At 33.7% G+C, this 144,179-nt stretch overlaps 11 protein-coding genes and 4 long non-coding RNA genes across 17 annotated transcripts; 5 read left to right on the top strand and 10 right to left on the bottom strand.

Annotated features, from left to right (window-relative positions):
• Window positions 1-27,375: 27,375 nt before the first annotated feature.
• Window positions 27,376-38,846, top strand: LOC125061588 (serine/threonine-protein kinase ULK3-like). 2 transcript variants are annotated; one of them, XM_047667066.1, is made up of 13 exons: window positions 27,377-27,568; window positions 27,954-28,111; window positions 28,462-28,546; window positions 28,939-28,993; window positions 29,058-29,145; window positions 30,760-30,875; window positions 31,788-31,885; window positions 32,365-32,517; window positions 35,230-35,387; window positions 36,464-36,609; window positions 37,739-37,809; window positions 38,185-38,277; window positions 38,542-38,846. In XM_047667066.1, the coding sequence occupies exons 1-13, from the start codon at window positions 27,482-27,484 to the stop codon at window positions 38,602-38,604; spliced, it is 1,371 nt and encodes a 456-aa protein (XP_047523022.1). In that variant the 5' UTR covers window positions 27,377-27,481; the 3' UTR covers window positions 38,605-38,846. The 2 variants fall into 2 exon arrangements, with proteins under 2 accessions (XP_047523023.1, XP_047523022.1); XM_047667067.1 differs by lacking the exon at window positions 38,542-38,846 and having other exon boundaries at window positions 27,376-27,568; window positions 37,986-38,207.
• Window positions 38,847-40,627: 1,781 nt separating this feature from the next.
• On the bottom strand, window positions 40,628-41,322 carry LOC125061491 (RNA exonuclease 4-like). The gene is made up of 2 exons (XM_047666963.1): window positions 40,918-41,322; window positions 40,628-40,839 (listed from the first exon to the last, which is right to left on the bottom strand). Exons 1-2 carry the CDS (start codon window positions 41,248-41,250, stop codon window positions 40,708-40,710), a joined length of 465 nt encoding a protein of 154 aa, XP_047522919.1. The 5' UTR covers window positions 41,251-41,322; the 3' UTR covers window positions 40,628-40,707.
• Window positions 41,323-50,016: 8,694 nt separating this feature from the next.
• On the bottom strand, window positions 50,017-50,961 carry LOC125061521. The gene is made up of 2 exons (XR_007119053.1): window positions 50,320-50,961; window positions 50,017-50,235 (listed from the first exon to the last, which is right to left on the bottom strand). It is a non-coding gene; the product is annotated as an uncharacterized LOC125061521 (long non-coding RNA).
• A 1,672-nt stretch (window positions 50,962-52,633) lies between these two features.
• LOC125061522 lies at window positions 52,634-53,729 on the bottom strand. The gene is made up of 2 exons (XR_007119054.1): window positions 52,945-53,729; window positions 52,634-52,860 (listed from the first exon to the last, which is right to left on the bottom strand). It is a non-coding gene; the product is annotated as an uncharacterized LOC125061522 (long non-coding RNA).
• A 5,565-nt stretch (window positions 53,730-59,294) lies between these two features.
• LOC125061538 (RNA exonuclease 4-like) lies at window positions 59,295-59,995 on the bottom strand. Its single transcript, XM_047667014.1, has 2 exons — window positions 59,598-59,995; window positions 59,295-59,513 (listed from the first exon to the last, which is right to left on the bottom strand). The coding sequence occupies exons 1-2, from the start codon at window positions 59,928-59,930 to the stop codon at window positions 59,382-59,384; spliced, it is 465 nt and encodes a 154-aa protein (XP_047522970.1). The 5' UTR covers window positions 59,931-59,995; the 3' UTR covers window positions 59,295-59,381.
• A 1,916-nt stretch (window positions 59,996-61,911) lies between these two features.
• Window positions 61,912-62,340, bottom strand: LOC125061540. Its single transcript, XR_007119055.1, has 2 exons — window positions 62,223-62,340; window positions 61,912-62,138 (listed from the first exon to the last, which is right to left on the bottom strand). It is a non-coding gene; the product is annotated as an uncharacterized LOC125061540 (long non-coding RNA).
• Window positions 62,341-67,956: 5,616 nt separating this feature from the next.
• Window positions 67,957-69,472, top strand: LOC125061188. Its single transcript, XR_007119002.1, has 3 exons — window positions 67,957-68,245; window positions 68,600-68,637; window positions 69,242-69,472. It is a non-coding gene; the product is annotated as an uncharacterized LOC125061188 (long non-coding RNA).
• Window positions 69,473-70,088: 616 nt separating this feature from the next.
• On the top strand, window positions 70,089-81,516 carry LOC125061187 (U1 small nuclear ribonucleoprotein 70 kDa). Its single transcript, XM_047666427.1, has 9 exons — window positions 70,089-70,462; window positions 70,966-71,148; window positions 71,341-71,403; window positions 71,957-72,038; window positions 75,012-75,113; window positions 76,279-76,431; window positions 76,598-76,700; window positions 79,800-79,975; window positions 80,794-81,516. Exons 1-9 carry the CDS (start codon window positions 70,319-70,321, stop codon window positions 80,898-80,900), a joined length of 1,113 nt encoding a protein of 370 aa, XP_047522383.1. The 5' UTR covers window positions 70,089-70,318; the 3' UTR covers window positions 80,901-81,516.
• Window positions 81,517-83,596: 2,080 nt separating this feature from the next.
• On the bottom strand, window positions 83,597-87,592 carry LOC125061411 (eukaryotic translation initiation factor 5B). The gene is made up of 5 exons (XM_047666861.1): window positions 87,259-87,592; window positions 86,639-86,809; window positions 86,312-86,477; window positions 85,942-86,073; window positions 83,597-85,582 (listed from the first exon to the last, which is right to left on the bottom strand). Exons 1-5 carry the CDS (start codon window positions 87,472-87,474, stop codon window positions 83,658-83,660), a joined length of 2,610 nt encoding a protein of 869 aa, XP_047522817.1. The 5' UTR covers window positions 87,475-87,592; the 3' UTR covers window positions 83,597-83,657.
• A 333-nt stretch (window positions 87,593-87,925) lies between these two features.
• On the top strand, window positions 87,926-89,929 carry LOC125061292 (RNA pseudouridylate synthase domain-containing protein 1-like). Its single transcript, XM_047666649.1, has 6 exons — window positions 87,926-88,325; window positions 88,662-88,807; window positions 88,886-88,977; window positions 89,090-89,248; window positions 89,442-89,559; window positions 89,644-89,929. Exons 1-6 carry the CDS (start codon window positions 88,233-88,235, stop codon window positions 89,840-89,842), a joined length of 807 nt encoding a protein of 268 aa, XP_047522605.1. The 5' UTR covers window positions 87,926-88,232; the 3' UTR covers window positions 89,843-89,929.
• A 568-nt stretch (window positions 89,930-90,497) lies between these two features.
• Window positions 90,498-92,014, bottom strand: LOC125061519. The gene is made up of 2 exons (XM_047666997.1): window positions 91,117-92,014; window positions 90,498-90,946 (listed from the first exon to the last, which is right to left on the bottom strand). Exons 1-2 carry the CDS (start codon window positions 91,700-91,702, stop codon window positions 90,498-90,500), a joined length of 1,035 nt encoding a protein of 344 aa, XP_047522953.1. The 5' UTR covers window positions 91,703-92,014.
• Window positions 92,015-93,910: 1,896 nt separating this feature from the next.
• On the top strand, window positions 93,911-102,604 carry LOC125061290 (zinc finger and SCAN domain-containing protein 12-like). Of its 2 annotated transcripts, XR_007119022.1 has the most exons (13): window positions 93,911-94,036; window positions 94,144-94,269; window positions 94,499-94,669; window positions 94,970-95,047; window positions 95,304-95,603; window positions 96,410-96,510; window positions 97,150-97,246; window positions 98,060-98,175; window positions 98,774-98,885; window positions 99,183-99,284; window positions 100,561-100,692; window positions 101,987-102,178; window positions 102,327-102,604. XR_007119022.1 is itself a non-coding variant. In XM_047666647.1 (12 exons), exons 1-12 carry the CDS (start codon window positions 93,932-93,934, stop codon window positions 102,074-102,076), a joined length of 1,530 nt encoding a protein of 509 aa, XP_047522603.1. In that variant the 5' UTR covers window positions 93,911-93,931; the 3' UTR covers window positions 102,077-102,265. The 2 variants fall into 2 exon arrangements, 1 of the variants encoding a protein (XP_047522603.1); XM_047666647.1 differs by lacking the exon at window positions 102,327-102,604 and having other exon boundaries at window positions 101,987-102,265.
• Window positions 102,605-102,903: 299 nt separating this feature from the next.
• On the bottom strand, window positions 102,904-105,606 carry LOC125061291 (mitochondrial ribosome-associated GTPase 2). The gene is made up of 6 exons (XM_047666648.1): window positions 105,284-105,606; window positions 105,046-105,172; window positions 104,665-104,792; window positions 104,324-104,510; window positions 103,898-103,984; window positions 102,904-103,218 (listed from the first exon to the last, which is right to left on the bottom strand). Exons 1-6 carry the CDS (start codon window positions 105,545-105,547, stop codon window positions 102,926-102,928), a joined length of 1,086 nt encoding a protein of 361 aa, XP_047522604.1. The 5' UTR covers window positions 105,548-105,606; the 3' UTR covers window positions 102,904-102,925.
• A 133-nt stretch (window positions 105,607-105,739) lies between these two features.
• On the bottom strand, window positions 105,740-114,976 carry LOC125061289 (zinc finger protein 675-like). The gene is made up of 15 exons (XM_047666646.1): window positions 114,763-114,976; window positions 114,376-114,483; window positions 113,728-114,018; window positions 112,331-112,427; window positions 111,897-112,012; window positions 111,255-111,383; window positions 110,598-110,686; window positions 109,171-109,293; window positions 108,294-108,404; window positions 107,778-107,898; window positions 107,551-107,633; window positions 107,048-107,165; window positions 106,538-106,642; window positions 105,978-106,112; window positions 105,740-105,807 (listed from the first exon to the last, which is right to left on the bottom strand). Exons 1-15 carry the CDS (start codon window positions 114,877-114,879, stop codon window positions 105,751-105,753), a joined length of 1,800 nt encoding a protein of 599 aa, XP_047522602.1. The 5' UTR covers window positions 114,880-114,976; the 3' UTR covers window positions 105,740-105,750.
• A 494-nt stretch (window positions 114,977-115,470) lies between these two features.
• LOC125061600 lies at window positions 115,471-136,884 on the bottom strand. The gene is made up of 5 exons (XM_047667107.1): window positions 136,755-136,884; window positions 123,062-123,079; window positions 119,597-119,690; window positions 119,258-119,350; window positions 115,471-118,616 (listed from the first exon to the last, which is right to left on the bottom strand). Exons 1-5 carry the CDS (start codon window positions 136,755-136,757, stop codon window positions 115,891-115,893), a joined length of 2,934 nt encoding a protein of 977 aa, XP_047523063.1. The 5' UTR covers window positions 136,758-136,884; the 3' UTR covers window positions 115,471-115,890.
• Window positions 136,885-144,179: the final 7,295 nt, after the last annotated feature.

The following is a 144,179-nucleotide window of genomic DNA, read 5'->3' as shown; positions in this document are numbered from 1 at the left end:
GAGTGTCCATGGGCGGCGGTATCACTTAATGTCAGGTGAAATACCTACTGTGTTTCTTACTCATTATAAGTGCGTATCTTTTTTTCTGATACTAATCGTTGGTTACCTTATTATTATGACATTTTGTTTCAATATGTATACTTTACATGGTCCAGGCTCCAGTTCCCTACAATTTCCTTGTAAAGCAATAGTTTAGCGTTAAAAAAGAATGACGATCAGCTTGTGATTTCTTTTCGCTCGCTCTACACCCTTGATTTTTTTTTTTAAATTGACATGTATACCTACACAGTATGAATAAATGAGTTTTGATTTAATTTACACGAGAATTTTACGTGGTTCAAATTTGGCATAATCCTCAGTTTATCCAAAGAGCTATTCCAGATAACATAATGAAAATAACACAGAAGTACGTCTGCCTTGTGACCGATAAAAATAGCACGATCTAAACAAAATTGTGATAGAAATATTTCTTTGTCTGACGTATTGTGACAAGAATAAAAAACATGCTATATTTCGCAGCGATATACTAAAGTTAATATTAAAAAATAGACACCTTAAAAGATCAGTAATAAGGAACCCAGGGCAAAAAAACAAAAAAAAACAGCGATATAATTATTATAAATATAGTTTAAAAAAACTAAAAAACACACTTTTAAAGCACATCAAGCTAAAAAGTGAAAAATAATTCCTAATTTAGGCTGAAAATGGTAATGAACAAAAAATACTGGTATTATTGTGAAAAAGCGTGGGTTGCTCGATAGACGAAAAATATGGCACAGAGTACATACATACATACAGATGAAACTAATATAAACCGTGTAAAAAGAAAACACAAAATAAGTTATGGCAGCAAATCAACACAACACGATTACTAGTTACTAACTAGATAGTCTTCCTATTCCTAATTCATTTCAACATTGATGCATCTTCAAACCACAATGAAGGTGTAAATAAACATAAAAGCAATGAATTTGTTAAAGGATTCTTGCAATCACAAAATGGAAATGAATTGGAAAGGTTCAAAGGTTCAATCATGAATTATGTATTCGCTTTTTGTAAATTATAATAAGCTTTTAAGCTTATAAAAAGCTCTTTATGTCAGTATAGAATTTTCATAGCTATCGTATGCAGAGCAGTATTATTGGCTTTAGCTTGCGAATTATATAGTCAGTTGGAAGGAGGCTTTTACCGGTGAAGGGGTTCCGACCTACTGAAGGTAGCTACGATATAATATATATATTTAGGATAAGAAGATAGAACTAAAGTATAGAATGTAAAAAATCTAAGCTGTAAGTACTTATATTATAATTTCTCTAACACATTTAGAAATCTGACGGTAAGAGTTAAGAATTTCAAAGGAGTATTAATTAACGGCTTGATGATGTATATTATCGTGCATTGATTTGAGAAGAAACAGTGGTGTAACAATAGGGTGGCAGGGCTGGCAAAATGCCACGGACCCCGACCCAAGAGATATTATCTTCTATGGATGAATGTTAAGTCAATACGCATTGGGCTAGCGTGGGGACTACAGACCATTCCTTTCGCCTAAGAGAGGAGGCCTATGGCCATTAGTGGGACATATACAACGTGTAATTGAGTACGCTGAAAATCTCGAAGTTTAATAAAATTAAACTGAGTTCAACGTGACGATTTTTACTGATAGGGCCCCATCAAAAGAATTTGCCACGGGCCCCAGAGGGTATAGTTACGCCACTGAGAAGAACGCTCCTAACTAGATAACTATTCTGAAAAGCTCGACATTTAAAACAGAGTAGAATATTTGTGTAAAATTAATTATAAAAACGCTTTTCCTGAAGGAAAGTTTATGCGAAGTGACTCCGGACAACAGAACGCGTAACATTTATGTAGAACTTTTAACGAGATGAAAATAGTTTTTAACAAAGGAATTTAAAACTTTTTTATTATTTATCTCATTAATTATATCATTGTATATAATTGGATTGTAGAATTTTAGTAAAACTTTTACCTAAATTATATAATAAACGATAAAGATGAATCAATTTAGAATACTTGTGTACCATAGCTACTTTCACAGTCTACGGTATTTTACTGTGGGGTGCTACTGCAGAGGTTCAATCCATATTTGTGCTGCAGAAGCGGGCTGATCGGGGTATTTGTTGTGTTTCCCCAAGGGAGTCGGTACGGAATAAGTTTAAGGAATTAAATATTATGACCCTATCTGGTCAATATATTCTTGAAGCCTTGATTTTTAAACTAGTACCAATACTCGAAACAGAACTAGTTTAAGCGTACGACCAACCAGGCTCCAGAAGATATACCACTCCTTATATGGAAATTGTATTCGTTTTTATAACAAACTCCCAAGCGAAGCTCAAATCTCTCGTTAAACGTAAATTGATCAATAAAGCTTTTTATGAATTTGACGAATATTTAAATGATGCTAATCCTTGGAATTGATTTGCTCCAGTTCAAATATTTATGGCGCTCTGCTTAACAAGCAATTTGTATGACTCAAAACTTGGCGATTAAAAAGAGTGACAAAGTCTTGCCAGTTCTTCTTGCCCGCTCTACGCCCTTAACTTGCGAACTGGTAGTAAATGTAAATTTAGAATCAATTAAACATTTTTCCTGTTGATGTTCATAAGAGTACTTGTGTGAGTTTCAGTTGTGTTTGAGAAGATGGATAGACTAAGGAAACAGTAGGTGGTTCATGGCAGAGAGTGGCACATTGCAGAAAGGAATAGCGGGATTTTCTGGCTTTAGCCAAGTAAGGGCACACAGATACCTAAACGAAGGAGATATAATTATAAATGTTTTGAAGTGTAAAGTATCTGAAACAAAATGCTATTATTATTATTATTATGTTAAGAATACATTTTTGTTTCATGTCAATTCAAATACATTTCTATTTACAATCTAGATATTTTAAAGTATAATTTCCGCATTTTGCGTTTTCTAAGCATTTTTGCTTTTTCTAAATAATCCGTAAATAAAAAATACGAAAAAATTAAGGAATTTTGCCCGCACCGCCACCCTCACTCCATCACTCAACTGTCTCAACACCAGAGCTGTAGTTGGGGCCTCTGTTATTCTATTAAGGCCCCAATATTGTAATATACATAAATGCAATATAAGTTTACTTATAACGTAAAAGTTTAATGCGAAAACCCTCTAGATACCCCAGGCATCCCATCGTTCCATTTGACCCTCCTGATGTCCAGATTGAGCATTCTAATAAACGAGCTAGGTCTGAATATCCATACTTGGTCCCACTTTAAAATCGATGTACATACATTTTATATTGCTTTATGTGTTAAATTATCATTTTAATTATGTATTTTAGGGTTATTAGGACAAAATGAATTCTACATAATTAGTGAATTATATATCTGTAATTTATGTGACGTTTTAAGCAAAGTGTTCTTTATTATATTATAAAAAAGCTCTCTCCCTTTTCTTCGTTAAAAACGGTGCACACCTTCGTGACGTTGCGTAAAAATTTTATGCCTAAAGAAGTTTCATTTCAATAAAAAATAAATAGAAAAGAAAAGAAAATGTTCCTGCTCAAATCCTACATTTTAGTCATCACAAACCTAGTACATCCCTGGCTCGCTCCAGAAAATAAAGCTATTTTACTTGTTTTCAATATTTAAACGTTTTCTTTGTTTCAGTGAAACAACATAACATTTCTTTTTAAACGAAAATATATCGCTGAGTGAAAACACTTCAACGTTTGTTTGAGAAGACTTGAAAAGTGCATGAAGACATTTTAGTTTCTGATGATACGGCTGATAATGTGCCTTTGTCCGCGCAAAGTTTTTTGGAGTATATTGCGGCCTATTAGTGATGTTTTGCTGATGAATGGAAATAAATGCTGACTGCCGCCCATGGACATCTGCAACACCAGGATGCTTGCAAATAAGAGCGTCAAACCGGCCTTTTAAGCCGGCAACGCACTTGCGAGCCTTCTGGCAATGTCCATGGGCACTATCACTCAACATCAGGTCAGCCACCTGCCCGTTTGCCTGTTACATAAAAGTATGGTGCCAGTGTTTGATGTAGTGTTACGCTCATCTCTTGAAAGTTCCTAAGTCGTTCGGAAATACCTAGCAAGAAATGTCTTAAAAATCGCTCTGATGCCTGACGTCAAGGTAGAATTTCGTATTTTGCCATGATTTATACTCTCTTAGTATATAAATAATAATCATTTTAAGCTCAATTATAACAGTATAGATGAATCAAAATTGTTTCAGTTCCAGTTCACAAATGAAGGCAGAAGAAATGGCAAGAAACCCTCCGCCACGCTTTTAGAGCCTATTTAGTTTCTTGCCATTGCTTTTATAATGCTTAAAAAATACTTGGCGGATTTTTAAACTTGGAATGAAACATAATGAAAGTAAAACTGTCGTTTAGCATTTACATTATATTATTTTAGAGAAGGTAAATTTTACATTATACTTATTTGTACTCCGAGCCAAAAACGGATCTATGGAGATGTTAATTAATGATATCATCCTTCAAGTGCCAAATGATGCGGCAGCCATTATTTGTGAAGGTTTTTTATAAATTGTCTTTCTTTTTTGAACCACCAGTGTTGGCCTAGTGGTTTCAGCGTGCGGCTCCCATCCCTGAGGTCCATCACCAGATGTGCACCGATAGACTTTATATGTTGTGTTATGGTGAAGGAAAAAATCGTGAGGAAACCGGCTTGCCTTAGACCCAAAAAGTCAACAGCGTGTGTCAGGCACAGGAGGCCGATCATCTGCCTATTAGATTGACCAGAAATCTGAGGCCATACCTAAAAAGATTTTAGCGCCACTGATTTTATTTTATTTGTTGAATCATTTAATTTCTTTAGAAATGTTTATCATAATTTACTAATTATATACACGCGCGTGTGTATAGACTACTAACTATGTACACTTTTGAACCTTGTACATGTACATTGTATATGTACACTTTTGAATTTTTTTTTAAATATGTTTTGTTGTGACAATAAAACAATATAAAACGTATTCATTGTTGATAAAATAATGAAATAAAATTTATAAAATATCTTGTTTAAAAAAGCGCCATCTTTTTATAGGAATCAATAGTTTTATCATTAATGAAAGTATTTTTAAACATGACGATTCAATAAAATTCACTCATTTAAAATGTATAAACCAAAAACAAGCCATAAGTGAGGCAAGTCGAGTGATCCCTGCGGACCGCTTATCGGCCGGTCAGTTACCGCGATACAATATTCAGTGCCTAGTTCCCAATATTATTCCTGGTGGAAAATGCTTTTCAATTTCTGCGATAAAACTGGCTTTTGAGAAAAGAGGCTTCGGTGTTTTAAGTTACAAATAGGTCACAATAATCGTAAATTGTATGAAATTTATTAAGGAATTAATAGAAAGAAAAAACTATTACTATTATTAATAAAAAAACATACTATTGAAGTGTTAACTTGTTAGTAACACAAATTTACCTTAAAATGCCCTGTACTATGTGAGACTGAGAAATAGGAACCTGATGTCTACAAAGAACAATTAAGTGATACATACGGAATGACAATATATTTTAGGATAAAATTTCAGGAGATGAGACTGTATGCTAGCATAGCAGTAGACGGAACTTCGGCCCGTTAAATAAAGACAAAAATATCAAAATTAGATCGTTCTAGAATTAAAAGTAGACCCATACACTCAACATATTTAGTTTTTTGGTTAATTGTAATATGTATAATCCCTTTTGTGGTCGTAATTGCATACCAAATGAGCTAGAAATAAGATTATCCTAGTCTGAGTACCCAGCTTATAATTCCCGGTTTGAATAAATTGTAAGTTACACGTCAACTGTGTTTGTTTCACTCTAAATTCAGCTTGGGTTTCATTCAAATTTCAATGATACTTACAAAACGGATAGTGGAAACTATGATAAGTGAAATTGAAATGTGCTTTTCCCTAGCCAATTGAAGTTCTAAGTTCGATTCGATATACTTCGATATACCAGTGACATACTATACAATATAACATTTTTACCATTAAACCATCAAAATTACACGAACAACGTATTAAACCAATTGAAACATTGACGCTCCTCAGTTAGCCGATGCAAGAAACCTGTTCTTGACGAGAATTCTCATTCGAATACAGGATGTGTTCCAATATTCAAATATGAATTAAATGACGATGTCTTATTTTTGCTATGCATAGTTTGTAATTTATTGATTTGAAGTATTTTTTTAATTTAAATTTAATATTGTTTCTTGTTATATTAGTAAATAGTGTAGCCCCAACAAGACATAACTTAGAACCAAACTCCGTATCCTACTGTCGCAGAAAATTACTTTTTTCATATTATTAAAGGACAATTTCGTATAGTATTGCGTTTATTCTGTTCGAGCATAGTACCAAGACTAAAGTTTGTAGCGCCACTGGTAAGGCACCTACAATAAAAGCTTCTAAAAATTGTATGTTAAGAGTTAAGTTCGGATGCGATTGTTGTAGATCATATATTAAATGAAACACTTTGATTCAAGCTGGGTAACAACTTCATTCGTTTAAAATATGAGCTTACAATTAACATAAAATTAAGGGAGTGAGGTTGCAAAGCTAACAAAAACTAACTTGGCTTATCTAATTTATTTATTTTATTGCATTTAGGAAGATTTACAGTATTTTAACAGAAGGTAAATTATGATTACAATATAATAAAATCAGTACTAATTACAAATCTCCACCTATAGATAATCCAAATAATCTTTGATCGTGAATTGAATAGTGTCACTTCGATTTATGAATCCTTAGGATTCAATACAAGTATAGTCGACCTTTTTGGACATTCTCGGAATGGAGAATGTACAATTCATTAGAGTGGAAAAAACTACACAACTACAAACTGCACATTTTGGCTTCAAGTGTGCGATGTTTGCTAACAATTGGTTTACGCTTCAAATTATTAACTAAAATATCAAACTAGGTACAATAAATGCTCAATTTAGAAGGTGGATAGACCAGATTAAGGAAACAGCAGATGGTACATGGCTCAGAGTGGCACAGTGTAGACAGGAATGGCGGGATTTGGAGGAGGGCTTTGCCCAAATAGGGATACCACCACAGGATATCTAGGAAGGAATGAGATGATAGAAATATATATAGAATAATAATAATCTTTATTTATTTTTCTGCTGCATACACAATTATTAATATAATAGGTTGCAACATTAACAAAGAAATTATATATAAGGATATATTATAAGGAAACCACATGGGGTATGTGTATGTGTGTGTGTATGCTGTTTATTTATTATTACTCAATTGTTAATCTAACGAACATTACACTATTATATTAACATAAAATTTAGAGTCAACTTTACACTATACCATTTTATTATGATTATATTTTTTTCTGTATCCTCATAGTTGAGATCGTGTAGCCACAGCGCAATCATCTTCTTGCACTCATATTTTGTTAGGGTGTATATGGAGAGGGATATATATAAGTAATAAATGTATTTACTGTATAGTATATTAAATAATAAACTTTTATTAAAGTTTCACATAATTGTATGCACAACTTCGCACAACCAGTGGGAAGTGAGAGCGGTGAACTACTATTATAATTCACCCAAACTTGACCTCAAACGGTAGACCACAAGGAGTTGTGACATTAACGAGCCAACTTCATTATTTCACTACAAACCTTCATTAATACAAGAAGGACACAAATAGAATTGGATTTTAAAACATAATGTTATCTATAAACAAAATGTTAGAGCAGTGTTGGCCTAGTGGCTTCAGTGAGCAATTCTCATTTCTGAGGTCGTAGGTTCGATCGCCGGCTGTGCACCAATGGACTTTTTCATTACGAGAAAACTGGCTTGACATAGACCCAAAAAAGTCGATAGCGTACGTCAGGTACAGGAGGCTGATCGCCTATTTATTAGATTGACAATTGATCATAAAACAGATAGAGAAATCTGAGGCCCAGACCTAAAAACGTTGAAACGTTACTGATTTATTTTATTTCTAAACAAAATGTTAGTACGTAAGTTAGTTTAGTAACGTAACCTAACGCTTACGTTACTAACTTAACTAATTAAGTTAACGTACAAACCTAAAACGCTGGCAACACACTTGAGAGCCTTCACGTGAGTGTCCATGGGCGGCGGTATCACTTAACATAAGCTGAGCCTTCTGCCCGTTTACCTACATACAAAAAAAGTTACATAAATATATTATATTAGTTAATAATTAATAGCTCAAACCAAACCTTACATTTTGTACAAATTAATAATATGTAATTAATAAAACTTCAGTTTTGGTAGTAATAAATGAGCCCTTTAGTTTTTCAGACATTCTTTTTTGTAGTATGTCATTCTTGTTTCTTAGAATGTCCTAGTCCAAGTGTCACTTAACTCAAACTCAAATTAACTTTTGGAACGAAGTTCCTTATCGCGCGTTGTGAAAGGGGGCTAGACGGAAAAAAATCTTACGAAAAGTTGTCACGACACTTTTTTGCTATTTGCTATTGTAATACACTGGTTCTCGTCCGATCACCGAAGTTAAGCAACGTCGGGCGAGGTCAGTACTTGGATGGGTGACCGCCTGAGAACACCTCGTGATGTTGGCTTTTTTTTTTCTCTAATCTATCATACTGTTACGATACCAATTAACATATAAATTAATCGAAAGGAATTTCGTTCCATCCGGGTGTCCCTTGACACCTCTAAAGTTTTTTTTTTATAGAACGGGGGGCAAACGGGCAGGAGGCTCACCTGATGTTAAGTGATACCGCCGCCCATGGACACTCTCAATGCCAGAGGGCACGCGAGTGCGTTGCCGGCCTTTTAAGAATTGGTACGCTCTTTTCTTGAAGGACCCTAAGTCGAATTGGTGCGGAAATACTTCAGATATAGAAGTATTTCCTATAGGTAAACAAGTACACTTATAAACGTAAAAAATATTTTAATTATTGCAGTAACTCAAGTTACTGTTTGGGGATTACTTTGATGATCAACAAAATTACCGTATTATTGATACTTTGTGGAAGGTCTACTTTGAATTTTATTAGGGTTACATTAGCCGATAATATTACCGAATATTTACAGGCGACTGTTTACTTTTTTTTTATGCGGACAAATGTCTGCCCCCATACCCCACGAGACTAAACTTTTACAGTGGTTGGGTCGTTAATTAATCTAGGCACAGGTATACTCTCATTAGCGAGCTCCTTGCTCACTGCGCACTTGTTTAAAATTAAAATTCAACACTTGACCTCCTCGAAATACTAGTGATGTGATCGTGTCGAAACTCTTTATGATGAATATGAGTAAGTTTGTTTAACCTTCAATGCTTTGGTTTCTAATAGAACAACACCGGTTTCAGGTAAATGTATCTCTCTTCAGGCGGTAGCTCTGATTGTGAAGAGCAAGGAAACATATGGAGCGTACAATCTGTTTCTATCCAGCGCCTCTCTTATAACAGTGTACAGTTTTGAGTACGATGAGTCTTTCACTTGATCCGTCTATCTGGTAGGTGATCGGCCACGTGATCTATTGCCTTCTGTCTTCAACCACGATCACTTTCTCCAACTTCTCATCGCCTCTGCGCATTGTATTACTTATTAAAAAATATGATTCGAAAAAAATTCCCCATGAGACTTTACAGGTTTTTTTTATAATAACTGGGAAACTGTAATTTTTGAATATACAAAAAATCTATTATAATATTTTGTATAATCTAATAATTCTAAATTATTAGAGCAATTTATAACAATGAAAATAGGTCAATTATGAGCGTTGCTTTTAGACATTATTAATAATAGTGTATTATTATTAATAATGACTGCTAAATGTCATTTCAAACTTATGCATACCATTTAGAATGTAACAGTACATAGGACTTGGACACTTCTCGGCTTTTCATGTATGTTATTAAGTTTAACTTATTTGTCAAAAAAATATCGATAATTATATCCCTACCTAAACGAGGTCGCGAACGAGTGGTGTTACGGAAACTGGATTTATTGCTTTCAAATTCTACTTCGAGAGTCCTCCTGCCTACTGAATCGATAGTCTGAACTAAGCTTTAAAAAATATTAAAGAAAAATAATACAAAGGTACTATTTCAAAACTATTTTGCACGATAATTCAACAATATTTTTTACACGAATCAGGGGGAGAATCAGCTCCTTCCGCTTGACCGTATTCAACGAAGAGCGAATCGAATTGTCAACGACCAGCCACTTTCTGTGCGGCTTAATCCCTTGACGTTGCGTAGAGATGTGGGGTCTCTCTGCATCTTCTACCGCATTTACCATGCACAATGTTCAGAGGAATTGTTCGGACTAATACCTGCAGCTGACTTTCACTATCGGACGTCGAGGTGATACGGATGGTATTTTGTATTCTGCCTTGGTGTTCCACAACTGAGCGTTTCTTAAAGCTGTTTTTGCCACGCACTACCAGTGGAACCAGCCGCCCTCAGAAGTATTTTAAAAGCAATTCTACTTAGGGTCCTTCAAGAAAAGAGCGTACCAATTTAAAAGGCTGGCTACGCACTTGCGAGCCTTCTGGCAATGTGAGTGTCCATGGGCAGCGGTATTACTTTGCATCAGGTGAGCCTCCTGCCCATTTGCCTTCTATTATATTAAAAAAGAACAAAAGAATATCTAAACTTTATGACGGCTTCATGTATACAATGTTTGAATATTCATAACGAAATCGGTCAAAATCGCAATTTCCATAGCCTATGGCACGTTCCAATTCAGCCATACGTGATTTGTCATATTGATAACTTTAGTCCCACAATGCGTAGGGGCGACGAGAACGCAGATAAGCTTATCGTGACTGGTAACACTGAAGACAAAGCTTGCGTGCCAACGAGATGGATGATCAAGTCAAAGATTCGACGTCCTCCTATACACAGTAAAAGAAGCGCAGGATCGAAATTGGTGAGGGAAAATCCGCACCAGATCTCATTATACAGCTGACGACTATACTTGAGTTATGATACATGTGTTACTAACCCAGAGAGAGTAAAGTATAAAAATTCTTATTTAATACTAAAAAGGGGCCGTCCTAGTATTACGTAAGGAGATTTACTACAATTTATCCCCCCTCCCTCCCCCGCCCCTTCTTCTTGTCAGCAAAAGTAAGCAAAGCATAGACAATGTGTGGGTAATGTGTAAAAAAGTAAATAATTACAGTTCACGTAATCACCAAATAAGAAAATCAAAGACCCCAACCAATAGTGCTTACGTAATACTTGGACGGCCCCAAAAACCTTCAGGCTGACTTAAAAATCAACAAGAGCTATGTATGTTATAAATTTTTTTGTATGTATATATCTGTCTAATATAAATTATAAAAGTATATCAATATTTGATTAATATACATTTTCATTGTAAGAAACATTTTAATCGCGGCAGGTGAAAGCTTAAGGCAATTTACGATAAATTGAGCTCAGCTCGGCTTTAAGATGTTAATTGCGTTATTAAACTTAATACAGGCTTAGATATTGTGAAAAGGCCCTTTGTACAAGAACGCTTAAGGCCCTTAGCTTTTATACCACGCAAAGGACTTTGGTCTAACGAAAAAAAAATATATATAATAGAAACGTAAGAAGTATTAGTGCAAACGAGTTTTTGGTATACCAAAAATCAGGGGGCATACTAGCAGATATGTTAAGTAATAGCGACGCCCATAGATACTTGCGAGTGCATTGCCGGGCTTTTAAGAATCAAAACTATCTTTAAAGGACCCTAAGTCGAATTGGTTCGGAAATACTTCAGTGTACAGCTGGTTCCACATAGTGGTATTGTGAAGCAAAAACTTCCTTAAAAATGCTCAGTTGTGGAACGACGGACGAGGTGGTACGGATGGAATTTAGTGTTATACCTTGACGTCCGATGATCCATCTTCAAAATTGAAAATGATTTTGAAATATTCATATTATATTTATTTTCAAATTAGAAATTGTCAATATATTCTCAAATATACTTTACTTCAATGATTATATCACCTCTGTGATTAATTAATTGTTGACCAACTTAATCGCTACCCACTGAGATCATCAACAGCGTCATACAGGCTCTTATAATCTGCCAATAAGTAGCCTTTTGGTATAAGTTTACGAAACATCCAGGCTAAGTTAGAAACTGTAAGGTATATATCCGGCTCGAAGGGCCAAATGTACGGTTCCTGGGTCATCGTAGTTTAATAGAGAATTTTGTTTTTACTTTTTATTTTACATTAACCACTCGCGTACAACAATAGAATATATGCGAAATCATTAAATGTTAACTGCTATGAAATGAATGCTAAATAAATGTTGAAGAGCGATTTCGGAAATCGCCACGCTTATAAAACTAAGAAAGCCGGAGTGAGCAAAATGTAGAGCCTTGGCTCGTCTTCGATCTTCTATACATCGTACAGTGTCTACCCCGCCCATTGTAATATCGTGTAAATGTCTAAGTGTTTAAACAGCCTTACACGCGTGTTAACCTATGATGTCGTGAGCTAGAGGGAAAATATTTATTAAGTCTGCAGTGAAATTTCTACGAAGCAAGAAAATTATGTAAACGCTCTACGATTTGACACCTCGTTCAATTAATGGTTTTTTTAATATAATAGGGGGACAAACGAACTTGCGGGATGACCAAAAAGGGCAGTCTTCGCAGCCCATAGACACCCATTTTTAGTGGGTGCGTTGCCGGCCTTTGAGGGAGGAGTACACTCGATTTTTAAACATTTGGAGGTCGTATTTCTGAGGGAAGACGGGAGTCGAATCCACAGTTCGCTAGTTCGCAAAAGAAAATGACTTGTGAAACGGACCGTGGAAGACCTCCAACCATCAAGATGATGTTGGTGAAATTTAGAGCTCGTACGGCTCGTACGGTGTTGAAAAGAGGCAGGAGGATCTACCCAAACAATTCTTCCGAACACTCTCCGTAGTATACTAATTATATGTAATATCATAGAAACTGTGTTGTTATCTCGAAACAAATTCTTGATTGTATTAGGACACTGCTATTTCTAACAAATAATACAATTTTAGTTATATTCTAAGAATGAAATTTGCCGCGCAACACCACTATGTGAAACCAGATGCTCACTTAAGTATTTCCGAACCAATTCAACGTAGGGCTCTTCAAGAAATGAGCGTACCGTTTCTTAAAATGCCGGCAACGCACTCGCGAGCTCTCTGTATCTGAGTGTCCATGGGTGGCACCAGGTGCCACCTGCCCGTTTGCCTCCCACTTTATAAAAAATATTTAAAAGACAATCGCTGTATATTAAATAATTACAATTTTTTTTATTAAAATACAATGCACGCATAACTAAAATATTTATCTCATTTATTTTTATAACATAGCATATATTATACACATAGTTTATCTGTAACAATATAACCGATTAAAATTAAAATGTACAACGCAGTAGCAAGAAAATGGGTAAATGTTAATTATACTGTACTAAATTGAAATAAATGAAAAAATGTATATCAATACATTTTTCAATTAGAAGCAATGTTTATCAATTAAAACCTCAAAGGGGCTTTCTTTCTGAACCAATCTCTGATATTGCGGTGCACGGCTGCCAAAGGTTTTTTCATTTCTTTTCGATTCACTATTTCGTGGAATTCTTTGCTCTATTGAAAATTGGAATTTTCTTTAAAAGTACTCAAATTCAAACAATGTTTTTCATGATTTGATTTATCTTGTATTAATTACTTTCTGGTTTGATTACGGCAAATGCATGTCTATAACAAAACAAATTAATTAATTAAGCAAAAAATCATTACTTTAATTAAATTTAGTATGATTTTATTTTTAAAAAGGCACGCTAATGACACAAACAAATACTTACAGAGAACACATGACATGCAAAAACACAATACTTGCGTCAATCACAAGTGTGCAGAACATTTAAAGAAACATTACAATTATAAAAGAGAAAATAAATTATACAATAAAAATAAGGTTAAGTATTCGTTTAAAGTTTTTCACAGCTCAAATAAAATAAAAAAATAAAAAATATATTTATTATGGAACATAAGATACATGTATCACTTATTCCACGTCATTAATTTGAATTTGTAGGCATCCCTACTCATCGGCAAAGAAGACAGAGGGTGTAGGCCGAGAGAAAAAGCCGGCGTAAAAAACTCTCGGTACTCTTTTAAAACAGTAAATCATCAAACAACACTTATTTTAAAACAAATATCGCAAATTAATTAGAAGTAGCCTGTCTAGCACTAGTCCCAGGCCCTTTTATCAACTAGATAATCGTTGACTTTATAGTAAGCCTTTTTACACAGCTTATCTTTAATACATTTCTTTAATTTATTGAAAGGCAGAGATAAAAGAGCCTCTGGGATTTTATTAAAGAAGAGTATCCCTTTCCCCAAAAAAGAATTACTAACTTTAGATAGTCTAGTACGGGGAAATTGCAGCCTGCGTTTGTTCCGTGTATTAACATTGTGCGTATGTTCTATTCTAGTAAACTTATCACTATTTTTGTATACATACATAATATTTTCATAAATATATTGCGAGGGAAAGGTAAGTATATTAATTTCCTTGAATTTATCTCTAAGAGATTCCCTACATTTTAAATTATAGATTGCACGAAATGCCTTAAATTTACCATGATTTTTCATATAACTTGTTTGATAAACGAATCGTTTTTTAACGATGATTCCATGCTTTCATAGTTCCAATCAAGAATTTATATATCAATCATGATCTGTATAATTAATTAAAGCACTAAAAAGTAATAAATAAAAACGTATTTAATAAGCTACTACGCAATTAATATGTACGATTATCGTAGCACTACAGGCGTAGCACGTCGCTACGAACTCATTTAATTGAGGATTGCGTCAGACAGTGAAAAGAAATTTAAATTTTATTTTACACATTTTTTTTTAAGTATTTATTTTGCAATCAGTCAGTTAGACTATGAGCAGATGTGTTGAAAGCTGTTAGTTATTTTATACGTAAATATTTTTTACGAAAATAAAAAGTAAATCAGTGGCGCTTCAAACTTTTTAGGTCTGGGCCTCAAATTTCTGTATCTCTTTCATGATCATCTGTCAATCTAATAGGCAAGTTGGTGATCAACTTCTTGTTCCTGACACACACCGTCGACTTTTTTGGGTCTTAGGCAAGCTGGTTTCCTCACGATGTTTTCGTCACCGCACTAGCGAGTGTGAAATGCGCACATAAAAAGAAAGTCCATTGACATAGTCGGGGATCGAACCTACGATCTCAAGGATTAAAATAGCTCGCTGAAGCCACTAATACAAAATACATGATTAATTTAAAAACAAGTCCAGGTGCCTGTGGTTGTAACAGTAAGAGCGGAGTGGAGTATCTTTCCCTTAAAAGAGACTGTAAGAAGTTTTATTGTATACTTCCTTACGTTAAATTTCCTTATCAGTAAATTATGTTAGACTTAAATTACTTATTAATTATAAGTTAGACTAACTCGTAATCTTCTGTAAAATAACCTGACCCCTCCGAGCTATATATGTTAGAAAATATGCGGAAGTGATTATAGCATTTTCTTTGACCCAAGCTTTATTATTACGAATAGGTATATTTCAAAGCGAACTTCCGTAGCAAGTTCATATTTCTTGTAAATGATCCGAGATGAAGTGAAAAGCTTATTTGTACGCTCAACTTTCTTGCGATATTAAAAACCTTTAAACCAAAGCTTTTCATAAATAGAAGCTTTATTTGAGAAATTCACATAAGAGATTAATATTTTATTACACAAGTTATGTAACCTAACATTAGTTAAGTTACAAATATATATTTTAGTTAATAATTAGAAGCGTAAACCAAATGTTAGTAATCATCGCATACTTGAAGCCAAAATGTGCCCTTTAGTTTTTTCCACACTCATAAATTGTAATATAACATTATCCTTTCCGATAATGTCCAAAAAGGTAGACTGTACTTGTAATGATTGATATGATATATATATATATATATATAATATATATATATATATAGATATATATATATAATATATATATATATATATATATATATATATTGAGTAATGAATGACTTGATTTGAGAACTGGCAGTAAATGTAAAATTAGAAGCATTAATATTTATTTCTTTAATGACGAATCACAAGTGTACATTGTGTTACCTACGTGAATAAATGATTTTTGAATGAATGAATGAAGTGTCATACATTTATGAACCCTTAGATAAGTCTAGTTAGTTTTTGTTAGCGTCGCAACTCCACTACCCCTAATTTTATGTTAGTCATATTAAGATTAAAGTTAGTTAACACCCAGCTTCAAACAAAGTGTTTCATTTAACATATATTATATTTGAACATACAACAACCGCCACCGAACTTATATCACGGATCGGCCTTTTTTATTTATTTAATTAACCTATTGTAAGATTCCTGGGGTAATGGGATGCTTTAAATAATAGAAGATATTATTTATATATAATCACCCACGTAAAACAAAATAATAAATAAATACTATGTTATGCTTATAAAATCCCGGAAAGAGTATATCTGCGTCTGGCTATACTCAGTAACTTCATGGGACACAACTCCAACGATTTAGATACCACACTTATACGCTGGCCATGCATCATACTCGTGAACGGGTGCTACTTGTGGTGACTGGTCGGACTTGAATTCGTGTATGCGGTGACGTTATTTATTTTGACTAGGTATTTGCGTGTAAGGGAATGTAAGTGTGTGCTCCTATTTCACCATGCCTACTGCTGCTAGAGAACAAATCTTTGTTTTATTTTTTCATTATTAATGAACTATTATTTACCTAAGATGTCATGTGGAACATGGTTTAATAGTTGCAGCTCCTTACAGACATTGTGCAAAACAAAAATCTTGGCGATATAAGTGTAGAGTCTAGAGTGGCGGAGAGTTTATTGCCAGTTCTTCTCTTCCGTTCTACGTCCTTGATTTGAGAACTGGCAGTTATAAGCATGTAGCATTTAATATCTATTTCCTTATTGACGTTCATAAGTGTACATTGTGTTACTTAAATGAATAAATGATTTTGACTTTGACTATAAAACTATGAAAGCCAGAGTGAGAAAATGTTTAGCCTTGACTCGTACACCTATAAAGTTGACAACTGTGCCCCATGTCGGCCTGGCTCTGTAATTTAACAAAAAATTTATCAACATGTTAAAAATTCGAAATCTTACGTGCAGTTAACAATTTCATATAAAAAACTCGCGTAAAATGTATAATATGATAGACATAAAATGGGCAGCGCCATCTATTTCGTTACTGAAGAGGCACTTGACAGCTTGTGTTACTTACCCCATACATATCCCAACGTTTCGCTAGAGGGCATTACTAACTAAAAGCTAACCTACACTTTTAAAGTAAAGAAAATAAAAAATATTTTTCATTTGAATTAGATATTGAAAAATAACATAATTATAACTAAACTCACCTTTATCAGATGAAGGTTTCTTTTGAAAGTATCTCGTGAAATAACTTGTGAAGGTTTTCTTCTCTCCTTCTTGATTCTGAAATACAAAAGATTAAAGCATTAAATCACTCTATTTAAAGAGGACAATCTAACTGTTTAGAAAATTAAGCACACTTTTGTCTCTTACAATCAAATTGTGTTTCCGCTGTGAGGAAAAGAGACATATTAGGTGTGATTAAAAGTTCGTAGGCTAACGTAGAAAAATCTTTTTTTATGGAATTTGATTTGGTTATTTAATTTGCCTTCGAAAGCGATACATCGTAGACCAATTCATGAAATTTTGCCATCGTACTAGATAAAACGGTGCGATCACTGATGTATTTTTTATCACTCAGAGTGTTAAATACTCAGATTAGGAGTTATTATTTTCTAATTGACTTAAGAATTACTTTAAGTTTATTTTTGCTTTACCGGTATTATTGGAATCTTACTTTTTTTTAAAGAACAGGCAATAAGCCCTGCTCTATAAAAAATTTAACAAAAACTTCATGTTAGAGTTTATTCAATAAAATATTCGTAGCGATTAATATTAGATAGTTTTCACTATATTCTGACATTATAAAGTAAAAAAAATAAATAAATAAAGATTTTTATTTTCAAAATAAGTCAGTGTGCACGATCAACGATCAATTCAACACACTACCAAAGAATTCAGACGTAGGATAGCCGCAGACTATAAGGATTATTGTTCAGATATTATATAGCTTATTGTTCAGTTAGGCCTATCTACGTCTGAATTCGTTGGTGCGACTGCCACGCCGCCAAGCGGCAATTTGGGTCTTTACATTTTGTCTCCAGGGGGTCTAGCCAAGATGGCTTAACAGTAGTGTATGTAGAAAGTCGAAAACTAAATTTGTATGAAAATGACAGCTCGTGTCGACAGTCGGTAGCCTAGGGCCTAAAGGCGTGAGTCGGGATACTAAGTCAATATACTAGAGACTTTATTATAATATTGTTAAAGAATGAGAAGTTTGAATTCAAGTCCCTTGGGAGTCACTGACATTGAGCAATTTATTAAAGCTTTTTTTGTACAGTACAGGAGGCAAACCGCCGCCCATTGGTACCTGCAAATCCACCAATATTGTAATTAAAAGTCGACAACACACCAACTAAAAACCTGTTCTAAAGATTAATTCACCCTAAAATATAATTAAACCGCTACTGTTGTGTTTAACTCCACAGTAAATAATAAATATTATCATATTCACTGAACTTAGAAGTTTTAGACAAATTTAAAACATTTTCTAATCGGTAGAATGCAAAGATTTATTGTCAGTAGGCGCCCATAATTATAGCCATTATCACAAAACGAATCGTATATTTATTTAGTAACAAAAAACACACTATAGGTGACCCTAAATCGACATGAATAACCAGTTAAAAAATTACACACGAAACAAAAAACAAACATCAGAAATAAATAAAGCTACACAAAATTATATATAATAAAAAAGTGCATGCGTACAAAGTACACATGTCACATTTAAGAATTGGTACTCTCTTTTCTAGAAAGATAGGTAATTTATGGTTGGTTTTGTTAATGCATAGAGTTATTTAATTTTTGAAGTGAAACTGATGAGGGTAAAATTTTTACGCGTTTTTGTCGAAGAAAAGGGAGAGAGCGATTGAGACTTGAACATCGATGGTTGTTTTTAATACATATCAATATCATTATTATTTTATTATGTAAATAATTTACAATTTTTTTGTTGGTTTTGTACTTTTGCCAGTTGCCTATTTTAGAAAATCTGGACATAAGTTATCAATTATGATAATAATGAATTTGTTACATTATTTAGTAATTGTTACCATATTTATGGTGGTATTTCTATATATGTATATAACAACAACAAATTTTAGTTCTGGTTTCTAATTAGCCTTAGTATCATTCATTAATATAGAAAGACTAGCAAAATTCAATTATAGGATTTGGGCAGCGTAATTACTCAATAATTAATTTACAAAGAAGTTTCACTTCTGACATGTGTACTTTGTACGCACGCACTTTTTTATGTTTTATTTTTGTTTTGTCGTCCTTATAACAATCACACGTTACGAACCCGACAAATATATACTTATAAATTAAAGAAAGGAACACGTCTATTAGGTCCGCTAACAGTATATAATTATAAAAGAGAAAATGGGGTCACTCTGCATCTTCTACCGCATTTACCATGGAGAGTGTTCAGAGGAGTTGTTCGGATTAATACCTGCAGCTGAATTTCATCATTGGACGTCGAGACAGAATACGAAATTCCACCCGTATCACCTTGACGTCCGCCGTTCCACAACTGAGCGTTTTTCAAGGCAGTTTTTGTCGCGCACCACCACTATATGTGGAACCAGCTGCCCACTGAAGTATTTCCGAACCAATTCGACTTAGGGTCCTTCAAGAAAAGAGCGTACCAATTCTTAAAACGCCGGCAACGCACTCGCGAGCCCTCTGGCATTGAGAGTGTCCATGGGCGGCGGTATCACTTAACATCAGATGAGCCTCCTGCCCGTTTGCCCCCCGTTCTATAAAAAAAATTAATAATAATAATAATTCTAATTATACTGAAATAATTTGATTTCTTATAATAATTATAAGATCCTATACACGTGGGAAAAAGGCGAGAGAACTTAAAAAGATTCAGCACTTACCAGGTACATGCAATATCGCACAAATCTCCCGAGTACACCATTGTATCGAAGAAGACGAATTTAGTAATAGAATTTGTTCTTCTTTTTTTATGCTTTAAAAGATCCAAAGGATGCTGGGTCCTGTGGCAAGTGGAATGCTTAGACCCCACTTAGTATTATTATAAATTCCAAGCCACAAGTTTTAATCTGTGTAACTAAACAAATGTTAAACTTTCGTACGAACGCGTCTCTTGAGTAATACCTACTTTAAGTTGCAGTGTCTTTGCCAAGTAAGTGTTTAAATATTAAACTTTAATCTCATAAGTTCTGAATTTAGTTAGACTTTAGTTCTATTTTAGGGGACAAGATTTAAACACGATATTTTCCCGCTGCGAGTTTAAAATATACTACAACTAGCTGGTGCCCGCCACTTCGTCTGCGAAGAATTAGTACTTCGAGTAGCTTATATTAGCGTGGCGTAGAAAAAAACTACTAAAGATATTTAGTATTTAAGATAAACATTTCCATCATTACAAATGTGTAACTCTAGCGGTTTTGGCAGCGCACGCCAGAATAGCTCGCAGATGGTAGATTTGTCTTACTTGATATTTTGGATCCAAAATTATCTTGAAGTTACTTTTTTTTAATTTACGTGCGAAATTGGAGCTTGAAACGTTTTAACATATAAACTAATTTATTTACCATACCATTGTTTAAGTTTTATTTGTGTAATGTTTTAAATATTCAACGTATTTAACCGTGGAGTAACTATACCATCTGGGGCCCGTGGCAAATTCTTTTGATTGGGCCCTATCAGTAAAAATCGTCCCTACTCAGTTTAATTTAAATAAACTTTGAGATTTTCAGAGTACTCAATTACACGTTGTACATATGTTCCACTAATGGCCATAGGCCTCCTCTCTTAGGCGAGAGGGAATGGTCTGTAGTCCCCACGCTAGCCCAATGCGTATTGGAGACTTCACATTCATCCATAGAACATAATATCTATTGGGCAAGGGCCCTCTTGGGTCGGGGGCCCGTGGCATTTTGTCAGCTCTGCCCTATTGATTGTATACTCGCCACGCCACTTGTATTTTATCCAACTTAAAATAACAGAAGGTGAAAAATGTGATTTTTTATGTATTTCATTTAATGCGTTATAATAAAACTTTCAATGTATTAAATACCTTTTTTCTATTATTAGTGTCGTTTTTTCTACAAACGTAGAATAAGGCTAAAGATATTTTTTTTTAAAGATTTGTATCTTGTTACGCCAAAGAAGTATAATTTCTAACGCTTGTACATAAGTACACATACGTTTTTTGTAATGAGAAATAAAGTTCTTCAAACATTAAACATTATCTTTATCCTTTGACTGGGTTTGTCGTCACCGCAGTGATTGTAGCCATAGATTATAGGTGTCGCTTTCCACTAGGCTGTTACCATGCAGTAACGCGGGTAAAAACTGCACATAATAAAATTCCATAGAGCAATATAATACCGTTAACACTATGTTTGCATTCGCTAATTATATTTCGTCGATTGAATTCGATTTCAGCGATCATTTGTGGAATCGAATCTTACCTGTTTCTGTCCTCTCCCTTGGTTTTGTCCAGCAACCACGCCGTACATTTTGGACTACTTGATTTGAAATATTAAAGATTGTTTTCACTTTAATAATACATAGCAAGCCACTAACGTTTCACATGGCAAAACAACAGCCTAAAATTAAGACAATCAAAATTTAAACGCAAAACATTAATTAACTGCAATAGTTTAACATAGATCTTTGTCAATCATTCTGATTACTATAGTAGATTTAAAAGGCCGGCAACGCACCCACTAAAAATGGGTGTCTATGGGCTGCGTAGACTGCCCTTTTTGGTCGTCCCGCAAGCTCGTTTGCCCCCCTATTTAATAAAAATAAGGGTGCGTGTACTTATGTACGCGCGTAAGAAGTTATACTTCTTTGGCTTTCTTTATTTTTTTTAAATATAATTAATTAATAATTAACGTAAACAATTTAATAATATTTAATATTTAGTATATTATTCAATTATTAATTACATAATATTAATAACAATTATTATTATTATTTATTTTATTATTAATTTAATTTAATAACTTCGTATGTTTCATAACCTTTTAACTAAGTAACAATAGGTCTTTGTGAAAAAACATTGCTAAATTTCTTTGAAAAAATAATGAAAACTCCTTTATTTGTTTAAAAGGTAAATGTCATTATGGTCATTCAAAATTCTTTGCTAACTTCACGCATATTCTGTTTCTTTTTACTTGTTGATTGTCTTATTCTCATCTCGCTCGCGCACGCTATAATCACACTGACAACTCTGTGTCACGGTGCGCGCGCAATTGTAAAATTACACTCTCATCAATTTTTCATAACGCGCCTAAAGAAGTATAACTTCAAAAAAAAGATTTTTCAACGTTTCTGTAACAATATTTAAATTAAAGTTTCTAAAAACCAGTACGGTTTGGGAACCGAAAATAATCTAGATAGAATTCGTATAAAAGGCGCCAAAGTGGACGGCAAAAATATCATTGACTAAAGAAATATCGGAATATATTTATTAATTCGTAATCCTACAGATAACATAAATTTTATATAACAAAAAAATACTAAAGTTATAACAAATATGGAATACATAATATATACAAAAAGGTAAAATTAAAGGTAAATTAGATAATTTATGAAAGGATAAAATAAATAAAAAATATTAAATCAATAAAATTATGATTTAGACCTCACCGGCTCACCGCCTTGTCTTATGTATATATTTAAGACGAAAATAAAGACATATTTCAGTGCTATGGACAAGCGAGATATACCGCTATTTTTTTTCATAACCATTGGATTAGAACTACGCAAAGAATAAAAAAAGGAAGCTGTCACTTGCTTAGGTAGCTTGTTTTTTGATGATTATTAGTTTCGTTTAGCATTTTTTTTAACCCGAATCCCGTTGGACATAAGTACCTATAATTTTTGCCCCACGTTTGCCAATATATATTTTTTTATTCTTAATCATATTTGTATTGATTCTAAAAGTCATGAGATATATATACTACTAGTAGACCGGCCAAGCGTTGCTGTAGCTAAGGTTTTTCTTATACTACATAGTAGTAAACTATTCAAGGGACACGGTAGGAGAACACCAGTCATGGGGACCACCATGCTTTATTGGTGGTTATGCCATTAAATTGTAGCTTATGTGAAACGTTGGTACTTTCAACACAGCGCGCTGTAAGAATTATGACTATCAAATAATAAACAAATATTTTGCAACAAAATAATATTGCGGCTATAAATTGAGATGTAAGCTATCCTATATTTGAAGTTAGATCAAACTGCACACGGTGTGTAAATTTGATTGATATCGGTTCGGTAGTTTAGCAGTCCATAGCGGACAAACAACGTGACACGTAATTTATATATATTAAGATTTATATAAACGACTATATCAGTTATAAAAGTAAGTATACTTTCCCAAGCACTTTATCGACATATTTCCCCCATTCGAACATTATAAATGGGACGAAAAATCGAGGAAAAGCAATTTTTCCAATTAATTTACGGTTATGTCGCGGACACACACGAATTATGTCCACGCTTGGGTTACAGCCAAAACGATTAACAGTTATTAATGACCGAGGAATTGTATAGATTTAGGATTTTTAGCCTTACGATTTGTTTAATAACTAAAAAGCGCAGAATAAATTAAGAACCTACTTAATCGATTTCAAAATTATGACACTACTACCGGTGCCCGCGACTTCGTCGGCGCAGAATTAGAATTTCGAGTAGCTTCTATTGGCTTGGCGTAGAAAAACAGTACTTAAGATATTGGCTATGAAAGAGAAACTTTTCCATCATACATTACAAATGTGTAACTGCGGTGTTGGCAGCGCACGCCAGAAAAGCTCGCAGATGGTAGATTTTCTCCTACTTACTTGATATTTTGGACAATTCACACAATATCTTCATAAATTGTAGCCTATGTGGTATTATGTTGGATGAGCTATATTATTGAAGTTATACTTCTTTTGGCGCGTTGGGGAAAATAATGAGAGTAAATTTCTTCTATTGTTAGTGTCGTTATTTCTACAAACGTAGAATAAGGCGAAAGATAACATTTTTGAAAATATTATTATCTTGTTACGCCAAAGATGTTGTTGATTGTACATGTTTTTTTGTAAGGTCTTTACAATTTTTAACACAAAAAAATTGATACGAGTACATTACAAACAAACACAAAGAAATAAAATAACAGCCTGTGTGTGTGATTCTGTAACTCACTTTTCGAACTCTCACAGCGATTTTCGCAGCGGCGGTCGCGCTCAAATCAGTCGTGAAGCAGTAATTTTATGATTGATGATCATGACACATGACATCTTAAGTAATTAATAGTTAATTAATAATAATAAAATAAATTAAAAACAAAGATATACACTCTATCACCAGGAGGCATGGTGAAATAGGAGCACGCACTTACATTCTCGTGGGAACAAAGTAGAACTTACTTATTTTGCGTGGTGTTCCCACGAAAATACCTGAAACTTCAACTTCGTGGCTACAAATTTCACACATACGAAGCTTTGTTCAAGATTTTCATAGATTCATTATAACGTATTGTTCGCTTTATGATTGATCTTTGTATGAAACAATAATATTCAGTTATACTACAATGTAAGCGAGAGTAATTCAAAATAATTGGATAAATAATTAGAGCTGCAGCTGAGTTTCATCAGACGTCGAGGCAGAATACAAAATTACATGCGTATTACTTCGACATCCGTCGTTTTACAACTGAGCGTTTTTAAGGCAGTTCAGCCCCGAACCTCCACTATGTGGAACCAGCTGCACACTAAAGCATTTCGGAACCAATTCGACTCAAAGTTTGCTTCGATCCTTCAAGAAAAGAGCGTACCAATACTTAAGAGATGTTTTTTTTATCATACACAGTCATTCATTAAAATTCACCTAAAACTTCAAAATACTCAAATGTTATATGAAAAATACACAGATGTAGCTACAAAGTTCACTCCCACTCACTAAGGGTCTTTCAAGAAAATACCGTGCCAATTCTTAAAAGGCAACACTTGCTAGGTATCTGGCGTTCAGTGTGTCAATGGGCGGCAGTATCATTTAACGACGTAGACGCCCACCGGGAGTCGATTCCACAGTTCGCTAGTTCGCAACAGAAAGTGTCTTGTGACGGACCCTGGAAAACTTCCAACGATCAAGGTGATGCTGATAAAAATTTCAATTGTATCGTATCGTATCAATTGATACGGCTCGTACGGCGTTGATACGAGGAAGGAAGGATCAACCCAAACAACTCTTCAGAACACCCACCACAATACACTTTGTAGAAAGAGAGACGTCTCTACGTGGAGAAAGTGAATCAATCCGATTAGTAATATGTTGGAGATTGAGAATTCGACAAGCCCTTCGATGAATGTGTTCAAAATAAAGAAGATGGTATTAGGATAATTTCAGATCAGTTAGTTACGAAAGTTGCAATCTTTGTAATAACGATGAATTTTTTGGCGTTATAGATTTGATTTACCTTTACAAGATTAGAACGGTGTTTAGTACTTAGCTATGAGGGCAAATTTTAAAAGGAGACATTTGTTGGCGCGGCTATTGATAAATAAATAAATAATATTATTATAGAATAGAATCCTATTGTAAGTTACGAAGTACTGTTTACCTATAGTTTCATTATAAATAAAAACACCATTTATATTTTAATTATTATGTACAGCAAACTTAAGACTATATTTATAAATTACTAAACGATATCATTGTCTTTACCAAAGGTAAGATTGGATTATTAATTTGTTTCGATAAAAGCTCCAAAACTGTTCCGGTTTGAAAAATTCTTGCAAGCCTACATTATCCCTAATGAACATAGGCTATTTATTTATTTATTAACACTTCGTTGCAGAAACATAATGCAATTAGCATAATTAAATGAAAAGGAGGGCAATGGCGGCCTTATCGCTTTTGAACGATCTCTTCCAGGCAACCAGTGTGAAAAAAAAGAATTAAGTGAGATAAGGTAAGCAAGAAGTTCAAAAATACATAGTATATAGTTATTTAGACAAAACTAAACTAACAAAGGACACATGAAAAAGAAAATAGCTACAGTATAACATAAATTATGAGACAAATGGCCAGCCGTGCGAAGGAAAGACTATTTAAATATAGTGTACGTAAAAAACTAATAAATGGCAAGTTAATATTTTAATCAAAAGAAAATAAAAATATTATCTGTACTTACAATTACTTTGAGTCAAATCACATAAGACACTAGACGAATATTTCAACTCGTCATAAAAGGTGGTATAATAACTTATTCAACAATATTAAGTCCACGCACGTAAATCAAAGACAATTTTCATATAGATTTTAAAAGTTTTCGTTTTCGCGCGTAAAAGGTGCGTCCACCATTGTTCAATGTACGATCCGAATTGAGGATGTGATCGTGAGTTGTGTGAATCTTCGAAGATCTTAAAGTTAATTAAACAGCCGGCTATGTTATTTCAGTGAACATTATAGAGGATAAAAGTGTAAACTGTATAATAACTAAGAATAGTTTATAAATAGAAATTAAAACAAACTTAAAAAGTTTGGTCCTGATGGCAGTGTACCTTTTCCCGCTGTACAGCGATACTTATTCGTTGAGCGAGGCAAGCTCTGGGGTCACCGGTACTATCTACCAGGCGCCAACTTAAATGTTTAATTAGCGCCTGTGCACTTGAACCCCAGGAGTCTCCACTCCAAAGGGAACAAAATCAAAATTGGAGGAAAGACTTTATGTATGTATGTATTTGTATTGAAAATAAATATAAATAAGAGTTTTAAATTGTATTTAAATATAACTATATATCCAATAGACGTGAAGGGTTTAATGAAATCTTAAACTTCATAAGAATAATAAAAATTAGATTTTAATAGATTTAAAAAGTTTGGTCCTTGTGGAAATTATTTCTCCGCTGCATAGTGATACTTATTCCTTGAGCGAGGAAGGAACCATGTGGGTCACCGGAGGGTACAGAAAACATATTTTATGGGCAATTGATTTATTAATACAACTTGATTTAATTAATTTATTAGACAACAACTTATTGTGACAAATTTTATACAATTTGGAATTACAAAAACCCGCCACAGTACGCTGTACAAGTCAATCGTCAAATCAGCAAATGACATTGGGTACATTGACATTTGAAAATTGACAAACAAGCAGTAAGAAAGAAAAAGGTTCAGACTTCAGTAGACAATATTTACAAATGTTGGAATAGTTTTACCAAAAAACATGATTTTTGAAGATCCGAGATTATTTTCTTGAAAAATGTCTTTCCCGAAAGTAGAAGGATATGTTTTTACCGAGAAGCTGGGTTCAGGCAGCTATTCAACTGTATACAAAGCTTACACAAAGGTAATCATTTTGTAAATAAACCATATTATCTACAATAAAAAAGTAATGTAATCTTATCTCACATACTTTCTGTAATGAAAAATGTACCTTCCCTATTTACGTAAAGTAATAAATTTAAATAAATTGATTCAGGTTGATACCAGAGCTCTAAAAGCCACCTAACACTATTTTCCATTGTATGACTAGCACAGGAGAATTTCAATATACCTACCGTGCTACCAATCCCATGTAAACTTTCTGGAAACTTTATATGATTAGCCAAATAAATAGTCCATATCTAATATATGTGTAGGTATTAAAATCTTCAACATAACCATAGTAAGGTAGAAAATTAATTGTTAGAGAGCAATCCTTAGATTTACAGATCCCAAATAATTGTTTTCAGATAGGTGCCCGTACAATTGTAGCTATAAAATGTATAGACAAGTCAAGTGTGAAGCATTCTGGAGTAGCGGTGGATAATCTTATCACAGAAATAAGATTAATGAAGTCCTTATCCCACCCTCACATTGTTCATATGAAAGAGTTCACTTGGGATACTAAGTAAGAATTAGAAAAATATTGTGAAAGTGGTCAATTCTGTCTTAAAATAATGTGCCAATCATTTGTAAAGGAGTATCGGGAAGTCACATATTGTTTTCAACATAGAATCGGTGCAGAGTGCTAAACTAGTTTAATACTTTAAACAACACAGAGGTTGTCCATTGAGGCTACATAATTCATGAAGAACATGTGCTTTAAATAAAACTGTTTATATAGCAATGGTAACCATTGTCACTGGCCTTCACGAAATAAAAAAAATTGATATTTCAATTAAAGCTACTTGAATATAAACAAACCTTCAATTAAATGATTGTTTTCTTATAAACTTAAACTTATATCTTTAATTACAGAAACATTTATATAATAATGGAATACTGCTGTGGTGGAGATCTATCTAAATATATTCAAAGATATGGCAGAGTTCCTGAAAAACAGGTATTTAAACAAGAACTGTATTTTTCTGTACTTTATCTTCACTATGAGAAACTCGCTGCCTATCAAAGTATTAGGATGTAGTTCAAAATCAAGTCTTAGCACTAAGTGTAAATTTGATTTAAACATACTGGAGTTATAGTTTGTGTTAAGTTTTGTTTCTTACCCATAGAATCTATCAAGAAAAAACCATTCTTATCATATCAAAAGGTCTTATGCATATTATTATGTATAGCGATATCACTTAACAATATGCAAAATTGTAAAGATATAGCAATCTAAAAGAAACATTAGAAAACTATGTAAAAAACATAGGAAGCAAGTCAAGTTACCTTAATGCTATGCTTTATTGTATAAAAATTATATATATATATATATGTATATGCGGCTTTCAGGTTTTATATTTCCTTCAACAACTAGCATCAGCGTTGAAGTTCCTTAGAGAAAAAGGTACCATATCAATAATTGAGTTAATTTTTGATTATTATTTTTGAAATACCCGATGTGCTTTCAGGTGTGGCTCACATGGATCTGAAACCACATAACTTGCTGTTACATAAGCGTTCTGATGGGAAATATTTGTTGAAAGTTGGTGATTTTGGGTAAGGTGATGTTGATATATTTATTAATCAATAATGCGATATTGGGATTTTTTATATGTATTCCGTGAAATGAATTAAAAAAATTGCAAATAATTTTCAGTATTCAAACGCACAACCGTTTAGTTAGAGCAGTGTTTCCCAACGAAATGGGCCTGCCCCACAGGGGTCTATTCAAAATTATTTTTGAATTTTTGAAGTTATACTTCTTTAGGCGCGTTATGAAAAATTGATGAGAGTGAAATTTTACTATTGCGCGCGCACCGTGACGCAAAGTTGTCAGTGTGATTATAGCGTTCGCGAGCGAGATGGGAATAAGACAATCTACAAGTAAAAAGAAATAGAATATGCGTGAAGTTAGCAAAGAATTTTGAATGACCATAATGACATTTACCTTTTAAACAAATTAAGGAGTTTTAATTATTTTTTCAAAGAAATTTAGCAATGTTTTTTCACAAAGACCTATTGTTACTTAGTTAAAAGGTTATGAAACATACCAAGTTATTAAATTGAATTAATAATATAATAAAATAATAAATAATAATTGTTATTAATATAAATTAATAATTGAATAATATACTAAATATTAAATATTATTAAATTGTTTACGTTAAATATTATTAAGTAATTATATTTAAAAAAAATAAAGAAGGCCAAAGAAGTATAACTTCTTACGCGCGTACATAAGTACACGCACCCTTTTTTTTTTTTGTAACGTGAATTTCAGTTTGTCATTATTTTTGAAAATTTACAATGTTTTGTTAACAATTTCCTAGTGATTTCTAAAACCTATCATTTAAGTCTCTTAAGTGAACAATTCAATTTTTTTATATTGTATAATAAAACGGACACTCGGAAACTCACCTGATGTTAAATACCGCCGCCCATGGACACTCAATGCCAGAGAGCTCACGAGTGCGTTGCCGGCCTTTTAAGTCTTGTTATGCTCTTTTCTAAGTCGAATTGGTTCGGAAATACTTCAGCGGGCAGCTGGTTCCACATAGTGGTGGTGCTCGGCAAAATTTTCCTTAACGCTCCGTTGTGGAAGAACTTGGTTAGATACTCCCACTCCCACGCTATTAGGCCAATATTGTTCTATTATAATATATATAAGAATAATGGTGGATGGATGGCGCCTTTATATAATATATTATATTACACTACCATTAAATGTCCCTAATCCTTGGGTTTGATTTGCTCCAGTTCAAACAATTTATGACTCAAAACTTGTTGATTAAAAAGAGTGGCGGAGAGTTTTTTGCCAGTTCTTCTCGCCCGCTCTACGCCTCTACGAACTGGTAGTAAATGTAAATTTAGAATCAATTTAACATCTGTTGACGTTCATAAGTGTGTTTTTTATATAAATAAAGTTATCTTTATATATATAATTCTTCTGTGAGTGTGTATGTCACTGAACTTCTCTCAAACGAAGAGACCGATTTTGATGAAATTTTTTGTGTGTGTTCAAGGGGATCTGGGAATGGTTTAGATTCACAAATCAGCCCGCCAGATGGCGCTGCAGTCGGTACTTTCATACTTTGCTTTACTAATCGCTTGAAATATCATGCAGGACAACGTCTGTCGGGTCCACTAGTATATTTATAATAATCTTTACAGTTTTGCCCAACACCTTACTTCAGAGCGCATGCGCTGTATTCGCGGCTCGCCCTTATACATGGCCCCTGAGATGATAGCGGGAGAATATGACGCAAGAGTCGATTTATGGAGTACTGGTAAGTAAGAATAAAAAGTACATTTAAATTTCCTATTATAAGAATAGTGTTTAATATTATATTGAAGTTATTTTAACTATACACGACGTGAGACTGATCGTAAATTAAATTAAAATGATTCATGCGCACTTTTTATTATTATTAGTATAATTTGTTTTTTTTTAATGTATCCTTTATTAGTTTAGTTTGTTTTTTTTTTGTTCCTGTTTAGTTTCTTTTTCTTTACAAGTATAGGTAATACATGTATTTTTGCACTTGCACTTTTTGCCTACCTCATGTAATTTAATACATTTTCTTTTTTTCTTTTCTCACAGTGGTTGCCTGGAAGAGATCGCTTGAAAGCGATAAGGCCGCCAGTTGCCTTTCCTTTACTTGTAATTTTGTTAAATTTTTATATCATTAAACAATAAAGTGTAAATAAATTAATTAATAAATAAATATACAGTGTAAACTATGTATAACGTCACAAAAGAGTTAATTTGTTTGGTTTAACACAAAACCCATACATTAATTCATTCTTTATAACGCCACAGCCATTCTCTATTACGAAGGAATAGTTTCATATTTAGACATAAACAACACTTAAGTGTAATTGTTTTTATAATCAGCTTACAAAACTAACCTTTTGAGGTACCGAAATTTCGAAGAAGTGTTTTTCTTTTTCTTTGTCTGTGGTCATAAACAGCTATCTCGCCTTTGTTATTTTTAATTTCATTAACACGTGTGCCATTATTCTTAGATTACATTGCGTGGAGGAAATTTTGGTCTCAGTTACTAAACGCACCATTGTCACCTATATATATATAAATTATTGTAATTGGTTAATTTTGGTTCTTTTCTCTTCGCTCTGCAAATACTTCTTGAAATTCGTTATAAAGAATTTTTTTAGTTATTACTGTATTTGTATTTAAGGTGTGATCATGTATGAATGTTTGTTTGGTCGCGCGCCCTACGCGTCAAATACTCTACAGGAGCTTATGAAAAAAATACAAAGAAAGGATCCCATACAGGTAATACCACTATATTATACTTTTACACAAGATTTTATTATTCAAACTGCTAACTTTTTGCTAACTGCTAACTGTTAGGGAAAAATGACGATGCGCGCGCACACCGTCACAAAAAATCGACACCCTGAAGTTAAGTCAACATTTTAGCTTTTTGTGATATATGTATATTACTTTTCCGAAATAAAGAACCTAAGTACAAAATAAAACTTATTTTTTTTTATTTTTTCAATATATATCCTCAGAGTTCAAGGAATAAATAATAAAAAATATTCTCATAGATTCTCAGACTTACTGAATATGCATAAAAAATTTCGTAACAATCGGTCGAGCCGTTTCGGAGGAGTATGGGAACGAACTGGTATAATAGGGGGCAAACGGGCAGGACCTCACCTGCTCTGTTTATGCTGTGATGAAAAGAGAGTTCATCATCATCATATTTTTGTATACAATTTAGTTATTGAATCGTTGTGATATTTCAGATTCCACCGAATTCCTCAATATCTCCCGGTTGTTGTGATCTCTTAATTCGTTTGTTACAACACGACCCGAACAGACGTATTTCGTATGAAGAGTTCTTTAATCATGAGTACTTGGACCTGGAGCACATGCCCAGCAAAGAGAATTATGATAAGGTGGGTGGTGAACTAAACTAACCTAACGTACGGACACACCACACTATTTAAACTATTTAATTATTATTATTACACTGGGACATTGGGACACTGAACAACACTGAACATCACTGAACAACACTGAACAACACTGAACAACACTGGACATCACTGAACATCACTGAACAACACTGAACAACACTGAACATCACTGAACAACACTGGACATCACTGAACATCACTGGACAACACTGGACATCACTGAACATCACTGAACAACACTGAACATCACTGAACAACACTGAACATCACTGGACAACACTGGACAACACTGGACAACACTGAACATCACTGAACATCACTGAACATCACTGAACAACACTGAACATCACTGAACAACACTGGACATCACTGAACATCACTGGACAACACTGGACATCACTGAACATCACTGAACAACACTGAACATCACTGAACAACACTGGACATCACTGAACATCACTGGACAACACTGGACAACACTGAACATCACTGGACAACACTGAACATCACTGGACAACACTGGACAACACTGAACATCACTGGACAACACTGAACATCACTGGACAACACTGAACATCACTGGACAACACTGAACCAAGTACACTCTTGAACATCAACAGAAAAGATGTTAAATTGATTCTAAATTTACATTTACTACCAGTTCGTAGAGACGTAGAGCGGGCAAGAATAACTGGCAAGAAACTCTCCGCAACTCTTTTTAATTGCTAAGTTTTGAGTCATACAAATTGTTTGAACTGGAGCAAATCAATCCCAAGGATTAGGATCATTTAAGTATTCCTCAAATTTATAAAAAGCTTTGTTGATTAATTTTCGTTTAACGAGGGCTTTGAATTTATTTAGTGATAATTCTCTAATTTCGCTTGGGAGTTTGTTGTAAAAATGAATACAATTTCCATATAAGGAGTGGTTTATCTTTTGGAGCCTGGTTGGTCGTACACTCAAATTAGATCTATTTCGCGTATTATACTTGTGAAAGTCACCATTTGTTTTAAAATCGTTAGGGTATTTCAACAAGAAGTTTGTTTTTCAATTGTGGCAACACCGAGAACGTGATAGTTTTGACATTTAGTTTTTGGCGGTATTCGTAGCAGGTGCTTTGGCAATTATTACAATGAATTCAATTTCGCTCGAAAATCGCATTAAAATAATTCAAATCCACTATAAAAATGGTGGTTCTGTTAAAGTTACATTTCGTAAAATTCGTGATATTTTCGGCCAGCATAATCGTCCTTCTGAGACCGCTGTTAAGAATTTGGTCGCGAAATTTGAGTCGACAGGCTCGGTACAAAATGTGCCAACACCAACACGTGTTCGACCGGGTCGTTCAACAGAAAACATCGCCGCCGTGAGCCACAGTGTTGAAGAAGATCAAAATTTGTCAATTTCACGACGTTCTCAACAATTGGGGTTATCCAAAAGCACAACATGGCGAATTTTGCGAAAGGATTTGGCTTTGAAGCCTTACAAGATTCAACTGGTGCAGGAATTAAAGCTGATCGACCATTCAAATCGCCGCAGATTCGCTCAGTTCATTCAGGAACAACCTGCTGGTTTTTCTGAAAAAATCATTTTTTCAGACGAAGCCCATTTTCATTTGTCAGGGTACGTCAACAAGCAAAATTGTCGCATTTGGGCTTCTGAAAATCCTAAAGCAATTATTGAGAAGGCTTTGCATACTCAACGTGTTACTGTGTGGTGCACTATGTGGTCTGGAGGCGTGATTGGGCCGTTTTTTTCGAAGATGAGGCTGGAAATGCGGTAACAGTCAATGGATCACGGTATCGCGAGATGTTAACCACTAAATTTTGGCCTATTATTGATGACATGGATATCACTGAAATGTGGTTTCAACAGGACGGTGCCACATGTCACACAGCCAAACGATCAATTTATTGCAAACCAAATTTCCCGAGCGCATAATTTCGCGAAATTCAGCTGTTAAGTGGCCAGCCAGATCGTGTGATTTAACACCACTGGATTATTTTTTGTGGGGCTATGTTAAAGACAGAGTCTATACGGAGCCAATCGAATCGATTGCAGCCTTAAAACTCAAAATCCGTGATGTCATTAACGAAATAGACCCTCCATTTTGCCAAAAAGTGATTAAAAATTTTGATGAAAGAATCAACATCTGTCAGCGTGGTCGTGGTGGACATTTGCCAGATATCATTTTTCATTCATAATTGCCAAACTTTTCTCTTTGTAATACAATAAAAATTTTATTCATTTTCCTCTAAATTCTTTGTTTTATTTTGTTTTAGAAAACAAAGTTCTTGTTGAAAAACCCTTTATATAGCAAATAGATATATTTAATCTAACTAATTTTTTTATTTTTATTAATTAACGGATGATAACTCTGGTATTTTTTTACTAATAATGGCTTTGTTATTCTTCCTTTATATTAAATATATATTAAAATGAACAATGAATCTTAGAACTTAGAATTTATTATAAATACATAATCTTTGTATATTTTTTGTATTTGTATTGGTGAAACTGTGCTTTGTGTATGTTTAAATGTGTATTCCATTTTTGGCTTTTGTGTACAGTGTAATTGTTTGAATATTGTTTAGTAAGTAGCTGTAGGAATACCGTTGAGCGAATAAATAAATATTTTGTACATACAAAATAAAAATACATCGTTGGGAAGTAATACCGGAATTTCTTCAGGCAGTGTGCCTGATAAAGCAAGCCATTGAGTTGGACTGCGCTGGATCGCTGGAGCCAGCGCTGCGCTGCTACAGCGAGGGGCTCCAGTACTTGGTTCCTGTCGTGCACGTGGAGACGGACACTATGAGACGCACTGCCCTCACTGCTAAACTCACCAGGTAATAAATTAAATAGCAGATAGTATAAAAGCGCTTTATTTTGACGTGATAACGTCTTTAAAATCGTTTTAGTCGGGTGACATGTTCAGAAACTTGTGTCACACCAAAACCTCACGAGCGCGATCGCAGGTATAACGAGAGAGAGACGGACCGATCTCCCGTCTCATCTCGAGCGCTGCCAGTCATTCCGTGAATGTATGAAGAAAAATGTATATCATAGTCGAATAAGTAAACTTGTCATTTTACACCCGAAATTTATCATCAAAAGTGTGAATAAAACGATAGATGTAATTTAAAATTTGAAAAAATTGTTATCTTCATTAATTCCTTACTTCCCAAAAACTTATATCACCAATAAGACGTTATCACGTAAACATCTCGATCGTAAACCTACTTTACAACAACCAATATTTTTTTTCATTAGAATCGGTCTTTAAGATTTGTTAGCGCCTGAATACTGCTGGAGGAAATTAACTAGATCTGTCGAAAAGCGCTAGATTTTGGAAGTGAAACTTGTTTAGACGTATGAGGGTAAAAATTTTAAAAAATGTCACGAAGATGTGCAGCGTTTTTGTCGAAGAAAAGGGAGAGAGCGATCGAAACCGATTGAAAGAGAGTGAGAAGGGGGTGAATTACCTTATAGAAATTCTATTTAAAATTAAAATTTCGTGAAGAGAATTTATGAAATACATATTAGTATTTTATATTTTATACAAAATAATTTATTGAAATCTCAAATGACGAATTTTAAATTAAAATGCCACGTGTTTTTATTATCGATGAAATAAATTAAAAAAATATATTTATAATTTGTATTAATTTTCGACACATGTGAACTTTGTACGCACGCACTTTATTTTTTTCATTAGAGTTGGTCTTTAAATTTTGTTAGCGTTTTAATACTGCAATAACTAAATATGTCAAAATAGTTTTACAATTTTACATAGATTTAGTTATTTTAAAGTTCACTCTCAGAGTCGGGGCTTAGTCCTAATTATGATTCCTACAAAAACCAATACTTATTGATATACTTAAGTCATTCTTAGCGCTGAAATTTCTTATAAATTAAATTTTAGATATATGGAACGCGCGGAAGAAATAATGCGATATGTCAAATCACAACAGCAAATGCCGATAGTGTCAAGGGGCGAAGCCCTGCCTCCTGTGATAGGGGGAAGCTCCTGTTGCGTAGGTGCTGCGTCGGGGAATACATATGACTTTAGTAAGTGCATTTCATTGTTACAATTTTTGAAAGGCCGGCAACGCACTCGCGACCACTCTCGCATTGTGTATATGGGTATCACTAAACATCAGATGAGTCTCTCGCATGTTGGCCCCCCTTTTCTATAAAAAAGGGTGCGTGTACTTATGTACGCGCGTAAAAAGTTATACTTCTTTGGCATTATTAAAAATAGTTTTTGATTGCATGCAAATAATTAATTACAATTAAATAATCAAAGACTGGAAAAGGAGTCATTATAGTCAATAAAGTTCAGTTTACATTTGAAAAATTAAATAAATAAATATTTATTATTATTCTCTTACATCAAGTGTAGCGTACCGTAGCATCTTCCGTGGGCAACTTCATTCTGTTAATTTTGTGTCACGGTGCGCGCGCATCGTTAAATTTCACTCTCATCAATTTTTCATAACGCGCCTAAAGAAGTATAACTTCAAAAAAACTTTAGAGGTGTCAAGGGACACCCGGATGGAAAAAAATTCCTTTCGATTAATTTATATGTTAATTGGTATCATAACAGTATGAGATTTTCTCGACACCAATCTTACGACGAAAAAAAAAAGCCAACATCACGAGGTGTTCCCAGGCGGTCACCCATCCAAGTACTGACCTCGCCCGACGTTGCTTAACTTAGGTGATCGGACGAGAACCGGTGTAATACAATAGCAAATAGCAAAAAAGTGTCGTGACAACTTTTCGTAAGAATTTTTTCCGTCTAGCCCCCTTTCACAACGCGCGATAAGGAACTTCGTTCCAAAAAGACAAATTGGTCAGGATTGGTCGAAACAATAATGACGTAGCATGCTTGTAAACAATATGTCTGAATGATAATAATAATAATACCAATGGCGCTACCTTTAAGATCTGGGCCATAGATGTCTGTATCTGTAATCATTTCTAATTGGCAAGTTGGTGATCAGCCTTCCCCTTCCTCATGATGGTTTCCATCAGACCAGCGAGTATTAAATGAAAGTCCATTGGTGCACAGTCAGGAATCCGCCCCCAGGGATGAGAGTGGCACCCTAATGCTACTAGGCCAACTTGACGTTTGTTACTTGTTTACAAGCATGCTACGTCATAGGGTCTGGTACCATAATTTCTACCATTTCAGATAGTGTTGATGGCGCAACAAGTTCTAACCTGGAAAATGGAGTGCAGGAGAGTGATAAATGTCAAAATGAGGTAATTTTAAGCGATTGCATAGATTTTATCCCGGGCTTTGAGCGCGGCGACCGAATCAAGAAATTCCGTAACGAAAATAAAACTTTTGTAGCAAAAATGTCAAGCAACACTGACGATACCTATGAAAATTTTACTCCACATGTCATTCTAGAAACTGACGAATAGTTTTTTGCCAGAAAATATCAAGAAAACCGGACGACAAATGTTACCAAGACTTGGAAACCTATAGCCATGAGATTAAATAAAGTACTGTATGCAACTGCATATAATTAGGTATTAAAACACTCGTGTTTTAATACCCTCTATTATATGACAGTTGTATAAACTACTATTATATTATATTAAATGCAATTATACATTCGAAGTTTGTTTCAGCCGATTTCGCAAGATAAGAAAATAAAAACGGAAAAGTCTCGCTTTGCGCGATTTTTCGGTAGACCAGTGCCTTACTTAGATAGAGAGAATAGTGTAAGTTATAGACTCTTGTTATTCACATGTACATCACAAACAAAACAGTAATAAATTGAAATATTTAGAAAAACCTATTTCTTCGAGTATAGGAACTAAAATATAGTAGATCCTTTGTCAGTTCACTCGACGGACAATAAAAAAGAAAAATAAATCATTACGAAGAATAATTAAGTTACAATTAAAATGAATAAACTTTAGTGGAAGGGCGGGGCACATGGCACCTACTTGTATTGTTTAAAGTATATTTGCTTTCTCTTACAGACCGACGATACTAAAAAGACAGACAAGATTGAAGACAATGCAGATATGTGCAAGATAACATAGATAACATTCGTAATTGCTACGGATCGTAATCCACAGTATCTATAAATACGGCCAATTTAATCTGCAGTATAAAAAACCGAATATGTGATTGCCCTGAGTAGCGCAATATTTATAGATAATTATTTGAATTTGGAATATAAATATTACAATGTTGAACGAGCCAAAGAGTTTGATATGAAAATGTTGCTGGCCGTCAATCGACAAAAAAAAAAGTTTATGTAAAAATAAAAACGCGCGAAACATTTGTTTGTTTTTATTCAAATTCCTATTAATCGGTTTCGGTTTAAGAATAACTTTATTTGTCATAAGAATTGCATACAAAATTCACTTACTGAGAAACACATATTTAAAACTAAGATTAAAAATTAGAAATTAGAGCGCACAGATGTAGGTACATATATAAAATAACAAAACAGAACAGCACCAAAAATGTGGGTAGACATAATAAACTTGAGCAGTCAACCAAGCAAAACACGGATGTTCGAATTTGATTTTTTACTAGATGTGGCATTGAGGGCATAGTCTGATATAACAAGTTTATATTGATTATTTTATTATTTTTCATAACACTGTTTTAATTTTAGTTTATTCCTATGTTTATATATTTAGGGTATGTACAAGGTTTATAAAACATTTTTACAAACTAAAATTACTTATAGGCAGATTTTGGTCAATATCAAAAAGCATTCCGTAATCTGTACGTCATCTGATCCACAATTGTTCAGTCAAGCCACACTTCCCATACCCAACCGAAATATAATTAATACTTAATAAAATCAAAATGCTTCTTTTTTATTTATGTTACATATGAACTGGTAGATAAGAAGATAATGGTAAATGTATTTTTAACGTTATCCCATCTATGTCTGTCAATGTCGTTCAGAAATCAATATTTTTGCCGGTGAAGGACACGACATACAAAATTAAATAGTTTACAATTAATTTTCAAGAGGCCATTTCAATCACGTCTGAATCAACAACTTAATCCTAAAAAATAACTGATATGTAATCTACAGATTATTACTATCGTGCACGGCGCCAAATGCAATTCATTAAATAAGATAGACTCAAAAAATTAATAAACAAATTTAGATTTACTGCCAGTTCTGAAATCAAGGACGGAAAGAGCTGGTAATAAAGTTTCAGCTTGTATTTTACAGGTTTATAGTGACATCACGATAAAATAGAAAGCGCCTCTCGCTTTTCACAGAGCACCAACTATTATAAGTGAATAGTAGTTGAATAATTTATCTGTGGATGAAAGTAGTCTGTGGCACAGAAAAAGTTCACTCTCTTCCGTTTCCTTGCCAAAAAAAGTTAGTAAATTATGTGTTTAATACTAGCTTATAATAACAATAGGCCGTTTTTGAAAGTTATGCACGTCAAGGTGGTATCACTTCTAAGGCATTAGGCATGTATTCAAATTATCAAGGTACATTTACCGCTTTAGCATTGTCAAAATATATGATTAGAATTTTTTGACATGTGGACGTCGACTGTTTTAATTCGTGTCCAATATAAATGTTAAAAAAATATACCTATATTTTTTTAAATTCTTATAAGAGAACTAAATAATTTTTAAATAAATAATAAAACATTAGGTATTGTTTTATTTCCTTCACCATTATCTCGAGGCTCCAGTCATCCCTATGACTTATCGTTAGAAAATTGTAAATGATTTTACCACATATTACCTATATTATATCAACGCGGCGCCATGGTACCTAGTAGTTAAATATCACTGCCTTGTAATGAGTAAAGGTGATTAAATTTTTAAAGGCAGGGTGTTTTTTTTTTGCCCGGGAAAGTTTTTAGACCGTAAGTTTTGACAGCAATTATAAATAACTGTTCTAATGATTATGACATCATGATAATAATTAATATGATATTTACATGGCCATTTTTATATGGCTAACTGTGGAAATTATACTTAAAAATGTGGATGCTTACTTTGCAAATAAACGATTTATTATTATTACCCTATCACTCATCACTGTCCGAAAGGATTGAAATAAAAACCTAATTTAAAAAAATGCATTTATTTTCTGAATATTTTACCAAATATTACTTAAAATGAAGTTAGATTTGGATTTAGTAAGACACTTAAAAGCGATGTTTCTTGTAGATCCTCATAACAGCTCGCGCATCTTCAACGGAGTCGTGAGATCCGTTTTGTATGTTTATACCAAGCTCTTGATAGGCTAAAGTCTTAAGCGACTGTTTTTGGCCAAATTTCTGAAAAAAAAAATTTGACGTTAAAGTTAAAATAATATTTATAAGTCGTAATTTAATTGTTAAATAAATAGTACTTACTAGGAAAGGACCGTATGTCGCTACGTCCTTTACATTCGGGTAAGTTATTCCCAAAGCATCCATGTCTTTCTGAATGTCAAACCCCACAAGCACGTGCCCGTTGACATTATTCCCCAAACGATTTATAACATCACTCTTCGGTTTAGCGTCCCGTTCATAACCAGGCTGTATTCCAGATATCCAGGTCCGGTAGTCTGATACAGGATGAGTAGGTTTCACATATTCGTCCATAACTATATTTAAATCTTCGTCGACAAGGGATACTCTGGCGACCATGCTCTGGTTCATGTTATTCTGAACCATCTCGCAGTCGATAGCGTAGTATCTGGGCATTTTGAATTAAAAATTATAGCAACTAAGAACAACTGTTATCTACAAAATTTATGAAATTGTGACGCGTTTATGTATCGTGTCAATGCATTTATATATAACTTATTGATCATTCAGCGAACAAGCGCTGCAATAAATAGCTTCATTAATTTGTTTACGCGAAGATAGGTCAAGTAAGTTATGAATATTTAATAATCCATCAATAAATACTGTTAAAAAGTAAAAATAAGTACTGTTGAAAATTATACTATTTAGTGGTCCTTTCTAAAAAATACAATTCACAGACGCTAAAGCGCTTGAACTAGCGGTTATTAACGAGTTGAATTGAAAGGTGTTACCAGTGAATAAAGATTGCAACATTTCCGCGAATATTTTTATTCCCAGAAACGTACAAAAATGTTAATTTACAATCTTCCTACTTACCGTTATTTTGTGTATCATGCTCTTAATGAAATTTAAGTTTCTATTAAATTATTTTGTTCTAACATAATTGATGTGTATGTATGTAACATTTGTAGTCACATTTACTTGTATATTTTAAGCATACTTGTTGTTTTAGGACACCGTACGCAAAATATTTATGGACACTAATTTTTATTAAGCTATTGCATAGATTTTATCGCGGCCTTTGAGTTTGGCGACCGAATCAAGAAATTCCGTAACGAAAATAAACGTAACACACAATGACGTAATATAGGTGCGGCCAATACGCGTTAGAGCGGGACAGAATGCATACTGCGTCTCACATCGGTCTGACGAGATCGGTGACGTAGCGTAAGCGCGGCCGGTGCGGTACGCGTTAGAGTGAGACAGACTATATAGGCGTGTTAGTCTGAGTCTGGTAGAGTGGTAGATTGAAATAATATCAAAGGAAAAACTTGAATTAATATCAAAGAAAAACAAATACTGCATAAATAAAAAATAAATAAATAATTATTACCGCATAAGTTGATAAAAAATGCTATGCAATAGCTTTACCGCGGCAGTCCCCGTGCGCCACACGTTTTTTTTTTTTTGACTAAAGCAATGCAATGCTTGCTATCTATTATCTATTATTACCTACCTAAGTTAAAACAGTTGTAAATAAATTTTATATATCAGCCGAATGTATTATGAATCTCAGGTTTAAGAATAAAGATCAGGGTATCACTTGTAGTTTTATAATATTTTTAGAAGGCCACAGTGTATTATTACACGATTTCATTGTTTTCTCTTGAAAATTTGTTAAATATTTATTAATTTGGTCGAAAGTACGATACAATAAAAAAACTCAATATAAAAACTAAAATATTGTATATCTTTTCTTTCTATACTGGCAACACTTGTTTTGATAGTTGTTTCACATTATGATTTCGGGGAATCCCCATACATAAACTTATCACTTACTAGATATCTTTGATGCTCAAATAATTTAGTTACATATCTCTTAAGTATATTATTAATACTTACGGATACGGATCTTTGTACGCGTGGGAGGTATAATATGTATTACTTCTTTTTTTTAGTACATGAACGAAGAGACCTGGCTGGCACATGAAATATTAGACAGTGGAGAGCGGAGGATGTCAGCTCACCACTCACCAGTGCAAATTTTCCTCAGGGTGGTGCAATTAATTAAAGTTTGGCGCTGACTTAGCCTTAGAAATTTGTGTTTTTACCACAGATTATCAACACGGCTGTTTTTGTAACGCCATGGCTACAAAACTATTTAACTCACGTCTCGCCAGCGTCACGTTGCCTTCCCGCCTCGTCCGCTGTTTGACCAAACCTTTAATCACCTTCCTAGACGTTTATAGATCACTGCCGTGTAATGCTTTCAAGAGGAAGGCAATGTGCATTTATAGCCTGGGAGGGTATTAAGACCATCAATTTGATAATAACTGTTCTTATTATGACATCATTATAAATTATATGATATTTGCATGCCTATGTTTATATGGCTAATTGTGCGGTTATTTTGTAATTAACCAATCTGAATACTTACTGTGCAAATAAAAGATTTATTATTGTTACCCTTTCACTGTCAGAAAGATTTGAAGAAATGAACACGTAAATTTAAAAAATACATTTATTTTCTGAATATTTTACCAAATAGAATATAAATTGTACTTAAAAATAAAAAGTTAGATTCGGATTTTGTAAGACATTTAAAATCGATGCTTCTTGTAGATCTTCATAACGGCTCGCGCATCTTCAATGGAGTCATGAGATCCGTTTTGTATGTTTACACCAAGCTCTTGATAGGCTAAAGTCTTAAGCGACTGTTTTTGGCCATTTTTCTGGAAAAAAAAACATATATGTGACGTTAAAGTTAAAATAATATTTATAAGTCGTAATTTAATTGTTAAATAAATAGTACTTACTAGAAAAGGACCGTATGTCGCTATGTCCCTTACATTCGGGTGACTTATTCCCAAAACATCCAGGTCTTTCTGAATGTCAAACCCAACAAGCACGTGCCCATGGATAATATTCCGCAAACGATTTATGACTTCACTTTTCGGTTTAGCGTCCCGTTCATATCCAGGCTGTATTCCAGATACCCAGGTCCGGTAGTCTGATATAGGGTGAGTAGGTTTCACATATTCGTCCATAACTATTCTTAAATCTTCGTCCACAAGGGATACTCTGGCGACCATGCTCTGGTTTAGGTTATTCTGAACCATCTCGCAGTCGATAGCGTAGTATCTGGGCATTTTTAATTAAAAATTATAGCAAATAAGAACAACTGTTATCTGCAAAATTTATGAAATTGTGACGCGTTTATGTATCGTGTCAATGCATTTATACTAAAGTCATTGATCATTTAGCAAACAAGCGCTGCAATAAATAGCTTCATTAATTTGTTTATATGAAGATAGGTCAAGTAAGTTATGAATATTTAATAATCCATCAATAAATACTGTTATTGCTCGGTGACGATTTTATTGAAAATTATACTATTTAGTGGTTCTTTCTAAAAAACAAAATCACAGACGCTGAAGCGCTTTAACTAACGGTTATTAACGAGTTGAATTGAAAGGTGTTACCAGTGAATAAAGTTTGCAACATTTCCGCGAATATTTTTATTCCCAGAAACGTACAAAAATGTTAATTTACAATCTTCCTACTTACCGTTATTTTGTGTATCATGCTCTTAATGAGGTGTAAGTTTGTATTAAATTATTTTGTTCTAACATAATTGATGTGTATGTATGTAACATTTGTAGTCACATTTACTTGTATATTTTAAGCATACTTTTTGTATTAGGACACCGTATGCAAAATATTTATGGACACTAATTTTTATTTATTTATTGTTTGACTAAAGCAATGCAATGCTTGCTATCTATTATTTGAAGGCTATTTAAGCAATTACTTAAGTTAAAACAGGTATAAAAAAATAGTATACCTATAATAGCCGAAAGTATTATGAATCAGAATGTTTAGTTATAGAATAAATATCAGGGTATCTTATACCTTAATAAAAAATTTAAATGTGTTTATTCATTTGACAATGAACAATCTTGTAATTTTATAATATTTTTAGAAGGCTAAATTGTTTTTCCTAGAAATTTGTGAAATATTTATTAATTTGATCGAAAGTACAATAAAAAACTCAATATAAAAAGCTAAAATAGTGTAGTTCTTTTCTTTCTATACTGGCAACACTTGTTTCCGATAGTTGTTGCTCGTTATGGTTTCGGGGAATCCCCATTCATAAGCTTATCACTCACTAGTCACTACTTAGTTACTAGCTATTTTTGATGTTTAATCAAATTTGTTACATAACTATGCATATTTTTAATACTTAATTAACGATTTTAAAAAGCGAATTTATTTATTATATTTTATAAAATCTATATTATTTGTCTTAGGGATGCTGAGGTACAACAAAGTCTTAAAACCAAGCAATATGACACTAATACTAATAATAGTCACAATTCTAACAGCTGATGGCGCTGTGTTGAAAGTACCAACGTTTTAGATAAGCTACAATTTAATGGCATAACCACCAATAAAGCATGGTGGTCCCCATGACTGGTGTTCTACCGTTTCCCGTGAATAGTTTACTACTATATTTGTAATATAACAAAAACCTTAGCCACAGCAACGCTTGGCCGGTCTGCTAGTAATATATAGAATATCACAACTTATAAAGATCGAGACATATTGTTTTATCGGAGATTAATATTTTGTGCCTACTTCATTGGCGCCTGATTATAACGTTATCATGTTATTGCAATTACAGTATTTAATAAAAAATATTGACATGAATTAAGTTCAGTGGCGTTTGTTGGAGAGACTTTCAAATGTATTTTAAATGACGTTTAAAACATGAGCTAACTAACATAACTAACAAAAATTAGTGGTAGCGGGATTGCGACGATTACTTAAGACTAACATGGCTTTTTTAAGGGTTCTTAAATCTAAATGACCTTTATGGGAGACGAGAATGTTATATTTATTATTATTATACTATATATTATCGGTAGAGCAGTCTGGCTTAGTGGCTTCAGCGTGCGACTGTCATCCCTGAGGTCGTAGGTTTGATCCCCGGCTGTGCACCAATGGACTTTCTTTCTATGAGCGCATTTAACATTCGCTCGAACGGTGAAGGAAAACATCGTGAGGAAACCTGCTTGCTTTAGACCCAAAAATTCGACGGCGTGTGGCAAACACAAAATCACCTACTTGCCTATTAAATTGACAAATGATCATGATACAGAAATCTGAGGCCCAGACCTAAAAAGGTTGAAGCGCTACTAATTTTGTGCACATTTATTACTTAAATGACGTTTTAAAATTTATTGGTATGCGCTTCTAAATATTAACTAAAATATATATATGTTAACGTAAAATTGTAAAAACCGTTAGGGTCCCCGCACATGGGCCACCGGCCACAGCCACAAAACGCCGCCACTGGCATATTTCCTGTTATTTTCATTCATTTTATGGACTCGCCGCACACGGTTGGCGTCGGTGGCGGCCACACGCTTCAAATCGTCGCAGCTTGCTTCTTGTTGCTCGCACCGGCCACTAAACGCCGACACAAAAAGCCGCCACACGCCACTCGCGCGATTCCGCGCCCCTCTCTCCCTAACCTCAGTTAACCTGAAGACGACGGTAACGCACGCACGTAGACAGTCTACGTGCGTGCGTTACCGTCGACATATAGGTAGATAAATATGGATATAGAATTATTTATATCAGGGATACAATCCCGTCCTGCGATTTGGGATTCAAAAAGTGATAGTTTTAGTAATAGAGGAGAAAAAGTGAAGGGCTGGGAAGAAATCTCGTGTTACTGGCCAGCCTGTATTTTGTATATTTTTGAGTCCCACTATTTTCAAAGTGTGACGAAAATTGAAACCATTCCTTTTGCGAATAAAGTTGTGCAAAATGCAACAAGATTTCACAATGTCTTCTGAGAAATGAACAGAAGTGTTTAATGGGCGATGTAATATTCTCCATTTGTTTGCTAGTACGCCGAAGGTACACTCAATGCAACGTCTGGCACGGCTTAACCTATAATTGAAAACGATTTTGTCTAAGTCCAAATATTTTCCAGAATATGGCCTCATCATATTTTCACTGAGGCCAAATGCTTCATCATGTATAGTTTAATGGTTGTCGATTACCGACCTGTCGTGGTGAGGGGATATTTAATGTCTTTCTGTGTATCCAATAACTACGGTTTCGACTTCTACGACGACGTCTTTATATCAAAAGTAGCGCAATTAAACCTTCTTCGTCAGAGTCCATTATGATACTGCAGGCAAGGGTTAAAAAAAGTAGCAGCCACCGGCCACAAGTGGCTGTCGCGCGCTTCAGCTACCTTTGTAGCCGCTTCTAGCTTCTCGTGGCGGCGTTTGTGGCTGTGGCGTGTGGCCCGTGTGCGGCGACAGTTAGATTGTAATCTATCGGTTATCGGTATTCGGTAGATTATACTACACTAACTTAGTTATCATTCAAACTTCTTTGGTCAATTACAGATTAATTTTACTTCCCAACAATTTCATATAACTACCGAATAATAATACGTTAATTTGTAAGCAGTTCGTTGAGGTTCACAATCTTTCGACACTTTACAATCTCGCGAGATAGATTACAATCTAACGGTTTTTATAATTTTACGGTGACATATACGTAACTAACTAATCTAAGGTCACGTAATTCATGTTTTAATGTTTAAACATGTGTTTCCCAGACTAGGTCGTAGTTGTCGCCTTGATGACTGGAAGTCTTCCAGAGTCCGCTTCACAAGCGAACTGTGGAATCGACTCCCGGCGGAATCTTCCTTGAGAGATACGACCTCCAACTATTGAAAGAGTGTACTCCTCCCTCAAAATCCGGCTCCCCGAAAAATAGAGGTTGATCGTAGAGGGGTGTCAATTAAGGGTTGTGTGTATTTTTGTATGCTGTATCATAAAAAAATAAAAAACGTTTGGAGTGGACACCCCGTATCACTTAGGGGTTAGATAGAAGCCGATTCTCAGACTTACTGAATATGAATATAAAATTTCATAAGAATCGGTCGAGCCGTTTCGGAGAAGTATGGGAACGAACATTGTGACACGAGAATTATGTAAGTATATCAGATTACACTGCGCTTTGGCTTCTGGGTATCTATTTGCCCGACACCTCTCCAACGAGCAACTATGTGGACCCGGTGGGGGTCTTCCCTGAGAGATACGACCTCCAACTATTCATAGAGTGTACTCCTCCCTCAAAAGCCGGCAACGCACCCACTAAAAATGGGATTTCATGTGCTGCGATGACTGCCCATTTTGGGCGTTACGTAGGGTCGTTTGCCCACCTATAATATAAAAAAACTATTTTTTGCCCTCTTAAAAGGGTTTCATAATTCAAATTTGATAAATTGAAATATTTAGAAAAACCTATTTCTTCGAGTATAGGAACTAAAATATAGTAGATCCTTTGTCAGTTCACTCGACGGACAATAAAAAAGAAAAATAAATCATTACGAAGAATAATTAAGTTACAATTAAAATGAATAAACTTTAGTAGAAGGGCGGGGCACATGGCACCTAGTTGTATTGTTTAAAGTATATTTGCTTTCTCTTACAGACCGACGATACTAAAAAGACAGACAAGATTGAAGACAATGCAGATATGTGCAAGATAACATAGATAACATTCGTAATTGCTACGGATCGTAATCCACAGTATCTATAAATACGGCCAATTTAATCTGCAGTATAAAAACCGAATATGTGATTTTTTTTTTTTTTTTTATATATTATGGCAACAGCTTCAACTTTATGAATATGTGATTGCCCCGAGTCGTAGCGCGATATTTATAGTCTCTGGATAATTATTTGAATTTGGAATATAAATATTACAATGTTGAACGAACCAAAGAGTTTGATATGAAAATGTTGCTGGCCGTCAATCGACCATAAATTTTTTTTTATGTAAAAATAAAACGCGCGGAACATTTGTTTGTTTTTGTTCAAATTCCTAATACTTAATAAAATCAAAATTACTTTTATTTTATTTATGTTACATATGCACTGGTAGATAAGAAGATAATGGTAAAAGTATTTTTAACGTTATCCTATCTATGTCTGTCAATGTCGTTCAGAAATCAATATTTTTGCCGTGACGGACACGAGATACAAAATTAAATAGTTTACAATTACTTTTCAAGACGCCATTTCCATCACGTCTGAATCAACAACTTAAACCTTAAATAACTGATATGTAATCTACAGATTATTACTATCGTGCACGGCGCCAAATGCAATTTATTAAATAAGATAGACTCAAAAAATTCATAAACAAATTTAGATTTACTGCCAGTTGTGAAATCAAGGACGGAAAGAGCTGGTAATAAAGTTTCAGCTTGTATTTTACAGGTTTATAGTGACATCAAAATAAAAAGCGCCTCTCGCTTTTCACAGAGCACCAACTATTAGAAGTGAATAGTAGTTGAATAATTTATCTGTGGATGAAAGTAGTCTGTGGCACAGAAAAAGTTCACTCTCTTCCGTTTCCTTGCCAAAAAAAGTTAGTAAATTATGTGTTTTATACTAGCTTATAATAACAATAGGCCGTTTTTGAAAGTTATGCATGTCAAGGTGGTATCACTTCTAAGGCATTAGGCATGTATTCAAATTATCAAGGTACATTTACAGCTTGAGCATTTTTTTTCCCTTTCTTGGCCTGCACGGTTTGTGCGTCAGCCATCACTTGAGCATTGTCAAATATGCTTAGAATTTTTTGACAGGTGGATTAGTTTTTTGTTTTAATTCGTGACACCAATATAAATGTTAAAAAAATATACCTATATTTTTTTAAATTTTTATAAGAGAACTAAATAATTTTTAAATAAATAATAAAACATTAGGTATTGTTTTATTTCCTTCACCATTATCTCGAGGCTCCAGTCATCCCTATGACTTATCGTTAGAAAATTGTAAATGATTTTACCACATATTATTATATTATCAACGCGGCGCCATGGTACCTAGTAGTTAAAAATCACTGCCTTGTAATGAGTAAAGGTGATTAAATTTTTAAAGGCAGGGTGTTTTTTTTTCTGCCTGGGACAATTTAGACCATAAGTTTTGACAACAATTATAAATAACTGTTCTAACGATTATGACAAGATAATAAATATGATATTTACATGCCCATTTTTATATGGCTAACTGTGGCAATTATACTTAAAATGCGAATGCTTACTTTGCAAATAAACGATTTATTATTATTACCCTATCCCTCATCACTGTCAGAAAGGATTGAAATAAAAACATTTTTAAAAAATGCATTTATTTTCTGAATATTTTACCAAATATTACTTAAATTGTACTTAAAAATGAAAAGTTAGATTTGCATTTAGTAAGACACTTAAAAGCGATGTTTCTTGTAGATCCTCATGACAGCTCGCGCATCTTCAACGGAGTCGTGAGATCCGTTTTGTATGTTTATACCAAGCTCTTGATAGGCTAAAGTCTTAAGCGACTGTTTTTGGCCATATTTCTGAAAAAAAAAACATATATGTGACGTTAAAGTTAAAATAATATTTATAAGTCGTCATTTAATTGTTAAATAAATAGTACTTACTAGGAAAGGACCGTATGTCGCTACGTCCTTTACATTCGGGTAAGTTATTCCCAAAGCATCCATGTCTTTCTGAATGTCAAACCCCACAAGCACGTGCCCATTGACATTATTCCCCAAACGATTTATAACATCACTCTTCGGTTTAGCGTCCCGTTCATAACCAGGCTGTATTCCAGATATCCAGGTCCGGTAGTCTGATACAGGATGAGTAGGTTTCACATATTCGTCCATAACTATATTTAAATCTTCGTCGACAAGGGATACTCTGGCGACCATGCTCTGGTTTAGGTTATTCTGAACCATCTCGCAGTCGATAGCGTAGTATCTGGGCATTTTTAATTAAAAATTATAGCAACTAAGAACAACTGTTATCTGCAAAATGTATGAAATTGTGACGCGTTTATGTATCGTGTCAATGCATTTATATATAACTTATTGATCATTCAGCGGATAAGCGCTGCAATAAATAGCTTCATTAATTTGTTTATACGAAGATGGGTCAAGTAAGTTATGAATATTTAATAATCCATCAATAAATACTGTTAAAAAGTAAAAATAAATACTGCTGAAAATTATACTATTTAGTGGTCCTTTCTAAAAAACAAAATCACAGATGATGAAGCGCTTGAACTAGCGGTTATTAACGAGTTGAATTGAAAGGTGCTACCAGTGAATAAAGTTTGCAACATATCCGCGAATATTTTTATTCCCAGTAACGTACAAAAATGTTAATTTACAATCTTCCTACTTACCGTTATTTTGTGTATCATGCTCTTAATGAGGTTTAAGTTTCTATTAAATTATTTTGTTCTAACATATTTGATGTGTATGGTTGTAACATTTGTAGTTACATTTACTTGTATATTTTAAGCATACTTTTTGTTTTAGGACACCGTATGCAAAATATTTATGAGCACTACTTTTTATTAAGCTATTGCATAGATTTTATCGCGGTCACACACGATGACGTATTATACGTGCGGCCAATACGCGTTAGAGCGGGACAGAACGCATACTGCGTCTCACATCGGTCTGACGAGATCGGTGACGTAGCGTAAGCGCGGCCGGTGTGGTACGCGTTAGAGTGAGACAGACTATATAGGCGGGTTAGTCTGAGTCTGGTAGAGTGGTAGATTGAAATAATATTAAAGAAAAACAAATACTGCGTAAATAAAAAATAAATAAATAATGATTACTGCATAAGTTGATAAAAAATGCTATGCAATAGCTTTACCGCGGCAGTCCCCGAGTGCCACAGGTTTTTTTTTTTTGACTAAAGCATTGTAATGCTTGCTTTCTATTATTTATTATTACTTAAGTTAAAACAGTTGTAAATAAATTGTATATATCAGCCGAATGTATTATGAATCATGATCTCAAGTTTAAGAATAAAGATCAGGGTATCACTTGTTATTTTATAATATTTTTAGAAGGCCACAGAGTTTTATTACAGGATTTCATTGTTTTCTCTTGAAAATTGGTTAAATATTTATTAATTTGATCGAAAGTACGATACAATAAAAAAAAACTCAATATAAAAACTAAAATATTGTAATTCTTTTCTTTCTATACTGGCAACACTTGTTTTGATAGTTGTTTCACATTATGATTTCGGGGAATCCCCATACATAAACTTATCACTTACTAGATATCTTTGATGCTTAAATAATTTTGTTACATATCTCTTAAGTATATTATTGATACTTACGGATACGGATCTTAGTAAGCGTAATAGGTATAATATGTATTACTTCTTTTTTTTTAGTACATGAACGAAGAGACCTGGCTGGCACATGAAATATTAGACAGTGGAGAGCGGAGAATGTCAGCTCACCACTCACCAGTGCAAATTAACCTCAGGGTGGTGCAATTAATTAAAGTTTGGCGCTGACTTAGCGTTAGAAATTTGTCTTTTCACCACAGATTATATTATATCAACACGGCTGTTTTCGTAACGCCATGGCTACAAAACTATTTAACTCACGTCTCGCCAGCGTCACATTGCCTTCCCGCCTCGTCCGCTGTTTGACCAAACCTTTTATCACCTTCCTAGAAGTCTATAGATCACTGCTGTGTAATGCTTTCAAGAGGAAGGCAATGTGCATTTATAGCCTGGGAGGGTATTAAGACCATCAATTTGATAATAACTGTTCTTATTATGACATCATTATAAATTATATGATATTTGCATGCCTATGTTTATATGCCTAATTGTGCGGTTATTTTGTAATTAACCAATCTGAATGCTTATTGTGCAAATAAAAGATTTATTATTATTACCCTTTCACTGTCAGAAAGATTAAAAAAGAACACGTAATTTAAAAATACATTTATTTTCTGAGTATTTTACCAAATAGAATATAAATTGTACTTAAAAATGAAAAGTTAGATTCGGGTTTTGTAAGACATTTAAAATCGATGTTTCTTATAGATCTTCATAACGGCTCGCGCATCTTCAATTGAGTCATGAGATCCGTTTTGTATGTTTATACGAAGCTCTTGATAGGCTAAAGTCTTAAGCGACTGTTTTTGGCAATTTTTCTGAAAAAAAAAAAACATATGTGACGTTAAAGTTAAAATAATATTTATAAGTCGTAATTTAATTGTTAAATAAATAGTACTTACTAGGAAAGGACCGTATGTCGCTACGTCCTTTACATTCGGGTAAGTTATTCCCAAAACATCCAGGTCTTTCTGAATGTCAAACCCAACAAGCACGTGCCCATGGATAATATTCCGCAAACGATTTATGACTTCACTTTTCGGTTTAGCGTCCCGTTCATATCCAGGCTGTATTCCAGATACCCAGGTCCGGTAGTCTGATATAGGGTGAGTAGGTTTCACATATTCGTCCATAACTATTCTTAAATCTTCGTCCACAAGGGATACTCTGGCGAGCATGCCCTGGTTCATGTTATTCTGAACCATCTCGCAGTCGATAGCGTAGTATCTGGGCATTTTTAATTAAAAATTATAGCAAATAAGAACAACTGTTATCTGCAAAATTTATGAAATTGTGACGCGTTTATGTATCGTGTCAATGCATTTATACTAAAGTCATTGATCATTTAGCAAACAAGCGCTGCAATAAATAGCTTCATTAATTTGTTTATATGAAGATAGGTCAAGTAAGTTATGAATATTTAATAATCCATCAATAAATACTGTTATTGCTCGGTGACGATTTTATTGAAAATTATACTATTTAGTGGTTCTTTCTAAAAAACAAAATCACAGACGCTGAAGCGCTTTAACTAACGGTTATTAACGAGTTGAATTGAAAGGTGTTACCAGTGAATAAAGTTTGCAACATTTCCGCGAATATTTTTATTCCCAGAAACGTACAAAAATGTTAATTTACAATCTTCCTACTTACCGTTATTTTGTGTATCATGCTCTTAATGAGGTGTAAGTTTGTATTAAATTATTTTGTTCTAACATAATTGATGTGTATGTATGTAACATTTGTAGTCACATTTACTTGTATATTTTAAGCATACTTTTTGTATTAGGACACCGTATGCAAAATATTTATGGACACTAATTTTTATTTATTTATTGTTTGACTAAAGCAATGCAATGCTTGCTATCTATTATTTGAAGGCTATTTAAGCAATTACTTAAGTTAAAACAGGTATAAAAAAATAGTATACCTATAATAGCCGAAAGTATTATGAATCAGAATGTTTAGTTATAGAATAAATATCAGGGTATCTTATACCTTAATAAAAAATTTAAATGTGTTTATTCATTTGACAATGAACAATCTTGTAATTTTATAATATTTTTAGAAGGCTAAATTGTTTTTCCTAGAAATTTGTGAAATATTTATTAATTTGATCGAAAGTACAATAAAAAACTCAATATAAAAAGCTAAAATAGTGTAGTTCTTTTCTTTCTATACTGGCAACACTTGTTTCCGATAGTTGTTGCTCGTTATGGTTTCGGGGAATCCCCATTCATAAGCTTATCACTCACTAGTCACTACTTAGTTACTAGCTATTTTTGATGTTTAATCAAATTTGTTACATAACTATGCATATTTTTAATACTTAATTAACGATTTTAAAAAGCGAATTTATTTATTATATTTTATAAAATCTATATTATTTGTCTTAGGGATGCTGAGGTACAACAAAGTCTTAAAACCAAGCAATATGACACTAATACTAATAATAGTCACAATTCTAACAGCTGATGGCGCTGTGTTGAAAGTACCAACGTTTTAGATAAGCTACAATTTAATGGCATAACCACCAATAAAGCATGGTGGTCCCCATGACTGGTGTTCTACCGTTTCCCGTGAATAGTTTACTACTATATTTGTAATATAACAAAAACCTTAGCCACAGCAACGCTTGGCCGGTCTGCTAGTAATATATAGAATATCACAACTTATAAAGATCGAGACATATTGTTTTATCGGAGATTAATATTTTGTGCCTACTTCATTGGCGCCTGATTATAACGTTATCATGTTATTGCAATTACAGTATTTAATAAAAAATATTGACATGAATTAAGTTCAGTGGCGTTTGTTGGAGAGACTTTCAAATGTATTTTAAATGACGTTTAAAACATGAGCTAACTAACATAACTAACAAAAATTAGTGGTAGCGGGATTGCGACGATTACTTAAGACTAACATGGCTTTTTTAAGGGTTCTTAAATCTAAATGACCTTTATGGGAGACGAGAATGTTATATTTATTATTATTATACTATATATTATCGGTAGAGCAGTCTGGCTTAGTGGCTTCAGCGTGCGACTGTCATCCCTGAGGTCGTAGGTTTGATCCCCGGCTGTGCACCAATGGACTTTCTTTCTATGAGCGCATTTAACATTCGCTCGAACGGTGAAGGAAAACATCGTGAGGAAACCTGCTTGCTTTAGACCCAAAAATTCGACGGCGTGTGGCAAACACAAAATCACCTACTTGCCTATTAAATTGACAAATGATCATGATACAGAAATCTGAGGCCCAGACCTAAAAAGGTTGAAGCGCTACTAATTTTGTGCACATTTATTACTTAAATGACGTTTTAAAATTTATTGGTATGCGCTTCTAAATATTAACTAAAATATATATATGTTAACGTAAAATTGTAAAAACCGTTAGGGTCCCCGCACATGGGCCACCGGCCACAGCCACAAAACGCCGCCACTGGCATATTTCCTGTTATTTTCATTCATTTTATGGACTCGCCGCACACGGTTGGCGTCGGTGGCGGCCACACGCTTCAAATCGTCGCAGCTTGCTTCTTGTTGCTCGCACCGGCCACTAAACGCCGACACAAAAAGCCGCCACACGCCACTCGCGCGATTCCGCGCCCCTCTCTCCCTAACCTCAGTTAACCTGAAGACGACGGTAACGCACGCACGTAGACAGTCTACGTGCGTGCGTTACCGTCGACATATAGGTAGATAAATATGGATATAGAATTATTTATATCAGGGATACAATCCCGTCCTGCGATTTGGGATTCAAAAAGTGATAGTTTTAGTAATAGAGGAGAAAAAGTGAAGGGCTGGGAAGAAATCTCGTGTTACTGGCCAGCCTGTATTTTGTATATTTTTGAGTCCCACTATTTTCAAAGTGTGACGAAAATTGAAACCATTCCTTTTGCGAATAAAGTTGTGCAAAATGCAACAAGATTTCACAATGTCTTCTGAGAAATGAACAGAAGTGTTTAATGGGCGATGTAATATTCTCCATTTGTTTGCTAGTACGCCGAAGGTACACTCAATGCAACGTCTGGCACGGCTTAACCTATAATTGAAAACGATTTTGTCTAAGTCCAAATATTTTCCAGAATATGGCCTCATCATATTTTCACTGAGGCCAAATGCTTCATCATGTATAGTTTAATGGTTGTCGATTACCGACCTGTCGTGGTGAGGGGATATTTAATGTCTTTCTGTGTATCCAATAACTACGGTTTCGACTTCTACGACGACGTCTTTATATCAAAAGTAGCGCAATTAAACCTTCTTCGTCAGAGTCCATTATGATACTGCAGGCAAGGGTTAAAAAAAGTAGCAGCCACCGGCCACAAGTGGCTGTCGCGCGCTTCAGCTACCTTTGTAGCCGCTTCTAGCTTCTCGTGGCGGCGTTTGTGGCTGTGGCGTGTGGCCCGTGTGCGGCGACAGTTAGATTGTAATCTATCGGTTATCGGTATTCGGTAGATTATACTACACTAACTTAGTTATCATTCAAACTTCTTTGGTCAATTACAGATTAATTTTACTTCCCAACAATTTCATATAACTACCGAATAATAATACGTTAATTTGTAAGCAGTTCGTTGAGGTTCACAATCTTTCGACACTTTACAATCTCGCGAGATAGATTACAATCTAACGGTTTTTATAATTTTACGGTGACATATACGTAACTAACTAATCTAAGGTCACGTAATTCATGTTTTAATGTTTAAACATGTGTTTCCCAGACTAGGTCGTAGTTGTCGCCTTGATGACTGGAAGTCTTCCAGAGTCCGCTTCACAAGCGAACTGTGGAATCGACTCCCGGCGGAATCTTCCTTGAGAGATACGACCTCCAACTATTGAAAGAGTGTACTCCTCCCTCAAAATCCGGCTCCCCGAAAAATAGAGGTTGATCGTAGAGGGGTGTCAATTAAGGGTTGTGTGTATTTTTGTATGCTGTATCATAAAAAAATAAAAAACGTTTGGAGTGGACACCCCGTATCACTTAGGGGTTAGATAGAAGCCGATTCTCAGACTTACTGAATATGAATATAAAATTTCATAAGAATCGGTCGAGCCGTTTCGGAGAAGTATGGGAACGAACATTGTGACACGAGAATTATGTAAGTATATCAGATTACACTGCGCTTTGGCTTCTGGGTATCTATTTGCCCGACACCTCTCCAACGAGCAACTATGTGGACCCGGTGGGGGTCTTCCCTGAGAGATACGACCTCCAACTATTCATAGAGTGTACTCCTCCCTCAAAAGCCGGCAACGCACCCACTAAAAATGGGATTTCATGTGCTGCGATGACTGCCCATTTTGGGCGTTACGTAGGGTCGTTTGCCCACCTATAATATAAAAAAACTATTTTTTGCCCTCTTAAAAGGGTTTCATAATTCAAATTTGATAAATTGAAATATTTAGAAAAACCTATTTCTTCGAGTATAGGAACTAAAATATAGTAGATCCTTTGTCAGTTCACTCGACGGACAATAAAAAAGAAAAATAAATCATTACGAAGAATAATTAAGTTACAATTAAAATGAATAAACTTTAGTAGAAGGGCGGGGCACATGGCACCTAGTTGTATTGTTTAAAGTATATTTGCTTTCTCTTACAGACCGACGATACTAAAAAGACAGACAAGATTGAAGACAATGCAGATATGTGCAAGATAACATAGATAACATTCGTAATTGCTACGGATCGTAATCCACAGTATCTATAAATACGGCCAATTTAATCTGCAGTATAAAAACCGAATATGTGATTGCCCCGAGTCGTAGCGCGATATTTATAGTCTCTGGATAATTATTTGAATTTGGAATATAAATATTACAATGTTGAACGAACCAAAGAGTTTGATATGAAAATGTTGCTGGCCGTCAATCGACCATAAATTTTTTTTTATGTAAAAATAAAACGCGCGGAACATTTGTTTGTTTTTGTTCAAATTCCTAATACTTAATAAAATCAAAATTACTTTTATTTTATTTATGTTACATATGCACTGGTAGATAAGAAGATAATGGTAAAAGTATTTTTAACGTTATCCTATCTATGTCTGTCAATGTCGTTCAGAAATCAATATTTTTGCCGTGACGGACACGAGATACAAAATTAAATAGTTTACAATTACTTTTCAAGACGCCATTTCCATCACGTCTGAATCAACAACTTAAACCTTAAATAACTGATATGTAATCTACAGATTATTACTATCGTGCACGGCGCCAAATGCAATTTATTAAATAAGATAGACTCAAAAAATTCATAAACAAATTTAGATTTACTGCCAGTTGTGAAATCAAGGACGGAAAGAGCTGGTAATAAAGTTTCAGCTTGTATTTTACAGGTTTATAGTGACATCAAAATAAAAAGCGCCTCTCGCTTTTCACAGAGCACCAACTATTAGAAGTGAATAGTAGTTGAATAATTTATCTGTGGATGAAAGTAGTCTGTGGCACAGAAAAAGTTCACTCTCTTCCGTTTCCTTGCCAAAAAAAGTTAGTAAATTATGTGTTTTATACTAGCTTATAATAACAATAGGCCGTTTTTGAAAGTTATGCATGTCAAGGTGGTATCACTTCTAAGGCATTAGGCATGTATTCAAATTATCAAGGTACATTTACAGCTTGAGCATTTTTTTTCCCTTTCTTGGCCTGCACGGTTTGTGCGTCAGCCATCACTTGAGCATTGTCAAATATGCTTAGAATTTTTTGACAGGTGGATTAGTTTTTTGTTTTAATTCGTGACACCAATATAAATGTTAAAAAAATATACCTATATTTTTTTAAATTTTTATAAGAGAACTAAATAATTTTTAAATAAATAATAAAACATTAGGTATTGTTTTATTTCCTTCACCATTATCTCGAGGCTCCAGTCATCCCTATGACTTATCGTTAGAAAATTGTAAATGATTTTACCACATATTATTATATTATCAACGCGGCGCCATGGTACCTAGTAGTTAAAAATCACTGCCTTGTAATGAGTAAAGGTGATTAAATTTTTAAAGGCAGGGTGTTTTTTTTTCTGCCTGGGACAATTTAGACCATAAGTTTTGACAACAATTATAAATAACTGTTCTAACGATTATGACAAGATAATAAATATGATATTTACATGCCCATTTTTATATGGCTAACTGTGGCAATTATACTTAAAATGCGAATGCTTACTTTGCAAATAAACGATTTATTATTATTACCCTATCCCTCATCACTGTCAGAAAGGATTGAAATAAAAACATTTTTAAAAAATGCATTTATTTTCTGAATATTTTACCAAATATTACTTAAATTGTACTTAAAAATGAAAAGTTAGATTTGCATTTAGTAAGACACTTAAAAGCGATGTTTCTTGTAGATCCTCATGACAGCTCGCGCATCTTCAACGGAGTCGTGAGATCCGTTTTGTATGTTTATACCAAGCTCTTGATAGGCTAAAGTCTTAAGCGACTGTTTTTGGCCATATTTCTGAAAAAAAAAACATATATGTGACGTTAAAGTTAAAATAATATTTATAAGTCGTCATTTAATTGTTAAATAAATAGTACTTACTAGGAAAGGACCGTATGTCGCTACGTCCTTTACATTCGGGTAAGTTATTCCCAAAGCATCCATGTCTTTCTGAATGTCAAACCCCACAAGCACGTGCCCATTGACATTATTCCCCAAACGATTTATAACATCACTCTTCGGTTTAGCGTCCCGTTCATAACCAGGCTGTATTCCAGATATCCAGGTCCGGTAGTCTGATACAGGATGAGTAGGTTTCACATATTCGTCCATAACTATATTTAAATCTTCGTCGACAAGGGATACTCTGGCGACCATGCTCTGGTTTAGGTTATTCTGAACCATCTCGCAGTCGATAGCGTAGTATCTGGGCATTTTTAATTAAAAATTATAGCAACTAAGAACAACTGTTATCTGCAAAATGTATGAAATTGTGACGCGTTTATGTATCGTGTCAATGCATTTATATATAACTTATTGATCATTCAGCGGATAAGCGCTGCAATAAATAGCTTCATTAATTTGTTTATACGAAGATGGGTCAAGTAAGTTATGAATATTTAATAATCCATCAATAAATACTGTTAAAAAGTAAAAATAAATACTGCTGAAAATTATACTATTTAGTGGTCCTTTCTAAAAAACAAAATCACAGATGATGAAGCGCTTGAACTAGCGGTTATTAACGAGTTGAATTGAAAGGTGCTACCAGTGAATAAAGTTTGCAACATATCCGCGAATATTTTTATTCCCAGTAACGTACAAAAATGTTAATTTACAATCTTCCTACTTACCGTTATTTTGTGTATCATGCTCTTAATGAGGTTTAAGTTTCTATTAAATTATTTTGTTCTAACATATTTGATGTGTATGGTTGTAACATTTGTAGTTACATTTACTTGTATATTTTAAGCATACTTTTTGTTTTAGGACACCGTATGCAAAATATTTATGAGCACTACTTTTTATTAAGCTATTGCATAGATTTTATCGCGGTCACACACGATGACGTATTATACGTGCGGCCAATACGCGTTAGAGCGGGACAGAACGCATACTGCGTCTCACATCGGTCTGACGAGATCGGTGACGTAGCGTAAGCGCGGCCGGTGTGGTACGCGTTAGAGTGAGACAGACTATATAGGCGGGTTAGTCTGAGTCTGGTAGAGTGGTAGATTGAAATAATATTAAAGAAAAACAAATACTGCGTAAATAAAAAATAAATAAATAATGATTACTGCATAAGTTGATAAAAAATGCTATGCAATAGCTTTACCGCGGCAGTCCCCGAGTGCCACAGGTTTTTTTTTTTTGACTAAAGCATTGTAATGCTTGCTTTCTATTATTTATTATTACTTAAGTTAAAACAGTTGTAAATAAATTGTATATATCAGCCGAATGTATTATGAATCATGATCTCAAGTTTAAGAATAAAGATCAGGGTATCACTTGTTATTTTATAATATTTTTAGAAGGCCACAGAGTTTTATTACAGGATTTCATTGTTTTCTCTTGAAAATTGGTTAAATATTTATTAATTTGATCGAAAGTACGATACAATAAAAAAAAACTCAATATAAAAACTAAAATATTGTAATTCTTTTCTTTCTATACTGGCAACACTTGTTTTGATAGTTGTTTCACATTATGATTTCGGGGAATCCCCATACATAAACTTATCACTTACTAGATATCTTTGATGCTTAAATAATTTTGTTACATATCTCTTAAGTATATTATTGATACTTACGGATACGGATCTTAGTAAGCGTAATAGGTATAATATGTATTACTTCTTTTTTTTTAGTACATGAACGAAGAGACCTGGCTGGCACATGAAATATTAGACAGTGGAGAGCGGAGAATGTCAGCTCACCACTCACCAGTGCAAATTAACCTCAGGGTGGTGCAATTAATTAAAGTTTGGCGCTGACTTAGCGTTAGAAATTTGTCTTTTCACCACAGATTATATTATATCAACACGGCTGTTTTCGTAACGCCATGGCTACAAAACTATTTAACTCACGTCTCGCCAGCGTCACATTGCCTTCCCGCCTCGTCCGCTGTTTGACCAAACCTTTTATCACCTTCCTAGAAGTCTATAGATCACTGCTGTGTAATGCTTTCAAGAGGAAGGCAATGTGCATTTATAGCCTGGGAGGGTATTAAGACCATCAATTTGATAATAACTGTTCTTATTATGACATCATTATAAATTATATGATATTTGCATGCCTATGTTTATATGCCTAATTGTGCGGTTATTTTGTAATTAACCAATCTGAATGCTTATTGTGCAAATAAAAGATTTATTATTATTACCCTTTCACTGTCAGAAAGATTAAAAAAGAACACGTAATTTAAAAATACATTTATTTTCTGAGTATTTTACCAAATAGAATATAAATTGTACTTAAAAATGAAAAGTTAGATTCGGGTTTTGTAAGACATTTAAAATCGATGTTTCTTATAGATCTTCATAACGGCTCGCGCATCTTCAATTGAGTCATGAGATCCGTTTTGTATGTTTATACGAAGCTCTTGATAGGCTAAAGTCTTAAGCGACTGTTTTTGGCAATTTTTCTGAAAAAAAAAAAACATATGTGACGTTAAAGTTAAAATAATATTTATAAGTCGTAATTTAATTGTTAAATAAATAGTACTTACTAGGAAAGGACCGTATGTCGCTACGTCCTTTACATTCGGGTAAGTTATTCCCAAAACATCCAGGTCTTTCTGAATGTCAAACCCAACAAGCACGTGCCCATGGATAATATTCCGCAAACGATTTATGACTTCACTTTTCGGTTTAGCGTCCCGTTCATATCCAGGCTGTATTCCAGATACCCAGGTCCGGTAGTCTGATATAGGGTGAGTAGGTTTCACATATTCGTCCATAACTATTCTTAAATCTTCGTCCACAAGGGATACTCTGGCGAGCATGCCCTGGTTCATGTTATTCTGAACCATCTCGCAGTCGATAGCGTAGTATCTGGGCATTTTTAATTAAAAATTATAGCAAATAAGAACAACTGTTATCTGCAAAATTTATGAAATTGTGACGCGTTTATGTATCGTGTCAATGCATTTATACTAAAGTCATTGATCATTTAGCAAACAAGCGCTGCAATAAATAGCTTCATTAATTTGTTTATATGAAGATAGGTCAAGTAAGTTATGAATATTTAATAATCCATCAATAAATACTGTTATTGCTCGGTGACGATTTTATTGAAAATTATACTATTTAGTGGTTCTTTCTAAAAAACAAAATCACAGACGCTGAAGCGCTTTAACTAACGGTTATTAACGAGTTGAATTGAAAGGTGTTACCAGTGAATAAAGTTTGCAACATTTCCGCGAATATTTTTATTCCCAGAAACGTACAAAAATGTTAATTTACAATCTTCCTACTTACCGTTATTTTGTGTATCATGCTCTTAATGAGGTGTAAGTTTGTATTAAATTATTTTGTTCTAACATAATTGATGTGTATGTATGTAACATTTGTAGTCACATTTACTTGTATATTTTAAGCATACTTTTTGTATTAGGACACCGTATGCAAAATATTTATGGACACTAATTTTTATTTATTTATTGTTTGACTAAAGCAATGCAATGCTTGCTATCTATTATTTGAAGGCTATTTAAGCAATTACTTAAGTTAAAACAGGTATAAAAAAATAGTATACCTATAATAGCCGAAAGTATTATGAATCAGAATGTTTAGTTATAGAATAAATATCAGGGTATCTTATACCTTAATAAAAAATTTAAATGTGTTTATTCATTTGACAATGAACAATCTTGTAATTTTATAATATTTTTAGAAGGCTAAATTGTTTTTCCTAGAAATTTGTGAAATATTTATTAATTTGATCGAAAGTACAATAAAAAACTCAATATAAAAAGCTAAAATAGTGTAGTTCTTTTCTTTCTATACTGGCAACACTTGTTTCCGATAGTTGTTGCTCGTTATGGTTTCGGGGAATCCCCATTCATAAGCTTATCACTCACTACTTAGTTACTATAGTACGGACGCGGAGCACGAAGAATTTCGTACATAGACCCCTCATCTTATGTCTTTGTCGCTCGCGCATAAACATATTGCCATTGCGCTCACACAGATGCAGTGACCGCCGTATTCAGAGATTGTAAACCTTGTAGTCATAAACATAAAGACTTGTGGTGGTGCACATGTACTTTGGTTTGTTTTGTTATAAGTAGTAATTATTTTTTTAACCCTGAAATAAAAGAACATTCCGTGCTGGGATACGCTCGTGTGTAGTTTCGTTTTTGAGGTTAAGTTTGTGTGTTTGGTCGTTGAATTTATTTGCTGTTATGATATACCCAGTGTCACTATCACAGTATATACGAATCTAACGACACCTCTCAAACGAAAATTTATCAAGCCGTTCAGGCTGCAGAGCGTGTCAAAGAATTATACATACATACACTCGAAAAACATAACCCTCCTTCTGGCGCAGTCGGGTAAAAAGCTATCCTTGGGTACTTACCTATATTAAGTCGATGATCTTATTTACAAAGCTAACTCAAATTCTAAACTAACGTTTTTAATATTCATACTTATAAAAAAAATGTTTTTAACCACTGGCAGTAGGCCCAAAGGTCATTGTACGAAATTCTTCGTGCTCCGCGTCCGTACTATAGCTATTTTTGATGTTTAATCAAATTTGTTACATAACTATGCATATTTTTAATACTTAATTAACGATATAAAAAAGCGAATTTATTTATTATATTTTATAAAATCTATATTATTTGTCTTAGGGATGCTGAGGTACAACAAAGTCTTAAAACCAAGCAATATGACACTAATACTAATAATAGTCACAATTCTAACAGCTGATGGCGCTGTGTTGAAAGTACCAACGTTTTAGATAAGCTACAATTTAATGGCATAACCACCAATAAAGCATGGTGGTCCCCATGACTGGTGTTCTACCGTTTCCCTTGAATAGTTTACTACTATATATGCAATATAACAAAACCTTAGCCACAGCAACGCTTGGCCGGTCTGCTAGTAATATATAAAATATGACAACTTATAAAGATTGAGTCATATTGTTTTATCGGAGATAAAATTAATATTTTGTGCCTACTTCATTGGCGCCTGATTATAACGTTATCATGTTATTGCAATTACAGTATTTAATAAAAAATATTGACATGAATTAAGTTCAGTGGCGTTTGTTGGAGAGACTTTCAAATGTATTTTAAATGACGTTTAAAACATGAGCTAACTAACATAACTAACAAAGATTAGGGGTAGCGGGATTGCGACGATTACTAAAGACTAACATGGCTTTTTTAAGGGTTCTTAAATCTAAATGACCTTTATGGGAGACGAGAATGTTATATTTATTATTGTTATACTATATATTATCGGTAGAGCAGTGTTGGCCTAGTGGCTTCAGCGTGCGACTGTCATCCCTGAGGTCGTAGGTTCGATCCCCGGCTGTGCACCAATGGACTTTCTTTCTATTAGCGCATTAAACATTCGCACGAACGGTGAAGGAAAACATCGTGAGGAAACCGGCTTGCTTTAGACCCAAAAAGTAGACGGCGTGTGGCAGATACAAAATCACCTACTTGCCTATTAAATTGACAAATGATCATGAAACTGATACAGAAATCTGAGGCCCAGACCTAAAAAGGTCGTAGCGCTACTAATTTTGTGCACATTTATTACTTAAATGACGTTTTAAAATGTATTGGTATGCGCTTCTAAATATTAACTAAAATATATATACGTAACTTAACTAATCTAAGGTCACGTAACTCATGTTTGTTTAAACATAACATGTGTTTCCCAGACTAGGTCGTAGTTGTCGCCTTGATGACTGGAAGTCTTCCACAGTCCGCTTCACAAGCCAACTGTGGAATCGACTCCCGGCGGAATCTTCCTTCAGAGATACGACCTCCAACTATTGAAAGAGTGTACTCCTCCCTCAAAATCCGGCTCCCCGAAAAATAGAGGTTGATCGTAGAGGGGTGTCAATTAAGGGTTGTATGTATTTTTGTATGCTGTATCAGAAAAAAATTAAAAAATGTTTGGGGTGGACACCCCGTATCACTTAGGGGTTAGATAGAAGCCGATTCTCAGACTTACTGAATATGAATATAAAATTTCATAAGAATCGGTCGAGCCGTTTCGGAGAAGTATGGGAACGAACATTGTGACACGAGAATTATATATATCAGATTACACTGCGCTTTGGCTTCTGGGTATCTATTTGCCCGACACCTCTCCAACGAGCAACTATGTGGACCTGGTGGGGGTCTTCCCTGAGAGATACGACCTCCAACTATTTAAAGAGTGTACTCCTCCCTCAAAGGCCGGCAACACACCCACTAAAAATGGGTGTCCGTGTGCTGCGATGACTGCCTATTTTGGGCGTCACGTAGGGTCGTTTGCCCACCTATAATATAAAAAAACTATTTTTTACCCTCTTGAAAGGGTTTCATAATTCAAATTTGTATGTCTATATTTCATATACAATACAACCAACGTTTGTTTTATTTACTTATAACCACACCATATAATATATAATGCAGTATATGTTAGAAGTTATCTATTGTATACGTGACATTAACATAAATTTTACAAACTATAATATATAGTAAAAATATTACACTTCCAATTTTAGTTTCTACTAGCAATTATTTATTTAAAAATATATATTCGCTTAAATATAAATATAATACTTATATTAAATAAAATAAATTTACTTATTTTATTCGCTTAATAATGCAGACTAGGTATCATATAGGCATAGACATAACATTTATGACTTACGAAACACACACATAGAACACACAAAATAATAATAATAAAAAAAAAACAAAATATAGGAATAAGGTACATTTTAAGTATGTAATGTGTGTGCGTTGTGGTTGTAACCGGCTCAGGATTATGCTGATGAGCAGACTGTTCCACAGCGCTGGTCATTCTACCAGAGACCACGGCAGCTAGATTGCGCAAAGACGCAAAAAAGAAAAATAATGTTATTATAATAATAGTAAAAATTAAGAGTGTATGTAAAGAAGTCTTGCAAGATATGCGTGTAAATGTTTTAAGGTTAATAAAAAATAATAATAATAGCTCTTAACAATGCTTTTTGATCAGCCCACTACCAAATATGCCAAGCTCTGTATAAGTAGTGTTTATTCTGTTATATTCGCGAAGAATTCGATGAGAGGTGCCTGAATTCCTAGGTTGGTTTTTGCAGACGGAATTTTGAAAATCCTGCTGATTTTGAACCATGGTAACGACAACCTTTACGTCCAGTAAAAGTTTCTGTTCTGTATTTAACCGTTTAATAATTTGTATACGAAACAACGGCTAGAGATCTCCGATCGTAGTGACAACATAATAAATTTCTAAGTCGCTGATGGTACGGTTGCCTATGAGAAAATCCTCTACTAGCAAGGTGTCGAGTGGTGTTTTGCAAATGGATTGGTGTACTGTAATTATATGCTCATAATTTAAGATCAGTGTTGGCCTAGTGGCGACTCTCATCCCTGAGGTCGTAAGTTCAATCCCCGGCTGTACACTTATTTATTGTGTATTTATTAAATAAAACTCTCAATGGTCGATTACTAAAATTAATTTATAAGACAAATTTCTTCTTTCTTTCTTCAGTTGATAATGTATCACGCTGTATTATTCCTCGAAAGCAAGTACCACCTAAGACATTCTTTGTAAACTTGAAACCACTTATCAGCTTCTAAAGTACCTACATACATAGATAAGATATACAATACGCTGCTTGACCGATACAAAGAGGTAACTGTGAAGTCATCGTTTTATGCATTGTTATTCTAGTCTTTTCTCCCAGTGGGACGAATATGCTACAAGCGTGGAAAAATGATAGACGAGTCTAGAGAGTGTTCCTCTCAAGCGGCTTTCTGGAAACTAACCGAGGAGGTTTTAATGTGTATTAGAAAACACAGTCAAAGTAATACACTAGTAATGTTCATAAAAAAATCTACCGAAAGTTCTAGCTATAATGGCGCCACAAATAAGCAGAAATCCTTAGTATAAATCAAGAGTCAATCATTAAAACTTCTGTCACATCTTTACAAAATAAATCGTCATCATCAGCCTCTTCATTTGGTTCATTTCTGAACGTAGACCATTTCCCTCATTGTTGGGTTTATTTTTGGGGTCCCTCTTTTACTTTTAAATATTTCAGTCTTTTCTTATTTTTATAGTGTCGCGTCTTGTACATTTGCGGCGTTGCCGCACTTGCATGTTGTAGTCGTTATTCAAAGATTGGCAACCTCGCCTACGCACTTGGCCGTAGGAAAGATTTTTTAAGCGACATCTCACGGCGGTTATTCACACATTTTAAATTATTAAGTAAAAATTTGCTATTTTGATACAGCTTCTGACATCCATCGTCAAAATTTGTAATTACCACGAGAGTTACGGCTTTTCCTTAGTAATGTTTATCTATTTACTTTAATTGTCTTTTGTAACAGCCAATCAGTTGGCAAGTGTCTACGGCAAGAGTTTACCTCTTTGGCACTTCATAGAAGAATAAAAATTGACATCGTACCTACCAAAATATCGCTGTCACGTGTCAAAGGGTATTTTAATATTATGGGTCGACGATTGTTAATCTAATGAAAGAATGCGAAATAAAATTGAGTCCTGTCCAGTAAGTATGTGTGTATAAAGATAGATTATATATTGGCAGTGGCATATACGGTATATGTAAGTCGTTAAATATTACGGGACTTAAAACCTATTAAGAAATCCTCATGACTGAAAACATTCATTAAACGCAGGAGACAAAATGTATCAACAACGTTGCTGAAAATTAATAATTAACCATGATAATCTGTAATCAAAACTTCCCGCTGATAAAAGAAATATATATATAACAGTTATTTTTTGACCATAGACAAGCCTTGCAGGGATATTTTTAGAAAAAAATCTAACTTTGGTCATGAACCGAAGGAGTAAAAGTTCTAGGTCATATGTTTTTAATAATAAAAAAAATATTTTTTAGTGTTCCTGAAGAAAATACAACAAATATGATTAATTTCTGTAAGTAAAATTTCTGATTCTTATGCCGGCTGCAGACTAGGCTGCATGAGTGGTAAAATAAACCGAGGCTTAACCGAGAGTGTGAAGCCTGCTTTACAGTTCAGTAGTTAAGAACAAAGTGATCAAGCGCTAGAGTGTGGTTTATGATCTCGCCTCGCCCTCTTGTGTCCCTTCACGTCTTTGACTCACACCCCAAAAACCAACAAAAAGCGGAGAGACGGCGAAGCGACACGAGCACACCGTCCACACTCTCGTGCTTTCGTCTCCTCGTGAATAGTGAGAGGAAATACCTCCATTTCCTCTCATGGTGGATGGTCATGATAAAGAACTTTCTTACAAAAAGTTACAGACAGATAGTTAGTTTTTGGTTTTAGTTTTTTTTTCTACTGTGCGAACTTAACACGCATAATCTGTCCTAGTTTTGAACTATACATTATGATAAGTAATGATGCCGAAACTACTTGAGAACTTTAACTTGCCGTCATATAATAATGTAACTCCAACGAAAAAAATAAAAAGACAGGATATACTAAAATCGTGCCGTTGTGTAGGTAATTCGCTACTTACATTCCTATTTAAATTAACTATGTTTTAAACTTTATAGCCCCAAAAGAAAGTCAACAAGCTACAACTTCCTATAAATATCGAGTCAGAAGAAAATCAAATTTTTTTCTTAAAAACGGTGTTTGGTGGCTCGTCTTTCTTGGCCTGAGTGGTTCCATATTAGCATTTGTAATTCTTTTAGCGAAATTTTTGAGTCAATTGCATTAAATATAAAATAAAAGGTTTTTGTTTTCTTCTATCATTTCAATTCCTATTTTATTCATATTCTTACTTGAAAGTACTTTACACAATAGGTATTCTTTTTGAAGTTAAAAGAAAAGGTTATAGTCTTATTTTTTAAATAATGTCTATCAATTATAATAAACATTCTTAATAATTTTTAAATTCCAGACATAACATACATTGTGAAAGTCGGTGGTCGAAAGTAATATGGACAAAAGTTTTTCAAAGCCCCAAGGACCAGCATTCATGAATGCGTTTAGAGTGCGAGGCCCGATTCACGGGGAAAATAGCTGTTTAGCAAGACATTTTTGTGCAATTATTGTGACTCTTACCATTATTGTTGTTATTGTTACGATTGTAGGAATTGTTGTATCTATTTTACGATGACTGAGATTAATTAAAAATGACAATATTTTGTATTCCTTACTAACCTTTTTGTTAATTCGTATGCCGGTTTAGAATTATGATGATTTTGATATACGATTTTTAAGTGATATAGAAATATTGCAAAAAATATTGGAGCCAGAATATTCAAACATTAACAGCTTACCTAATAATATAAATTTTAGATTTTTAGTCTTGTTTTGGAAAAAGTCAAGAACTACGATCTATGATTGGAATTTGGCAATTGACATTACATTTTAATTTTCGTGCTGCGACGGGCGACGCTATAATCTAAAACAAAATGGCTGAGGAAGAACCTCCAAGCTTCCTGTGATTGCTCTTGTTTTTATTTGGTCTTAGTCGTGCTACGCGTTAATTCATTAGTGTAATAAAGTGTAGACAGATAAACAATTTATAATTAAAAATTTCAATGATTTTGCTACTAAGTTCTGCTGATTAATAAGTAATACGTGACCGTGTTAATGTATTCAATTCATCGCATGGAGGCAGAATGACGCAGTTTTTACCACCAAATTTACTCGCGCTATTTGCGGCAAGGGATCCCATCCCATACTTGCCGCCAGCCGCAAAATTACCACACGAAAAAAAACAGAAAGGTTACGATGGAGTCGGCGCTTTTCTTAATGTATTTGAGGTTAGTTTCCAAACTTTCTGTTAATATACAAGAATAATAAGTCATCAAATCTTTGTTATTAACACACAGTGTGTTATAAACTTTTATGGGCTCATTTTAGACTAACAAATACTGTAATGTTTGTATGAACATGGTATTTCATACAACAAACAGCTTTTCATCATGAACTGTTCATGACTTAACAACTCCATGGGTAAGAACTAAAATTCAAATTTCAAAGGTGCGATTTGGCGCTATGTCATAGTCAAGTAAATAGTTTAGTTTCGTTTTTTATTTATCAATTTTTAAATAATGTTATCACTATGTTCGTTAAGAATATTATGAACAATAATAAATTATGTTCTATATGTTAAAAATGTGTGACTGTTTGACTGAAATTCTTTCCCTGATTTTTGTCAACTCATAAAAAAGAAATAGTTAAAATAGATGTGCACCAGACTTAGGTTAGGTACATCTTTTATCAAGTTCATTTAAAAAAAAATACCTTTAATGTTACCTTTTAGAACCCATCGGAAACCCCTCCACCAACTCGTGTTGAGACACGTGAGGAGCGCATCGAAAGACGTCGTCGTGAAAGAGCAGAGCAGACAGCTTATAAATTGGAGCAGGAGATAGCATTGTGGGACCCCAGTATCAATACTAAGGCCACTGGTGATCCTTTCAAGACCCTGTTTGTGGCTAGAGTTGTAAGATTACATACATTTATTTTGGCTTCTAAGAAATGCAATAACAAAAACTACTTCTGAGAAGATTCTGTGTTGAAAGGCTAACTTGTACAAAAGATAATTTTAACTTAAATATGGTGAAGCTGTTTATTTGTTCTGTATTTTTTAAATAAAAATGTATTTAATTTTGTAATCATCAACTTTCTTTTTCAGAACTATGACACATCAGAATCAAAACTTAGGAGAGAGTTTGAAGGTTATGGGCCAATTAAAAAGGTATATAACTAGTTTTAATTGTTAAGTAAGCAACACAATCAAATAACATACAGGGTTAATACATAGCAAAGTGTGTCATTCAACACCTGTTTTTAACCAGCTAGTGTTTATCTAATGCATCTAATAATAAGTTTTCTTTGGATATTTTATAGTTATAGGGATTAAGCGGCTCAGCCAGAAACTTGTCTAAAGCTTGAGATGGTATGGTTACCACTCACCTAAAACCCAGTCCACAATCAAAAGCTGAGTTGACATACATTATCCTTACAGACTATGCCAATATGATAATGTCGAGAAACATTAAATAATAAAGTACATGTATAATATTAAACACATAAAATACACATTATTGGTACTGTGAACATATAAATATGTCGATAGTGTCGGAGACAGCATTCAGTAGGCGCAACGCAACGTCTTTGATAACAGGGATCTGTGCTACAGACTGGTTCTTGCCCTTGGTATCTCAATTATATCTATTTTAACTATATTAAGGGTTTTTTTCTATCAGTGGCTTAGATAAATAAGTACAAATTTATTTTTAAATTTTCAGATCAGCCTTGTATTCAATAAAGAAGATGGTAAGCCACGTGGTTATGCCTTCATCGAGTATGAACATGAACGTGACATGCACTGTGAGTTTTTTAATTTATATTTCTTATACAGTTGATGCTTTTTAACTGTGCCGTTAAGCAAAAAAAAGATATCTTAAGAAAATACTCGGAAAATTTGTCCAGCTGAATTTATACTCTTTTGAACCATGTATTTTTTAAATTGATATGACAATAGACTTTATGTATTCTTAATATTCAGTGTTTGTTACATAATATTTTTACTAATTCAAAACTTAATAGTGGGATGATTTCAAAGAAAATAAATGGTGGGAAGATGTATTAAGAGTTATGAAATATTGTTTGTATAGCACCTTTTGCTACCTTTTAAAGAATATAACACAGTCAAAAAGTATCTACATCTTTAAACAATATTTAACTTATTTCGCAAAATCTGCTGGAATCCTTCTTGGAATTGTTATTGTGAGAGATTATCTTAAGAATATTAAACCCACACTTGTGCAACATTATTTACCATTGATATAAAATATTCTAGTTTTGGCCTTACCAATTATACCACCACCATATTGCTTCCAATTTACATATCATAAAATGCCTATACTATGTGCTGTAGTGTGGTGCAGGTGACAGTTGCTTAATTTTTCTTTCAATTTATTTTATTTGTAGACTAGAACATTTTGGCTGGGTTAAGTTAATGCAGTTATTAATGATTTAATATACTACGAATGTGGTACAGCCGAAAGCGCACCATGCTACATCGCACATAGTATAACTGAATTTAAACATCCATACAAAACTATACCAAACAATCCATAATCATTTTAATCAACATTCTAACAATTAATTAATTAAATGTATTTAAATTTCTTTAATTCTTAAACTTATCTTTGGTTATTTGGAAGTTTTTGTATCTAAGTCATTCATAAATATGTTTGTACTTAAAAACGTAAAATGTGATATTGAAATAAATATTTTAAATAACTATTAGGCCAATATACAATCTTCTTTGGTTTCAAAATAGGACACTTTTTGCCCGAGTGCTATATACAACAACAAGTAATTGCATGTTGGTAGATTTCTTTATAAATACTAGAGTTAATATTCACATAGAAAAGCGAGTAGAGATCAATTCCAAGATGGTACTACAGCTTTGGGCTGTATGATGACATGATTAATGAGTCGTTTTCTCTATTCGCACCACAGACCCAGCCGTTTTGACCAATGCTACTCGATTCCGGCCCAGTTATTAGGTTTGTATGTGGTAAGACGCCAACATACAACGTATATTAACTAAGAAATTAATAATTTATCCTTATAATGTCAACCATCAATTAAGTAGGAATTATATATTAGCAACATAGGTGGCAATTACCTGACATATCTTGATACAATATTCTATGAAGGTGTGTGAGGGTAGTTTTTAACAAGTGTTAAGGCAATTTGATTTCAATAGGCACGGTAAGATTAAAACACGATTCGTCTATCGTTATTCTACAAGATATAATTCACAAATAATGTTTTTCAAAATGAGGGTAGTTCAATATCGGACCCCGTAGGTACGGTAAGATTAATGATTCCAAATTTAAAAATGTAGGGGTATTTAAATGTTTTCTGTAGTAAGTTCAAAGTCGTCGTGAAACCTTGCCTTATTTTATCAAACTTTAAAAGTTGGTATGTCAACATTGGTTAATTTTCCGAACATAACTTACGCCAATCAGCAAATTGGGAATAATGAACACTGAAAGGCTAAGTATGGGTTTTTATTAAATATTATTAAATTCATTTAATTAAAAGCGCAATGGAAACGTAAGTAGTATGCGCACCAGGTAATGGTTCACACGCCGCGAACGGAATTTTTAATATTAAAGTAAGTAAAATGTAAATGTGGGTATTCGTAAAAAAAATTAAGGTAGGTATTTTCGATACGGCTTGGTCGGTAGGTATGTCTGTTGCGATTTTATTGTATTTTTTTTCTTTTTCAGCTGACCACCAAACTAGGATGGCCGATTTGATAGTTTCTAAAAAAAACTTGTAATTATCTACTTCATATAAATCTTTTGTCAAATCGGCCAATCTAGGTTCGGTTTTGTTGTGTATAGCAGTTTCATACGCACAATCTCTTTTGTGTGCCTCTTTTGTTAACACATATTACAGCGATATAGATAATATACACAGAAAATTGCAAAAAATATTCCTTTGTGCCTTTAGACCCTTAGACCCTGATCCTCTCAGTATTTAGTTAAATCCATTATTAAGAGGCACGCAAGAGAGACGTAGGAATATTACGAAATATAGCAGTAGCTAATCACACAATCCGATACGAATCACAATTGTGTTAAAACATCACACTGCATTGTGATTGATCGAATACGTAATCGAACAATCCTTCTGCAGTGTGAGAATACAAGTCTTACAAGTTGGAACACGTTACCAAATTATATAATATCAGTGAGGTCACTTATAAATATCGAATTTTAAAATCATAATAAACTATTTCTTCTAAAGGGGGCGTCCATATATTACGTGAGGTGTTTAAGGGGGGGAGGGGGTCGAGTCAAATCTCATTTAATATCACGCATTTTTTTCTGTTTGAAAAAAAAATTAGGAAAACGGTTGACCCTAAAGGCCATCTCTGCAACTTCCCGCTAACTCCATACCTAAACGTTCAACATTTCACTTATTTTGTTTTAGTCGAAAATAAAAGCACGATGCATTTTTTTTTTCTTTTTACAATAACAATCCAACAGTTTACTTTAGAAACCCACATTTTGAAAAATCTCACGTGAGATTGGGGTATGGGGGAGGGGGTTGAATAAAATCTCACGACATCTCACCAGGGGGGGGGAGCTACAGAAAATTAAAAAAAAACACCTCACGTAATTTATGGACGCCCCCAAACATATACAATTATCAAAAACTTAAAAATGATTTAAATACCAACAATTACTGTGATTAATAGCGAATTGTCCGAATAGCTTGCTACATTTCGTAATAAAACCAGCTTTTTTTCATTCACTAACAGTTATTACCTTACAGCGGCCTACAAACACGCGGACGGAAAGAAGATAGATGGAAAACGGGTTCTTGTGGATGTGGAGAGAGCTCGTACCGTTAAAGGATGGCTTCCGAGAAGACTTGGTAAGTTGGATAAGAGAATCAACTGTACTAAACCTACAAGTATATATTAACCTTTTGTCAAAGTCAAATCATTTATTTCAATTAGACCACCTAAATTGGCACTTTTGAACGTCAAAAAAAATACTAGTGGCCCCTTCCAAAAGGTAGGTTTCGTGTGGAGAAAAATGGACAAGAAACTCCACACTTACTCTTTTAAAATAGGTTTACAATATTTTGTTACATTTGTTAAATAATTATATGTGAAGACAATCTCTTAGAATAAACTACTATACTAAAAAAGTTAGTATACATGTTCCTCACATATTTACAAATATCGAAACCGTAGAATATTAACTTAAAAGAGTTATAAAAAAAAACACAACAAAACAGTGTGTGAGATAAAATGAAATAATTACATTTGTAGCGTTATAAATTTAAAAAAAATAACAAAATATGTTAAGCAAAAAATTAGCTACCAATTTGATTTTGTCCAGGCTCTATGATTGTCCTATGGAGCAGGACCAGCATGTTTGTTGTCAAATATATATTAGTACGATATGTTTTTGGTAGTTTAATCGAACTAAATCTTTAATTTAGTTCCTGAATCCATGTTTAATGAATCGCACATCAGCTGTAACCTTTATACATTGTTCTAAGACTTTTTTCCTGCAGTTGTATGCCAAATAACATTATTTTAATTAAGAAGATAAATATGGTAAATTAATTATGTAATTACTAGCTGCCCCCGCAAACTTCGTTTCTCCTTAATGTGATTATTTAGCCTACCTTTTTAGTACATACCAACATGGAACATTTTGCTATCTACCCCCAGAGACTGTTCAGTTTTCTGGAATGAAAACTTGTTAGGTTTTTCTGTGAATTTTTCTCTATATTGACCTCAGAGTTCAAGTCATAAGATTTTAATTAACAAATAAAAAATAGGGGTTGATTGTAGAGGAGTAAAAATTAAGGGTTGTATGTATTTTTGTATGCTGTATCAAAAAAAATATTTTTGCGTGGACGCCCCTTATCACTTAGGGGTCTTAATTTAGATAGTAGCCGATTCTCAGACTTACTAAATATGCATAAAAAAATCATATGAATAGAGCCGTTTCGAAGGCGTATGGGAACGAACATTGTGACACGAGAATTTTATATATATAGAGATTGTGAATAATGTTTTTAGGTGGGGGACTTGGCGGAACAAGACGCGGTGGCAATGACGTGAATATAAAGCACTCGGGAAGGGAGGACAACGAGAGAGAGAGGGAGAGATACCGACTGGAACAGCGCGACAGAGACAGGGAGAGAGACGAGCGGGTCAATAGAGAGCGGGAACGTGAGTAATTGTCTCGTATTTCATTAGGAAAAAATATATGTTGTATTAAATTACTAAATGTCAGATATACTCCACAAACTTACTCTACCACTCCATAAATAAGAGAGAGAGTTTTAGCCAAAAAACCTAATAATACAATAATTTAATAAAAAATATACAATTTCAGGTCCTGTCCGTCGTAGAACAAGATCTCGTTCTCGTCGAAGATCTACGTCTCGTACTCGACGACGGGAAAGAGAAAAGAGAGAGGAAGAACCACCGGCTGAGAGGTTAGTACGCTAATACTGCTTTAACTTAATTTGAGTCCACTATGTGGAACCAGCTGCCCACTGAAGTATTTCCGATGTCAAGAATAGAGTTTTATATATATAAACTAGATAATATAGTATTGTCTTTGATTAACATAACTCATAACATTAAAAGAAAAACGCTTTTTACCGGATTAAAGTTATGTATTATTATAAATTTACAACTATTTGACATAATTTTAAATTTATCCGACGTTTCGCGTGCTTTACAGCGTGCGTGGTCACGGTGACTGAAGACAAAAGATGTTGAATGTCAAAAAGTATCACAGCTGCAGAGAAAGTTGCATTATCTGTATTTATTTCCCCGGAGTTGGTATCGACTAAAAGATGGAGGGTTTTGGCAAAAATGGCTCACGGTGTCCTCTATTTTCGCGGATTGTTTTTCTTTTTGAGATTTTAATTTGGATATTATTGGATCCCAGGTGTTTGACAATTTTAGGCCGTCTTCTCTATTGAAATTGGGGTGTTTTTTGATTTCAATGGCTTCGCGTACCAATCTTGGGAAGAATCTTTTCTCTTTCGCAAGTATTTTCGGTTGGTCAAAGCGTATGTAGTGATTAGGCCTATCTAGTATGTGTTCACAGACTGCTGATTTTGTGTGTCGTCTATGTCTTATGTCTGCAATGTGTTCTTTGAGTCTGCTGGACATATTGCAAGATATCTCGTGCATACTGCGAGCAAGCAAACCGCCAAAAAGAAACCTCACCTTCGCTGAAACAAAGGCTCTCGCGGAGCTAAAGGCGAACGAAGATTTGGTAGTACTCCGAGCTGACAAAGGGAATGCAACCGTTGTTATGGATACGTCGGAATACGAAAGCAAGATGGCTCTCCTCTTAAACGATGTCAATACCTACAAAAAAGTCGATAAAGATCCCACAAACAAGGTAATAAAACAAACATCTAGCCTCCTTACTAAATATTCTGAAACACTGTCATTAGACGTCAAATCTTTAACAACAGCCTGCGTAAAACCTCCAAAAATGTATGGATTGCCAAAAATACACAAACACAACAATCCTTTAAGACCCATAGTCAGTCATATCGACTCACCCACATACAAATTAGCTAAACACTTAGTGTCAATATTATCCCCTCTCAGGGGGCACACTAGTGCTCATGTTAAGGACTCTTACCATTTTGTGGAAACATTGAGAGATCTCAAATTACTCCACAAAGAAACCATGGTGAGTTTTGACATTGAGTCACTATTTACAAACTTACCACTAAATGACTGCCTAGATATCATTGCAAAAAGACTTAGGGAACAGAACATGTCACCAGATTATGTAGATATTGTAAAACACTGTCTCACATCAGGATACTTAATGTGGAAAGATGAGTTCTATGTGCAGGTTGATGGAGTAGCCATGGGTTCTCCAGTGTCACCTATAGTCGCTGACATCTTCATGGAGGACTTTGAGGAGAGAGCTTTGGCCAATACCCCGGTTAAACCTCGACTGTACAAGAGATATGTCGATGACACATTTGTAGTACTCCCCAATGACAAAATATCTGCATTTCTAGCACATTTAAATTCAATACACAAGAACATTAAATTTACTGTTGAACAAGAAAACAACAACTGTCTGCCCTTTTTAGACATTTTAATTATACGCAAAGCAGATGGCACACTAGGTCACACAATACACAGGAAGGCAACCCACACAGATAGGTACCTCAATGGTGAATCCCACCACCACCCTTCACAACTGCTTTCTGTCGGTAAATGTTTGTTTCAGAGAGCCCAACGTCTTTGTGATGATGCCCACCTCGAGGAGGAACTACAGCATGTCAAACAGGTGCTACACCGAAACAAGCTGCGCATCCCCCGGCTACATCACAAAAACAAAAACAAGACACAAACAGTTCCCCGCCAGCCAGCCTACTTGCCATATGTAAAGGGAGTTACAGATAGAATTAGCCGGATCCTAAAACGAGCTTCTATTCATACAATTTTCAAGCCGCACAAGAAGATTCAGCAATTCCTAAGACCAATCAAAAGTAACACCCCATTGCAAGATGCAGGTATATACAAACTGGATTGCGACTGTGGCCTGTCTTACATAGGGCAAACTAAACGCAATATGTCCAGCAGACTCAAAGAACACATTGCAGACATAAGACATAGACGACACACAAAATCAGCAGTCTGTGAACACATACTAGATAGGCCTAATCACTACATACGCTTTGACCAACCGAAAATACTTGCGAAAGAGAAAAGATTCTTCCCAAGATTGGTACGCGAAGCCATTGAAATCAAAAAACACCCCAATTTCAATAGAGAAGACGGCCTAAAATTGTCAAACACCTGGGATCCAATAATATCCAAATTAAAATCTCAAAAAGAAAAACAATCCGCGAAAATAGAGGACACCGTGAGCCATTTTTGCCAAAACCCTCCATCTTTTAGTCGATACCAACTCCGGGGAAATAAATACAGATAATGCAACTTTCTCTGCAGCTGTGATACTTTTTGACATTCAACATCTTTTGTCTTCAGTCACCGTGACCACGCACGCTGTAAAGCACGCGAAACGTCGGATAAATTTAAAATTATGTCAAATAGTTGTAAATTTATAATAATACATAACTTTAATCCGGTAAAAAGCGTTTTTCTTTTAACTAGATAATATATAAGTAATACTTATATAATCAAGTGGTATAATTTTTTTACTATTAATTATATAATCAACTGTACCTAATCAATTCCAGATACCTAATTAAATAAATTTGATTGTATTTTTATTTATTTGTATAAAATGAAACAAGGAATAGGATATTTTGTGGTTTACTCTCATTTTCAATACCCTAAAGCTTTTAAAATCTGATATCATTGTGTTTTACTAGTAACTTGTATTTTTTTGGAAAATTATCACAATTAGTATTTGAATAATATAAAAATATAATAGTAGAACCCGATTTTGAGGAAATTTGGACTGTGTTGTTGAAACTTTACGAAATTTGCACACATTCTTGGTATCCTTTATACATTGATTATATACATTACATTCAAAATTGTATATATATTTGAATTTTATTTAAATGAATGATTTCCAGACGCCGTCGCCGTTCTCGCTCTCGTTCCGAACGGCGTCGCGAACGCCGCGACCGGGACAAAGACAAAGACAAGGACAAGGATAAAGATAAGGACAGGAGGAGAAGGAGAGACAGGGACAGGAAGGAGACGAAAGTCAAGCCGGAGGATATTAAGATCAAGGAGGAGCCTCAGGATGGTAAGAGACTTTTTATATAATAACTAGTTGACCTGGCAAACGTCGTTTTGCCATGTATATCTACTATATAAAAATAAGTCGGGTTTTCCTTCCTGACGCTATAACTCCAGAACGCACTAACCGATTTCCACGGTTTTGCATTCGTTGGAAAGGTCTCGGGCTCTGTGAGGTTTATAGCAAAGAAAATTCAGGAAAAATTTCAACAGAAAAGCGGGATCACCAAACGAAATGTTACATAAAACGAAGCCATCTGGTGGCGAAACGGAGTTCGCCGAGTTTGCTAGTCATTTATAATAAAAATAGGGGTTGATAAAAAATTTCTAAAAATAAAAAAAAATATTAGGGGTGGACTGGACTACCCTTAACATTTAGGGGGATGATAAATAGATGTTGTCCGATTCTCAGACATACCCAATGTGCACACAAAATTTCATGAGAATCGGTCAAGCCGTTTCGGAGGAGTTTTTCGCGCGCCGCGACACGAGAATTTTATATATTAGATATTTATAAGGGTTGGCTTCGGATTCCATCTGTTTTGTTGATCATTATAGTTGTGTATAGTATAATGGACGCTTTCTATAGAAATCTCTATTTCTTTTGCTATAAATAAACAGTTGCTTTCTTTAAAACAAGACAACTGGTTTTTTTTAATTACTATATCTAATGTCCAAGACATTGGCTCGATTGACTATGCCTGACAGTATTTTTTTCCAAGGAGAATTTATAGCATTATCAATACTTATTAAACACTTCTATGGTACAAGGTGTCAAGGATATATGATTTTTTTTTTATTTAATATAAAAATTTAATATTTCAGATTATCCAGAGTTCTCGCTGCCACCTCTGGACATGCAGATCAAGCAGGAGCCTGAAGACGAGAATAAATATAATCCTGAAGATGCCAACGGAGACGATTATTATTAGGCTAATTACACAAACCTCTTTTTCCTAAGGTCACTATCACGGTAAAAGTCATCAAACATACAATGCACCTGGTCCACAAGAGATATTAGGGATTGGTCAATGTACCTTGAACAAGGTCACTGACCTCTCCCCGGATGGATATTAATATATAAATAAATAATCAAATCAAAATCTTGTCTTCACTGTCAAACTTTATGGAGAAAATGGTTTGATGGCTTTCGATCACAAGATTTAAGCTTGATTGTTCTAGAATACAGGCTTTTGATGACTTTTTAATTACGTTTCGCTTAGATTGTCGTGCTTAGGAGACTACACAGCAATACTGTTCACTTTACAATTCCTATCTTTATCCTTAGAGAGAATTTTTTCTAATTTATGTTTCGCGTCACTAGATGGCGCTTACCTTAACTTGCTGTGTTCAAATTGTTTTTAAATTTAACTTGGTTTTTAGAAAACCATACAATGAAAATTCATACAATTGTATTGAATAATTTTGTGTGTATGGTAAAGTTTTATGAATTTAAAGTAAACCCTTGTACTTCCAGTCAAATGAACTAATAATAAACCTCAAGCAATACAATGATTGTAATATAATAAATGGAAAATTTTAAGTGTTTTTTTGTACATTTTATTCTAATTAACCCTCAGCTTTAAATAATCGGTTACTAACAACCGGAACAATAACCGTAACCGAAATGATGATTTAATTTGAAAAACACCTGATTTTGTCTATTCTCTAGTTGGAAGGAAGGTGGTAAATTAAACTGAAAATGATTATCTACAATTTTATATTAATACCTAACTTGTATGCTGGAAGCATTCTGAAATGAAAATTAGAAAACCCTTCATAAAATCGGTAAAAAAGTAATGCCATAATAAAATATAAATTTAAGATAGATTTGTATTATAAGGAACGTCTAGAGCTCTGATTAAGAACATGTAATAAAAAGATTTTTTTTTAATAAGATTATTCATATAGGTAAACAAGTACACTTATGAACGTCAACAGAAAATATGTTAAATTGATTCTAAATTTACATTTACTACCTGCTCGCAAGTCGAGGGCGTAGAGCGGGCAACAAGAGTTTTGAATTTATTAAGTAATAATTCTCTAATTTCGCTTGGGAGTTTCTTGTTAAAACAAATACAATTTCCATATAAGAAGTGATTTATGTTCTGGTTGGTTGTACGCTTAAATTAGTTCTCGTTCTAGTATTATACTAGTGAAAGTTACCGTTTGTTTTAAGATATTTTATTGTACATACAAAAAGACTTCAAGACAATATTGACCAGATAGTGTCATAATATTTATTAATTCATTGAACTTATTCCGTACTGAATCCCTTGGGGAAACAACAAATACCCCGAACAGCCTGCTTCTGCAGCACAAATATGGATTGAACCTCTGCAGCAGCACCCCACAAGTAGAATACAGTACCATATATTTGAACAGCGATGAGACTAAATACTAATGAGTTTTAACCATATGTTTGCTATCACCGTAATGAAATGAAATGAAATGAAATAGTTTATTCTTGCAAGTAGGACTATATAAATCACTTTTACAATGTCATCCTAAACTAGATGAAGTCGACATTTCCTAACTGACTGCCCTGAGAAGAAATGTCGAAACAAACTCGGGGGTCTTAGTCTCTTTTATAGTCCAGATAATACAATAATAAATTAATAAATTGGTGTAAACAAATGCAGAGTATTTACTGGACTGGTCTTTGGAAGAAAGAACCAGATCGATCTGAGCAAGCCTGTGCCAGCAGACGGCTAGCATGCCCCGAATAGCTCATGCAGCTCAACCATTTTTAAGGGAGCTGCACAACCCGGTACACAACAATACCGCCAGTGGCACCATAAAAATATGTGGGGCAACAACTCACTCAGATCGCCAGCCCAAAATAACTATAGACTAAAATGTATCAAATTATAAATCAAGCAAAAGAGTTTATGATATACCCGCATAATGTTTACACTTACAATGGATACAAAATGTATTTTTAAGGTGTACCTTAAAGCAAGGAAAAAATAATGAAATTGAAAAATATAATCGAAATATAATCATTATTCACTTGGCATGTCAAAGTGTAAAATATTGTATGCAAAAGCACAAAACATGTCAGTATTGTAGAAAAAGAAAAAATGAATATGCACTAAGCACAAAACATGTCAGTAATATAGAAAAAAAAAAAATGTAAAAAAATGAATATGCACTAAGCACAAACATGTCAATAGAATAAAATAAAATGCATATGCAAAAGTACAAGACATGTCAGATTGTAAATATGTACAACATGCAAAAAAAAAAAAAAAAGAAGTGAAAGACAGCTTACAAAAACACAAGCGATAGCTGTATAAGCGAGCAGCTCAATCCCAGGCGTTTCTATCATTTAAATAATCGGATATCCTGTAATATCCTTTAGTTAATAATTTTGATTTAATAAAAAATTTAAATTTCTTAAGGGGAAGTTTACGAACATCCATAGGAAGTTTATTGTAAAAGCGTATACATTGACCCATGAACGAGTTGCTTATTCTATGAAGGCGAGTAGCATGAACTGTTAAATTATTTTTGTTCCTAGTATTTCGGGAGTGAAGATCAGACAATTTGACAAAATCCGGTTCGTACCTCCCAATGAGGTAGATTACTTTGTACCTTAAAGCACTAATTGGAATAAAACAAGAAATGTAGTAATAAATTTAATATGCATAAATATAAAATAAAGCATGTTCATTTGTTCCTATAATTCAACTTATACTCTTATCACTATCTTTATGCTTCTCTTTGTTTTTCTTTTGTTTTTTCTTTCTCTTTTTATTTGGATCTTTCTTTTTATTCATATTGTTGTATTTCAATAATTTTTTATACATTTTTAACAATTGCTTAGCATCTTTCTCCATTTCTTTAGAAACTTTTTCAGTGACGACCTCGTCTTCCCTAACAGGGTCAACAAATTTCGTAGATCCTTGTAATGTGTTGTAGTGCTGAATAGATCCTTCTATTAATTGATCTTTTCTAGCTAACGATGGAGTTTCGGTGGTTACTTCTACTTGATCTTTTTTCGTTTCTTCTATGTGTTTCTTTAATTTTTTATTCTTTCTTCTCATTGCATTAAGAATATTGGCTGTGGACAGAACAGATTTAACTTTTTTACTCTCTAAATATCTGTCCTTCCACGAAATATTTTCAACTTCTTCAAATTCATTTATTTCTTGTTCTAATCTCTCGAATTCTCGTATCTCCTCTTCAGTGATCACATCTTCTCTTTTTATATCATCTATCTTAGCTGAGAGAGCAGCAATTTCTTTTGCAGTTGGTTCTTTTGATAAAATAGAAATTCCTTCCACTTCAAAACAAGAAGAATCGTCAGATAGTTCTAAATATTCAAAAACATCATCTAAAGATTCATCTGTATCTAATACCTCCTTTATGTTCGATTTATCATCTGTGACTAAATTGTTACTGTCAAGCTTTTCATTTGCACTCAAATGTGTTTTATCTTCATCCAAATCTATATGAACGACTGTACTTTTAGCCTCGGCATTGTCAGTTGTCTCTATTTTATAAAAGTTTTGGTCAGCGCTTTCGCGAAAATCCGACTTCTTACTTTTTTTAGATTTCTTATCTTTCTTCTTTTTTTTTTTAGTTTTACTCTCTTCATCAGAAATAAAAACTACTTCAGTTTCGATACTTTGCTCTGCTATACTGTGCTCGGATAGTTCGCCATCCGATAAGTTCCTGTTTACTATTTCTCCATCTTCAGCGCTATTTGTCTCTTCCAGTACTAATGTTTTTGCTACACCGTTCGATATTTGACATTCATTATTTTGAATAATACTATTTTTATTCTCACTTACCGATGCCTCAATTTCATGGTTAGGTGTAGTTTTTGGTGATTCATCTGCATCAATTTTATTTAAAGTTTCTGTCTCAATTTCAGTGGAAACCTTTTCAATATTTTCGTTACCGCTTACGCCTGCAACGGCTTCATTTTCTTCATTGACAGATGTAATTTCGCGTTCTTCAACTACCATGCCGTCATCCTCACATAACACCGTAACTTCTGCTTCAGATTTGTTTTCCTTCATATTTTTGCTTTTATTTTCAGATATCTTATCCGTTTCAGGTACTTTTTTTGCTTCTTCCATTATTTTACTTTGGTGAATAATGGTAGCATCACTTGCAATAGCTTCACTTCTAGATGCTTCCAGATTAGGATGCCTAGAGTTAGTTGATTTATTTGTCTTTTTAGAATATTTGTCATTACTCATTGAACTTGATTGACTCGTTTCTGAACTACTCTCTGAATCTTCACTTGAAGTTTTATTTCTATCAAAGTCTTCTAAAAGATCCATCTTTTCGGAGTCTGATAGTTGTAATGTAATTTCGTCGTGATCACTGCCATCCTTCTGTTTATCTTTTTTCTTTTGTTTCTTTTTCTTTTTGTCCTTTACTATATCTTTGCCAATTGGTAAAGGAACTGTTTTTGGTGGTTCTGCTTTTTCTTTTGGAAGTACGTCGTCTTTTTTAGTAGATTTAGGTCTGTTAAGTTTAATCTTTCTTGTTGCTTTTGTTTGAGGTACAGTTATAATAAGATCATTAATTCTTTTTGTTACGGTATTAGTATTTTCTTCAACTGGTGTCTCCTTGGGTTTGGTACTTTCTACTACTCCTGCAAATTAGAAATTTTATCAAAGAAAAGACTTGCCCAATACTAAGAATAGCATTTATCATTAATAATTAATTCTGATTGTGGAATTGAATTGAATTAATATTTCATTTTAAACACCATATTGCTGAATATATATTATCACAAAAGTATTAACAAGTTATTGTCTTACATATAAAAGTGTATTAAAATTCATTCATTTGCTTTCAAAAAGCGTGTTTAAATCCATTAAAGAAGTTTTATTTAAAGAAGCTTCTGTTTAATAAAAATATGATTTGAATAATGTTTAAAATATACTTTTTTGTACATTACATTGGTAAAAAATAAAAATATTTTTTTGTCATATACATATATGAACATACTTTGTAATTCCTGTACGCTTGGCTTTTCATCTTCACTGCTAATCTCTACAACCTCAGGAGCCTCTTCTTTAATCACTACCTCGTCATCATCACCCGATGATGAAGCTTGATTTTCTGTTTGCTCTGCAGATACTGAAACATACATAAAATAAAAGTTACTTACAGTACCCACACTGTTTGAGACTTGACATTATATAAATGAGTATAACATAGTTACATTACTATTTAATAATTTTCAATAACAGCTATACACACACACACAGCAACCTTTGCTAAAAGTGTTCAGAAATCAAACCCGCCCGACATTTCCTCTCCTTTTGAATAAAATTCATGTCAGCCTGAAAATAACACTAGTACATGATTTATTTACCCAAAGCTTGATGTTGTTGTAACTGTGCCCGTATGGCCCTGGCTCGGGCCTGCAACTCTAATAGCTCTAAAACAGTGAGACCCGCTCGAGATGCCTTGTTATTCTCATCTTCATCAGGTTTCTGTGACTCTTTATGCTTGGACTTTGAGTGGCGGTGATGTTTATGCTGGAATTTTATTTTAATTTATCTGTCATGCCAATAATAGAATGTACAAGTTTTACATTTTTTTATTATATATTAAAGTACTTTGAAGAATCTTAAGTTTTTTAATTTTTATTTACATTCTACAAATTGAGTCCAATTAAAAGTGTATAATGCCTACTTACTTTTTTATTTCTCTTAGAGCTACCTTGACTTAATATTTCTTCATCTGAGGAGATGCTATCCAGGGATATGGTTTCAAACCTCTCTGGAGATGAGCTAGAAGATTCTGTGTTGGAAGGAGGATCAGCTCCATCTAAGATGGCACAAAGACGTTTTGAACTTATACCAAGAAGCTAAAACATGAAAATAATATAGTATATGTTATTTGATAAATTCATTTATTAATTTAAATCTCCTATTTAAAATAAAACCTAAATTAAGCACAAGATAATTTTAACTCCAATGTATGAAGCAGAAACTACAAACTCCATTTGTTTTAAGCAAAGCAACAAATTTAATTATCAAGCATTGCTTTTGCAATTGTTAATCATTTTATAAAAACAGTCTTAGTAAACTAAATTTTTGATATAATAAATAAATAAATAATCTTTATTTCTCTTCTCTCTTCTCTCACATATACATACACGGTTGTTATGATTAAACTAAAACATTTGGAAGTGTATGATGAGTATATAACCAGTGTTTCTTAACCTTCATTGTATGTAAAAGTTAATTTTTATAAAAATTCACCAACACGTCTTACTTAACCCTCATTTTTAGATCCCTAATTCCTGTAACCTACCTCTTCAGTACACAGCTCCTGCAAATCATCAAGGGATATATGTCGGATACATTCCGGTGCCATTGCTCTTAACTCTTTGTGTTTCAAAACCGAAAAAACCTGATGCATCAGCTCGACTCTATCATGTATGTAATAGGCTAAATCGTGCTCTTCGTGTCTTATTTGGGACGATTCTGGGATTTCCCGTTTGATCCTATGTTTTTTTACACGCTTCATGCTAATTTTCGTAATGTAAATCTACAATGGAATATTAAAGATTTATTATTTGTTTATATTTTCCCTCGAATCGACAAGGACCGAGTATCGATATCGAACTATCTGTCAAGTCAAGAAATTAGAAACTTGATTCTAGCTGTCAAGACATAACCGAACAAGCAGTCGTTCAGAAAATTCAAAATGCACCTTAAAAAATGTATGGTGATACCCTATATTTAATTATTAAGAGAGTTGCAGAAAGAGAACCTTCGTGGGATTTTAGGTCGCAGCTGATCTAAATTGCTTTTTTTAAATATATAGACAACACTATTAGACGTCAATCTAATTCAACGAGAATCTTGATACTTGTTATGAAAAAAGTATTTAATTCAACTTATTTCATAAAATATCTTGTTACTTTTTTCCATAGATTGTGTTTTATTAATGTATACTTTTTGGACAATTTGTTAGATGACTTTTTGAAAATGATACGAATTATACAAAAATAATGTAAAATTTATAAAGAGTGAAATGCCGCAGTTGGAAGAAATTTTAAATAATTACTTGGACAGAGGTATCCAGGCGGTATTTCATGCTTTTATATATAATTTGTTTCCGAATATAGTTCATCATATAATACCCACCCATTGCATAAAAAAAGGTAATAATATAAAGTTAAAGAGACCAGCGTTTGTAAGAATCTCTTACAGCTCCCAAGCTCGATATTTCTGAACGATAAACAATTTTAATTTTCGCGCTACTTAATATCTGTTTACAAAATGGCCGTCGATAAATTATACGAATGTGAAGACTTTTTAGTAGTGAATAAACCATACGATATGTATATAAATTCGGATGACGAAAATGAAAAGGTATGTTTGACATAGCTATTGTTATAAATAATAATCATTAAGATACTATATGATACAAAAATGTAGGTTATGTTTATTGTAGACTGTAGTGGCGAGCCAAACTTTCTGTATAGAAATCGGTAAAGTCGGTTACAGCTGATTTCTGGTCTTTATTAATGTTTCATATTGTTAAACAAGTTAGTCATACTCTGTGGATATTCTAAAAATCGTTTAAAAGATATCAGTCTAACTTTTTATAAAGTCTAGACTGTTTCTAAGTCCTAACCTATGTAAGAAGCAGATATATTTTGTGACAAGTTATAACATATTTTAATCTTAAATTTATTTTCTTATTAGAACACCGTAACCTGTCACATTGCATCCCACGACTCCCATCTATCGACTTCTTCAAACCCGCTGTATTTTATACAACGACTTGACTATTCAACTAGTGGCGTCCTATGTATTGCTAAGAACAAAACCACCGCTGGTTTAGCTGGAAAGTAATAACGATTTTCTTAAAGTCAATCGAATTTTTACGTGCTTCTTACTTTAAGTATGTAATGTTTATTTTTTTTAAGACTCTTTGAAAAACGTTTAACGAAGAAGTATTACTTGGCAATTGTGAGAGGCCACCCAGAATTTCAAGTCGCCGAAATACGATACGCTGTGGGTATGTGATATATATATATCTTAATTTTATGTATATTAAATAAATATAACGCAAAAAGATATTTAGAATCTAGTGTTTTGTTTTATAAAATGATCATATTTATTGGTTCCAGGCGTAGATCAAACACCGGATCACGGGCATCGTATGTCAGTGGTATCCAAGACGAGTATTGCTGGTGATGCACGACCGGCTCACACGCGGCTGTTATTACTTGAAACTGGATATTATTGTGGACAACCCGTAGCTGTAGTACTTTTAAAGCCAATTACGGGTATTGCCCTGATGACGATTTAAAATTTAATGAATCCATGTACCTTAAAAACGACTAACTACTAATATAATATTTAGGACAATATTGTAACTAACAAGAAACCAAATTGACTGTCTGCTTTAATTTTACCATTCTATCCATCCATCATAGCATGATTCACCTTGTAAGAATAATTATTTTATTTCTGTCTTAGGTCGCCGTCATCAATTACGCATCCATTGCCACTCGGCCTCTCACACTATTCTTGGAGACTACACCTACAGTGACCGTACTGACACTGCTCCACATCGAATGTTTTTGCATGCTATTAGGTGACTTATTTTATTCTGGTATTGTACAAAATTCAGTTTAACATGTCCAGTTATTTAAATTAATTTTAATCCTTATTGTTTTAGGCTAGTATTACCGTTGCCACATAAACCGTTAGATATTCAAACGGCTGAACCTTTCTTCAGCGATTCTAAGTTTTCTAGCAAGTGGAAGTCTCACCGAGTCGTATATAAATACAGGAGTAAAGAGGAACTGTTGGCGGCATGTGATGATCTTGACAGGGAATATATAGTTGGTGTCAAATATAAAGATTTTAGCGTTTAATAAATTATCTGTTTTCAAAACTGTTTAACATTGTCTTCTCTATACCTGAAAAAACTTCACCAAATATTGATGTAATATACGTAATCAGAAAAGGCCTTGTTTCATTGAATCGTGTCTTGAAATAGTTTTTTTTATTTTTTTCCCAGTATTTTTGTAAAATATAAAATAGCAGTCAACTGATTTTAAAGTTTAATTATAAATCTTACACTCTTACCGGTTTTATACTTTTAGAACAACATTAAATACAATTTGACAGTGTTTTGACAATTGACAGGTTAGATTTAAAAAATAGAAACAAACCCTAAGGCGTAAGGACGCCGTTTTAGGTAACAGTTTTAAATACCATCGCACTTTTTTGACGATACTAATTATTTAGGAGTCTCGGAGGACCTTCATTGGAACACCTCCAAGTGAGTTTTGCTCCGGAAACGCGTCAAAAAAACGCGTTTTTTTTTTTTTTTTTCACCTGGGGAAACCCGATTACGGGCCCCCGCGCCTGGGCAAGTGTGATTGGCGCGGGGAGTGTGGGGATCAAGGTCGTAAAATGCGATGGTCCCCATACCCACTAAAACCACCAGGGCCCAATACATAGCCATAGCACGTGTAGAGCAGTAAACAAAAGCAAAATAAGCAATATAGCAAAATAAAAAATCGGTCAGTCAGTGTTTAATTTATAGACATATTTGACAGCTTTAATTAGCTCCAAAAATGGGTCTTTTTTATATTTTATATTGTTTCGCAGCCACAAATATTCATAGACATGATCTGAAAAATTTTCAGTGTTATTATAATTATCCTTTTTAAAAAATCTTTTTACTGCCCTCCACTGTGACTCAATCCTTTGCGTATGGGTTCCATCTTCAGCCACAAACGGGTTTTCAGGGTCTGAATGATTCACTTTTTGATGTATGTACCCATGGTCTGCCAGACAATCGTATGCTTTCCAGAAGTCAGTATGAATGATAGTACCAACTTCAACATGTTTTTGAATGAGAGGAAGTAATATATCAGCTGATCGAATATTATTTGGGCACACTTCCAATCTTAGGTCTTCAGATTTGTCTTCGATCATACCAAGGACCCAATAGCCCTCAATATGTCGTCCTACAACAATTAAAGAATTAGTTAATAAGCTTAATGAGTTAAATAAATTTTGTAGATGTGATAATAATAGGGTTATTGGACAGCTCTGGTTTTTAAATTACACTCTAGGAGTAAAACAGACTAATAACACATATAGTAAATATTAATTAATAGTGCTATAAAATAATTACCTCGATTATATTTTCTTTTCCCAAATTTAGATTCATCAATCTGGACTATCTTCCCTGGGCCACCAATCTTTCCTACCGCTTGAGTTTTATCCATTTGATATATAACTATAGTTTCCCTACAATAACTATACCAATCACATATAGTAACTCGGCTTAAGGATTTAAGTCTATCATCTTTATATGGATCTTCACGCATGGTTGTAAGATAGCTCCAATTTTGCGAAAACGCATATAATAAATAGAAAACATGAACTAATTCTATTTTAATATTTTCGAAAAATGTTCCTTTATTTCTAGGAACTTTAGTTTTTGATCTGCAATTTCCTTTCGTGCAACACCATGAACCAAATGTTTTATTCGTCGATTTAGCAATTTTCATGGGTTTACGATGTGTACTACATTGCTTTTGAGAATGCACTAAACCATTTTCTTCAGCGAATGCCACACACTGCTCATTGGTACCTAATTTTTTATATAATCTAATCAGATTCCACAATGAGACCACTTCCTCACTATTCAAGTCACGATTCACAACGGACCCATCGTCCTCAAAATCATTTTCACGAGTAGAACTTGTAGACGCCATCACTATAAATCTGAAAATGATCGCGAGAAATCAGTGTTGATTATGTATGTAAAGCCAAGTTTCAAAAAATGCAAATAAAATAACGCACTTTCACGTGAAAATAAAAAAGAAACGGATTTATAAAGTAAACTTTGCACTGTAAAACTAATTACCGCTAGTCTAGCATAAACCACATTCAAAATGGCCGATTAAGTTTATAAAATTAATAGGGATGTGAAAAATAATCGATTTTTTTTAAAGTGAAAATCGATTTTTGTATTCGATTTTAATATTAAAAATAATTGAAAATTCGGCGACCAAATATTCATATACTAACTCTAACCTAACCAATCTAAATAATATTTGTTTTTGTGGACAGCTCCGATCTAAATAGTAATTGTTTATTCAAGCCTCGGCTTCTCGGCGTCCTGGTCGCCTTCGGCGACCAAATATTCATATACTAACTCTAACCTAACCAATCTAAATAATATTTGTTTTTGTGGACAGCTCCGATCTAAATAGTAATTGTTTATTCAAGCCTCGGCTTCTCGGCGACCAAATATTCATATACTAACTCTAACCTAACCAATCTAAATAATATTTGTTTTTGTGGACAGCTCCGATCTAAATAGTAATTGTTTATTCAAGCCTCGGCTTCTCGGCGTCCTGGTCGCCTTCGGCGACCAAATATTCATATACTAACTCTAACCTAACCAATCTAAATAATATTTGTTTTTGTGGACAGCTCCGATCTAAATAGTAATTGTTTATTCAAGCCTCGGCTTCTCGGCGTCCTGGTCGCCTTCGGCGACCAAATATTCATATACTAACTCTAACCTAACCAATCTAAATAATATTTGTTTTTGTGGACAGCTCCGATCTAAATAGTAATTGTTTATTCAAGCCTCGGCTTCTCGGCGTCCTGGTCGCCTTCGGCGACCAAATATTCATATACTAACTCTAACCTAACCAATCTAAATAATATTTTTTTTTGTGGACAGCTCCGATCTAAATAGTAATTGTTTATTCAAGCCTCGGCTTCTCGGCGACCAAATATTCATATACTAACTCTAACCTAACCAATCTAAATAATATTTGTTTTTGTGGACAGCTCCGATCTAAATAGTAATTGTTTATTCAAGCCTCGGCTTCTCGGCGTCCTGGTCGCCTTCGGCGACCAAATATTCATATACTAACTCTAACCTAACCAATCTAAATAATATTTTTTTTTGTGGACAGCTCCGATCTAAATAGTAATTGTTTATTCAAGCCTCGGCTTCTCGGCGACCAAATATTCATATACTAACTCTAACCTAACCAATCTAAATAATATTTGTTTTTGTGGACAGCTCCGATCTAAATAGTAATTGTTTATTCAAGCCTCGGCTTCTCGGCGTCCTGGTCGCCTTCGGCGACCAAATATTCATATACTAACTCTAACCTAACCAATCTAAATAAAAATTTTTTTGTGGACAGCTCCGGCGCTACGGGAAATGCAGCCCCTCCACCCTTGCGTACCAAAGCACAGGCATTTTATTCAAGCCTCCGCAACCTCGGCTTTTTGGTCGCCTTCGGCGACCAGCCTCAGCCGCTACAGCTTTCATAATGCCTGTGCTTTGTTACAGCGGGTGGGGGCTGCTCTTCCTCCGCGCCTCCGATTATTTATATACACTCTAGGGGTAAGACAGACAAGACCACGTGGATAGTGGGGTGCTCTGATTCGGTTTTGGGTACTTTTTGGATATTAAAGTAAACACTTTATTCTAGTAAAAATTAAATAATATAGAAAGTTGCAAACAATGAAATACAAGTACTAATTAGAAAATACAGACGAGTAGGTATCGATAATTTCAAAAAATTTCAGAACACTATAATCTATCAACACGAAATTAGGTTAATTTCAATGTTGATTATTCTATAACTTTAAATTTCAAAAATGAGGAAGTAATCGATAAATAAATAAAACGATTATTAACAATCGATAAATTAAAAACACGATTTTTTTAAGTGAACGTCACATCACTTATAACCAATAGAAAAGTAGAAAATGGCGGATTGTTTACAAATTTTAACACATTACACAAAACTTTAAATTTTTTATAAAAATATTAAGACGCGTTTCCGGAGCAAAACTCACTTGGAGGTGTTCCAATGAAGGTCCCCCGGACACTCCTAGATAATTAGTATCGTCAAAAACGTGAGGTGGTATTTAACACCCAACCCATAATATTGACCATAGTTTTAAATAAAATGGAAGAGTTGTGTCCCGGTTGCCTGTGTTCAGGAAGAAAATTAACTTACATTAGCGGAACCTCTGTTTACTATTTTTACAAACAAATTGTTGATGAAATTGCCGTAAGTTATTCTTATATACATAAGATATAATTTTATTATTTATATAATTAACTAAATTTACCCAAGTCTTGAAAAAATACTTTTTTATGTTTTTAATGAATAAATAGGCTCCAGAAGTGCTACCGCAGCTTTCAAAGGTTTGTTGGGAATGTACAGCGCTGCTCCGTCGATTCCAATGTTTCCAGCAGCAAGTAAAGTGCTGTTACCTTGAGCTACTAATGTGCGTGCAGCAGGTATGTTTTCCGATAATATGTTAAACAATATTTTAATTTACTGTAAATTTTCAACCTGCTAAACTGCATGACTTTCCCGCATAGAAAAATGATCAGAGTTCACAACAGATAAACAAATTATTTATTGGTAACGTTGTTGATGATTTACATTATATACATATTCAGTCATGTATTTAATAAAAGTGCTACAGAATTTACCCAAGAGCTATCTTAACAATTAAAATTTCAGAATTCAAAACAATCACTATCAAAACCATCACACCTTCAATGTCAGTCAGCAGTTACTATTAGCTTTCCAGAAGTGAAAGTAGATGTGGAGATTAAGGAGGAAACAGAGGAAGTTCATTGTGAACCAGAGACATTTGTTAACCAGTTAACTTGGGGAGATGATTTAGAAAAAGTAAGTATTAATGCTGCATCAAAAATAGAGTAGGTGTATTGTTCTTTGAAAAATTAACCTCTGAATATGAGGCTAAGTGTAATATTAAAATACACACTGACAGTCAACTGTATCTATTATTTAATTAAAGTTATTTGCTATAATTCCTGTAAAATATGTAAGTTGCTCAGTTTGTATGTATCCTGCTGAAAAATATTAATTTTAAAAGGAAAATGCACAATATTAATAGTATAATTTGCAATATTCTGTTCAGGTACTTAGATGAATGTTTAATGTAATATATTTGCCTGATATTTCTAGGATGTGCTACCCTGTGAACCTCAAGATATTATAAAGAAACCTGATAAGGCAGAGAATAAACAAAATCTGAAAGGCAAAGTATGTATTATTATTACATTAATAATGTGAAAATATTGCAAAAATATATAATAACAATCATGTGTGTTTTGTAGTTTTATGCATAATACCAAACTTATTTCTAGTGTATTCACAAATTTTAAAAATTCAAGCCAAAATTCATCCATTATTTTATTGAATTTATAATATCAAATCCTTAATTAAATAGGAGAATAAACTATAAAAATAAATTGTGATACTTTAATGTGTTTTTGTAATAGATGTTTTTTTTTAACAGACAAAGAAAAAGCAGAAAAAGAAATTAAAACTAAAAAGAAAAACTAAATTAAAGAAAGAAACATCTGAGAGTGACCATGACTTCGACGATAATGAGACTGATTTTCAAATTGATGATGAAAAAGTAGATCAAAATATTGAACAAGACATAGAAAAAAATGTAATAAAGGAAAATTTAGATAAAAATGAAATAAATTTGGAGAATGAAACTAAGGACAAAGACCAATTAGAGAAAGAAGTGAATGAAACACAGATTGAATTGGATGATGATGTACCTGACGTAAAGAATGATGTTTCAGAGGTAAGGAATTATACAGTTTAGTCATCTGTTGTCCATGGTTTTAAGTTGATTGTCTCTACAAGGGAATTCACTCAAACATGATGTTAGTGTTTAGGTATTAGGGAGCGTTCAAGTATTACGTAACGAATTTTGGGTTCCTTTGTAAAACGTTACGATACGGGGCGGGGATTGAATTACGCATTATTGTTAATATTATTTTCGACTTTCCAGTACTTTACACCACGTAATGGTACTTTTACGTAACGTTTTACTATACTTGGGTACAGAAAAACGTTACGGCGCGTTACATGGGGGGGGGGGGGGGCGTCAATAATCTCCAAAAATTGCCCAAGATACTAGATCCATGTTGAATGTTGTTCTATTAAATTGTGTATGAATAATTAAGTTGTACTCGTGAATCAGCAATCTATTAAGAAGCTACCCATCAAAAGTTATGTCATTTTATATTTCATCTCCCTTATATATACATGCATGTTCGTCTCTTTCTATCAAATTGTGTTTATGCTGTGATTAAAATGATTGATGTGTACTTTAGTTAAAATCAATGCAGTTAGACTGATTTCGCTTTTATGAATTAGTTTAAAACATAATCTGAAAACATCTTGTGCCTCAGACTTTTTATTATTTTCTAAATCTGTCTGTACATATAAGCAAGTGATCAAGTGATTGTGCCGTTATTCTCTTGATAGAAATACTATTTCAAGTTTCATGTTAAGCAAGAAGTTTTATATTTGTATACCATTTATTATATAATAAATTAGTGATACTTAGAAAAACAGATGATTTACGATGAAACTTTTTTTCAGAAAGTGATTGTAAGAAATAGAGAACAATTACCCGAGAGGCCTCAATGTGTTGAATGTGGGAAAGTGTTCAGTTCAAGGAAGACATATCGGTATCACCTGAAGTTAGTAATTTCTATTTATATTTCCCATGCATGAGGACGAAGATTTTCAGTAAAAAAATCTATAATTATAAATATTTGTTACACTACTAACGACTACAGTGTAAGCTCTTTATAACATCCTTCCGTATAACGTTTATAATTTGTTTGGTTAAGTAAGTTGGTAATTAAGTTTTTATAACGCAACAGCCATTCTCTATATCGAAGAAATATTGTCATATTTAGACATCAACAACATACTTAAGTGTAATTGTTTTTATAATCAGCTTACAAAACTAAGCTTTTGAGGTGCCGAAATTTCTAAGAAAGACACCTGAGGTCATAAACAGCCTTCTCGCCTTTGTTATTGTTAATTGCATTAACACGTGTGCCATTATTCTTATATTACATTGCCTGTCATAGCAAAACACGTCAGGCAAAGTTAACAGTATAATATGTGTTTAAAATAATTTACCTATTGATAGTAATAAAATATTGTAATTAGTTAAATTTGGTATTCCTTTCCATTCAATCCCTATAATGAAAACTCTCTATAACGAAAGAAAATGCTTGGTCACTTGAAATTCGTTATGAAGAGTTTTCACTGTAGTTTAATTTTAATTGCGTTTCAATCAAGTAAATAGGTTCTAATAATGTTTGCAGTGTATTACATAAAGGCCAGAATCGTCACCCGTGTCCAAAGTGCGGTAAAGTGTATCAATGGAAATCGAATCTGGGAAGACATATGCGAAGTCATAAGGTAAAATTTTATACGCGATTTGTTGGATAACGTTCGAGACTCTGCGCCAAGTGACACTATTTCAAAATCCATCCCGTAGTGTCGTTTTAGCTTTAAGTATAGTAGTCTAGTATTTAGCGTGTAATTATAGAATAGGTTGTGTGTTTAATTCCCCACAAATATATTTTTTCTGTGCGCAATGAACACTTGCGATAATGCGGTCTCTTTTCATCGCAGTGTAAACATAATTTGATAGAAAGAGACGTAAGAGTACTTTTAGAGAGTGCAATTATGAATCATCATCATCAGACTCTTGTTTGATCAATTTCTGGATGTAGACCTCCATCTTCCTCAAGTACGCCCTACACTGGCCTTTGTATCAACAAGTCAAGTCGGTGGGCGGCCGCGCGGTCTTTTGTTGTGACGACGTCTCCATTCAAGGAGCGTGCAGCTCCATAAATAAAAAAAAATTAGTTGTGCTACAACCTTTTTAGGTCTGGGCCTCAGATTTCTTTATTCGTTTCATGATTTGTTAATCTATTAGGCCAGTAAGCGATCAGCCTCCTGTGCCTACACGCCGTCGACTTTTTGAGTTAGCCGGGTTTTTGGGTTAACTAAGGCAAGCCGGTTTCCTCACTATCTTTTTCTTCGTAAAAGCGATTATTAAAGGTGCACATAGACAAGAGAGTCCATCCAGGGATCGTACCTACGACCTCAAGATGAGAGTCGCACGCTGAAGCCATCACTGCTCTACTATACTTAGTGTTGCTATAATCATAGTTAATCTACCCCCAGTGCAAGTTTATTGTTTGATTGGTCGCTTTATATTTATAGGCGCGTGAAAGTGGTGAATTGTATTGTGTGAAATGCGACAAGTCTTTTGCGTCTGTGGCGACGTACAGACAGCATATACGGGTGTCCAGACGACACGTGTCGGAAAGTGAGTTTACGTGAGTATAAAACAAAAATAAATTGTAAAAACAAGTTGTAATTTAAAAAAATGTGCGTGCGTACAAAGTACACATGTCAGAAGTGAAACTTCTTTGTAAATTAATTATTACGAAGGTAAAAGCCCCAATAGATGATCATGGACCAGTATATGATCACTCCATGTATTTGTATATCTATATTCACACTGTTTACACACTATATACGTGCTAATGATAATATTAATAAATAAAAAGACTGCGTTTACTGCACAAGACGTTATGCGACAGAATTGCCATCTAATGTTCTAATATGTAACTACTAAACGAATACATCAACCAATAGCGTGTATTTTTTCTCGATCTTCCTTACGCTCTCTCTTAATCTTTCTCACTATAGCTCTCGCTCACCTCTCGCTCCATGGCACTGTGCGTGATGCGACGTTCGCTCTATCTCACTCTCTCTCTCGATCTTTCTCACTTGCTTCCTCCCTACTCTCGCTCCACGGCTATTTGCTTCATGCTACGTTCGCCCTTTCGCTCAATCCGTCTCTCCCTTTTCTTCGACAAAAACGCTGCACGTCTTCGTGACGCTAATATTATTATTATATAAAAATTTTAGTTTCACATGCGACGAATGCGGAAAGAAGTTTGTGAGCAAGACACGCTTGCGTGACCATGTTGATTGGGAACATTTAAACAAGATTAAATTCCGCTGTCAGCTGTGTAATAAGGTAAGTTTTTAGCAACTTTTTTTTCACTTGGAAATTAATATACAGTAGAAAACATGAATGAAATCTTCTCTGGCTGATTCTGTGTGCATGAACGCGATATACTTAAAATATGTATAAATTTGTGTGTATGATTGTATATTCATTTAAATATAACATTTAATCGCAAAGATATAAGATATCGCAAAACTTTCAACATTAACGCGAACAAAGTTGCGAGCAAAAGCTATTTTTTTATTTTTTCCTAGTCAAAGATCATAACACTGAAATGTTATATTAACCTTATCAAAATCCATTCAGCCATTTAAATGCCACACGTCGCTATACGTACACCTTCAGAACGTGCACAGGAATAAAGAAAGGAGAGACAACTTGTGCCATGTCTGTGGGAAATCATATCAGGTATTGGTATCGATCAGAAATTACAAAAGATTTCTACTCTTGAAACATTCATACACATTACCAAAGATACACACACTTAAAATTTTATACAGAAATAATGTTATTTTCCAAGGATATTTAGTATAGGCAACTTCTAACAGGCTCCATTTCTCTCCATCTTAAGCATTTTTCTTCCAATCTTCACCAACTTCATTAAGCACAGCAACCCACCGTGCATGAGGGCAATCTCTCTTTCTTTCCCTGGTGCCCTTTTCCACCTTAATTTTATTTATGACTGTATAATTTAACATAACTTTTATAAAGCTTAAAAATTGTATAACTAATAAATAAAATGTCCTTTTAACAACTAATCAATAATAATTTTCATATTTATATCGATTTATAATCCACCACCAACTGACAAAGATATTTCTTCTGTCAACTGTCTATCTATAGAATTAATGATAGTCTGTGCTTAATGCACAGAACATTAATATGACTATTGATTTCTGTAGTCTCTGCATTCTAGTACCAAAAACCTAGAAGTTCAAATTGTTAAGCCATGGACACATTTACTTTATAGAGAGGAACAAAATATGAACAGATGCCAAATAGCTGAGTTTATTAACTCCTATGGGAATCGGATATTCGGTTCAATCAATGAAAAACTTCAGCAAGAGCCGTGTTGGCCAAGTGGCTGCTGCGTGCGACTCTCACCCTGAGGCCGTAGGTTCAATCCCGGCTGTGCACCAATTGATTTTCTGTCTATGTGCGCATTTAACATTCGCTCGAAAGAAAACATCGTGAGGAAATCGGCTTGCCTAGGACCCAAAAAGTCTACGGCATGTATCAGCCACTTGCCTATTAGATTGACAAATGATCATGAAACACATACAAAAATCTGAGGCCCAGACAGATTATTCGATGGAGCCGGCTGCACGCACGAAAAAACATGACTCATGCGGCGTTACCTCGCTCTGAGGCGTTCCATTTAAAATTGACATAATTGTATTTATGCGTACAAATAAAATATGTAACTTGATCAATTCAATTGTGATTTCCATTTACCTCCTTCTCTATATCCATACAAAATACCTATCAAACAAATAAAATTTTTTTTTTTTTTGAAAAATGCAACCATCCCATCAATATTTTTTTATGACGTTGTCACGTTCAACTATCGTCAGTAAACCGACTTTACAGACAACCGATTTTTTTGTAAGTGCCATAACTAGCGTGCCTTTAGCGCCCTTCTATTAAGTATCAATATATAAAGAAAAATGTAATATTAATACAGAATGCAGCGAAATTAAAATACCACATAGTGGCGATGCATACGAGTGAGACGCCATATCAGTGCGCCGACTGCGACGCGGCCTTTGGGTGGTACTCCTCGTTGTACCGGCACATCCGGGAAGTGCATTACAAGGTGGGTTTGGGGCAAATACAAGGAAAATTTTTATTATCTTTTTTTACGTTTTAGTGAATCAATTTGATGTCAACAAAGTGTTGTATCTTTAGCGAAAAAATACAATAAATGTTTCGTTGAAGAGCACAATAGATTGTTGTTTGGAATTATATGTTAACGTAAAATTGTAAATACCGTTAGATTGTAATCTATCTCGCGAGATTATAAACTGTCGAAAGATTGTGAACTCAAGGTACTGCTTACAATTTTACGTATTAAAGAAAGAACTGTTTAACCGGATTGAAGTTATGTATTATTATAAATCAGCGCGCGAGGTGCGTACCACTTCGATAGATTATAATCTACCGAATAATAATACGTTAAATAGTAAGCAGTACGTTGAGTTCACAATTTTTCGACAGTTTACAATCTCGCGAGACAGATTACAATCTAACGGTTTTTACAATTTTACGTTGACATATACATATATGGGCAGAAAATGTCACCTGTTTTTGTACTTGAATTTGAATCCAAGACCTCAGCGACATAATTTTTAATATCGGGTTTGACATGAGTTTGTTCGGTGGTGGTTGATGTAGTGATGTTCATATATATGTTTAATGAAACACTTTGTTGAATATAATCTTATAACTAACATAGAATTAGGGGTTAACTTGGGGAGCGTTCAAGTATTACGTAACGAATATTGGGAACGGGGGAGTTTGTCTTGTAAAGTTACGATGCGGGGCGGGGATTAAATTACGCGTTATTGTTAATATTATTTTCGACATACTTTACACCACATAATGGTAACTTTTAGGTATAAAGAGTCACTGGGTGGTCACGAAACGTTTTACTATTGGGTACAGAAAAACGTTACGGCGCGTTACATGGGGGGGGGGATCAATAATCTCCAAAAATTGTGTGACGTAATACTTGAACGCTCCCTTGGCTTATTTAAGGGTTCTTAAGTGACACATATGTTACCTATAAAGAATATAAGTGTAACTGACCTTATAGACATCGGAAACGAGAATGTTATATTAAAATTTATGTATATATAATATAAATTTATGTATATATTATAATATAAATAAATTATAAAAAATATAATATAAATTTATGTATATATTATAATATAAATAAATTATAAAAAATATAATATAAATTTATGTATATATTAAACTAAAGGGCTCATTTTAGCTTCAAATGTGCGATGGTCGCTAACAATTGGTGTACGCGTATTAACTAGCAAATATATGTATGTAGCTTAACTTATGTTAGAATACATTATTCATGTTTCAATATTTTTTAGATGAAAATTCAAGCAAAGAAAAGTAAGAAGGATAAAAAATTACAGTTGCAAGAATTGATCCCGCTACCCTCAGAACCGCCGGGACCTTAGTTCTTTACCTTCGTCCGCAGTCTGTTGTGATAAAGTAATTTTGATTTTTCATTACAAAACTAGTATTATTTCTATACAGATGAAAGGATTGCCTTTATAACGATATGTTAACGTAAAATTGTAAACACCAATTACCGAATAATAATACGTTAAATTGTAAGCAGTAAGCTGAGGTTCACAATCTTTCGACAGTTTATAATCTCGCGAGATAGATTACAATGTAACGGTGTTTACAATTTTACGGTGACAGATACATAAAATGTCAGTACTTCCAAAATTTGTTTTGAAGTAATTTTGTTTGTTACAACATAATATAGGCAGTTCACTGTCGTGATTCGAGCTTACGACCTCAGTAATGAGAATCGACACTTCTTAAACAGTAAAAACAAATTGCTTTGTTTAATCGAAAATATTTTTTTCCAGTTTTGGTTAATACAGTATTAATTTAGTAGTAGTTAGCACTTTATTTTATTCCTGAGTGAGACACTTGTGATATTTGAAGATCTTAAATAAAAATTTGATTAGAAATATGTGTTTTATTACAAATAACAAGTTTGAAAATCCACGAGTATGAAAAAGGAAGAAATAAATTAACTAATTTTATTTATTAATAAATTAAAAGTATTCTAAACATAAATCTAAAATCGTTTTTTTATAATTTGAGTGTAATAGTGTCACTATCAATACTAAATCTCAAAATTCGACATCTGTCAGAAGGCTGATCATAAAAACAATTTTTTTTAGCAGTAAACGCTTTAAAAAATAATCCAAGTAAATACATAGTTCAATAATTCAAGTTAGTAAATGTGCACAATTAAAACACTCAATTGCTAGATATAATCAATTTATTTATACTGAATCATACATTTTCCTAATAATTCCTAACAATTCTTGTAAATTTAACCCAGTTTTCGCCGAAATTCCAATGACATCTAATTTCTCCCTAATTTTGGGGAGAGTTTTTTTTACTTCAGGGAGGTCTATTTTGTTGATGACAACACACCGTTGTCTTTCGTTCAAACTGACGTTATATTGAGTGAGCTCGTAGTTCAACGCTTTATATTGTTCAAGTGGATCGTTGCTTCCATCTAGGAGAAAAATTAGACCCTTACATCTTTCAATGTGTTGTAAGAATTGTATACCTGCAAAGCAATTATATAGAAGAATTAAAAATTATATACAGTGTAAACTCTATATAACGACACTCAAATGACATATTTGGACGTTACAATAGTTGCCGTTAAATGGAAAGAAGACAAATCTGTATTTAGGAAAAGAAAAATTATTTCAGACTAGCATTAGTAATTACATAAAAAATAATTCTTATTTAAAAGCTATTGCGTATAGTCTGTTATTTTCGTCACGTCTTTTGCTGCACCAGTAATTATGTTGTATTTTTTTACTTATTTTATTCATATATTGCGATATTAAAAAAATCGAGATCCCTCATCTTCGTGATAAAGCACGTACAAGCAATCTCAATTTGTAAATAAAATAACGGATTTCTTAGAAAGTTGGTACGTATGATGCCGACACTCGAGTTTATTACGGACTAGGACAATAAAGCGACAAAAGGATGTACACAGCTCCGCAGTTTTAACTAATTTCGGTAACTTAAAAAGTACTTTTTAGTATATAATTCGTTATTCAGGATGGGTGTAACATTGTATGGATGACAAGCTAAACCAACCAAAGTCAAATTATTTCGACGGTTTAGAAAGTTTGTCGTTAAATCGAGGTACGTTACCTGGAGTTTACACTGTATATCCCATTGGACATATATTCAATTCAAATAATAAATTCTTATCAGACATAACATACCTAATCCCTTGTTTTTATGAGAACCGGGTATGAGTCCCGGTAAATCTGCGATTGCTACTTGTTCATAATCATCATATGGTATCATTCCTGTAAGATACATAAATAATTAAGTTTTTTAATTCTGACCAAACAGAGAAATTTTATTGTATATTCCTTTGGTGGAATTTTATATAAGCATTTGTATAGCTGTGATTTGCTATAATATAAACTATACAGTAGTTATAGTTAAATATATAGCATAGTTTAAGCTATGTAACACTCAGAGTGCTTACAGTTTATAGCTTAAACTATTCTTTGGTTAAATAACCTTAATCTGATCACTTAATACCACTAAACAGTTACTATCCACAAAATAAGTTTTTAATTGTGTAGCCATTGCCAATATCCACAAGTATATCTGAAAGACAAGCTGAATCTTACTATTACCTATGTGTGGTCTTAGTGTAGTAAACGGGTATGGCGCTACAGTGGGTCTTGCCCTTGTCACTGCTCGTAATAAAGTACTCTTTCCAGCATTTGGGAAGCCTATAAGTCCCACGTGGGCCATTGATCGTACTTCCAGGAAATATTGGACAGTCTCACCTATGGCTCCATATTCAGCTACATTTGGAGCCTGTAAATTAAAGTTAATCTCTTGTTAAAACTGTTTGTATTTTAAAATTTTTCAAATACAAAGGGCATTTCAATTAAACAATATTGTAAAGAAAATTTGGGATGTGGAGTATCTGGTAACTGAAATATAAAGTTATGCTAAAATTTGTAAATACCTGTTCTGTATCTGTCAAAAAGAACTTATTTCCTCTGCCTCCAGCTCCACCTCTAGCAGCAATAAACATGGCTCCTTCTTGTTCTAAGTCACAAACCACACGTCCATTGCTATCTCTTATTAGAGTACCTGTAATGAAATTTTACATAAAACTAACTATATTTGTATAACACAAGCAACAAATCACCTTACATTGTTCTATAATAATAAAACACAATCCTGGTGAGTTAGTGAAGCACAATAAATAACCAAGTACTTGAAATTTTTGTTTAAAATAAAGTTAGATACAATGAAACAAGTCCTTTACTGGAATAATTGGACTATACTGAAATGTAGAGTGCAGCACTAGTCCTGGACCAGTTCATTATTTAAAAAACCTTACCTATAGGTACACTTATAATAACATGTTGGGCATTCTTGCCACTGCAGTCTTTATCGTATCCCTTCTCTCCATCTTTAGCTGTTATGACTGAAGAACAATGATTTAAACTTTTCTTTGTATGAGTTGCCTGAAAATGCGCATCATTATTACCAAGGGATAAATCAATTATACAAAAAGTATTTGTATAAAACTGAACAAGTTGCTGAATCTTTTATGTATATTTTCTTTGTATCTCTACCTGAAATATAACGTGTCCTCCATGCCCACCATCTCCCCCATTAGGCCCAGCATATTCCTTGCACCATGAAGACAGGAAAGATATGCAACCATCGCCACCCTTTCCCGCTACAGCTCGTACTCTACACGAATCTACATAAAATTGCACTGTTGTCCGAGTTGACTTTGGCTTCAAACTACGTAAAGCTTTGGGTTGGTAGTCGCAATAATTGCGAATTTGTTTCGTTGATAATTTTAAGTGGCGAAAAACAAACGCTAGACTCATTTTTAATTGTAAAACACATTTTTGGGGTTATGTTTGTTTTGACTTAGGAATTATTGCCAGTGTCGACTGTCACCAACATATTATAACTGTCATTATCAAATATTGACATACGTCAATAATCCTACATAGATTGCCTAACAAACCATATTATAGAATCATTTTGGGTTTTAGTTTAAAATAAAACACAATATAAATATAAAGTTTTAATCTGTAGGAACTTCGATCCAATTTGAGTTTGCCTGGGCGCGGCTACGGTTTATCTGAAAATAAAGCAGAAATAAAAGGATTGGTAATACTTGTATGGGGCCATTCAAGTATCACGTAAGGACTAAAATATATTTGTAGTAAATTTGCTTACGTTATATTTGAATGGCCCCTTTAAGGTAGAATTAAAAGGTGATTAATGTTCTTATCAAAATATATTTCTTACCTTATGTTTTAAATGTACGAGCTTATTGTGGTTATAGAGGGCGCTCTCATAGCCAAAGGCAGCGGGACATTTCGTACAACGGAACGGACGCTCACCGCTGTGCATGCGCAAGTGGCCTTCTAGACTTTTCTTTGTCTAAAAAGTATAATAACGAATAAATACTCTTAATTATCTAATGATTAATTAAAGTATTCTTTAACATGATAAAGACGCATTAAATTATTCAACTTATATTAATTGAGTAACAGTTCTATTTTTTTTTGGATTATGGTTTATCACCATATTATATATTGTTACTTTTGTGTTAAATTTGATTATTCAATCATGATGAGGTATCTAAATGGCCACCAGCTGATTAGCGATTATAAGTAAGGCTCGTCGTGGTCGTTTAGCTGCTGACCTTACCCAATACCCATAGATGGCAGAGACAATTGACCAATTCGACTTGGGTCCTTCCAGAAACTCGCGAGCCCTCTGGCATTGAGACTGTCCATGGGCGGCGATATAAAATCACGTGTTTCGTTCTATAAAAAATATATATAATATGGAGTAATACTCGCAGTATAAGCCTTCCCGCACATATCACACACGTGATTTCGTGACGTCACGTGTTGCGCGTGAATCGCTCGACGGTGGGACCTCAGCACGGCACGGGATGAACACGCCTGTTAAATACAGTAATAACTTTATATACAACGAAGGGACTGCGCATACCGATATAGATGGCGTAATAAGGGAAGAATCTAGAAAAATCTAGTACAATTTTGTCGATTCAGGAAGTTGACGTTGAATGGATATGGTTATATGGATGACGTTATATGGAGTTCACACATTAATTGTTTAGAAATTTATTAAAAACTGTTTATTGATTTCGGATTGCAATTAACTCTCTGGAAACATATATCTCTTTTGAGTATTTAAAGTAATTTTTATACTTTTAAAGTTATTTAGTTCTACTTTTTAACAAATCCATTTATTGTTTGACTTCATTCTCTGGTGGCAAATAAGTGTATGAATTATATTAATCAGCCATTTATTAGCCTTTTCTATATTTTGATAGTTTTACTTACAAAGGTGCATCCGGAGACGGGACATTGTATGTGCGTTATCTTTAAATGCACCGCCATGTTGTGTTCTTCAAGTCGCTTTGCCTTAACAAATTTTTTATCGCACAATTTGCAAGCATACCTGAAATAATATATACAAGTTCACACATTTTTGAAATCGTTAAAAAGTTGTGATTTTTTTACATAGAATTTTTATTTTATAAAATTATAAAGAGGCGTTAGCAAGAAACGAATGGAGAAAAGCCATGTATTGAGAAGTTTGGAAAAAGCTGGAGATATTTACCCGTGAAGAATTTCCGAACAAAATTTAAACTATATTGTAAACAATTGTATTTATTAAGATATATGTAGTATTTTTTTTAGAAAAGGGCTCTCACTGCTAGAGGGCTCGCGAGTCCGTAGCCGGCCTTTTAAGACTTGGTACGCTCTTTTTTGAAGGACCCTAAGTCGAATAGGTTCAGAAATACTTCAGTGGGCACAATATTATAACTATTAGTTAAACTTACTTGAGCTTATCTGGATCTATATGTTTGAGGTTGTATTTCATATGTTGGTTGTATGACATTTGATTCTTGAACGTCATGTCGCACTGGAATATTATTCTACCATTAATTCAACACTTTAAAGTTTAAACTGTTGTTAACGTTTAATCTTGGATTTAGGAGTACTTTATAAATGTATAGACAATAACAATGTTTATGATGGAACATAGTTTCTATAACGGTTTATATACCTGATAGCAATACATATAGGCCGGCGACTGATGCGTGACTAGGTGTATTTCCATCGCCTTCTTAAATAGAAACTGCTTCCCACACTCACTACACGAATATTCTTTTACACCACTGTGGATACTATAAAGAAATTTAAACAATTGTGTGAAAAAAAAATATTATTGCTATATTTGTACAGGCTCTTATGAAATATTTATGTTGGTGCTTGGTAGACAGTACCGGTGACCCCAGAGCAGAACATAAAAAAGTCATAACATTTATTGCTAATAAAAACACACACACATTATAACAATAATCAAAGAAAAAATATATAATGAGAGATATCAAAAATACCCTTTCGGTTCGTTTCAAGTGTGAAATGCGTGTGTGCTATATCTATACATCTTGATTAAATATTGACTGTTTTCTTAGAATATATCGTGGAAGATCGATATGAATTTTAGTTAAATTGTGGTCAAACATACAAACAGGTTTATCTAACTTTATTCAAATCCGTTAAATATATCAAAACTTACAACAAATGTTTCCTGAGAGATGTCTTATCCCGAAATACTTTATCACAAAGTTCGCATTTATGCTGACCGGAGTGGACCTTTTTGATGTGATTTCGTAGTTTGCCTAGTGTTCTGTAATTAAAATTTTTAGTACAAAATATATTTTTGTAATGATTGCTTATTGGTATAATAATAATTACAGTGGAAACTCTTTATAACAAAAAACGGTCTATAACGTAAAAATGAGTTAATTCGGTTAAACTCAATACTCAACACATTAATTCTTCCCTTCCTATAACAAAACGTCTCTTAACGAATAAAAATGCACGGTCCCATGAAATTCGCTATAAAAATTTACACTGTATATAACAATTAAAAATATGAAATTAAAAAAACTAGTCTTGACTCCTTACAGCTAAATTTTTTTTAAATTTCAATACTAATCTGATTGTACTTTGCCGTTCTTCGGGCCAGTCTGTAGTTATCTATGAACAGACACCAGTATAGACAATCCTCTAAGTAAAGTCTTAAATGCGCGCCATCTAGTGATCGTTATGAAAATTAACTAATTCATTAATCAGTATTGCTATTACGAATTAGTGTTAATGTAAAAAAAAATAGTACTAATTATTAATTAGTAGAAGAAGTGAAACTTCGTAATGTGGAAATAAAAATAGGAAGCATTCACTCTCGCTCGGTCTCTTTCTATCCCCAGGAGCGTGAAACGTTTAACGCAACCTTGTTGGAAGTTGCATTAGAAGTTTCACTTCAAAAAAACACTAAAGTGTCATCACCCTTACTGTAAGTGTTAACACGTAACTTTATTACTGAGGTTATTATTAATTATTTAAATTTGTGTAAAAACTCGCGTAAACCAGAGACAATAGAACAGACTCACGTGTCCCGATGTCCGCACATATTGCACGTGTGTGTTGGCGTCGGTCCCGCGTGATGTCTGTGCACGTGATCCGCCGCTACGCTCGCACGGGACCAACATCCGCCGCATACAATGCAACGCCATCTGTAAATCCCGTTGTTATAAGGGGCGGATTTAATGGCGCCTAAAAATCTCTAGTGAAAAGCGTATTAACGCCGATAAGTGACTGGTATTTTATAATAATAATAACACATTTTTCAGAAGCAGAGCATATGGTAAGAGGAACCGAAAGTGGAAAGTATTAAACTGGTGCCCAAGGTACCTACGCAAAAAATAAAAACAATTTAGAAGGTGGATAGACCAGATTAAAGAAACAGCAGATACATGGCATAGTGGCACAGTGCAGGCAGATATGGCGGGATTTGGAGTAGTCCTTTGGCAATAAAGAGCACACAGACCTAAAGAGAATGAGATGATAGAAATATCAGATAAAAAGTATCTGATAGAAGTTTTACTTCTTTAGGTGCGTTATGAAAAGTTGATGAGAGTGAAATTTTACGATGCGCGCGCACCGTGACAGAAAATTATCAGTATGAAGTTGCCCACTAACGAATTCTTTTTAAACCAGCTGGACGCCGAGCGTGCGCGAGCGAAATGGGAATAAGACAATCTACAAGTAAAAAGAAATAGAATATGCGTGAAGTTAGCAGCTATGACAAATAAAGGAGTTTTAATTATTTTTCCAAAGAAATTTAGCAATGCTTTTTTTACATCGCAAACAATCTCACCAAACAGGAAAAATGAAGACAATGCATGTGCATGAAATGCAATGAATAGGCGGCCTAAGTGCTAATACAGTACAAATACTTGTCCAATATTTTTTAAATCAACCAAAAAAATAGATATTGTCTCTTTCTATTTTACACAAAATGAAATCCAATGAAACAGGATAAATAAAAGTATTTCGTAAATTGAGGTTTGAGCTTTGACGAGTGCGAAAAGTATTTTGTCATTTTGACAGTTGACATGCATAGGCATTAACGTGTACCGTCAACGTCAAGCGTTTTGTATCACTTCCGCATTTTTTTTTAATGGCTCTGGCACGATTTGTGCATTAGCCAGCGTCAAGTATAGGATTTTTTATAATTTGTGCTTGTCTTTTAGAAATTCGACAGTGTCCTTTATGTACGGTTTAAGCACTCGCCCGGTACCGCACAACCCTCCCAAACGCCGAGAACAAATTTAAATTAAATTAAAACTTGCCCTCGAACCGGGAATCGAACCCGGTACCCCTCACCTAGCTGCCACTTAATAAGACCGCTAGGCTATGAGGCCCATTCCGCATTTTAAATGTATTACATACTGACTTATAGACGTCAAAAATATCTAAATTAACTCTCCGGCATTCATAATAATTGTTACCAAAGATATAAAAAATAAAAACCTACCTCACTCGATGTCTTCGCCGATGTGAGGCCAGCGCCTGTTTGTCTTTACATTGAATATGACACGAGTCACATTCCACACTACCCTCGGACTGAAAATATAACATTTTAAACTACCCTCCGTTGTTAAAATTATTATAAATAGCAATGGTAAGTATAAATTATATTTATTTCCAGTTGGAAGTGGCTCTTTCCTACGACTTTGCATAATAGAAAAACAATTGGTTCGTGCTAGATTTTAATTTATTTATATTTTTAGAAAAAGGAGCAAACGGGCAGGAGGCGCATCGGATGTTAAGCGATACAGCCTTTTATGGATACTCTAAATGCCAGAGGGCTCGTGAGTGCGTTGCCGGTCTTTTAGGAATTGCAACGCTCTTTAGTGAATGGAAGTCAAATTGGTTCGGAAATACTTCCCTAGTTAAAACGCTCGGTTGTGGAACGACGAACGTCGAGGTGATACGGGTAGAATTTAGTATTGTAATTTTAATTTATACATTTTTTCAACAAAATTATCGCTATATAACATATTGTTGCTTATTTAGAACAATTTTTGGATGGTTAAGTGTAAGAGGAGAAGTAACTATATAATTTGAAAATGGCGGTCAATGTCAAATGTCAATTTGACAGTTAACAAAAATGAATGCACGTAATACTCACCGGTTGATGTTTCTTCATATGTTCATCTAGTTTACAAGCATGGTTAAAGCCGAGTGCACATTGGTGGCATTTGTGGGCGTGTCGCATGAATTTTGGATTCTGTAACGTCGCTTGACGCTCACTTTCCACCTGAAAGCGTTCAACAGATTTTAACCTTCAGAAAACTCAAGGTTACGAATTCGACAAATAGTTCTTTAACATAACTAAATTTATGTTCATAACTTTACATTTTGTTACTATAACAAATGATCTATGTTGATATTATGACATGACAATGTTAACGTAAAATTGTAAACACCGTTAGATTGTAATCTATCTCGCGAGATTGTAAACTGTCGAAAGATTGTGAACCTCAACGAACTGCTTACAATTTAACGTATTATTATTCGGTAGATTGTACTACACTAACTTAGTTATCATTCAAACTTCTTTGGTCAATTACAGATTAATTTTACTTCCCAACAATTTCATATAACTACCGAATAATACTACGTTAAATTGTAAGCAGTTCGTTGAGGTTCACAATATTTCGACAGTTTACAATCTCGCGAGATAGATTACAATCTAACGGTTTTTACAATTTTACGGTGACAACAACACCAATTATGCGGTAAAAGTAAACTTAAAAAATATAAAATATACCTCTTCCCAACTAAGCAACACCATTTCGAGGTGATCACCATTCACATTCAGTTGTTGAAGCTTTTTCATCACTCGGGCATTCATCACCACACCAGATGCCTTCTCTCGTCTCTTGGCTATAATATTAGAAAGACGCATTGCATATAGGAACATGTACATTTTATTTTAAAAACAAAACTATCTTAAAAGTGAGTAATTTTCGCCTTGAGACATTAAATAAATAATATGATAAAAATTTATTATTTATTAATTAAGTAAAAAGTTACCTTTGCCTGAGGAAATTTTATTATTATACTATTATTTCCTTACTATCGTTACTTAGTTAATTTATTTTCTATTTGCTTAGAGTGTGCAACAAAATGTAATAAAAACTGTTGGGAATTGCACCCCAAATCACTAGTCAACACTTGTTACTAAGGCAAAACACGACTCACTCTCTTTCTTAATTTTCTCTTTTGTCTTTTTATTCCGCAGCGGTTCATCATCTGATTCATCAAATTCTTCAAGAGTCTTAACAATTTTTTCATCTACCTGAAATTGAGTTGTCAAAAATCATGTTCAAGTGTGAGTAATAAGTTTTAACTAAATTACAGAAGACAATTTTTTTTTATTGATAATTTCTTAAAAACTATACTTTTAAAGGTTGTGACTGATACGTCTGTTCCTATGCATGCTAATAAATCAATGGCTATAAATTTAGATATTTCATGCAAACATGATTCATGGTAGAGTGAGTGAGTGAGAAATATTTGTAAGGGGAGCGTTCAAGTATTACGTCACGCAATTTTTGGAGAATATTGACCCCCCCCCCATGTAACGCGCCGTAACGTTTTTCTGTACCCAATAGTAAAACGTTTCGTGACCACCCAGTGACTCTTTATACCTAAAAGTTACCATTATGTGGTGTAAAGTACTGGAAAGTAGAAAATAATTAACAATAAAAATGTGTGCGTGTACTAGGTGTACGTACACACGTAAGAAGTGAAACTTCTTTATGACCTTATTTTTCGAAAAATGATCTACTATATGCAACTTTACAAAAATTCGTTAAATAAAGTTAAATTAGATAAAGTTTAACGAAAGGCTTTTATTATCATAGACATTAATACAAATACAATTATTTCATTTTAACTTATTACTGTACTACTATGTAGTACTAAGATTATTACAGAATTTCATTAATTGTAATAGAATTATTAGTATTACTATCATTGTTATCGTTATTATATATTTTTGTTACTAATGGCTTCGAATCTCTTCGGATCAACCGTGGTAGGGACAAGAAAAAGATGGCGCGTAACCGAAAAATGTGACAAATGTGTGTAAATTTTTTTCCAACGCCGATAAAGAAGTTTCACTTCAAAAGATGGCGCGTAACGGAAAAATGTGACGCGTAACGAAAAAATGTTACACAAAATTTTTTTCCAACCCCGATAAAGAAGTTTCACTTCAATAATTCGCGTAACTCAACCCCGCCCCGGATCGTAACGTTTAAAAAGGACCCCCCCTCCAAATTTGTTACGTATTACTTGAACGCTTCCAAAGACCCTAGGTAGCCGTAATAAAAAGCCTTAACTTTCTTTATTTAAGGATTATAAGTAGAATATTTTGATAGACAGCTGGTTCACCATAGTGGCAAACAGAGTCATTGGTGGTACATGCGGAATTCAGAGGTATATCTCTTTTTCTTATGACGAAATGCAGGTGCAGCAATTTTATAACTGAACTATATACTCCCTGGAACTTCAAGAGAATATTTTTTTATCAAGCAGCTTTTTTATTATTGATAAAATCTAGTTGTATTTAGAAATCAGACAAGAAATATACTTACACTTAAAACATCAGTACAATCTGCATCTACATAATCAAATTCAGTCTCATAATTATGGCTAAAAAATTCACACTTTACATCATTATTTCTATATAAATCAGGTTCACTATTAAATGCATTATTGTTATAAAAATTATGAGTAATATTGTGGTTTGAAACATCTTGCATTCCTAGTGACTTATACAGGGATTCATCTTCAGTTTTAAAGTCTTTGCTTTCTATTTCATGACTTGAATAATCAATTTTGAGGCATTTAGTTTGCTTTAATTTAGATAGCGAGTGGTTTTCCACCTGTAATAGTAGAATTATTGTTAGTAAAATAATACTTAATATATTGAGAAGTAGCATACTTAGTAATTATATAAAAGATGGTAAAATGCTATGTAAGTAAATATTATTGACTTAACTATGCTAGAAACATATGAACTGAGAATAATAGGTCTAAAAATTATAGGATATAGCATAATCATAAAGCATAATCCCACTATTCTAAATGGTATTCAGAGGCAAGACTAAGACTTAGCAATAAGTCTGTTTTCTGTATGTAAAAAAATGGATTTTGAAATACTTGTGATACTAAAATTAGTCTTGCACTAAACAATAATATCTATGTAGCAGAGTAACAAAGAGAATCATAAATATACTAACCAAATCTAGCATACAGTTTTGTGCTTTTTTAATTTGTTTTTTAAACCTCTCTACCTTTCTTAGCACTGCACAGCATTCCCAACACATGTTTATGGTCTTCATATCAATCTATAATATTAAAATCTGGGATTAACACAATAATATTAAAACAGTCAAGTATACATTCACGGGCTTAGTATTGTAGAGTTTCCATTCCAGTGCAAAATAGTGATTATTTCAGTTTTAATGTATAGTTGAAGCTTAAAAAAAGATTTCTCGCTTTCTTTGACTTTAGAATCATCTTTTACCTCGCCTAATTATTAGAAATGTGAGAGTTTAAGCCTTCAGTCTTTGTACTATGTTTTCCATTTTAAATTCTTGTTATTAAAAACAAGTTTAGAAAATTACCGGAGTTCCAAGAAGTTGCGAGTATAAATACAAAAATTCATAGCTAAAACTTGTTAGGACACGATCTTTACTTAAACATCCATCACATATATTTGTTACAACGGAGTTTTCATTCATATTAACTAAAATTCTTAAAAAGGAAACAAGAATAATTATTTCGAAGATTTTATGCAAAAACTTGGCACTCAGCAGTTGGCAGTAAAAGATAAAGTTTGTTGTTGTTTCATGTTTGTTTGACGGTTGTCATTTGCCATTCTGACAATTACAGCTTTGACAAAATAACTTCTAAACATATCTACTATGTGGTGGGTTGGGATGCAGTTTATCGTTTAATGAATACATATTATGCTTACCCTAAATATATTTAAAAACAGGTATTGCATCAAAAGAATGGATGATCTCGAGGAACCCGGAACGCTTAACCCAAAAAATCGACGGTGTGTGTATGAGAACGAATCATGAAACATATCTGAGGCAAAGACTGTGGGTTGTAGCGCCACTGGTTTTTTAATTATGAGACAAAAACCTATTCTTGTACTATATTATGAGGTTATTTACCAAAATATAGTCCAAAACTATATATTATTATGTGATGACTGCTCTTAAAAACTTTAATATTTAATATGTATTATATTTCTTGGTAATTCTCTATTTTCCAAACCCCTAAAGAATAAATAAGGGTGAACGTTTTAAAATGAAAATACGGTATTTTAAATACTTAGCTTATTTATTCAAGATAAATTAATACCAAATCCAATACTACTTAAAATTAGGATTAAATAAATAATATTAATCTAGTTTATTTGAAGCCCAATCAACAAATTCTTAAAATATCAGAAGATATGTGAATGGGATTCAAATCAATAGATGGCGTTGATTACAATAGTTAAATATGAACTTAAACTAAAATTAAATAAAGTGAAGATATTTAACAGTGAAATGGCACCAGTGAGCAAATATTGTATTTTTCTGTTTTACTTCATTTTCATAATGATGTGTGAAAAAGCTTTTAGACAAATGGGTGCTAAAATGTTTTAACGAATTCTTAAGGACCTAGATTAATTTAACTTTTAGTGTGTTCAATTAAAGCTCACTGGTAAGTAGGACTAGAGACTTATTCACCGCTTTTCATGACTTTTTCTCGTTTTTATCTTCACTTATACTCGTTGCTACTGATATTTCCGTCACTGTCTCTCTGTCCTTCTGATCAAAATATATTGCTACATCATTATCGACATCGTCCACCTTATCCAAACTAACGCCCGGTGGTGGTGGTACGACTATTTCATGACGTATGGAGTTATCTGTTCTTAAATCGCACTCTGTGTGATCACTTTTAGTTTGTACTTTATTCGAGCTTTGTGTATCAAGATCCTGATTTTTTGTTCGGTCTATCGGTTCGTATCCAGCGGGAAGAACTAAACCGTCTTGGTTGATATTCGGTTGGTAATTCTGGATTTGAAATTGTTTCTGATTGACTTGCTGGTTTGGTCTTTGCGGTTGTTCTATTGCTTGAAGGATACTCTGAAGAAGACCTTCGGAAAGTAACTGCTCGTGTGGAATTGTTGGTTTGCCTTTTCCCTGTGACGACTGGATTTGTACGGAGAATGATGGAGAATTGCTATCAATGGGTATATTAAATGTGTCGTGGTTTAAACTCTGGCTTGATGTAACTATTTTCTGTTGTAATTGCTTTGTTTCTTCACTTAAGTTCTTAATTTTCTCAGACGTTTGATAGATTTGATCAGAAACTGATTGTATGGAGTTTTGTTTAAAGAGTTGTTTCTCGTTTAAAGACTTTCCCTTTTGAACTGTCGATCTTACAGTTTTTTCACTGTCTATGTGGTTACTGGGTAAAATTGTTTGCACGAGAGAATGGGATGCTGTGGACAAGTCTTTACTGTTGTAGGAAACTGATTCAGCACCAGGCGCCGGAGTGTTAAATGCGTTTTGTGGTGATAGAAGCACTTGTTTATTTTTTAATAATGTAGCACCTAGCGAGCTTAAGCTAGCTACGTATTTTGACGCTAAGTCAGCTGGAATCTTTTCCCCTGATTGAGCAGCTTTTAATATGGCTTCATGATATGGACAGTGCTTCAAAATCGCGGCTGCTTCTAAATTGCTCAAGTTTGCTAGTATAGTACCATCAAGACTTGCTGTTACAGAATTTGTACTGGAACCGGAGGCTGTATGATCACCTACAGTATGTAGTGGTACGGAATATGAATCTATGGGGGATCCATATAAGTTGCTCGGTTGTACTTGGAAGTTCACAGGGTTACCAGCATGAGGAAGGCTGTACAGGTTCGTCGGCTCTATTGATAAAGCTAGATTATTGACTCCGAAATTCCCAGTCTGCTGATTAATATCTTTGACTTCTCTTACTGGTGGAGGTAAGTACGCCGGTCCCACCTTTAAATGATCGATGCTGTGATGATCTTTATGTTGCGATATTTGTCCTATTTGCTGAATCAGACCTTCTGGTACCGACTCTCTAAATTTAATAGGATGTCGGGGGCCATTTCCCCCTGTGTGTAATGAATGACCACCACCAGACACTGAACCGTATGGAATTGGTAGATTAGAGGGTAGTGGACGCGGTGGGGCTCCATATTGGCTACCTGGTGGTACACCATATACACCAGATGGTGGAATTAAACCTTTAGCTCCTTGCTGACGTATGGACACGGGGAAAGATAGCGGTTCTGGTGGGCCGTAAGCGTCTATTGGTTTAAGATTCTGTAGATTTTGAATAAAAGTGATATCTTGTGGATTTTTCTCGGTGTAATGAGCTTCAAATACGGTTTTAGATTGGTCAATGTGATTTGAATCCCCTCCCACAATTGCGTTTAAGTCAATATTTGATAGGGCGTCTTGATGCACTGTAGAGTACCCTGATGATATCTGAGCTCCAGAGAATTGCGGCACTGATTGGATACTAGGCAGGGACTGAACTTCTAAAGACTGAATAACTGGTGGGGGTGGTGGTGGAGGTCCGTACTGGTCTAGATCGATATGACCTTGGATATTTACGGAATGATCTAAGTTTTCAATTAAAGGCTTTGATACTCCAGGGATTGGTCTCCATCCATCATACAAGACATGAGGGGGTGTTGGCGGCGCTGGAACACCCGGATGTGGAGGTCTAGGATTGGGATCCGGTTGTGGAGGGCCATAATGACCGATGCTTCCAAAGTCCTGTACCACGAGTTGGTCGTTCTGTCCGATCGATCCTAAAGGTAGACCGGGAGGGCCGTAGGAATCTGAAGGTACCGGGAAGTTGGGTTTCAAGTTTACGGGGAGATTAGGGAAGGGAGTTCCATATATCGGCACCGGTAGGTCGACTGAACCAAAGTTTGTCCCAATACTGGTCTCAACTGTACTGAACGTTGACCCAACGTTTGCGCCAATACCAATAGTACCAAAGTTTTGGGGTAAAGGAAATTGTACGTTTTGGACATCGAGTGGTGTTCCATATGTAACTTTCGGAGGACCGTACACGGGTTTAGGAGGTCCATAAATAGGCTTAGGGGCGCCATACACTGGTTTGGGGTAAGAGATTTTTGGTGGTTTAAATGGTGTCCCATAGTTTATCTTTGGGAGGCTATGTTTCGGGGGACCATAACTCTTCTTTGGAGGGCCGTAAACTGGTTTCGGTGGTCCATAGCTGATCTTTGGTGGATGGTATTTTGGTGGGCCATAAATGGGTTTTGGCTTGATCGGTGGCGGCGGACCTTCGTAGTTTTGGTTGGGGAATACCACCGGCGCTGGAGGGCCGTATGCACCCGGGGGTGGGTCTAAGAATATCGTTTCTGGTACTCCATAGACCGGGGCTGGTAGAGGCGAGTCTGGAACTGAAGAATTATTAAGCTTAAAAAATCACATAATGTAAGTGACTCTAAGGTAATGTTAGTTATTTCAACTATGTATTTGCGTGTTGTTCCCACGACAGTGTAAGTGCGTGCTCCTATTTCACCATGCCTCCTGATCATAGAGGACAAATCTTTGTTTTTAATTTATTTTATTATTATTAATTAACTATTGATTACTTAAGATGTCATGTGGAACATGGTGTAATGGTTACACTTCCTTACAAACATTGTGTAAAACAAAAGACTTGGCGATTAAAAAGAGTGGCGGAGAGTTTATTGCCAGTTCTTCTCTTCCGTTCTACACCCTTGATTTGAGAACTGGCAGTAAATGTAAAATTAGAAGCATTTCATGTATATTTCTTTTTTGACATTTTTTAAGGCACATGTTCAAGAACGCCAGTCAATCTGAAATCTAGTTGTTAATAAATAATTAGTTTAATCAATGAATATATACGGTAACATAAATTTAACCCCGCCAGAATGTCTACAAATAAAATCAAATTGAAAGAAAAATTAAGCAACTGTCACCCGCACCATGTTACAACGCACATAGTATAGTAATCAAATTTTGAATAAATTAAAAAAAGTTTAATTATGATTATTTCAAGACATTTAATGCTTACTGCTATTAATATCCCTCGGAGGTCCATATGCATCGGGAGGTAGAGGTTCGCCATAGGAGTTTGAAAGTCCTTCTCTATTTTGCGCTTGGGGGTCTGAAAAACAAAGAGAAGTTGCAGGGCCTTTTCACCTTAATCTTTACCCTTGTCTCAACATTAATGCCTCAGCTACATATGTGCATATCTTCTTCATACATATATTGCTTTTTAACTATGATTGCCTAACAGGGAATCGAACGTAGAACTTCTGCTTTTGCTGTTGTGAGATGTGTTATCGTAACTAAGAAATATATTGTCATATTGTATGTGCTATACTATATTGCAGATGCTAAATTGTCTCACTTTTTTGGGAAGCTTCAGCTACGAGATCCTGTTCATCTTTAGAAACCTTTGGCGATTCCTCCGCAGCCACTGCCACCAGCCACAGCACCACCAACTATAAACAATTATTAATTGATGTACCTCTATTGAAATAAAATAAAACTTTAGAGGTGTCAAGGGACACCCGGATGGAACGAAATTCCTTTCGATTAATTTATATGTTAATTGGTATCATAACAGTATGATAGATTTTCTCGACACCAATCGTACGACGAAAAAAAAAAGCCAACATCACGAGGTGTTCCCAGGCGGTCACCCATCCAAGTACTGACCTCGCCCGACGTTGCTTAACTTCGGTGATCGGACGAGGACCGGTGTATTACAATAGCAAATAGCAAAAAAGTGTCGTGACAACTTTTCGTAAGAATTTTTTCCGTCTAGCCCCCTTTCACAACGCGCGATAAGGAACTTCGTTCCAAAAACAATAAAACATATTATTTTATATAGAGTAAAAGACCATATGAAGAACATTATCATTTGACTTGTAAAAATCCATTGGCCCTTCATACTTATTTGGTTTGCTTCAAAACTAAATGTTTCTTTAAATTATTTTTGAGATATTCCTAAAAAAATCCAACTGTGGATACATTAATTATGAATATAGAAAATATTTATTTAAAAATAAATAAGCTACAATTACAGATTACTCAAATCCAGTAACAAAACAATACATACACATAGAAACAACACACATTAAACAGTAATAGATTAATATTTACAAAAAAGACTATTTCTTACAGTTTAGGAATTGATTACGCAAACGGCAAAGCAGTTCACTCTACGGACCATTTAAATCGTCTGTTAATCTATGCTAAGGATACGAATAATAACGGTGGTACTTCCTAACGTAACCATTAGGCATCCTGAAGCCTAGGTACTGGAACACTGCCGGATTGTTTTCCTTTCACCGTAACAACTTTATCAAGTACATAGGTATCAGCCTTGCGATTCTGTAACTCACTTTTCGAACTCACACAGCGGTTTTCGCATCGGCGGTCGCTCTCAAATCAGTTGTAAAGCAGTCATTTTATGGGCAGGTACCTACATAGTAAGCGCATATTCTCGGCGCATGAGTTCGATCGATCTATAGCCTACTACAGAACCTATTATGAATAAAGGATACCTGAGCGGGTAAAATGTGTATCAAATAGTTATGTTTCTATAAATATGTGGTAAGGTAAAATAACTAAATGTTTACAATTTCATGGGTAAGATTTTTTTAAATCGAATTGTATTAATCGCGATAAAAGTATTTTTTGAACTATTTGTTTTCTAATATTTAATCCCAGTTTTAGTGTGTGTCTGACATTCTAACGATGTCACTCTCATCACTTCCGAGTGAACCAATTAATTAGTGCTGCGATAAAAATTATCGATAAATATATTCGATATCACCATTAATATTACTGATAAAAATACATAAATACGATTATTTTAAAGACAGGCTTTTCTAGGCTGCTTTTTGGGTACTGATTAATATAAAATTTAATATATAAATTAATTCATTAAATAAATAATTGGAGTTAAGTTTTAAAAGCCTTTGTCGTTAAATTTACCGAATTAAATTAAAACGAACATGTCTAAAATTTACGGTAAAGAAGTTAAAAACGTAATTTTAAAGTAAAGCATGTTGACAGGTGTTGTACACATGTATTTCAAAGCTTACATTGTACCCTCAGTAGGTATTAATTAAATTTATAGAGATATTAAACATAAATTTCAATACATAGTTTCTGTTACAATTCACGAGAATCCAAAATAACAATAAAACAATATAAAAGCGAAAAATGATCACCTAATATGCGCGCAAATTGTTTTAAAATATATTTTTTTTAAATTAAATTAATCACTACAGAAATACGTAAGTATTTTTCCAAGTAGTAATTATTTAGTTATTTCGTAATCCTACAGCTAACATAATTATATATAGCAAATAATAATTAAATATAATATATACAAAAAGGTTCAAACATTTACACAACCTAATTCGGCTGTGTTGTGTGATGGTGTGAAATGTGTGGGTGTGTATGTGGGGTATGTTCATGATGCAGGTGATTTTGCGCTATTGATATTCTTGATACTCCTTTTGAGCATATTCCGCGATAGCTTAAACAAGTCAAGCTTAAGTGGTCGTTGTATGGCGCGATACAAAGCTGAGTTTTTCAGTCAGGTAATTAATTTTTTTCATTAACCATTCGGATTAACGATGTCGTTAGAGCACATCACTATACTTCCCAGGTTATTAAGATTCATTGTTTCATTCGCAGGTCAGCCATAACAATTACCATACGTTCACATAGTTTTTATATCAATGGGAACTGAAGTAGGAAGTGTGCCGGGTTTTTTCGTTCATTCCACTTCGGGTCACTCATTGTATGCAGAGTGGAGGAAAGCGGCTTTTTTACACATAAAACCTTTTTGCTGCTTTTTGTTTTGATACTCTGTGCAGACGGAAGTTTTGAACCTGACATTACAGCAATGGAGTTTTCTATCTATGTATCGCATTTTTAGATAATTTATAATTATTTTGATTTACTTATTCAGTTGTTTTACAGAACATGAACAAACATTGTGTAAATTTTTCAACTTCTTCCTCTTCTTTTGCTTTAAGGCATTTAGTATATAAAAGAAAACGTCATGATACAAGGCACGAGGCGACGATAGAAGGCCTCTAAAGCAAAACAACCATAAATATGACAGAGTCTAAGGCCAACCAAGGGTTGTAATCACTGCTTTTTTCTGCAGTCCTGAAGATCAAATTATCCGTTGCTTTAAATTATTTAAAAAAATAAATCTTTATTATTATTGTTAAATATAAATCAGTGGCGCTACAACCTCTTTAGGTCTTGGCCTCAGATTCCTGAATCTGTTTCATGATAATTTTTAAATCTAATAGGCAAGTAGGTGATAGCCTCCTGTGCCTGACACACGCCGTCGACTTTTTGGGTCTAAGACTTGTCGGTTTCCTCACGATGTTTTCCTTCACCGTACGAGGAAGTATTAAATGCACATAGACCGAAAGACCATTTGTGCACCAGGGTACCTACGACCTCAGGGATGAGAGTCGCATTCTGAAACCACTGGGCCAACACTGCTTCTTGAACTTATAGTCCATTTATTCATCCTATATGCTTTAATAACTAATCGAATAGGGTAAATCTGTAAACTGTAAGTTTCATCAGAATTGATGGCTGGAAGTCTTTCAAGACACTCTTTGGCGAACTAGCGAGCTGTGGAATCGACTCCCGGTGGGTCTTCCCTGAGAGATACGTCGTCCAATTGTTCAAAGTATTCTCCTCCCTCAAAGGCCGGCAACGCACCCACTGAAAGTGGTCCATGGGCTGCGAAGACTGCCCTTTTTTGGCGTCCCATAGGCACGTTTACCCCCTATCCAATAAAAATAAACAAATATTGAAAAGTACATACCGCCCGCCACTTCATAAACTGAAACAAAAAATAATAATTAATACAAATATAATACCTTTAGAAACAACAATTAGTTTAATGATGTTTTGCAGTTATGAAAAAAATAAAGGCTTATAAATTACTGTAAAAAATTACCAACTTCAAATAAAAGTTAAGGGCAAATATAATCTAAACATATAATGGGTTGAAGCTTTGAAATTAAAATGGCAATGAGCTGGTCATGTAACACGACACCTGGACAACAGATAGAGACGAATAAGAGAGATGAGAGAGAGATTCAGAGACGAGAAGAGTGGGAAGGCGGTGGATTGATAACTTAATAGAAATTTCACCTTTAAAGGGTTGGAGGAGTTTTTCCCAAGAGGAGTCCATAACGACAGGCGACTAACATTTAACTTCATTATAGGATATTAAGGATATGGAAATACAATAAGGCTTTATTATTATTATATAATGGTTTGTTGTCAAATTTTCTATATCACTGCATATAGATGAATAAATCATGGATACCGGTGGGAATTTAGATTTTTCTTTAATATTTAAACCTCCAAAAGAAAACAGTTTCGATAGGATTTTAACTCGATAAAAGAATAGTTTTTTACACAGCAAATTTGACTTTGGAAATGGAAAATTTTAATCTATAACATATATTAAAACACGTCGAACTTTGAAATTCCTTTGGTTTTTTGAATGTTGAAAAATCTTTAAAACAATTAGAAATCTACCCTATTGTTTCTCGTTCTTTTCTCGAAATATATTTCCCAATTTTTATAATAACATAATACTAATACTAAGGAAAACGTATTAATATAAAATTATACTAAAAACAAGAAAACCTAAACCTTTTTATAACTAATTATAAATAATGCAATTCTTGTGAATTCAGCCAGTGTGCAACTAAATATATCCATCTCAAATTCAATAATATTCAGGGTGCGCAAGATACACGTAAATGGCGCTGCTCTGAGTATATTACTGCTTCCCATATATTAATTTACGTTCACCCATAGCATATCCAAAATCATAAACCAATGACGCAATATACACTATGACGTAACAAAGCTCGTCCGATCACATTCTTACAGTGAAAGTAGCAGGTGCTTGGAAAGTTCAACGGAAGCTCATTGACATTTAACCGGATATGTCATATACAGAAGTATGTTATTACGAACGACGACATTCATAAAAGAGGGACAAAAGGGGCAGTAGTTGAGATGTCACTCTGCATCTTTTACCGCATTTACCACGGAGAGTTCAGAAGAGTTGTCGGATTAATACCTGCAGCTGGAGGCGTCGTTCCACGCAGGTTTTAGCGAACCACCACTATGTGGAACCACCCACTGAAGTATTTCCGAAGCAATTTGACTTAGGAAAAAGAGCGTACAAATTCTTAAAGGGCCGTCAGCGCACTCGCGATCCTTCTGGCATTGAGAGTGTCCATGGGTATCACTTAATATCAGGTGAGCGTCCTGCCTTTGTTCTAAAAATGTTATTGCCAAAATCGCACATGCGTTACCGACCTATTAAAAACTTAGTGTTGTGTCGTACTCAGCCAACCCGTTTCATGGTGACGCTTGCGTTTATCAAACCTGTTCGATCTGTTTCGGCCACTTGCCTGGTGAAACTTCATAGACAAACTATCGCTTACCAAGACCTTGACTTCTAAACCCTATATAATATGTATGATGCTGAAACGCACTTGAATATCGAGTTGCCAAAGTTGATTTTATAACAGTAAAATTATTTAAATGTAAGTAACTCAAGTAAACCAAAGATGATTTTGGTACGAAATTACGGGTTCTAGGGAACGGAAATAGTTACTGAATTAATTATATTGATTATATTAAAGAACACAGAAAATATTTGGATTCTATATAAAAGGTACAGCCAACGAACAAAAATACAAATTTTCCTCTTTATAATACATTAAATAAATATCTTATTTTAAGTGTTGTCTGTGGAAGTTACTTATTGAAATTGTCGTAAGGCTAAGTACCCGTAATTAAGTCCTACTTACTACGTTCTGTGTCAATGGGAACTTTCTTTTATCTTGTTTCTAGACTAAGGTACTATTTATGTACTAAATGATGATTTGTACTACTAAAATTGTAAATATTGTCGCATTAATTCTTTCTTTAAACTATTTTGTCAAAATATTTAAGATTTCATTATATTATGTCTCATCCGCGATTATAACAAATCACTTCACCAAAAATAAATGTTAATATTGTCTTTAGTTAAAGTGCCTAATACACATTTACATATAATTTTTAAGACTCCTTCAACCTGTAAAACCTTTAAAATGTTGAAAAACTAACTAAGTAATAAATTCGCGTTTACACCTCTCAAGTTAAATTTAAATTGATACCTTTCTTGTGTGTTTTGTTAGGTATGTTAACTGTAATACACTTATTCCTCCTTTGTAAGTATGTATACATTTTTGACTGTTCACAGCATTTTTAAATGTTTAAATTTTTAGAACTTATCAAAAACTATAAACATATTATAGGATGGAACGTTATAATTATAAATATCAATGAAATTTAAACGGACAAATGGCGCCAAAGCTGTTGCAGCCATAGATGCAAAGTCATTAATTTTTTGTCATTAATCAAATGGCGCGTGAGCAAAAATAATAACAAAAAACTCCTTGGTTAAATTGTGTGTTTTAACCTATGACATTGTTATAAAGTAATTCAGTTTACCAATGCTTTCTTATAATATGTTATAATGATAAATTTTTTTGATTTGTTATTTGATTTTATTTTTTGCATACTATGTTTAACATAATTCATTAATCGTACGTTGACGTCCATAATTCGAAAATAGTAGTCTTTAGGCGATACAGGTAGACATTTTATTTTTGCAAAAGAAAGAAGAATCAAACTTTATCTATTGATATAAAAATCTCGTGTCTCGATGTAATTCGATTGAAACAGAAGGGCATAACAAATTATTAAATAAATAATTTTCTCGATATAGCGTAACCTTGATCGGAGATATATGGAAATTACATGACAATTAACACTTACATTAGTTAAACTTTCATACTTTAAGGCGCTTTAAGGACTAGGTACTCTTTTATTTAAATATTAAACTGAAAACAAAAATATAAACTTAAAATTAAATTCTTTCAGTTTAATTCGCACACCTTTACACACTCACAACCACTCATTTAGCTTTATTATTATTTTGTTTATTACTATATTAGTCATAGTATATCTTTGTATATTTTCTATCCGCAATGGAAGGCTGGTTCTATAGTTCTAAAATATGCACCTCTAACAAAGACACCTGTAAAGTGCAATATTGTGAAAAGGCAAATAAACTTTATTATTATTATTATATTTCGTATAGAAGGTATCAATCCAGGCACACCCCCTTTTTTTTTATGTAATAGGAGGCAAACGAGGAGGCTCACCTGTTACGTGATACCGCCGCCCATGGACATTCACATTACCAGAAGGCTCGAGCGTTGCCGGCCTTTTAATATCTTATTTGTTGCTATTTCTTCTTACACATCTCGATAAGTCGTGGCATCTATTCTACTAACTACTAAGAGAGGCTATTTATGTTTAATGTTTGTCGAGAAGTTGTCAATTAACGGCCATTAGCTGAAAACCGGTTGGCTTTCCATTGATTGAGGTCGGCCATCTTTCCGGTACAATATGCGGAACTGCTTGCTTCCGCTCGCACTGGGTCAAGATGAAAAGGCTTTTAGTGATAATTTTTGCCTTAAATCTAACCTTGGACGCGACACATTTTTTTAGCATTGTTTGTATGGCAACATTACTGCGGAGCATTTAAAACGCCGACAGCGAATTGTATCTTATTTCTGCCATACAATGAAACTGGTCGTGGTTGGTTACACAGAAGGCAAAAGATCACGTGATCGTTCACCAACCAGATGGACAGAGAGTGAAAGACTCATCGCCCTCAAAACTATACAAAACATTGTCTGCTCCAGATGTTTTCTTGCTGACGTCACTCAGACATGAGCTGCCAACTGAAGAGAGAGATTAAAATCGATATGCACAAGTAAAAGTTGGACTTTTGGACAGCTGCATGGAAAAGACCAAGGGGAAGAAGGAGAAGAGGCCCTAAAAAGGGGGATAGATGATATAGAAGCGAATGGAGAAAGAAAGCCATGGATAGAGAAGCTGTAGCAGATCTTTACCCTTGAAGGGGTTCCGATCGATGATACAGAAGAAAGTTAGATATCTAAACATGTATTTTCAATATTTGCAAATATTGGAAATAGACGGGCCTTATTATTACTATTATCATTTAAAACGAAATCCACTAAGCAAAGGGCGTCTCAGTTTACGTCGCTCTACGCCCTATTTGCGAACTGGTAGTAAATGTAAATTTAGAATCAATTTAACATATTTTCTGTTGACGTTCATAAGTGTACCTATATGAATAAAGTTATTTTCAGTTTGAGTTTGAGTCTATCGACAGAAAAAAAATCATATAAAACATATTTTGATGTTTCGAATAGTTTTTTTAACTACTTACTAAGTAAAAGTGGGTTTGGTTTGAGAAAGTATTTCCTTTATTTATTTATTGTACTTGGATACTTTTTAATTATTTTATTAAGGGGAAATACATAATTGTGACATTTCCACCTTAAAATTGTGTCCCTTTTTTTCATTATGTTGAGTAAAGCGTATTTCGTACATCGGGACTTATTTATTGTTAAAAACTGTGTATCAACTAACAACCACTAAACCGATTTTTGTGGTACAAGTGCCATATTTTTTTAGATTTTTAATTCAAATTTTATTATATATATAATTATAGTGCATTTTAATTAATACACGATAATTATTATTCTCAATTTTCTAACTTTTTCTTAATTTCATATTAATTAATTAATTATATAATTATGTATAAATCCAGTAGTAATAGTTTTTATTATTAACTAGCTGACCCGGCGAACTTCGTTCCGCCTAACAGTCAATGAACATCGTGAAGTTAGCTGTACCTAATTTATGATTTCATGAAAGTAATACTATTAATACAAAACAAATATTATCCACTTTATGAAGAATACACAAAAATAAATAAACATTCTTGTCTAAGATTTGGATTTAGAGAATAAATTTCTGATCACACGCATAAATATTTGACAACCTTTTTGACACTATCCGCATATTGTGGATATTAGTTGTCGGTTCAAAACCTTAAATAAGTTCTTTAATTTGAGGGGAGGGTTTACTGTATCGAAAAAATATTAAATGTTTCACAGTTACGAAACTTTTTATTTTTTCGTGAATAATCCAATGTTTTTAATATTCTGTTAGTTATTCAGGACAGAGACAAATACAACAAAAACCCAGCATCGGCCCAGAACATCGGCCTAGGCGATCTCGAGTTTGATCAAATATTATTCGTCAATTACTATTAACAAATTTAAATTATTCTAAATTTAGCAAAATCTAAATAACCAAATAATAAGAGCAGTTGGCCCAGTGGCTTCAGCGTGCGACTCTCATCTTTTAGGTGAGAGGTGCCCCGGCTGAGCACTAATCCACTTTCTGTCAATGTCCGCATTTCAACATTCGCTCAAATGGTGAAAGAACGGCTTGGCTTAGACTCAAAAAGTCAGCGTGTGTCAAGCACAGGAGGTTTATCACTTGCCTATTAGATTGACATATCATGAAACAGATAAAACCTGAGGCCCGGACCTAAAATTTTTTTTTAAACATATGAATAAATACATACGCTGGTTATTAATACGAACCCACTACTATACCATTACCTTACGTAAGTGAGACGACAAGTTGTAACTTTCACTTGCGAGATGACCGGAACACATTATATTTGGTATTCACAAGCGATTTCGAATATACAGATGGCGTATATTAATATTTTGCCATTTTAAAGTAAAATTAATACAAATTTAACAGTGAAATGCAATTAACACGTATGGAAGGAGGTTTTTGTCCATGAAGGGGTTCCAATCAATGGCGCTGAAGAAAGTTAGGATATTAGGATAAAAAGAAAATAAAATGTATATTCTACATATTGTACATTCAGATACATTAATATTATAAAGAACGCACGATCAGCCATATGCATAGTCATGCAAATGTCATATTAATTATCATAATGTCATAATAATAAGAACAGTTAAATTTGATTCTAAATACTCTCCCACGCTGTAAAGGCAAAAAGTGCCTTGAAATTTCATCACCTTCCCCTTGAAAGCATCACATGGCAGTGATCTATAATTTCTAGGACGGTGATTAAATAGTGTGATAGCCATGGCTTAACAATTTTTTGAATACATCGTGGTATAACATGCATTAATTATTATTATGATAAACGAAAAGATTGTGAGGAAATCGACATCTTAGAATACAATTCAAAGGATGATTTTTATTTTACTTTGTTGTTGATTAATTAATTTTAATGAAAGTTTTAAAAATTCTACATAAACGCTTGACCGTATCGTTTCCATTTCAATCGTTACTTTTGTAATCATACACTTTTTTTTGTAATTGTAAATATATTGTTTTCATTGTATTTTCTAGGATACGAGTCAACAAGCACAAAAAGTGCAGTCATGTCGTCACTGTAGAATGGTAACCTCGTATGTCAAAAAACCATTAATTTTTGAAGTTATACTTCTTTAGGCGCGTTATGAAAAATTGATGAGAGTAAAGTTTTACGATGCGCGCGCACCGTGGTCCGTGACACAAACACTACGGCATTGGACATAATTTAAAAACAACATTCGAATAATAATAAATATTTATTTTTTAATTTTTCAACTGTAAACTGAACTTTATTGACTATAATGACTCCTTTTCCAGTCTTTGATTATTAAATTGTAATTAATTATTCGCATGCAATCAAAAACTATTTTTAATAATGCCAAAGAAGTATAACTTCTTACGCGCGTTTATAAGTACACGCACCCTTTTTTTTATTTTTAGACTCTTTTTAAGTGGTATAAACATGAAGTAAGGACTTATTTATGTTATTAATAAACATAAATAAAACCAAGGAATCCAATCCTTCCATCTTTATTTAGGAAAGTATTTCGATATACAGTGTCTTATAACACTTTTTCCCCGGATATCAAACCTATGCTTGCATTACGTACCTATAATGTAAATCTCGGGAGTCGAACTATTGAGATAAGAACCGGTAGGTGTCAGGTCACTTTCCCCACTTTCTATACTCAGAGATGTGTGAACATAGTATAGGTAACTTAATATTTAGTTTTCGACTTTTATATTTACTTTTATTTTCGAATCTCACAAATTTGAATGAAAAGAATTTCATTTATAAAAATTATAAACTGAGAATGTAAGACAGTTATTAATTAATAGTACGATTCGGCCATTCATTGATAATTTTTTGGAAAGTATAAAATAATAGACGGATATTAAATATTAAATTATACGTCAAAGAGTTCAAAACCGTTAATAACATTGTATTAGTATTGGTATTAGGTTATTGTTATAGAAAATAAATAAATGTGTCTGCTTAAATAAATATATTATTATTAATCATTTTTGTTTAGACATCCTCATAAGCATTAAACGGCGATATATCTTGTTGATAACTGCTGGTACGATGCTACCGACCTCTTTTAGCTATGATTCTATATTGTCTTTGTATATAAAAAGTAAAGTCGTATTGACATTGTCACATTCGAAATTAATGGATAATTCGAGTCAAATTATTTTAACACATACTCTTGTTCTTCGATGCTAATTATAGATGGTAAAGTCACCAGAACTCGAAGGCCAATAAGGTTAACGCGCTTATTGGGAAAATTTTGAATATTGTGGTTTAACAATTTCATACATTGTTACGTAAAGTTCTTATTAAGTTGTCAAAATATCAATTAATTGAAATGGTTCTAAGTCAGGCGATCGAAAGCTGAAATTGAATTAACGACAATCACATACTACAAAAATTACAGTTTTGATTTAGAAAATACGGCTTTGCACGGAAATTTTAACTATGTTGTAATCAGGAATTATGTAGCATTTAGTGAAAGAATTATGAATTCGATCAACTCATTCTTCAGTATACACATATAAAATATACGCCTTTCCTCTTTATCATAGTGTAACAAGATCTATATCACAATTGTTTTTTTATTGGCATGTTTACCTACAGTTTTTTAACTTTGTGCTTGACTAGTTAATAAGATGTTCAGTTAACATCCTGCCTATATTTATTTTGCGTAAAATTTAATAATTTTACGTGTTTGAATTAAATAAATAGGCTGTGGAGCTTAATCGTATAAGCAGATATCGTCAGGGCCCCCTGGCCGCAATTATTTAAAAAAAAAAAAATTTTTTAAAACCGGCATGCAAACTGGCAAACATGCATGAAACTGTCGAGGGCGTGTGTCAGGCATAGGAGGCTGATCACCTACTTGCCTTTTAAGAAAAATAAATGATAACGAAACATATCTGAGGCCCAGACCGGAAAGGTTGTAGTGCCACTGGTAATGAGTTATTTTATAATAAAAAGAAAATCTAAACAAATTTAAAAAGTTTGGTCTCTGCGGTAGTGTACCTTTAACGCTGGCAGCATTTCCTCGCTGTATTGCGATACTTGTTGGTTGAACGAGCTATGCATCAGCTGGGATCACCGGTACTATCTATTAGACACCAACTAAAGTCTTTAATTAGCGTCTTTGCACTTGAACCTCACGGCCCAAGAGTCTCTTCTCCAAAGGAGCTAGAAAGACTCTTACTGTCAAAGAGACAATAGTAGAGCAAAATACGAAAATTTAAAAAGTATTTTATTAGAAAATTGCTTCCGTCCGAAGCTTCGCCCACGTGTTTGAGTATTTAGCCCAGATTTATGGCGACCTTGAACAGGAACACTTAGTCCAAATGCTCCTAAAACAGAGGTCTACACGAAGCCTTTCTTCTGTATATTAACACTAAAGACTGATAACCTTTAGGTGAGCAACCTTTAAACCACAAAAAATCGAAAGTCATTTTCATGTTATATAAGTGTTGTGAGCTGTGCGTTGATCTTTGAGTCTCACTACCTATTTGAACGGTGCTTAAACTGAAGATTAAATGCGTACAAATATGGGTTAAACATTAATAGTTTTAATTATTTTGTCTGATTTCTAAAAAACTAAACTTCCACATATTTATTTAGGTACATAGTGCAAATGAAAAAGATTTTTTTGACTTTATTCGCGTGGAAACGGAACAAATTTTCAGATTTGGCAGTCGCGCTGTCTTGTCTCTGAAAATAACCCAAAAGCCTGACTTACATGTAAAGCCGCTATATGATCTTAAAAAACTGAATTAAAATCAAGCCTTAAATCAATTTAATTTTACGTTACGATATTTAACATGTGGATTTGAAATCATAAAAAAGTCGAAAGCACTATTACGACTGTTTTAATATTTTCTAATTTTTGACTTCCTTGGGTCAAATATGATCTATAACATAATACTCGTTTACCTAATTTTACCTCCCCTACAAATTATTTTAGTTTATTTACATTGCAATTCTAGCAAATAATCATAAAACATTGACTTTTTATTTCGACAGTTTAAAACCAATAAAAAATTCTTTCTTTTATTTTTCCTGAACAATATAGATTATGCTTTTACGACTTAGTTCCCCGGGGCAAGCTTATTTCGAACTGAAACAGCAAAATACCTATTTTTTAACAGTAGCAGGACTCTGGAAGCTCACTGTACGAGCCAAGGCTGTACATTTTGCAAAGCTTTTGTAGTTTTATAAGCGTGGCGATTTCCTAAATCGTTGAAGTTTTGCCCCAAGAGTATAGCCTGACGTAGGCAGTCTCTTCGACTGTTACGTTGCCTATATTCTATTGTTGTACGCAAGTGGTTAATATAGAGTAAAACTAAAATCCTCTATTATTGATAGCACCCCGATGACTCAGGAACACTACACTCACATTGCACGCGTTATACCTACTCAAGTAATTATATTATTATTATTATTAATTAATTATAATGCATAAGTGCCTTATTTGATATATTATTTACACTTACTCTCTACGCATAAACTATACAATTTCATAGTCATTGCATAAATAGACATAAATGTATGTTATTCTGCTAACTGACAGTTAAAGCTTGTTTACTTAACCGCCGGTTAACTAGTGAAGCTCGATGCAATATAAGAAATTATAGTAATTATAATTTTGCGATAGTGAATACTTTCAATTTGGCAAGTTTACTTTCGAAAACATTATCTGTATTAAATATAAGCTTCCATCCGGAACTTCACTTGCAAAAAGTGAGTCACTGTGAGTGAGTCCAATTACTGTGAGTACATCAAAACTACAGCCCTGCGATTCTGTAACTCACTTCACGAACTCACACAGCGGTTTTCGCATCGGCGTCGCTCTCAAATCAGTCGTTAAGCAGTCATTTTATGATTTGGCATTCTGATAAACAATAAAGTACAAGCTCCCACCTTTTCAGAATGCCAAATCATAAAATGACTGCTTCACGACTGATTTGAGAGCGACCGCCGATGCGAAAACCGCTGTGTGAGTTCGTGAAGTGAGTTACAGAATCGCAGGGCTGGACTTTAAAATGTCAAGTGTGTCCTAAGCTCCATCGAACAAAACTAGAAAGAAATTGTTCCGATTTGTTCGCACTTTTCTTCATAAAGAAAAGTAAAAAATCATTTAATCATATGGGTAACATAATGTACACTTAGACTCGTCAGTAAAGAAATACATATTAATACTTCTAATTTTACATTTAGTGCCAGTTCTCAAATCAAAGGCGTAGAACGAAAAAGAAGAACTGGCAATAAACTCTCCGCCACTCTTTTTAATCGCCATTTTTTTTACACAACGTTTGTAAGGAACTGCAACCATTATACCATGTTGCACATGACATATTAAGTAATTAATAATAATAACATAAATTAAAAAAAAACAAAGACTTGTCCTCTATCAGCAGGAGGCATGGTGAAATAGGAGCACGCACTTACATTTTCGTGGGAACAACACGCAAATATAGAAAAGTAAGTCGAGACATAAAAAACTTCCGAAAATCAAAATCCAATAAGTTTTTGGGTTTTAAAGCTCTCATAGTTTTATGAGGAATGTGAATCACATATAACTATGTTGATTCCCGGCATTGATACCCTTAGATGTTTTGCAAAAGATACAGGTTATCTTATCTATATTTTTGAAGTGAAACTTCTTTCGGCGCCTAAGGGTAAATTTTTTACAGAACGTCACGAAAATGTGCAGCGTTTTTGTCGAAGAAAAGGGAGAGAGCGAATTAGACCGATTGAGAGAGATAGTGAGAAGGGCGAATTACCATATAGAAATTCTATTTTTAAAATTAAAATATCGTAAAGACAATTTATGAAATATTAGTATTTTAAATTTTGTGCAAAATAATTTATTGAAATCACAAATGACGAATTGTAAATTAAAATGCCACGTGTTTTTATCATCGAAGAAATAAATTAAAAAAAAAAAAAATTGTATTAATTTTCGACACTTATACACATATTTTAATGAAAATTAAATTTATTAAATTCCTAACATATCATCCCTTTTCCCTCCCTCTAAGTCTCGGATATCTAAAGTTTTAGATTTGTATAAATATGAACGAGATTTAAAAATTTGTTTGCCAAAGAAGTTTCACTTACTGACATGTGTACTTTGTACGCACACACTTTTTGATTATTTTCTTCAAAGGTGCCAGCCCGCACTGTGTGGCACAAGACAGTCTAAGTCCTAAGACATGCCTCATTATGTCCCTTCACTTGTTATACACATACAAGAAAAGTCTATTATATTGGTGCACATTGGTAATTGGAAGACCAGATTGGATAGTACTAAATTCGCACTCATTCTAAAACTAATCTCGCGATTTGAAAGTAAATTATGGTAAAACATTCGAAACTTAATTCCGTGTCAATGCATACATTTAACTAATTGCCGGTTCCCATATCCGTAAAAGCCGTGACTCATAGTTTAATTGAGGTGATGAATGTCCTAGAATGCGGCTTCCCAACCAACATATATCCTCGGAACTTTTAGCCGTGGAGTCTGCGAAGACTACGCACAACGGACCAAATGAGTACACTACACAGTACACACTTGACTAAATTGCCATATTAACGCCATCTCTTGGCGCAAACTTGCAATATTACGCCAAATTTTTACTGTGACTATTTGTAATAAATTCGCGTTTTACTAGGTTTTTTAAATGTGTATTACTCGCGTAAAAGATGTTAAACATTTCTTACAGGCATTCACTGAGACCGAAATTTACGGCGTAATTAATAAGTGAAGTTATTAATATAATGCGTAAGTGAGAATTTAACTTTCACCAAATTGTTCACATACAAGTGACCTGCCCCTGTTTACCTTATTAATAATATTTTTACATAAACCTATGTGGGTGCAGGTTGCACCACGATGTATTAAAAAAAAATGTTATATATAGATAAATATATTGTGATGCTTTCAAGGGGAAGGTGATGAAATTTAAAGGCAAAGTGCCTTTATAGGAGACTATTTAGACCATTCAAATTATAATATATAATATAGTATTTAACAATCAAATTTAACTGTTCTTATTACCATGACGTCATGATAATTAATATATCATTTGCATGCCTATTTCATATGTGCGGTTTTTTATATAATTATTCAATCTGAATGTACCACTTTCTTTGCTAAAAACTATATTATTAACATGCTTAAGGTCTATGAACCCAATTGAGTAAGTCATATATAGTAATAGCGATATTTTTATACGGATATATTCATTGTTTTTATATAAAAACAATTGCAAAAATATATTCATCTAAGCGGCCGAATTTTTTTTTAATAGTTGTTTTTGTTATTAATTTATAGGGCCCCTACATAGTAGCCAATCAGGCACCTAATCAGGCAGCTACACATCAGGGCAAAGACAAAACTTCTTTGGGAAAGGTCCCAAAAAGGGACTTTATTTTCTTAAAAGGTTTTTCTTGAAAAACCTCCTTTCTTGAAAAGAATCCGCGCAACGCATCTATACGCAAAGTACGAGGCCATAAAAACTATATGAATTTTCTAGAAAAACTATATTAAAAAACACATTATTTTTTAATTAAGCCTCATTAAAATAAAAGTAAATTCTAACGTTTTAGAATCTCCACGCTCTGATTGTAAATATTAGATTTTACTAACCTACATTCATAAACGTAAATAAATCTTCCAAATTTCATATATAAGTTTATTTGTGTAATGGAGAGTTGTAATTATTATATTATTCAAATAAATTGTTGAAATAAAATAAAATAATTGTAAAGCGTTGTAATTAAATTATAATTTTTATATTCAGAAAGCCAATCACGAACGTAAAGAAGAGAAAATAATTTTTAAAAATTTCCACTCAATAATTATTGTTTTTTATCATCAGTTTTTTTAATAAGATTTCTAAATATTTTACTATTAATTACAAACACTCCTGAACTCACGCGTGTTGTGTTTAAAAAAATGTAATTGAAGAAACTAAAAAAAATGGAATTAACAATTAAGTTTGTTATGGAAAAGCTGGTATTTTTATTAATATTACACTGTAATGAATAAACATATTTATTTTTTTTATAATTTATATTACTTAATTTAATTAAATTATTTCAATTATGTATATATTTAGTATAGGTACCTAAACTTTTTTTTTCCGTGAATATAAAAACATACCATTATATCAGCAAATCCAATTAGCACAACACAGCACTATCACAACACAAGATAAAGAAACTTAATATATGTTCACGTGTTGTCTGCATGAGGGTACGTCTTCGACTGTGATAGAAAGTGGCGCCGCGAAACACGTTGAGATGAAAAGTTGGAATGAGCTTTTAAAACTTATGGATATTTTGCAATTCGCGATATCAATTCAGTTACATCATTTATTGTTAGAAACTTAATTTATCTTATCGATTTGAATATCGGTCGCTGGTGTCACGAGAAATATTTTGCAATATCTTTAATTGTTTTCACCACTTGAATTTGTTAGTCATATAAAGTTTTTTTTTTTTTTTTTAATTCTTAATCCATCTGCAATCAGCCTCTTGGTTTTTATCAGATTTTATGGGAAATGATGGCAATTAGGGAACGCAAATCCAACAATTTTTATTTCCTCCGTAATTTGTAAACTGTCAGACTGCGGCAAGTTTCGGCCTTTTTAGCCGATACACACTGTCCGTCGTTTCCAAGAGGCCCGAAGCTAGGGGGTTGACGTGTTTCTGAAGTCATACTTCAGTCATATAAAGTAAGACAAAATTCGTTCCTCTTTAAGAAGTCTTTTAAACTGACTACATATTTGACGACGGAGAACTGTCTTTTTTTTTTTAATAAATTCACAAAGACATTATACCATTACGATATCGCTTCACTTGACTTATAAGTAATTTAATTCTAACCTAATTTACTAAAAAGGATATTTAACATAATTTCAATAACTCTACTTACAGTCTCTATTAAGGGGATGATACTTTGTTTTTGTGTACTATCTTTTCACTTACCACTGTTTAGCACTGACTAACGAGCACTAACACTAATTCACTAATTACATTTTTTCAATCTTCTCACTAGGCCCGTGGTTTCCAGATGTTGACCAGCTCATCATCCAATAAAAATCGATTCAAAAACTTTGGCGTTTTTGAACTGATTTTTTTTGGATGATAAGGATCTGATGATGGCATCCCAGAGAAATTGAGGTGAAAAACACTTCAAATACAAAAAAAAATTAAACGACTCTTTTGATTTTTTTTTTAATTATCTCTTTTTATGTAAGGGATCATCCCGTACACACAACAATTCTTTGGTGGTGTATTATATGCTTTCAGTAAAATATAATAATCTATTACATACGCAAGGATTTATTGATGTATTAATTTGTGACAAATAGCTAGCTATTATTGTATGCACAAGATATGTAAAAAACCCGGAAGAGGTTATTCGCTGTTTATCTAAACTATTCGGTTATTTAGTTACTTTTTAATTTGACAAAGACTTTTGTTATTCAATTTTAATGATTTTTATTGATATCTTTATCTCTCTATCTTTGCTATGAGAATACGAAAAAACAATAATTTAAAGTATGACACACACACACAAGTGTGTCAGCAGGATGTAAAGGCGTGTCCATTTGCATAATCGAAGAAAGCGCTCACTGAAATATAATGAACATCTTAGCGCTTGCGTCATAGTTTTTTTCTAACAAGTGAGTGTACATAACATATATATACATGTATATGATGGTGGAAACTCAAATGTGTTGCTGAAATATGTATTTTAAGAAACAACATTTAGAGTTTGTTATTTTACTTGAAAACAATCACTTTTATAGTCCAAAAAGTTCTAACAAAAAAATCTTCGAATAGATAATTAATAATCTAAGAAATACAATTATTTCTTTACATATATATAGGTAGGGATCATGCATCTGGTTGGTCACGGCCACGTAACGGCCTTCTATGTTACCAACCACGATCAGTTTCTCCAAGTTCTTATCACCTTTGCGCATTGTATGTTCTCAAAGCTATACATTTTAACAAGAGAGAAGCTGGATATATAAACAGATAGTCCGCTCCAAACGTGCTGACCACAAAGCTCAGCCTTGCCTTTAATAAACAATAAACTACAAGCTCCCTCCTTATCAGAATGCCAAATCGTAAAATGACTGCTTTACGATTGATTTGAGCGCGACCGCCGCTGTGTAAACCGCTGTGAGAGTTCGAAAAGTGAGTTACAGAATCGCAAGGCTGAGCGTTGAGCTACCGACCGTAGTCGGAATAATGTTTAACCTACTTTGTAGGATACATTTAAAGCAAATATAACATAATATTCGTTAAGACTCTATGAAAATTAAATTACTAGTGCAATACGTGCATTACTCGACTGTGAGGAAGTTGGATGGATCTGCTTAGCGCTGCGATATAAGTTCTCATGTCATTTTCAGACGTGTATATCCTTTCTATAACTTTCTATACAACCATTTCCATAAGTATTCGATTGTCCTCTTTTTATCATGGGTGATGTTTGAGAGAAAAAATTGTCATGTTTTATATTTAACTTGAAGATGACTTGAAACTGGCAGCGGGACCATTCTGGTTGAGAGTAGCAAGGGACAGGATCCACTGGAAGGAATTGGAAAAAAGGCACACCGAACTTAGGGATCTCTTGTATAGTATAGAAAAATTTTTTTTGTAAATTTTTTGATTATCATGAATATTACTTTTATTTAAAATTAAAATTTTTTTTTTCTATACTTTGTTATATATGGTTGTTTTTGTTAATTTTAGAAGTTTTAGAAAAAAAATAAACAAGAGTTGAATATTTGTTTATAACAAATTGGTAAGTTAATAAACAATAGAATTGTTGATTAAAAAAAATTTTTTTTCTGTTACTTTATAGAAGACTGTCAATTATGATTTTTAGGAAAAAAAAAATTTCTTAACTTATTATTTAAACAATAGAAAATTAAAAAAAACGATTATAAACAATTAAAAATTGTTATGAAGGAAAAATTTTTTTTTTAAAAATCATAAAATTTTTAATGTAATAAAGTTGTGTTAAATTTTTTTTAAAAAATATTGATTTAATCAATTTGTTTAAAAAAAATTTATCAACAAATGGCGGGAATTTTTTTTTTTGCAAATTAATAAATATCTTGTATTAATAAAAAAACGATTATATGATGATTGAGAAAAAAAAAAAATTTTTAATATCATTACATGGATTTTTAAGTTTTTGTTTAAGTAAAAAAATTGTTATAAACAAAGTATAAATATTTTTTTAACTTTTATGGCACGATCTTGTTAAGTATGTATGTAAGAAAGGCTCTACGAAGCGAAATATTTTTACGACCATTATTTAAACATTTTTTTTCACTTACAATTAAGACGGTCGTTCGAGAAAATTTCGTTAGTTAACAATTATTTAACTTGTTGAAAAATTAACTTTAAGTAAAATTTTCAACGGGAATAAATTAATTATAGTGTTCAGAACACACCATAATTTTTTCAAATTTAAAAAAAAATATTCAATACCTTAAATAAATTAATTAATGTGCCGTAGTCGCTTTTGACGCCACGCGCGAATCCTAAAAATGTCACCCGCAGACCTATTTTCAGCGTTAAATTAACATTATAAATAATGGAGATAGAGTTCTGGGAGTCAGGAGTTTTTTATTAGAAATTTCCTCCTCTTTCAGAATCTTTATTTGAAATTTCTTAAATATTAATAGTTTATTAAATATTGGCAAAAAACTAAATGCCATTATTTTTTCATCTTTAATGGTCTATAACTTTTGCAATTTTTTATGTGCTAATACACGCTTTTAGCACATTTTTCTAGACGTCATTCCGGATCCAATGAGCTATCGCACATAATTTTAGGAGTAGTATCTCTATTTTGTTCCATTTTCAACTTGTCGACTAGACTAATAGAGACTGTTCGCTTTTCGGGAATAAAAATATCAGTAATAAAAAGTCTCTCCTTAAAAGCCTTGAGTTCTAGGAATAAATAAATAAAAAATATTCGAATTGATCCAGCCTTTTTCGAGATTAATTTTTATTTGTATAGACTAACGGCCGGTCTCAGTTACCCATGCTATGGTTTAAAATATTTTGACAAGGTAAAGTAGGTTTTTTTTAAAAGACCGGCAACGCACTCGCGAGCCCTCTGGCATTGAGAGTGTCCACTTAACATCAGGTGAGCCTCCTGCCCGTTTGCCCCCTGTTCTATATAAAAAATATGACAAAATAAAAATGTATATTAGGTACATCAATTATATAAATGTTATACCAAGTGGCAACCATGTTTCAGGATTTTTCGTTTCGTTCGACACAAAACAGTATTATTTTTGATTATAGACGAAAAATACTTAAAAAAGGCACACACTATTTTCCCCAGAAATGTTATATCGGTTTTAATTATTTAAATATTGAATGATGTCACTAAGGGAAAGTATTTGTCAACTTTCAAAGAACACGTTTTAACAAATATGTGTTTTTGATCACTGAAACTGGCGAGGCGTGTGCTACACATATGATCTGGTGCACATATGTAATATAATGATTATTGAAATAACGAATAAGGCGATTACTACGTTCGTTTCTGCAGGCGCTAATGTATTTCCAACGAAAATAGAATACAAACCTGAAATTATTTCCATGAATCGAAGAGGTACTACTGAGATATCATGGAAAATATGATCTAGCCTAACTAAAGTAGCAAGGTATTTAAGTCTAACCTAATTTACTAAAAAGGATATTTAACATAAGTTTCCCCTTACAGTCTCTATTAACAGGAAGACATTCTGTTCTTATGTTCTATTTCTTCACTTAAATCCCGAGTTAAAATTGTATAACAAAAGTTCAGTTCTTGAAATAGATAGGTTTGAAAATGTTAATTATCAAATACCAGAAACAATTATTTATTAACATTTGTTTGCATATATAAAACCAATAAAATAAACACATATTCCCAATCATCTTTTTTTATATTCCGTGGTACAAGAACTCACGATTATATAATTTCGAGAGCAGAAAGATCCGTACTTTGTCGACACAGATAACACAAAGAATTTTAGAAGAATTCCTGATTTTTGTCAAAGATGAGAGAATATAACGAGCTCATAAGTTTGGAATGTGCTTATGCAATAGTAGTGTGACCATGCTGGAATTTAGAAGATTCTACTCATAGTAAAAATATAAAATATCTGTCATACCTATATAATACTAGCGAAACTTACGCCATTCTAAAGTATGTATATTTTAAATTATGATTTTGTTTTATTATAATTATGTAATTGATACAGTTATTATATTAAAAATTACAAAAGACGTATTTATTATATTAGTTAAATTATTCTCTGAGCTTCAAATCCAATAATATAGTAACACCAAGCTCTCATTTGAGTTAACATCTTTTCTAGACAATCCCGCAAAAAAAGATATAATTAGCAGAGCAAACAGGTAGCGTGTGATATTAATTTATGTTTTATTTTGTGGACAAAATTTCGAAAGTATTTAAAAATATATTGAGACACCAATCCTTTCTTTTATGAATGCGGTTAGTTAAAAACGTTTAATCAGTATATATATCTCTCCTTATAATTCTCTTGAAACTCCTTTTCTAGTAGGTACTATAATTTGCATTGACCTTTCGGAAACTTTTCAAGAAATACATGATATTAGAATTGATACACGCGAACAAAGTGTCTTCTCAATGAATACTCTTAGTTTATTAGACACTTTCTTATTACAATTGAAATAATTATATTGTGTGATTCTTTAGATAAAGTCAATCATTTGTCCATAACCCTAATAGGTCGTCTACTTGACCTCGCCAAGATGGTCACCCTACTCATCTCAAAGTGAAAGCCGCCCTATGGCCTTGAGAGTGAAAGTTTTACGTATATTGGCTCAGTAATTTACACGGTTGACATTATAATGATATTTACCTACACGCTACTTCGTTGCTCAAGTGGATCGATTGTACATGTCAGCTAAGGTCCTGGGTTAGATTGTGGTGAAACAATTTTAGTATACGTAAAATATGTTGGAAAATTGATGTCGATGGGAAAAATTTTGTACTTTTTATAAGTCATAAGCGTTTCCTCTTATAGCATAACCATTTTTTACATTAAAATTTAGAGAGGTAACCTGGACATAATGTTGATCGATTAAGAAGTCTTTATTTTACCTATGATGTATATGATTATCTGAATAATAATCACTATCAATATACAATTCCCGTGTCACAGTGTTTACACTAAAAAAATGTGTAATATACAGAACATAGCAAGCTCGAGAATAAGTCGTATTTTTACTTCTTACCCTAACAGTTTTTTTATGATTTGGTATTAAAAAATACATATATTATTACCCTATGTATAAAAATAGTAGTTTAAACAGTGTTTACGGGGTCAGCTACTAAAAGCATAAAAATACATATATATATATATAATAGATAACACTTCTGAACGTAAATAAGGTCATAACAATTAATTTCTCATACAATATTCATGTCAAACACATGAGAAATTTGCGGTCTAAATGAAATATCGGAAACTGTTTTTGTTGAAATAAAATCTTTTAATGTCCTCTTTTTTTTACCAGAAACTTGCAGTTTGAAAGGATCTTTTTTTAAATGTTTATTTAATTGTTGATTTGAGAAATTCTACTGGTTGAACCAGCTGCCCAATTTAGTCCAGAACCAATTCGACTTAGGGCTCAAGAAATTAGCGTACCAATTCTTAAAAGGCAAACCACTTACGAGCCCTCAGTCTTAGAGACTCCATGCAGTATTATAATTTATAACATATAATGTTATATACAGTAACATACAGTTTATTAATTACTTAAGATGCCATGTGGAACATGGTTTATGGTTGCAGCTCCTTACAAACGTTGTGTAAAAAAAAAAACATGGCGATTAAAAAGAGTGGCGGAGAGTTTATTGCCAGTTCTTCTCTTCCGTTCTACGCCCTTGATTTGAGAACTGGCACTAAATGTAAAATTAGAAGCATTAATATGTATTTCTTTACTGACAAGTCATAAGTGTACAATGTGTTACCCATATGATTAATTTTTTTTTTTTTTAGTATCACTTAACATTAGATGACCCTGCTGCCCGTTTGCCCCCAGTTCGATAAAAAAAAGCATATTACGCTTGTTATTTTTCATGACGCAACATGCCTACAAAGTGTAGATTTGGTCAAACAATCTTGCCCGGATTGTAGGTTGTTCAAATTTGGCATTTCGCACATCACACAACAACTTTCTGATCACGTAATATGGTAATATGGGGGCGTATTACCATCACATAACTATACAAAAATAAATATTTATTTTTCAGTTGCATAATTACGGAATTTGAGATGTGTTTTTTCCGCTTTGGGCGGAACATATTCGAAATGCGTTATGAAATAAGTACAATAGGTTTGTGTTAATAGCCACTTCTTTTCCTGGTTGTTCTCGAAGGGATTTGGCATCGCACGAGAGTGGAGATTAACCAACATCGTAGAAGATTGGAATTATCCCGATGTCTACTGAGTCACACGCAGCGCGACATGCAATCCATGTTGGACGACCTGAAACGCGAGACTGGATC

The sequence above is a fragment of the Pieris napi genome, chromosome 23, assembly GCF_905475465.1.
Source record: "Pieris napi chromosome 23, ilPieNapi1.2, whole genome shotgun sequence".
Classification (NCBI taxonomy): domain Eukaryota; kingdom Metazoa; phylum Arthropoda; class Insecta; order Lepidoptera; family Pieridae; genus Pieris; species Pieris napi.
Note: the sequence above shows the minus strand (reverse complement) of the source record. Positions and strands in the feature narration are given on the sequence as shown.

Bases quoted from the DNA above. Each gene is read 5' to 3' on its own strand.
- LOC125061588 (XM_047667066.1), top strand. From the start codon at position 27,482: ATGTCTTTCCCGAAAGTAGAAGGATATGTTTTTACCGAGAAGCTGGGT. The intron at 37,810-38,184 runs GTAATTTTAAGC...AGTTTGTTTCAG, and splicing joins GTGATAAATGTCAAAATGAG to CCGATTTCGCAAGATAAGAA. The intron at 38,278-38,541 runs GTAAGTTATAGA...TTTCTCTTACAG, and splicing joins ACTTAGATAGAGAGAATAGT to ACCGACGATACTAAAAAGAC.
- LOC125061491 (XM_047666963.1), bottom strand. From the start codon at position 41,250: ATGCCCAGATACTACGCTATCGACTGCGAGATGGTTCAGAATAACATG. The intron at 40,840-40,917 runs GTAAGTACTATT...TTTTTTTTTCAG, and splicing joins CGACATACGGTCCTTTCCTA to AAATTTGGCCAAAAACAGTC.
- LOC125061538 (XM_047667014.1), bottom strand. From the start codon at position 59,930: ATGCCCAGATACTACGCTATCGACTGCGAGATGGTTCAGAATAACCTA. The intron at 59,514-59,597 runs GTAAGTACTATT...TTTTTTTTTCAG, and splicing joins CGACATACGGTCCTTTCCTA to AAATATGGCCAAAAACAGTC.
- LOC125061187 (XM_047666427.1), top strand. From the start codon at position 70,319: ATGACGCAGTTTTTACCACCAAATTTACTCGCGCTATTTGCGGCAAGG. The intron at 70,463-70,965 runs GTTAGTTTCCAA...GTTACCTTTTAG, and splicing joins CTTTTCTTAATGTATTTGAG to AACCCATCGGAAACCCCTCC. The intron at 71,149-71,340 runs GTAAGATTACAT...TTTCTTTTTCAG, and splicing joins CCCTGTTTGTGGCTAGAGTT to AACTATGACACATCAGAATC.
- LOC125061411 (XM_047666861.1), bottom strand. From the start codon at position 87,474: ATGAAGCGTGTAAAAAAACATAGGATCAAACGGGAAATCCCAGAATCG. The intron at 86,810-87,258 runs GTAGGTTACAGG...TTCATGTTTTAG, and splicing joins AGGAGCTGTGTACTGAAGAG to CTTCTTGGTATAAGTTCAAA. The intron at 85,583-85,941 runs GTATGTTCATAT...TCTAATTTGCAG, and splicing joins AAGCGTACAGGAATTACAAA to GAGTAGTAGAAAGTACCAAA.
- LOC125061292 (XM_047666649.1), top strand. From the start codon at position 88,233: ATGGCCGTCGATAAATTATACGAATGTGAAGACTTTTTAGTAGTGAAT. The intron at 88,978-89,089 runs GTATGTGATATA...TATTGGTTCCAG, and splicing joins CGAAATACGATACGCTGTGG to GCGTAGATCAAACACCGGAT. The intron at 89,560-89,643 runs GTGACTTATTTT...TTATTGTTTTAG, and splicing joins ATGTTTTTGCATGCTATTAG to GCTAGTATTACCGTTGCCAC.
- LOC125061519 (XM_047666997.1), bottom strand. From the start codon at position 91,702: ATGGCGTCTACAAGTTCTACTCGTGAAAATGATTTTGAGGACGATGGG. The intron at 90,947-91,116 runs GTAATTATTTTA...TAATTGTTGTAG, and splicing joins GAAAAGAAAATATAATCGAG to GACGACATATTGAGGGCTAT.
- LOC125061290 (XM_047666647.1), top strand. From the start codon at position 93,932: ATGGAAGAGTTGTGTCCCGGTTGCCTGTGTTCAGGAAGAAAATTAACT. The intron at 97,247-98,059 runs GTAAAATTTTAT...TTATATTTATAG, and splicing joins GACATATGCGAAGTCATAAG to GCGCGTGAAAGTGGTGAATT. The intron at 100,693-101,986 runs GTGGGTTTGGGG...AATATTTTTTAG, and splicing joins TCCGGGAAGTGCATTACAAG to ATGAAAATTCAAGCAAAGAA.
- LOC125061291 (XM_047666648.1), bottom strand. From the start codon at position 105,547: ATGAGTCTAGCGTTTGTTTTTCGCCACTTAAAATTATCAACGAAACAA. The intron at 104,511-104,664 runs GTATTTACAAAT...TTTAATTTACAG, and splicing joins TTTTGACAGATACAGAACAG to GCTCCAAATGTAGCTGAATA. The intron at 103,219-103,897 runs GTATGTTATGTC...ATTGCTTTGCAG, and splicing joins TCATAAAAACAAGGGATTAG to GTATACAATTCTTACAACAC.
- LOC125061289 (XM_047666646.1), bottom strand. From the start codon at position 114,879: ATGAATGAAAACTCCGTTGTAACAAATATATGTGATGGATGTTTAAGT. The intron at 112,428-113,727 runs GTAAGTATATTT...ACTCAATTTCAG, and splicing joins ATTGTACTGATGTTTTAAGT to GTAGATGAAAAAATTGTTAA. The intron at 110,687-111,254 runs GTGAGTATTACG...TTATATTTTCAG, and splicing joins ATATGAAGAAACATCAACCG to TCCGAGGGTAGTGTGGAATG.
- LOC125061600 (XM_047667107.1), bottom strand. The intron at 119,351-119,596 runs GTGAGACAATTT...TTTGTTTTTCAG, and splicing joins AGCTGAAGCTTCCCAAAAAA to ACCCCCAAGCGCAAAATAGA. The intron at 118,617-119,257 runs GTAAGCATTAAA...ATAATTCTTCAG, and splicing joins TCCGAGGGATATTAATAGCA to TTCCAGACTCGCCTCTACCA.